The sequence below is a fragment of the Macrotis lagotis genome, chromosome X (genome assembly GCF_037893015.1).
Source record: "Macrotis lagotis isolate mMagLag1 chromosome X, bilby.v1.9.chrom.fasta, whole genome shotgun sequence".
Classification (NCBI taxonomy): domain Eukaryota; kingdom Metazoa; phylum Chordata; class Mammalia; order Peramelemorphia; family Peramelidae; genus Macrotis; species Macrotis lagotis.
Genome location: NC_133666.1, coordinates 587,316,987 through 587,461,165, shown reverse-complemented (window position 1 = coordinate 587,461,165; position 144,179 = coordinate 587,316,987). Strand labels below are relative to the sequence as shown.

Below are 144,179 nucleotides of genomic sequence, written 5' to 3'. Positions count from 1 at the left end.
TTAACTTCTTTAACCTCAGTTTTATCACTGTAAAATATAAATAATAATACTTACATTCTTTATTTCATAGATTGTGAGGATCAAATGAATATCCATAAAGGCCTTTGTAACTATGGAGCCTTAAATGAATACCATCATTTATGCTAACATGTTTGGGTGCTCAGGGAAGGGTCATGGTATTTTGCCATCACCCTAGCCCTCTCTTGTGATTTTCTGGGGTTTCATCTTTCTCTGAAAATTTTTTCATTTCTAGCCTTGTTTTGTTCCAGTCTAGGGAGCAGTCCCAGTTGATCTCCTCAACATTTTCCTACTCATAACCTTAGTGGAAAGTCAGGTCCAAGAGTAGTTTCTATGGTCCTTTTAGGCCATGAACCTTCTCCCCACTAGTCCCACTCTAAACGTATATTCATACACTTAAACCCTCATTGCTCCTCACTTGCCTAGCCAATGGAGCACGTGCTGACCGAGAGAACATGCCACACATTCTCATTGGTGCTAGTAAGAAAGAATCTCTCTCATATTGTGATATGGTTGATGGTTGCTTTCAATGCCCCAAATCTTTGTTTTCTATACCTTTAAGTCTCCCACCCAGCTTTTCTTTGACACCCATCCTCAGTTCTATAAAGAAGGAAGACATATACCCAGTATCTTAGTCATGACTTGCTGAAGAGATTTATGGATTTGGAGTCAAAAGACTAGTAGTGGTTAGTTTCCCAGTCTTGTTAGTTACTATCTGTGTAGCCCTTTCTCTTTCTGAATCCCAGTGTCCTTATCTGGCAGAATGCATCCTGGACAAATCAGAAGGAATGGATTTTAAATGTCAGTCTGCTAGTTATCATTTGTGCTGTTGTGTTCAAGTCATTTAAACTCTCTGAATATTGATTTCCTTGGCTATAAAATGCAGATAGTAAAACTCCACTATCTGGCTCATGTGATAGTCATGGAGATCATATTAAATAATGTATGTGGAAGCATTTTGAAAATTGTAAAACATTATGCAAATGCAAAGTTATGATTGTTCTTTTGGATTGTAGCTAATAAGAGAGAGTCTTGGCCTTGACATTAGATTGAGTCATGACTATGCCACTGCCTGGAAGAATGACCTTGAGCACCATTTAACCTCTAGGTTTCAGTTTTATCATTTGTAAAAAGAAGGAAATTGAATTAGATGATCATTAAGAGCAACTAAATAATGCAATGGATAAATATCAACATACTCTGATAATACTCCATTTCCATAGTTCCTCATCTCTTCAAAAACTGAATTCATGTTTTCTCATTTGTTTTCCAGAATTATGATGAATCATTATAATTAAAGTATTCTGGGTTTGTTTGTTTTTTGTTTTGTTGTTGTCACTGGTTATTTTTTGTAATTTTCATTTGATTTCCTCATGCTTCCTCGAATTCTATATATTCATTATTTATTATATTAGAATAATTTTTCTGTTACATTCATATACCAGTTTTTGGAACCTAAATTGCACAATCAATGGGTATCTATTTTGTTTTCAGCTCTTGATTTTCACAGAAAGAGGTGCTATGCATATATATTGATGCATTGGGGAACTTCTCTCTTTAAACTCCTTGGGATATATATCTAGCAGTAAATCTAGGCTAGGGACATTTTAATCAGTTTCTAAACATAATTCCAAATTCCTTTCCAGAATAGTTGTTCTAATTCATAGCTCTATCAACTGCTAATAAGTGTGTATGTCATTCCATCAGCCCCTCTGAGATTATTGTATTTTTATCTTCATTTCCAATTTGCTGGGTGTGAGGTGAAACTTCAGAGTGATTTTGGTTTATATTTCTCTTAGATTAGGAGTAATCTTTCATGTGTTTTTTTTAAGTCTTGGCAATTTTTTTGAAGAATTGTTTATGTCTTCTGACAATTCAATTATTGCAGAATGGCTCTTAAAAATCAGACTGTTTTTAGAGATACTCAGTGCAAAAATAACCAACCCCTAACTGAAAGCTTCTCTTCTTATCCTATTTGCATTGCTTTTGTTTGTGCAAAAAAGGTAATTTTTTAATTCCATTTAATTGAAATAACCTGGTTTATCTTTTGCGATAACCTCTCTACCTTGTTTGGTTAAAAGCTTTCCCTTTATCCATATTCCCTTCTAATATTTTTTATTGTGCCACCCTAAGTATTCAGGTCAAATATTTATTTGAGGCTTATTGTTATATATATATATATATATATATATATATATATATATATATATATATATATGTTTCAAAGAGAGAATGAAGAATGTGTAGTTCATTTGTCTTTAAGAAGGCATATTTAACTCTATCAAAAGTAAAATGCAAGTGAAGCTTAGAGAGATGCAGGAATCTTGGCTCAGTTAGAAGGCAGATAGAATTCACTGATAAAGACAATCCAAAGCCCTTTTCTGATTCCTTGAAGGCTATTTATGGGCCAAAAACCATGTTCTAAACTTCTCAGTGCTGATTGTTAATGATAAGAAAATGATCTTGGAGAGATGAGTTAAATACTTCTTAGCATCCTCAACAGATCATCATTAACCAATGATGTAGACATTGATCATATACTTCAGATGCAGGTCTCTAACCAAACTTCCAATTGAAGAAGAACTTTTGAATGCCATCAGACTCCTCTTATGGGACCTAGAACCTGGCACTGATTCTATTCCAGCTGAGATTTATAAAACAGGGGTCCACTGCTCATACAAATGCTGATTGAAATCTTCTAGGTTATATAGCAAAAAGAGGTCATCTCCTAGGAGTTCAAGGATGCCTACTTTGTCATCTCTCTAAGGTAAAAAGGAAACAGGTCATTCTAAGACAATCATGAATGGTAGTGGTGTCTGTCTTTTAATCCTTACTGGGAAGATTCTTGCCAGAGTCTTCCTTTCATCTACCTGAGAGCCAATGTGGCTTCAGAAAGGGCAAAGGAATGATGCTATGGTGTTACCTGTTAGACAATTCTGGGAGAAATGCCAGGAGAAGAACAGAGATCTGTATACAACATATGTTAATATGACCAAAGTTTTTGAAACTGTTAGTTCTGAGTGCTTGTTTAAGATCATGGCAAAATTTGGTTGCCCAGAAGTTTATCAGTATTGTATGCCAATTCTATATTGGAATGCCTGCAAAGAATATGGATAAAGGGACAATGTTTTTGTGCTTTCTCAGGCACCAATGGAGTGAAACAGGATTGTTTGCTTTCCCCATACTTTTTAGCATGAAATTCTCAATAAGATTGCCAGACATCTTCAATGAAAATGAAAATAGCATCAAGGTCAGTTGCCATGCTGACAGCAACTTATTTAACTTGAAAAGGCTACAAGCCAAGATTAAGGGAAAATTGGTGTGTGACTTTTTGTTCACAGATGATTGTGTACTCAGCGCAGTCTTTGAACCTGAGGTGTAGCAAAGTGTAAGTTGATTCTCTTTTGCTTGTGTTAATTTTGGTCTGACAACACCCACTGAAAAAAGATTTTCCACCAGCCAGATGTGGAACCATCAATTAAAGCAGATGGAGGGAAATTTGAATCTTTGGATACATTCCCTTGTTTTGGCAACATGAGTTCCAGGGACAAACACATGGATGATGAAGTTGATACATGCATTGGATAAACTAGCTCTGTATTTAGGAGACTTTGAAGAGAAGTGTGGGAGAAAACAGGATGCCTACCAAACTGAAGGTCTACAGTTGTTGTACTGACCTCATTATTGTAAGCCTGTGAAACCTGAACAATCTACCAGTGCTGTGCCAGGAAACTGAATTGCTTCCATTTAAATTGTCTTAGGAATATTCTGAAGATCACCTGGCAAGAACAATACTGGACAATGAGGTCCTTTCTCAAGCTAAACTCTCTGACATTCAAATTCTATTGCAGAGAGTGCAACTACAATGGGCTGGCCATGCTGTTCGAATGCCAAATGTATGTTTATCTAAACATTTTAGGGACAGTGAAATGAGCATCTCCATTCCAGATCTTCATGTGAACTATTTATGCCTGTGGTAGAGCCTTCCAAGCTCATATTGGTCTGATCAGCCACAGTGAACATATTGTATTTTGACCCCAACATAGTGATATCATTTTGGTCCTCTTTGAGCACAAAAGAAAACAACCAATTTCATATGTCTTTCCAAATATATTTCTTGTCTCATAATTGTATTGTTTCATGGCACTAATAGTATTCCATTATATTGATATGTCATCATCTATTCAGTATTAAGATATTAAGAGAAATTCTGTTTTCCAGAGTTAAGGTTCAGTTAGCAAACTGTGCCCTGAGCTTGGCATAACAATCCTTTGGGCTCATCATCTGCATGATCTGGCCTTCTGGCAAAATCACATAATTATCATATTGCTTTGACCAGCACTAGGTGTTCTCTGAGCTTGGAGAAGCATTAGACAAGCTTGGTCCTGAAGCCTTGATATGAATGAACAGTCACAGTGTTGCTGTTACCCCTCATTGTCAGGGCTACAAATCACTGAGGTTTTAGTCACACTTGAGTAGGTCCCCCCCCCCCCACTGGGGGCAGGAGTGGCAGGAACAGTACAAGGGTCCTTTCTTGCAAACTGGTTTTCTCTCTCTTTGAAATTGAACTTCTGTTTGATTCCTGATTCTCCTGTCTCTAGTCTACTCTACTCAGTTCCAGCTATCCACAGGTTAGAGGCTAATTCAGTCCAATGGACAGCAGCTATTACCTAACTGTTGGACATTTGAGTTGTTTCCAGTGCTTTGAAATGATGAATTAACTATGCATACTTATCACAATTTTTTTTATTTTAAGGAGAAATGGAAGAGGAAAGAAAATGAATGCTTGAACTAGAAAAAAAATAAAGTTAAATTTAAAAATTAAATTTATAGCTATTGTTGATACATATACATAAAGGTAAATATTTTTCACTTAACAGTAACAAATAATATCAATGAAATAATATTTGTAAAGTGCTTAGCACAATATCTGATGCATAGTAGGTCATTAATAGATCCTGGTTTCCTTCCTTCCTTTCCCTTGACTCATAATAATTTGATTTTGATGAGATCTTCACTATGCCAGTGAAGTGCAGGCTTGGGCAGGTTTTATCAAGGAGACTAGGTCAAGTGTTGGGTTATGTGTTTGTCATCTGAGGATCACTCTAGCTAAGTCCTGAGATATTTACCATTAAGTTGGGTATAGGAGATGAATTATTTTAGCCACAAACAAACTTGGAGACCATCAACTCAATCATGTTATCATCATAATTTTTGAAGTAAATTTTCTATGCTAGACATAAGCCTGCCAGAAACAATTTTTAATTAATTATATTATGATAATCCAAAAATTTTTCTTAGACTAAAGATAAGGACCAAAGAGGGGCAAAATTTATACCAATCAACACTCTAACTTAATTGAGTTGGATCAATCCAGGGCCCCAGGACTTTGTCCAATCATCATACTAATTACTCTAGGGAGGAGTCCTTTTCTGGACCCATTTGGAGGGAGGGAAACAGTACATTTTCATAAGCAATTACTAAAGACAGATAAGGTCTCTCATTAAGATTAGTGAATATTATTTTTTTAAGTTAATAAATACCTATTAATTTCTTATTATGTGCCAGATACCCTACTAAATAAGCAATAAGAATATAAAGAATACAAATCTGCTAAGTAAGCAACAAGAATATAAAGAAAAGTCAACTTCTGCTCCCAAGCAACTGACTGTTTAATGGGGGGAGACAACATGAAAGTTATTATGTAAAAATAATTCATATATATAGGACACATTGGGAATAACAAACAGAGGGAAGGCACTAGCATTAAAGGAGACCAGGAAAGACTTTTCTGTCAAAGGGGAGCTGGGACTTGAAGTTAGGAAAGACTGGAAGTAGAGATTAGACAGGAAAGAATTCCAAGGGTGGGAGACAACCAGCACAAAAGAAAAAAAACCCCAAACCACCCCCAAAACCAAGAGAGAGTTGGGAGTTAGAATTCCTTGTTCAAGCACTTTTGACCTTACCTTGACTCTGACCTTTAGAGGTCGGTGCTACTGGATTACAAAGAACATGGGTAAAAGGAATAAGATACAAGAATACTAGAAGAGTAGGAGGCAATGAAGGGTCTTGAATGTCAAACAAGATTTTCTTATATTTGATCCTGGAGGTGCTAGGGATCCATTGAAGTAAACAGTGTGTGTTTGGGGGTGGGGGCTGACATAGTCAGACCTGAATGTTAAGATCATTTTGACAGCTGAATGACAGGTGGACTGGAGTAGGGTAGGTATGATTACTTGATGTAGGAGCATCAACCAGTAGCCTATTTCAATAGTCCAAGTGTGATGGGATGAGGGCCTCTGGACCAGGCTAGTGGCAGAATAGAAAAGAGAACGTATTCAAGATGTTGTAAAGATAAGACCAACAGGCATTATTAACAAATTAGATATGATGGGTAAGATTTGATTTGAGCTTGAGTCTTCCTGACTTCTTGACTACCTTGAGAAAAGAAGAGCCAGGGGCTCTAATCAGTGACCACTTAGCCATCCAATACTATACTACCAGGACCAAATAGAAAATCCTCAATTTAGCTTTTTAAAGCCCTTGCTAACCAGATCCCTTCCTACTCATCCAGTTTCCTTATATTTTATTCCCCTCCACATATTGTATGATTTGGAGACATTGGCTTTATTGGTCCTTATATCCAATAATCACTCCCTTGAGTCTATAGTCTTGCATGTTGTTTTTATGCAATCCTTCCTTATCTCTCTGCCTTCTGACTTCTCTGTCCTTCTTCAAGACTTAGCTCAAACTTTCCATTCTGCAAGAAGCCTTTTTTAGCCCACCCTCCCACAGGATTATGGATTGTCTTCCATTTATACTATACATATATATATTTGGATGGGTTTTTTTGCATATTTTCTTCCCCAATTAGAATATAAGCTCCTTAAGAGGCACTGAATTCTTTTTTATTTGTTTTTTTAGTTTTTTACAAGGCAAATGGGGGTTAAGTGGCTTGTCCAAGACCACACAGCTAGGTAATTATTAAGTGTCTGAGGCCAGATTTGAACCCAGGTACTTCTGACTCCAAGGCTGATGCTTTATCCCCTGCACCACCTAGCCGCACCCACTGTGCCACCTAGCTGCCCCCACTGTGCCACCTAGCTGTCCCTGGCACTGAATTCTTACTTTCTTTACAGGGGTGGAACAGTTGAGTAAAAATAAGAAGGGGGAAGCTAGGTAGTATGGTGGATAGGAGTTTCCTGGAGTCAGGAGGACCAGAGTTCAAATCTGACCTCAGGTACTTAACAATTAGCTAACTGTATGGTATTGGGCAAATCACTTATCCCCATTGCCTTGCAAAAACAAACAAAAAAAATAGGAAATATTTGACAGGTAAGACACTAGAATTAAGGGAGGGACAAGGAAAGACATCATATTGAAGGCAGGATTTTACCTGGTATTTGAAGGAAGCCAAGGGGCAGAAATGAAGAGGTTTTGGAACAGGGATGGTGGATAGCCAGTGAAAATACCCAGAACTTGGAGATGGAGTATCCAATCACTCACTTCACTCCCCCTTACTTATGACTCCTAGGGAGTCATTCTATCCACTCCCCAAAAGATGTTGTGGCCATGCTGAATTAGCCAGATAAATAAAAGGAACATGGAAAATTTTGATCCCTCACTGTGGGAAGGGACATGAGTATGGATGGTGCAATACATTGTCAGCTGGTCCACTGTTGCCAATTTTGGAGATTTGTGAAATGTTTGATTCTAAATTAAAGTCCTCTCAAAGGTGAGTGGATGCTGTACTATTTTTATCTTGCAAAATCTGTTTTAGGACTGCTTTTATTTCCTCTCATAATTCTTCAAGTTTTAATTAATCCTGGAAGGGGAGAGGAGATGATGTTTTTCTGTTTTCTGTAACATAAATTGAAGGATATCTTTTCATCTCTTCAGCTTCCATTTTCCCTCCTGTAAAATAGGATCAAATGACTACTATATAGCTCAGAAGGTTGTTGCAAAGTAAGTAGTATGACAATCTTAAAGTAACAAATAATGATGCTAATAACTCATATTTGTAATTTATGAGTAGGATAAGAGAGGAAGTGAAGAATCATAGAGAAAAATTAGCCTTAAGAGTTATTATCATGTTGATGATGATGGTGATGATGACTATTACTAGTTCTAGGCTCCTAAATCCTCATAGATGGATTATCATAATAGTCTTCTAACTGGCTTGGGTGCCCCTAGGCTATTTCTTCCCAATCCCATCCTATTCCATTGAGTGATATTTTCATTAAACTGGTCAGTTGATCAATAAACTGTCCTAATTGCTCTGGATAGTAAAAAAAGGCAAAAACAGTCTTTGTTCTTCAGGAACATAGTTTAAATGGGAATTCAACATGCAAACAAATAGCTATGTATACAACAAGATATAGATGGGGATGGTAGAGTCAGAGTGGAGCAGCTAGTAGGAAATGATTGGGTTGTAAGCTCTCTGAGTCCTTTTTAAATGGAGGCCAGGGAGGAATTTTTATGCTGATATAGATGTACTGAAGTTTATTGGGGGGGTGAGAAGAATTATGTGATAAGATGAGATCAACTTTTTGGGAAGATTCCTTTGACACCTGAGTGGAGGATGGACTATCATGGAAGGGCACTTGAGAAAAGAATACCAAAGGGTTGTGGTGAAAGTACAGGAATCATGTGATGAAGTCCTGCTCCAAGATGGTAGTAGTAAAACAGGAGAGGAGACATTTATGAAAGATATTAGAAAGGTAAGATCACCAAGACTTGCCAACAGATTGGATATGGAGTCTGAGAGAAAATGAGAGTGTATGTATGACACTTAGGTTGGTGAGCTGGGTAATTGGGAGAATAGTGGTACCCTTGACAGTAATAGGGGCCTCCTACTCAAAAAACAAAAACAAAGTTTCCGTGATTTCCCAATGTGCACACACAGAATAAACTCCAACTTTTAAAAATACCTCAAACTGACTTTTCCAAACTTAAAACTCTTTCTTTCCTAACATGAACTCTCTGCTCCAGTCAAGTGGGTCTACTTATCTATGTCACTCCTTGTGTGCTCTGCTGCTGTCTTTGCTTACACTATCCCAGCAGCCTGGCATTCCCCTACTCCTTTTTTCCCATCTATACCCTTCAGATCCTTCAAGGTCCAACCTATTACCCATTTTACATGAATATTTGAATGAAAAGCCTCAGAGTCTTCAGAGGAACTGTTTTTCTTGAACTAGAGTCCTCTCTCAAAGCTGACTTGTGATCCAACTCTTTATTAATTTTGATAAGCCCTTAGAGATAGACAACAGTAGAGAAATGGGCATCCTCACCAAGAGTCACCATTCTCAAGGAAGACCATGACATCAGGGAAGTGATGCCATGACAAACATATGAATTGGATTTGAGGGAGGGGGTACTGTAAGTACTGTGCTAAGTCACCAGTCTCACTTTCTCCTCCAGAGCCATCTGGGTCATGGCCAGATATGAATCAGGATGACTGGAGATGACCTGGATGTGAGATGATCAGGGTTAAGTAATTTGCTCAAGTCACATAGGTAGTGAGTGTCAAGTTTTTGAAACTAGATTTGAACTCAAGTCCTTCCTCCTGACTCCAGGGCTGATGCTCTTGTAGCACATAGAATAGAATGATATGATATGATATTACCTATAATATATGTATAAATATGTTTTCATAAGTGCATTAGAGGTATAAAATAACCCTAAGTGAGGTCTATGGAGGGGGAAAGTTACTACCTACATGGAGGAGTAACAAAGTTTCATAGTGGAGCTGTCACCTATTTCATAGAAATTTAGCTATAGAAGATATACATGAGATAATGTATGTGAAGAATTTCATCAACCTTATGAGTATAAAAATATCAGTGATTACATCTATTATATACCTCAACCTCATAATTTTTATAGATGTAGAAACTGAGACCCAGAGAGACCAATAGCGTGCAAGGTCCCATATCTGAATAGACGCAAAACCAAGACCAAAACAGAATGTCTCTCCAAAGACAAGCATTTAAAACTTTGACACTCCATGCTGGATGGTTCATTGTACCTATATAATGCCTTATTAGAAACTGTTGATTAACTTCTTTCAATTTTATTTTCATGTGTCAAATGGGAATATTAATACCTATTAGTTTTGTCATGAGGATCAAATAAAGTACATAAAATGTTTTGTAAATATAAATTGACATTATATGTTTATTATTATAATTTCAATTTATTTCAATATTCTCCTACACTGGACATAGATAAGTCCAGTTTATTGTCTCAACAATTTGGGAAACAGAGGTACATGAAAGGTTAGATTAAGATCTACACTCTTTTTTTTATTTTTGCAATGCAATGGGGTTAAGCAACTTGCCCAAAGTCACTCATCTAGGTAATCATTAAGTTTCTAAGGCCAGATTTGAAATCAGGTCCTCTTGACTCCAAGCCTGGTACTCTATCCACTGTGCCACCTAACTGACCCTCACTCATTTTTTAAATGGCAAGATTAGGCTTTTTTTTTGCTATTTTAAATTCTGGTAATTCAGTTAACATAATAGAAATAATTGAATTCACTTTTGAGATTGGTTTGGAAGTTGAATAAATAGTGTTTTTAGTCATCAAAGAGAGTTTAATTTTTATATTCTAGCATAGATTCTATTCAGTGTTTCAAATTTATTACCATTCTCAATTGTGTTCAGAAATGAGATTCTGAATTGTTTTTATATTAAAAAGGGAGCAACTGATCGCATCAACTGGATTAGAGGATACTGAAGAAAGTAGGTTGGAAAGTTTTAGAAGTCTATTGCTATTCCTGATAACTAGTTCTTAACTCCAAATTAAAAAAAAACCCTAGCACAATTCTACCACTGAAGATTCATTCTATCTTGATCTTGTCTTTGCCACCATCTAGAACACTGACTTAGGGTATTACTGGTTTTTCTGGACTTCAAAGTCTGTAAAATGAGGCATTTATACAGTGCAAATGGTCTACTAAGCATTTTCCACATGACATGCTTCCTGCCACTGTGTCTTTGCACTGGTGGCCCTCATGTCTGCAGTGAACTCCCTAACCCTTGCCATCACATAAAATCTCTAGCTTCCTACAAAGCACAGCTAAGGTGTCATCTTCTAGAGGACACCTTTCTTGATTACCCCTGTTGTTAATATTTATAGTATGTAAAATATATTGCGAGTTTGCAAACTTGTATTATTGCATATTTTAAAAATATAATCCTATCATTATAAAGAAATGCAAAAGATCTCATTTAAATTTTAATATTGAATTTCTAAGCCTATAATTTAAAGACAAAATAAATGCACATTTAAAAACAAAAATCACTTTGATGATAAACATTACACATGGAGAATCTTGCTCAGCTAGCTCTTGTCCATCTTATCGAATATGCAACAGAATGAAATGCAATGGGAAAAGTCAGGCTTCATATGTATCCTATATTAAGGAGGTGAGCATTATGATGAACATCTTTATAATTTTGCATATTAATTTCAGGTTCTAAAAAATGATAAGGAGCAAAATGTAAATAATTATGTCCTGGAAGAATATATCCTTTTTAAAGCAGATGAGCAATTTCTCTCCCCAACTCCACCATTAGATCTCATATAACATTTGTTTTTTTATTTCTAAAATATTTATGTCCACATAAATACATGTGTGTTTGTATAAACATATATGCATCTATATATGTATATAGATGCATATAATATACAATACAAGATATATACATATTGGGTATGATATAGAGAATAAGATATATGTGTGTAGTATATATGCTCTCTTGTATTATATCTAACATATAACACAAGGTATATATTTGCATATTATAAATAATATATCATGCTATATCTTATATGTAACATGTGAGACCTATTTTGTAGCTTTCATATCATATATATTATGTAATATTATGTATCTAAGCATATTATGTATAATATGTCATCTTATATTGCATATTATATACTATATAATAAACCATATATCATATATTAATATATTATAGGATATAGTACATAGTATACTATATATAACATATATACAATATTATATATAGATTGCATCAATGCATATTATAATACAACAAATAATGATGTATATTTTATATTATATCATAAATATGTTATCTTGCTTATATTATACTATATTATATATAGAATGATAAGTATACATATTGTATATTATAGTAATCTCTTTTTATAACTTATTCCTCTCTTAGATTATAGACTAAGAGCAGGGACTATCTCCTATATAAACTTTGTATCTCTACTCTGCCTACCTCCCCTCAAGAATAGTGCTCTGCCCATAGCAGGTACTTAATAACTGACTAATGGATTAAATTTAAGTTCCATCATTTGACCCCACCAGTGCCTGTTGAATTAACCAAGTTACATGTCTTTTGTGATTCCCCTTCCCTGTACTGTCCTGAGTCAGTGAAACTGGGCTCCCAGTTCTTTCCCCAGACTCCCTAAAAGCTCTTGGAGTTTTTTGCACAAATGGTACCCCTTTGCCTAGAATGCGCTCCCTTCTATAAGAATCTTTACAAGTTTCAACTTTGGGTCTACTTTTTAAAGATGCCTTTCCCACTTCATATCTCATGGTCACAGATTTGCAACCACAAAGGAAACTAGCCATCCTCTAGAACAACCCCCTCAGTTTATAGGTGAGAAAATGAGCCTGGAAAGATGAAGTAATTTGCCCAAAGTTATATGGGGGGTCTGACCCAAGATTCTAACCTAGGCCCTGTGACTCCAAATAGAGTTCTTTCTGCTGTATCACATGGCCTCCCAGCTGCCCTCTCCTCTGAAAGTCTTTTATTTACTTATTTATATTGCAGAATGTTCATCCTCCTCTTTAGAGACCTAAGTAGGCTTCCTATGTGATTAGTAGTTTTAGTTCGGATTCACACCTACAGTAACACACATTCTAAAAAAGGAAAAGCATGAAGTGATTTATTATTATTTATTATTATTATTAACAAAAGTAAAGTCAAAGAAGCTTGCAACAACAAATAACAAATGGTTCCTAATAGTATTATAAGTATAACAAATGTAATTAAGATAAAGAAAGATAGGAAACATTATCAAAGATGGTCAAAGAGATAGAAAGTTTTATCAAAGATAATCAACCAAGTTACCAATCAGACAACCAAATAGAATCTGGGAAACTCTAACTGTGAAACATCAGACTGGGGAATCCCGCTTTTCAAACAACTCACTTTCACAGTCCGGATCAGAAGGATACCAGGCAGAGCGTCCTCTCCATGGGTGAGGTTCCAAAGGGGTCTGAGTAAGACTTGTTTAATGATAGGATTCTAAACAAAGAAGGCATAATATCAAATATCTATGTGGCTCTGGACTCAGAAGATCCATCTTGAAACTGACTGTTTCAGGAAGAATGCTTCTCCAGATAATTGGGGAAGGGGGTCTGTTTCCAGGACTGGCCAAGTTCCCAGTAAATGCTCCCCTCCTTACTGGGGACTGGCTAGGTTCCCAATTACACAAGTATTTTACTACAAGGTCACCACGCCCCTGACTTGTTTTACTATTTTTATTCAGGTTATACTAGGGACACGGAAAAACTTCAATGATTAATTATTCACTTCCAGAACCAAGGATTGTATTATTTTTGTCTTTATATTATGCCAGGTACTTGTTTCCTAGTCCAGGGTCTTGCATATGACAGGTGCTTAATAAATGCCTGTCAAATTATATCTAATCATGATTTATTTCTCTTCAAGAAGAGATTCTCTATGAGTAGAGAGTCAATCTTAATAAATTTATTTTTAAAACTCCCTCCCCTTTTACCAAATTGCTATGGTATTTATATAAACCCTTATTGGAAACCATTAGGCATTTCAATTTATTTCTTGAAAGTGATTTACAAGTCAAAGGTGTCTTTTCAGGCAAAGGCCAAGAATGAAATTTTGATGTTCTTTACTTGAAGCAATTTTCCAGGAACTTTTGCAAATATTTCGTTAAAATGTGCTTATGAAGACATAAAGATGTTGAGTCATTCTCTTGCATTATGCAAAGTGCTGACTTTTGGTCTTTCTAATGTGGTCTTCAAAAAAAGAACTGTACTATAGAGCTAGAGTCTGACTTTTGAGGTCCCTTCGTACTCTATCACAGTAAAAAACAACTCAGAATTTTCAAGATCTGGGAATGTATGTCATTCAGTTAAAATCCCCCATAATGCAGCCAACAAAGTGAGCTGTTCTTAACGGACCTCTTGCTACTCAAGTAGCAATGTCTAAATATAAAATATTTTTTCATTTTTTCTTGGTTAAAGAGTTGTTGTTTAGTTGTTTTTCAGTTGTGTCCTACTCTTTGGGACCTCTGTTTGGAATTTTCTTGGCAAAGATCATTCTCTAGCTTACTTTATAGATGAGGAAATTGAGGCAAACAGGGTTGAATGACTTGCCCAGGGTCACATAACTAGTAAGAGTCTAAGGCCAAATTTGAACTCAAGAAATTTCTTAACTCTTGTCAGGCTGTTCTATTCACTATGCTGGAAGAGTATCAAGGTGGGAGCAGTATGGGGGAAGAGAACTTTCTGAAACAGAGTGATAAGTTTAAATCTTGGGCTACTACGTCAGGAAAATCATTACAATTCTCTGGACTTCAAATTCCTCATTTGTAAAATGGGGGTTGGACTATAAATCTAAGATCTTTTAAAAATACATAATTCATCGATAGGGAAAAATCTAAAATTTTCAGAAAAAAGTATATTTTAATATTTTTTGAAAGACAAAAAGATGAAAAGAATTTAATATTTTTAATGTTCTTTGAAGGAAAGTTTTTAATTGATCCAAAATGTACTTAATGAACATTTATTAAGTATTTACTATATGTCAGACTCAATCAAATTAGGTAGATTACAAGCAAATAAGAAAGAACAAACAAGTTATAAACAAGATAGATTGGAAATCAACAGAGGGAAGGCACTAGAATTAGCAAGGAATTGGCAAAAGCTTCCTGTAGAAGGTGCAGTTTTAGGTGGAATTTGAAGGAAGCTAGGGAAGCCAGGAGACAGAGTTAAAGAACAAGGGTATTCCAGTTGTGCTCATTTAGTCTTTCCTTTGTTTTTTTTTTTAAATAAAATTCTTTGTACCTCAGTATGATTTGAAAATTATATAAAACAATTAAAATCATCTTGAACTGTCATGCCAAAGTGCAGTCTAATTTCTTATCTTCAGACCTCAAATAGACATTTCTTTTATTCTAGACCCTTAGACCATCTGTGTGGTTTTTATGGTATTCTACCTAGTTAGGTGAAATCATGAATAGTGGAATGCTAGGCCCCAAAGAGCATTTAATAATGAATGAAAGTCAGCCTCGAGGGTTAGTATTTAAGGCCTTTCCCATAATCTGCCCCTTCCTTTTCAGTCCTTTTATATCTTACATCTCCTCTTCCATGCTTTTCTTGTTTTTTCTTTTATTTTTTAATTCTCATTTTGTACAAATTTTTTTTACATTAATAAAATATTCTTGTTTAAGAGTAAACAAAATACCCCTCCCCCCATGAATATAGACTTGCTTGGGCAATAAAGTAAGTCTATATTCATGGGGGGAGGGGTATTTTGTTTACTCTTAAACTCTTCCCCCTGCTCCCCCCTCCTTCTTATTCCAGATGCCTATACCCCATTGAGTATATATGCTGTTTCCTCTCCTAGCCACCTCTGATGAGAGCAAAGGTTCCCTCATTCCCCCTTGCCTCCCCCCTTCCATATCATTGCAATTAGCTCATTGTAATAAAAAATCTTATAATATGAAATATCTTGGCCTATTCCCCCCTCTCCTTTTTCTTTCTCCCATTACATTGCCCTTTTTTTCTATTGACTCCATTTTACACCATATTTTATCTTCGAATTCAGCTTTCTCCTGTGCTTCAACTACAAAAGCTCCCTCTACCTGCTCTATTAGCTGAGAAGGTTCATATGACTATTATTAGTGTCATTTTTCTATGCAGGAATACATGCAGTTCATCATCATTAAGTCCCTCATATTTTCCCCCTCTCCTCCAATCTCCATGCTTCACCTGAGTCCTGTATCTGAAGATCAAACCTTCTGTTCACTCTGGCCATTCCAAAAGGAACATTTGAAATTGCCCTGGTTCATTGAAAGTCCATCTTTTTCCCTGGAAGAGGACATTCAGCCTTGCTAGGAAGTTTATTCTTGGCTGCATTCTAAGCTCTTTTGCCTTCTGGTATATTATATTCCAAGCCCTACGAGCTTCCAATGTAGTTGCTGCTAAGTCCTGTGTGATCCTGACTGCAGCTCTATGATATTTGAACTGTGTCCTTCTGGCTGCTTGTAATATTTTCTCTTTGACTTGGGAGTTCTGGAACTTGGCTATAATATTCCTAGGGGTTGGTTTTTGGGGATCTCTTTCTTGGGGGGATCGGTGGATTCTCTCCATTTCTATTTGCCCTCTGCTTCTAGAATATCAGGGCAATTTTCCTGTAGTAATTCTTTGAAAATGATGTCAGGGATCTTTTCCTGATCATGACTTTCAGGTATTCCAATAATCTTTAAATCATCTTTCCTAAGTCTGTTTTCCATATCAGTTGTTTTTTCAATGAGATGTTTCACATTTTCTTCTAATTTTTCATTTTTTTGGTTTTGAAGTAATGAATCCTGGTTTCTCGTAAATTCATCAATCTCCCTGAGTTCCATTCTTTGCCTGAAGGATTTGTTCTCCTCAAAGAGTTTTCTTATCTCTTTTTCCATCTGGACAATTCTGCTTTTTAAAGCATTCTTCTCCTCAATAACCCATTTGACCTAAGCTGGTTTTTAGCATGCTATTTTCTTCAGCATTTTTTTGGATTTCCTTGACTAGGCTGCTGACTTCATTTTCATGTATTTCCTGCATCTCTCTCCTTTCTTTTCCCAGTTTTTCCTTCTAACTCCCTCATTTGATTTTCAAAGTCTTTTTTGAGCTCTGTCATAGCCTGAGCCCAATTTCTATTTCTTTTTGGAGTCTTTAGATTCAGGAGCTTGTGCTTCCTCATCTTCAGACTGAGTATTTTGATCCTTCTTGGGCTCATATGCAAAATATTTCTCAATGGTCTTCCTCTTGTTTCTCTGCTTGCTCATTTTCCCAGCCTGAGCCTGGTTTTGGGGTGCTTCCTGAGCTTTTGTGACACTCCCAGAAGGATCTCAGTGTGTGAGGCTCTGTCCTCCCTCCTTGTCTGTGAATGACCATATGCATCCCCCTCTGCCACAGGGCTGAGGTGGGGGGCCCTGCTATTCTATGGGGGGGGCTAGACTGTGATCAGGATCTGAATGTGGTCAGAGCCCCAGAGTCCTGTTCCAGGGGCAGAGGACAGAGCTCTGCAGTCTCTCTTCACTCCCCTCCCCAGGTTCAATGGGCTCATGTCCTGGGGGCTCCTGCTTACCGGCTCCTCCTGCTTCTGTTCCTGGATCTGGGCTGCCAAAAGACCACTTTGCTTGCTGTGTGCTGTGTGTGCTGAGGTCTGGGTGCTCGCTCTGGCAGAGGTCCTCCATTGTTCCCACAAGTTGTGCCCGGTGATCCCCGGGGCATAGCTCAGGAAACTCCCCTGCTGTTGTGAGCCTTGGCTCCCAGCGTCCTGGGGCTGCCTTAGGGAGGCTGAAGTTCTTTGGCTCTGGTGGGCCACTCCTCTGACCCGGGGAGCAGAGCCTTTCTGCTCTTTTCCAGGTTACCTTGAGTAGGCAAACTGCCTCACTGGGTCCCTCTGTGGGTTCTGTCTCTCAAAAATTTATTTAGAGTCCTTAGTTTTGAAGTTTTATGAGAGAGCTTCTAAGAGAGGTTGCTCTCTTGTCGCCATCTTGGCTCCATCCCCCCATAATTGTTTTCAAAAAGTTTCTGAGTCTGTCTTGGCAAATAGACTCCCAGGAATTTTATATTGTCTGAGGTTACTTTGAATGGGATTTCTCTTTCTAGCTCTTCCTGTTGTATCTTGCTAGACATGTATAGAAAAGTTGAGGATTTATGAGGTTTATTTTATAATCTGCAACTTTGCTAAAATTGCTAATTGTTTCCAGTAGTTTTTTAGATGATTTCTTGGGATTCTCTAGGTATACCATCATGTCATCTGCAAAGCGTGAGAGTTTTGTCTCTTCCTTCCCAATTCTAATTCCTTCAATTTCTTTTTCTTCTCTAAATGCTGACACTAACATTTTTAATACAATATTGAATAGTAGTGGTGATAATGGGCACCCTTGTTTCACCCCTGATTTTATTTGGAATGCCTCTAGCCTCTCCCCATTGAGTATAATGTTTGTTGATGGTTTCAAATAGATACTGCTAATTATTCTAAGGAACAGTCCATTTATTCCTACACTGTAGTGTTTTTAGTAGGAATGGATGCTGTATTTTGTCAAAAGCTCTTTCAGCATCTATTGATATGATCATATAATTTCTGATAGGTTTGTTGTTGATATAATTGAGTATACTAACAGTTTCCCTAATATTGAACCAACCCTGCATTCCTGGGATAAATCCTACTTGGTCATAATGTATTATCCTAGTGATAATTTATTGTAGTCACTTTGCTAAGATTTTTTTGAAAGATTTTTATAGCTATATTCATCAGGGAGATAGGTCTATAATTTTCTTTCTCTGTTTTAAGTCTTCCTGGTTTAGGTATCAGCATCATATTGGTGTCATAGAAAGAGTTAGGCAGAGTTCTGTATTCACCTATTTTTCCAAAGAGTTTATATAAAATTGGAACCAGTTGTTCCTTAAATGTTTGATAGAATTCATTTTGAATCCATGTGGCCCTGGATATTTTTTCTTAAGGAAATTGGATGCTTGTTGAATTTGTTTTTGTGAGATAGGTTTATTTTGGTATTTAATTTCCTCTTCATTTAACCTGGGCAACTTATATTTTTATAAATATTTATCTATTTCACTTAGATTATCAAATTTATTGGTCATGGTCAATTTTTGTGTAAGTGCCTTGTACTGCAGGAAAAAAGTATATTCCTTTCTATCCTAATTTCCTCCATATGTCTATCATATCTAGGTTTTCTAACAATCTATTTACCTCCTTAACTTCCTTCTTGTTTATTTTTGATTTATCTAAATCTGAGAGCGGGAGGGTGAGGTCTCCCACTAGTAGAGTTTTGCTATCTATGTCTTCCTGCAGCTCTTTCAACTTCTTCTCTAAGAATTGGATGCTATACTATTGGGTGCATATATATTTAGTATTGAAGTTACTTTATTGTCTATGGTACCTTTTAGGAGGATAGAGTTTCGCTTCTTATCTCTTTTAGTGATATCTATTTTTTCAGCTGCTTTTTCTGAGATAAGGATTGCTACCCCTGCTTTTTTCACTTCAGTTGAAGCAAAATATATTTTGTTCCAACCTTTTACCTTTACTTTTTATGTGGCTCTCTGTTTCAAATGAGTTTCTTGTAAGCAGCATATTGTAGGATTCTGGTTTTTAATCCACTCTGCTATTTGCTTATGTTTTAAGGGAGAGTTCATCCCATTTACATTCAAGGTTATAATTACTAATTTTTTATTGCCCTCCATGTTATCTTCCCTCTGTTGTATTTTTCCCCTTTCCCCCCCTTTATCCATATTCCATAGTATTTTGTTTCTGAATACTACCTCCTTCAGTGTGTTTGCCCTCCTATATCCAACCTCCCTCCCCCTTTTTCCCCTTTCCCTTTGCCCCTTCTTCCTTCCCTTCCTTCTGTTGGTTTCCCCTTTCCTCCCCCTCCCCTTTTCCCCTTTTAACACTTTAAAGGTAAGATAAGTTTCTTAACTGAGTGTATGTATGTTAATTTTAAGCCAATCTGATGAGAGTAAGATTCAGGCAGTTCTCACCACCTCCCTTCTTCCCCTCTATTGAAATAAGTCCTTTGTACCTCTTAATGTAATGAGATTTACCCCATTTTACCCCATTCAGTCTCCTCCAGCCTCCCTTCCCTTTACTGTTCCCCATTTTTAAGGAGGAATTGTATTTAAATTATTCTATCTGAGTCACAGAAAGGTCATGAGTGTCCATCACTTCTGGCTAAGGAAATTCTCTCTAATAGAATTACAATTATTAAGAGTTATTAGATTCTTTCTCCCAGGTAGGGATATAGCCAGTTTCATCTTATTGGCTAGTAGTTTCTCAAATAATTCATAAGTGTCCATTACTTCTGGCTAAATATATTCTTTCTTATAGAGTTACAATTCTCAAGAGTTATTATCTTCCAAGCATGGATATAGACAGTTTCATCTTATTGAATAGCATTTCCCCCCCTTTTTTTAACCCCCTCCCTGTTTTAAACTTTTCATTTGTCTCTTGAGTCTCCTGTTTGAAGTCCAAATTTTCTGGTCTTTCCATCAGGAAAAGTTGGCAGTCTTCTATTTCATTAAATGTTCATCTTTTGCCCTTGAAGAGAAGACTCAGTTTTGCCAGATAATGAATTTTTTGCTGCATTCCAAGCTCCCTTGCTTTCAGAATATCACATTCCAGGCCCTTGAATCTCTTAATGTTGATACAGCCAGGTCCTGTGTAATCCTTACAGTGATTCCTTGGTATCTAAATTGTTTCTTTCTGGCTGCTTGTAGGATTTTCTTTTATCTGATAGTTCTAGAATTTGGCTACAATATTCCTTGGTGCATTTTGGGATCCCTTTGCAGAGGGGATCTATGTATTATTTAAATAAACATTTTTCCCTCTGCTTCCTGATATCAGGGTAGTTTTCCATCACTAAATTCTGTAATATTGAGTTCAGGCTTTTTTTCTCTTCAATGTTTTCAGGAAGACCAATAATTCTTAGGTTATCTCTTCTTGATTTATTATCGAGGTCAGTGGTTTTGCTGATGAGATGTTTTACATTTTCTTCTATTTTTTCAATTTTTTGGTTTTGTTTAACAGATTCTTGTTGTCTTATGAAGTCATTGGTTTCTATAGACTCCATTCTTTTTTTTTTTAGAGTAGAGTTTTCTTCATCTACCTTTTGCAACTCCTTTTCCAATTGGTCAGTTCTATTTTTATGAGTTTTCCATTTGACCAATTGAAGTTTTGAGAGAATTATTTTCTTTTTTGCATTTGTCCAATTGTAGTTCTGAGGGATTTGTTTCCTTGTTTCAAGGTGTTAATTTTTTCTTGATTTTCTTTTCCCAAATTTTCTAATAGATTTTTCAACTCCTTCCTGATTTCTTCAAGGAAGACTTTCTGTGCTGGAGACCAAATTATATTCTCCTCAAAGATTTTAGATCTCTCTGAGTTAGGGTCTTTTTCTTCTAGGATTTTTTCTATGGATCCCTCCTTCCAATGGCCTTTCTTCATTTTCCTAAGATCTTGTATTGGGGGAGGGGCTGGTTCACAGAGGTTTGGTGTTGAGAGGCTTTACTCACTGGGTTTAGTAACTCCAAGTGGGCCAGCCAGTACCGGGTACAAGAGGCTTTGCTCGCTGAGTGTAATAACTCCACCCAGCCAGTAGGGGGTTCTAGAGGCTTTGCTCACTGAGTTTAATAAGTCCATATGGCCAGTAGGGGGTGCTAGAGGCTGGAAATCACCCCCCAGCCCTTCTGGTAAGTCTCAAACCATCAGTCCCACAGCCAATACCTCTACTCTCCAGTTGGTTTTTGAACCATGGCTCCCACAGTGAATGCCTCCACGGCTCATCTTAGGCTAGTCTGGCTCTGCCCCTGCCCCTACTGGCTGTCTGTGCTTTGCGCTTGGCACACCCACAATTTCCAAAGACAGACCTTGAGGTAGGTGATCTTCTCCTAGCTTCTCTTTCTGAGTTTTGTCAATGGGATTTTTGTTAAGAAGTTTGTTTCATATTATAAATGAGGGAAGATCAGGAGACCTTAGCACAGGGCCTGTCTTCTCTCCATCATCTTGACTGGAAGTCCTTCCTTATCCTTCTTAATTCTAATGCCTTCCTTCTCTTAATATCTCCAATTTAATTTGAAACATCACCAGTAGAGGGGCCACTTGGTGATGAATTCTTCATCTATGGTATTCTGGGAAACAAATACAAATAACCTCAGTCTTGTTCAGTCCCATTATCTTCTCTGTACTGACAGTGACAAAAAGGTGAATACACAGTGCTATGAATCATGCAGGTTTTAGAATATCTTTAATAATCAATTTGATTATTCATTTAGTACATATGTAATCCTTGTCCAATGACTAATAATCAGTCAATTCAACATTTGTTAAGTGCCTACTATGCGCTAGACATTGTTCTAAGTAACAAATGAACATTCTGTATAGGGAACTGAATCAAATCAGTTTTGAATTTCTCACTATAAATGAAATCAGAAGACAAAAAAATGTTACAAATAAATTTCTCATAGGTTTTCATTGTGGATGTAAATAAAGCAACTGGTGAAATTGTCTTGTGCCCATCATAGTTATAATACTTCTTCTGGGAGCTAATCAACCTGAACTTGAAGACTGGGTATTTTCTCCTGTGGAATGGAGAAGACTATCTCACATTCAAAATATTCTCTGCTCCTAAAATTATAGTCCATAGGATCTGCCAATATTGTTACTTCTAATAATTATCCAATTGATAAAATTAGCTCAAAGCAAAGGCATTTATTATAACTTTTTTTTAGGTTTTTGCAAGGCAAATGGGGTTAAGTGGCTTGCCCAAGGCCACACAGCTAGGTAATTATTAAGTGTCTGAGACCAGATTTGAACCCAGGTACTCCTGACTCCAAGGCCAGTGCTTTATCCACTGCGCCACCTAGCCACCCTGGAATTTACTATAATTGCTTAACATGAACAATAGTAATAAGATGTACTTCCCCCCATACACCTGGATTGCACACACACACACAAATAATTCTCTAGTAGAAAGACACATAAATGGGGAATATGGTTAAATGCTAATCACTAGTGGTTAACAAAGTGGAGAAATTACACTTGAAAGAGTATCTGATGCAATTGTATTAGGAAAAGATATCTTCTTACCCCTCAGGAATACTCCTAGACCCATGAAAAGTTGATGCACCCTGGCTCATTGTGGTGGAATAAGTACAGGAAGAACAATGATAATAAGATAATGATTTTAGGGTTGCAAAAGACCCTAGAGGCCAAGTCTAACATCTTCACTTTTCAGATAAGGAAACTGACATTCTGAAAGACAGAATTTGAATTCATATTTTTTGGACTCTAAGTCCAGTACCCTACCAGCAATAGATACATTGGTAGTGCCTGCCTTCTCTGAACTTTAATTTCTTCCACTCCAAAATGAGGGTGGTAGATCATATGATTTCTAAAGTCCGTATTTTCATTCTGAAAATATATATTAGCTATACATATGTATACATAAAGTTAAGCAATTATTTATGTATATATATATGCAATTAATATAGTATAAAAGTATGTGTATGCATATGTGTATGTGTGTGTATATATTTACACACATACCCAAAATTTAGAAGGATATCTTATGAAACTGCAATTCATATCAGGCAGAACACATTCTTTTTAAGAGATCACAAATTGGAAAATTCTGATTAGATAGTTGGATGAAAGAGTTCTATAGAGTCAGGGAAATTTAAGAGTTCAAATAATGAGGTCTGAGTCCTGGTTCAGCAATCTACTAAATAAGCACCCTTAGGCATGCCAATTCACTTCAGTTTATAGGAAATGAGTTTAATAACTCATGTAAACCTAGCCTCAAGACTGTTGGGTAAAGCGAATGAGAAAATACAAATAAGGTACTTTGTAAATTGTGTTGTATAAATGTAAATTATTATTTTATCCATTACTACTTCTATTTTTCCTCAAGTAATATAATGTTTAGACATATAATGATTCTTGTACATTCTAAAGCCCCAGAGGAAATAGCAAGGGGAGAAATCAATCAGGCTGCTTAAGAATGGCAATGATATAAAAAAAATTCAAGCGGGAAATTAAGCCCTTAGTTGTGAAACTATTCCATCAACAGGTAATTCATCCAAAGAAGTTGTCACTGGTGCTCTCAAGAGGAAAATTTGATTTAGTATTTTGAAATTAATTCAAGGTATTAACCTCCATGTCTTATTTCCCAGATGAGAAATATTTTCTACAAGTCTAATGTGATGTTATTGTAACATGGAAGGGAACCTATATCCTAGAAGGCTATGTCAGTAATTCAAAAGTTCTAGCAGGTCCTATCAAAGTGGAAAGTCCTTAAGTATGCCAATATCTTGGTAATTTAAGAATCAGTCTAGTTAAATGTGAATGGGTTCATCAATGAAGGCTGGCTATCAGTGGATGATATTGAGGGATGTCATGAAGACCATCTACTATGACTTAGAGAAATAAGTTTGTATTCTTTTTTTAATTATAAAAAATATTTTATATGTTTTCCAGTTACATACAATGGTAGTTTCTACCAATTATTTTTTGCAAGGTTTTGAATTTTGCAACTTTTTTCTCCCTCTCTCCCTTCCCTCCCTCCTACCCCCAACAGAAGACAAAGAGTCTTTACATTTGCTTCCATGATATGCATAGATCAAAATAGAATGTGCTGAGAGAAGAAGCAGATCCAAAGGGAAGAAAGAAAACCTTCAAGATAGCATAATTATGTAATATATAAGACAACTTCAAAAAATTGAAGACAAAGATCTCACAATATATTAAACAAAAGGTCAAATTAATTATTAAAGATGTTCTAAAAACTACATGATTCATAGCACTGTGTGTTTACCATTCTTCCACTGTCACTACAGAGGGGATAATGGGACTGAACAAGACTGAGTTCATTTGCATTTGTTTCCCAGAATACCATAGATGAAGAATTCTTCACCAAATGGCCTTCTGTTGATGATACCTCTGCATTTAGCTATGCTTACTCAGAGAGAAGACTCAGAATAAATTGGAGATAATTAAAAGAAGGAAGGCATTAGAATTAAGGATTAGGAAAAGTTACTTGAAGAAAGTAGGATTCCAGGTGGAACTCAAAGAAAGCCAAGGAGGGAGGAGTTGGAGATGAGAACAGATAGTATTCCAGGCATGGGGCACCAGCAGTGAAAATACCTGGAGGCTAGAGATGAGTGTTCTGTTTGAGGAATAGCATTCTCCATCACAGATTTCCTAAAATTGTCCCATTATTGCACTGATGGAATGAGGAAGTCCATCAAGGTTGATCATCACTTCATGTTGTTGTTAAGGTGTACAATGTTTTTCTGATTCTGCTCATCTCATATCAATTCATGCAAATCTTTCCAGGCTTTTCAGAAATTCTGTCCCGCATGATTTTTTATAAAATAGGGTTCCATCACATACATATACCAGAATTTGTTCAGGCTTTCCCCAACTAATGGGCATCCCCTCAATTCCCAATTCTTTGTGACTACAGAGATGCTATGAATATTTTTTGTACACGTGGAAATTTTACCCTTTTCATGATCTCTTTAGGATGTAAACCCAGTAGTGATTTTGTGGGATCAAAGTGTATACACATTTTTATTCCCCTTTGGGCAAAATTCCAAACTGATCTCCAGAAAGCTTCACCAACAATGCATTAGTATATGGGTTTTGATTCTGCCTCTACTACATACCAGTTATGTGACCTTGAGCAAATCACCTCACTTATTTGAACCTCAGTTTCTTCTTCTGCAAAATGAGGGAAAAATGGGAGGGAGAGCTAGGGATGTTTAACTTGGAGAAGATAAGATTCAGAAGTATTACAGTTATTTTCAAGTATTTGAAGAGCTCTAACATGGAAGAGGGACAGACTAGGAGTAATGGGTAGAAGATGTAAAGATATAAATCTAGTCCTGGAGTCAGGAAATATTTCCTAATGATTACACTAATTCTTTGTAACTGGTTGTTTTTTTTTTTTGGCAAGACAATGGGGTTAAGTGGCTTGCCCAAGGTCACACAGCTAGGTAATTAGTAAATGTCTAGGACTGGATTTGAACTCAGATCCTTCTGACTCCAGGGCTAGTGCTCTATCTACTGTGCCATGTAGCTGCCCCGATTACGATAATTCTTAAGACAGAATGGGCTTCCTTGGAGATGGTGATTTTCTTCTCATGGGGGATCTTCTAGTAGAGAGCAGATGATCATTTATTGGGCATATTGTTGTGAAGATTTGTTTTGAGGAATGAATCAGATTTGGGAGCTGTTGAATTGTTTACATCTTTCTATTTGTGTTCCCAGCACATAGTACAGTGCCTGTAAAAGGTACTTATAAATACTTTCTTGTGGATTGTTGATTCATTCTAATTTTAAAATTCTATAGTTCTGCTGCCTTGGCTACTTCAGAATTGTTGAAAAAGGCTCATATTAGGTAATCCATGTAAGAAGCTTTAAATCAAGAAGTGCTATATGAATATCATTATAATAATAACAATATTAATGATAATGCCAGATGAGGAGGAAATAGGGAAACTTAAGCAGGGTAGTAAAGATGTTTTCTTTTAGTTTTTGTTATGTATACAGTAGGTTCATTCCAAAATTAACAGTCATTATTTATCTCTTGCACTTGAGAATATAAGGAAGTCATAAAGCTGAGAGATGACAGGAGGGTATCAGGGAAGAAGAAAATTAACTGGGGAAATAGTTTTATTTAGAGAGAATAACTGTGCCACTTATTTGATATCACTTGCTATTGCCCCTTCATTTTAGAAGTAAAACATGGTTTGATTAGTCTGTCTAGTTAGTTTCACAGAACAAGCAGACTTTGAAATTCATGTTGTAAAGATTGCATTTTCTTTTTCCCCAAAAAGAAAAATGTTCCTGACCAAGAACTTGGCATCAAAAAAATCAAAGACTGGCCTCATTTTTTTCACATTAATGAACCCTTGATCTCTCTAATGTAACTATTCCTTCCACAGATTCAGATGCAATCTATACCTGCTTTCTTATTCTTCATGATTTTTACCCATGTATATGTACAAGAACATATGACAAACATTTACTATATTGATAATAATGATGACATTTGTATAGTACTTCATGGTTATATTGCTTTTTATGTACACTGTGTAATTTGAAGTTCACTTCAACCCTGTGAAGAATCAAGGTATGTTTACTCCCATTTTTTTGGTGAAGAAACTGAGGCTCAAAAATTAAAATGACTTGCCCAAAACTGTATCATAAAAGCAAAAATAAGACTATAGATTCCTTTAAGTTGCCTTCTCATCTTAGAATTTAGAAGGGCTTTTGGGATATAACTAGTCAGTCAGGCTAGATAAGTGTAAATTGAAATCATCTTCACAAATTTCATGGAGCTAGCAGAGTATAATGTCTTTTAAACCCCATTTGGGATTTTCTTGGCAAAGATATTGGTTTTTCTATTTCCTAAGTGGCACAATGGATAGAGGCTGGGTCTGCAGTCAGGAACCCGAATTCAAATCTGACCTCAGACATTTACTAGCTCTTGACTTTAAGCAATTTACTTAACCCTTTCTGCCTCCATTTTCCCATCTGTAAAATAACTTGGAAAAGGAAAGGGCAACACTACAATATCTTTGCCAGTTGGGGTCATGAGGAAATAGACTTGAATGAACAACATTTAAAAAAAGCAGAGCCATTCAAACCAATGTCATTGATTTTATAGTGTTTTTCTTGAAAACATAATGAATATTGTACCTAAATATTGGGAAGTCTAAGTTAGGATTTCGGTTTTGATGGCTTGGGAAGGCAGGTGATTCTCTAGATTTGTTCCTCTTTTTCATCTTCTTTCTATCCCTTAGCTCTTGAAAGGAAAAAATAAAGCAGTGGATTTAATGTTCTAGTCTCAACTCTTCCACTTAAATACTCTCTAGAGTTTAGGCAAGTAACAACTATGCCCAAGTTTTCTTATATATTAAATGGGGAGAGTAATACTTTTAATATAATTTAATATAATATGTTATTTATATTTATGCACACATATAAATGAACTATGTAACAATACTACTTTAGAAAGCTGTAGAAAAATGAGCAAGGATATGTAAAACATTTTTTAACCTTAAAATAACATATTAATTATACAAATATAAACTATCAACCTTATAAAAAGAGCATCTGGCGGTGGGGGGGAGTAGGAAAGGGCAATTGTGCTGCTTTTCCTTGGTAACGGTTAAAAAAAAAAACCACTGAGTTGGAATCAGGAGATCTGGATTCCTTCCCAGCATATAGCAAGACTTTCTCATTTTTCTGGCAAATTTATTGCTGACTATGGATACTTTCTAGCTTTGTATGGTGGTGTAAGGTAGAGGAAAAAGTCATCTCCCTCACTCAGCTCTAACTAGAAAACTGGATTAGAGATGAAAAGAATCAGAGAATATTTTATCCATAATTTAGTCAGATATGCTAGATCAAGGAGATAGCTTTTTATTAGGAATAGATTTGGACCTCTCTCCTGTGGCTCTTCCCTCAACTTACAAAATGACTTCCTGGTCGACAGAACTTTTAATGAAGGGGGGGCTGCTGCCTCATCCTTGGGAGAAACTAAGGAGTGTCATTGGATCCTACCTGCAAGAAAGCTAGGGATTTGTAACATAATTTAACTGAAAGTGTTAGTTAGATCCTAGCATGAATCTGAAGTATTTGCTCTTGACCCCCTTGCTCTCTTTTTTTTCTGGCTATTGACAGGACAGTATTCTCCCAGTATTGCTCTTACCTTTTATCTCCTCCCTTCTGACTAGTAATGAGAGCATGGTCCCTTTGACTATTATATGAGCCTTTTCTCTCCAAGATGGCCATGAAAGAGGGAGTAGTAGCACAATCTGACTTTGCTGTCTGTCCTGGGTCTGCTTCAAATTTTGCATCACTTTCTATCCTTCTCTCCTGTCTCCTTAACTCACTTTCATTTTCTATAACATTTTAGAATGTCCATATGACTTTTCCCAACTAGGTCTGGTAAAGTAATAATTCTTTGCATTTTATCTTTAGAATAATTGCTAAGGATTCCATTTTCATTGTAGAGAAATTATTTGGAGAGAGTCAAATGATTGTTCAGATGATAATTTCAGATCCATATACTTGGCAGTTCTGTTTATATTAGATTTGTGTGCTTTTTGAAGATTTGATGATTTCTCTATAATATATATATGTTGAGAGTTCCCTTTAAATCTTTTTCTTGAGCAAAACTGGGTCTTATGGACATTGGAAAGAACAGTGTGGGATCAGAAGATCTGGGTTCAGAGACTATTTCTAATCAACGTTTAGTATTGTATTATCTCAGGCATATCACTTATTCCTTGTGACCCTAAATATACCATTGAACTAGAGAACCTTTGATATCCTTTCCAGGAAATTCTAGATGTGTGATTCTGTCTGATTTTATGACCCCAGAAACAGTGGCCTCCAACTTATATGGGGGATAACAGTTGGGGGTTAGCCTTTGAGCAGGCCCATTAATAAAGGGGCAAAGTCTTCACATTTGTTTCTTATCTGTAAAATGGGGATACTTAAGCTACTTATTTTACATGGTTATTAGGTGTAAAGTTCTTGTAAGCTTTAAAAAATTATCTAAATGTGCATTATAATTATTTATGTGATTATTTATATTGCACCAGCTTGCAAAAGTTCTTTTTCATTCTACTTCCACTGACCCATGTGAGTTGTTCAGCTCCTGGCAGTGGAAACTGCATAGGAATGTGTAAAAGCTTCCAGAAGAAGACAATGTAACTTTGTTTGCTAAGATAGTGTCATCCATATGGAAGACTCTAAGGAGAATGTGAGAATGTAGAACTAGACCATGAATGGACATTCTACTTTGACCCACCACATGGTTAAGAGCAATATTTTTTTTATCATCTACTTAAGAAGTACAAGTTTCTTCAAAGAGCTTGTATTAGTACCATCTGAGGCCTTTGTGGCATTCCAATCACAAGTAGGAGGTGATTCATTCATTAGTATCATGAAATGAGGAGAGTGAAGTTTACAGTCTTTCTCTATAGACCCCCAAACCCAAAGCCATGAGGCCCTCAAATTTGGTCCTTTTATTGATTCTGTTCAATCTAGGTACAAGGAATGGAATCTTTAAACTGACCCAGAAATTCAGAACATGATGATCTTATGTCCAGGAACCAAGATCTTGGAGTTGTAGCCAGAACAGCATCAAGGCTCTGAGGAGTAAGAATTTTAGGAATTTAGTCCAGCCAACACCAACCACCACTGACACTGACTTGGGACATGAACTTGGCGGGACTAAAGCTTTTCGAGAAGTAACTATGAACTTCATACCATGATATTACTTCCACCCCCCCCCCCCGCCCCCAGGCAGTTAGATGGTACAGTGGATAAATTACTGGACTTGAGTTCAGAAAACCTAAGGTCAAATCCTGTCTCAGGCACTAACTTTTTATCCTGGGCATCACTCAACCTATTGACCTCTGTTTTCTAATTTATAAAAATGGAGGATAATAATAGACCTTAACTCCCAGGCTTGTGAAGATCAGATAACATTTATAAATCACTTTGCAAACTTTAAAAGTATCACATAAAATGCTATTATTAATGTATAGGAGATTATGCCTTAAGTTGTTAGAAGAAATTTCTGCATATCTGTACTTGTTCTATTTTTGTAGTAAATATTCCTTTGTAAAAGCTAATATGATGTTGCAGTTAAATGGAACAAGAATTTTAGTCTGGGCCTTTAAAAATGAGACCATAGCTAGGATAGTAGTGGTGGTGGCTTGAATTTATGGCACTGAAAAGATATCTGAACACCTTCCAGGTACCCGAGAACTCTGATCAGGGTGCGAATGGTTTGTAAAATGTAACTGACCTTAGAGTAACTGAACCTGAGGTGGGGATAATCAACCGTGTCACAAGAGTCTAGTTATTTATTATGCTACTTTGAATGAATGAATGAATAGGCAAAACTTTAAGTAGCAAAGAGCAGTGACTGCCTTGTTCTCTAAGATGAATTTTCTGTCATTATCCTGGAGATAATGAAGGAAACACATCATTGAATTTTCCTTTCCTTCTGTAGAATTTTTCTAGATGCTTCAGTGACTTAAGGCATGATTTTGACCATGCATTTTTTGTTTCAGGTTTTTGCAAGGCAAGGGGGTTAAGTGACTTGCCCAAGGCCACACAACTAGGTAATTATTAAGTGTCTTTGGCTGGATTTGAACTCAAGTACTCCTGACTCCAGGACCAGTGCTGCATCCATTGCACCACTTAGCCTCCCCCCTTGACCATACATTTTACTTGCTTATTTGAAAAATCACTTCTGTTTCATTCCATGTTCTTGTGTAATCAATCACATGCTTGGCATGACTCACTGATGAGGATGTGGGGGGGTTGACTATATGTAGATTCTGAGAAAGATTCTAATTAGAACTTTTGAGTTATGCAGTCTATCTGTGGTGAGATCAAGATTAACTGATATTTCTTGGTTTCTTTAAGATTATGCTTCTTAATAAACTGTCCCTTTGCATTTGCTTTATAGAAAGCTATGTTCAGGATGGTTCCTGGAATTTTACTGCTCCAAATATGTATATGTAAAAAGTTTGCAATTTTTACTTAGAAGATCCTGTTTTGGTGGGGCAGTGATATTCAAGGGAATGAGGAAGAACTCAGAAGGATGTGTCTGTCCCTGACCTTTTGATAATATCATCAGTGTCCAACTATTTCTGTAAGGTATCTTTAAGAGCATTAGCAGTTTGAGGAAGGGTGCCCTACAGGAGACACACAAAACTCCGAGAAAATCCTGCAGGAAATGATATTTATCAGAAACCCACTGCAAATAGTGGGTACTGAACTGAATCTCTTCCAGTCCTTCCTTGTTAACACAGTTCACTCTCAGTAGAAGGGTCACTTTATGAATACCATCCCAGAAGCTATGCCTTTTTAAGATAGATTTTAGCCAAGCAGTCACAGAAGAAAAAAAGAGTACTATGTCCTTGTCAGTATTAACATAACAGTTGTGGTCTTCCTGCCCTATGGAATAATTGATCTAACTTTGAGATTGGAAACAGTAGACAGATTTTGGGTAGTATTAAGAGTCAGGAGATGGGGATTATAGTCTCAGCTCTGTCATTTTACTAGTTGTATCGGTTTGGTCAAATCATCTAGCCTTTGAGGACTTGGTTTGTTAATTGGTTAAAAGAAGGGTTGGACTACATGATGTGAGATTTTTTCCAAGTGCTTATATTCTTTGATTTTATGTTTCAGTTTTGTCATTCTATATCCAAAGGTTAGCATAATACCTGGTAACACTCTAGGTGATTATTAAATGTTGTTGGTTGATTGATTTAAAGTTGATTCTATAACTGGTTCTCAATGTGATTGCTATAAAATTTCTAACATGAAAGAATGATTTGAAATGACAAATAGCTATTGTGACTTGCTTCTCATGAAGATCATGCTTGCCAAAATATTTTGGGGATACCCTGCTTGCTAGAGCTAAGATCCAGCAAGCTGACTATGTTCTGAGCTTGATATAACAATAATCCTTTGACTTTGGATGACTCCACCCTCTTAAAAAATGACCAATGTGGAAAATAGATCCAGAGGGATAATTTAAAATTAGTGGTCTGGGGGCGGGGCAGAGCCAAGATGGTGACAGGAAAAGAACCTCTCTTAGGTACTCTCTCTCTCAAAACTCATAAAATAAGGACTCTAAACTTTCAAGAGACAGAACCCACAGAGGGATGCAGTGAGGCAATTCTCCAGCCCAAGTTAACCTAGAAAATAGTGGAAAGGCTCCACTCCACAGGGATAGAAGGGCAGCCCTCCAGAGTGAAGGAACCTCAGACTCCCGGAGGCAACTCCAGGGCACCTGGGAGCTGTAGCTCATGGCAGCGGGGGCAGTTTCCTGACTTACACCCCAGGGAGCACTGGACATAACTTGGAAGATCAGTGGGGGACCCCTGCTAGAGCGAGCCCATGAATCCCAGCCCTCTGGGCAGTCAGCAAGCAGCATGACCTCTGCAGCCCAGATCCAGGAAACAGAAGTAAGTGGAGCTGGTAAGCAGGAGCCCCCAGGCAACTGAACCTTGAGTACTCAGCTTACCAAAGGGAGGGAAGTGGAGAGAGATTTCTGAGATTTGTCCCTGGAACAGGACTCTGGGACTCTGACCACATTCAGATCCTGATCACAGTCTAGGCTACCCATGGAACAGCAGCTCCAACCCCATTTCAGCCCCGTGGCAGAGGGGTGTGCTTGTGGTCATTCACAGACCAGGAGGGAAGACAGAGTTTCACACACTGAGATCCTGTGGGGGGTGTCCCAATAATACTCAAAAATTCAGGAAGCACCCCAAGACCAGGCACAGGCTAGGGAAATGAGTAAACAGAGACAAAAGAGGAACACCACTGAGAAATACATTGTCTATGATCCCAAGAACTATCAAAATACTCAGTCTGAAGATGAAGTACAAGCTCTTTCATCTAAAGACTGCAAGAAAAATGGAAATTGGGCTCAGGCTATGACAGAGCTCAAAAAAGATTTTGAAAAATCAAGTGAGGGAGATAGAAGAAAAATTGGGAAAAGAAATTAGAGAGATGCAGGAAAACATGAAAAAGAAGTCACCAGCTTAGTCAAGGAGATCCAAAAACATTCTGAAGAAAATAACATGTTAAAGAACCAGCATAGGTCAAATGGATAAAACAGTTCAAAAAGTTATTGAGGAGAAGAATGCTTTGAAAAGCAGAATCGGCCGGATGGAAAAAGAGATAAGAAAGCTCTCTGAGGAAAACAAATTCTTTTGACATAGAATGGAACTGAGGGAAGCTGCTGACTTTAAGTCCAGATACAATACTTCAAAAACCAAAAGAATGAAAAACTAGAAGAAAATGTAAAACATCTCATTGAAAAAACAACTGATCTGGAAAACAGATTCAGGAAATATAATTTAAAAATTATTGGGATACCTGAAAGTCATGATCAGGAAAAGAGCCTTGACATTTTTAAAGAATTTCTACAGGAAAATTGCTCAGATATCCTAGAAGCAGAGGGCAAAATAGAAATTAAGAGAATCCACTGATCTCCCCTGGAAAGAGATAAAAAACAACCCCCCAGGAATATTATAGCCAAGTTCCAGAACTCCCAAGTCAAAGAGAAAATATTACAAGCAGCCAGAAGGACACAATTCAAATATCATGGAGCCACAATAAGGATCACACAGGACTTAGTAGCAACTATATTAAAGGCTCATAGGGCTTGGAATATAATATTCTGGAAGGCAAAAGAGCTCAGAATGCAACCGAGAATCAACTATCCAGAAAAACTGAATGACCTCTTCCAGGGAAAAAGATGGACTTTCAATGAACCAGGGGAATTTCAAATGTTCCTGTTAAAATGGCCAGAGCTGACCCAAAAGTTTGCTCTTAAAATACAGGACTCAGGTGAAGCATGGAGAGTGGAGGAGAGGGTAAAATATGAGGGACTTAATGATGATGAACTACATGTATTCTGGCATAGAAAAATGATGCTGATAATACTCATAAGAAACTTCTCATTTAATAGAGCAGGTAGAAAGAGCTTTTATAGATGAAGCACAGAAAAGAGATGAATTTGAAGATATACAATATATTGCAAAAATGGAGTCAATGGTTAAAAGGGAAATGTAATGGGAGTAAGAAAAAGGAGAGGTGGAATAGGCTAAGATATTTCATATAATAAGATTTTTTAAATTACAATGAGCTATTGAAATTATATGGAAGGGGGAAGGTGAGGGGGGGATGAGGGTACCTTCACTCTCATCAGAGGTGGCTTGGGGAGGAAACAGCATATAGACATCTAGAGTAAGCTCAGGAAGCACCCCCAAAACAGCCTTAGGCTGGGAAAATGAGCAAGCAAAGAAAAAAGAGGAACACCATTGAGGAAACACACTATCTATGATCCCAAGAAGGATCAATATACTCAGTCTGAAGATGAGGAAACACAAGCTCCTGCATCTAAAGACTCCCAGAAAAACAGAAACTGGGATCAGGCTATGACAGAGCTCAAAAAGACTTTGAAAATCAAATGAGGGAGTTAGAAGAAAAACTGGGAAAAGAAATGAGAGAGATACAGGAAAAACATGAAAATGAAGTCAGCAGCTTAGTCAAGGAAATCCAAAAAAATGCTGAAGAAAATAGGTCAAATTGATAAAACAGTTTAAAAAGTTATTGAGGAGAAGAATGCTTTAAAAAGCAAAATTGGCCAGATAGAAAAAGAGATAAGAAAATTCTCTGAGGAGAACAAATCCTTCAGACAAAGAATAGAATTCAGGGAGATTGATATATTTACCAGAAATCAGGAATCAATACTTCAAAACCAAAAAAACCGAAAAATTAGAAGAAAATGTGAAATATCTCATTGGAAAAACAACTGATATGGAAAACAGACTTAGGAAAGATGATTTAAAAATTATTGGAATACCTGAAAGTCAGATCAGGAAAAAAGCCTTGACATCCTTTTCAAAGGATTACAACAGGAAAATTGCCCTGATATTCTAGAAGCAGAGGGCAAAATAGAAATGGAGAGAATCCACTGATCCCCCCAAGAAAGAGATCCCAAAAAACCAACCCCTAGGAATATTATAGCCAAGTTCCAGAACTCCCAAGTCAAAGAGAAAATATTACAAGCAGCCAGAAGGACACAGTTCAAATATCATGGAGCTGCAGTCAGGATCACACAGGACTTAGCAGCAACTACATTGGAAGCTCATAGGGCTTGGAATATAATATACCAGAAGGCAAAAGAGCTTAGAATGCAGCCAAGAATAAACTACCTAGCAAGGCTGAATGTCCTCTTCCAGGGAAAAAGATGGACTTTCAATGAACCAGGGCAATTTCAAATGTTCCTTTTGGAATGGCCAGAGTGAACAGAAGGTTTGATCTTCAGATACAGGACTCAGGTGAAGCATGGAGATTGGAGGAGAGGGGGAAAATATGAGGGACTTAATGATGATGAACTGCATGTATTCCTGCATAGAAAAATGACACTAATAATAGTCATATGAACCTTCTCAGCTAATAGAGCAGGTAGAGGGAGCTTTTGTAGTTGAAGCACAGGAGAAAGCTGAATTCAAAGATAAAATATGATGTAAAAATGGAGTCAATAGAAAAAAAGGGAAATGTAATGGGAGAAAGAAAAAGGAGAGGGGGAATAGGCCAAGATATTTCATATAATAAGATTTTTCTTTATTACAATGAGCTATTGTAATGATATGGAAGGGGAGAGGCAAGGGGGGATGAAGAAACCTTTGCTCTCATCAGAGGTGGCTAGGAGAGGAAACAGCATATATACTCAATGGGGTATAGACATCTGGAGTAAGAAGGAGGGGAGAGCAGGGGGAAGGGATGGGAATGTGAATAAAGGAGGAGAGGATGGACTATGGTGGGAGAGTGGTCAGATATAACACATTTTCTTTTTTTATTTCTTGCAAAGGCCTGGGATTGGAAGGCCTGACCAGGACCATAGGGCCAGGTGGATTCTGGGCCTTAGGGGTGGTATGGGGGCTCAGGGCCTCTTGGACCCAGGACCAGGGATCTGTCTGCTGTGCCACTCAGCGACCCTAAAGCAGAGTCAGAGTGAAAGGAGAGAGAAAATATAGACATGGTAGTGGAGAAATAAGAAAGGAGGGAGTTGCAATCAGCAATGGCAATGGTGGAAAAATATGGAAGTAACTTTTGCGATGGACTTACCATAAAGAATGTGATCCACCCATGACAGAGTTGCTGGTGTTGGAACACAGACAGAAGCACATTTATTATTATTATTATTATTTGGGGGAGGGTGCAGGGCAAATGGGGCTGGGTGGCCTGCCTGGGGCCACATAGCAGGGTGATCTTTGGGTATCTGAGGCTGGATTTGGACGTGGGTACTCCTGGCTCAAGGACCAATGCTCTGTCCACCACCCAGCCACCCCTACTATTATTACTATTTTATTTTATTTTGGGTCTTTTTTTTTATTTGCTTCTTTTTGGTTTTTGCAGGGCAGTGGGGATCAGGTGGCTTGCATGTCACACAGCTGGGTGATTGTTGGGTCTACAGGGCTGGATGTGGGCTCGGGTGCTCGTGGTTCCAGGGCTGGTACTTCATCTATTGCGCCACCTGGCCATACCTACAATTATTACTATTTTTTTATTTTAATTTTTTTTCTCTCCTCTTTACTTTATCACTCAAGCAAGTCTATATTCATGAGGGGTATTTTGTTTACTCTTAAACAAGAATATTTTATTAATGTAAAAACATTTGTATAAGATGAGAATAAAAAAATAAAATATATAAAAAAATGAAAGGAAAGAAAGGGGAAATGGGATCGATAAATTGGAAGGTGAGAAAGTAGAAATAAGGGGAAAGGGAAAGTAAAAGTTAAAAAGAAAAGTAAAAGGAGAAAGGGAAAGGACTGATGGAGAGACTGCAACCAAAAGCAAAATATTGGTAAGTTGGGATAAGGTGAAACCAAAGTATAAATGGGAGAAGATAATATCTAGGGAAATACAGAATTAGTAATAATAACTGTAAATGTGAATGGTATATTTTTCCTTCCTTTCTCATAGTTTTTATCTTTTTAGTTCAAATTCCTCTTTCACAACATGACTAATGTAGAAGTGTGTTAAACAGTTTTGTGCGATTGTTCACCATCATGGGGAAGGGGTAGAGAGGAGGGAAGAGAGGGTGGGAGAAAGGTTTGGAACTTATGGACTTGCAAATGGATGAATGTTGAAGACTACCTTTGATTGTAATTGGAGAAATAAAATAGAATTTTATTTATTTATTTATTTTTTTAAAAAAAGAGGTCATGAGGGATGGGACTTTGGAGGGCTTGAAGAGACTTGCAAGAGTTGGTGGTGGTACAGAAGAACGTTGTGTACATTGGCTACAGGATTGTGAGATGATCAATTATGATGGTCTTACAACAGTGTAGTAATCAAAGGTAATTCTGGGGGATATGTGGTGGAGAATGCCATCCATATTCAGAGAGGGAACTATGGAGATGGATGCAGACTAGAGCTTATTATTTTCAATTTTTAAAACTTGTTTTATGTATTACATTCCACCCCCATTCTTCTTTCACAACATAATTAATTTGGACATAAGCTTAACATGGCTATACATGTATAATCTATGTTAGTTTGTTTTCTATCAGGGGGGAGGGAGGAGGGAAGAAAGGGAGAGGGAAAATGTGAAACTCAAAACCTTACCAAAAAATTATGATTGAAAGCTATCTTTGCATGTAGTTGGAAAAACAAATAAATAATTTTTTTTTTAAAAAGAGAGAGAGAGACTTTCCATGGTCACCTAGCTAGTAATTGTCTGAGGTAAGGTCGAAACTCAGATGGTGCTATCCCTAAGCTTGATCAACCATACCACTTAGCTGCCTGTATATTTTATTTTTTAAAAGAGAGTTTCTATGTATATTCTTTAATTTCCTGTTAACTGTGAATTGAATATAGCTAAAGATGAAATCAAATCAAATTATGCTTTAAAAGTCAAAAAAATACCTACTAAATACTTGAAGAGAATATTTAGGTCTCCTTGAGCAACAATCTTCAGGTTTACTATTAATCATCCTCTTGTCTCTGAATGCAGTTATGTGGTTATATTTACTTGAATGGATTATATATCTAATTTTAATTAACTCATATTCACAAACTTAAGTTAAAAATAGTATATAAATACACTAAATGATAGTGTATCTCAATGAAAATGTCCCTGCTATATTTCAATTTTTTAAAAATTTTAATCTTTTTACTGATAGCTTGTTTTTTCATCACATTTATTTTTGAATGCATCTCTTCCTTGCTATTCCTCCCAGCAAACCATCTTCCGTAACAAAAAATAAAAAAGAAAGAGGAAAAAAAATCTCATTAGAACTAAACAATCCAGGGGCGGCTAGGTGGTGCAGTGGATGGGGCACCAGCCCTGGAGTCAGGAGTACCTGAGTTCAAATATGACCTCAGACACTTAATAATTACCTAGCTGTGTGGCCTTGGGCAAGCCACTTAACCCCATTGTCTTGCAAAAACCTAAAAAAAAATAAAACTAAACAATCCAAGAGTCATGTCTGACAGTATATGACATTGTCTTTCTTGTTCCTCCTACCCCCAACTCTGCAATGAAGATAGGTATGTTTTTTCAACAATCAGGCTTGATATCATCTTTCAATTTCATTCTTGTACATCTTCCTTCCCTGTGAAGTTAGAGTTCCCTGTAATATTTTAACCATGGAATCCTACCTATGTTTCCTTTCAGTCCTTTGAATTCACCTTTCCCCAAATCTAGGGTATACATCAGACTGAATATCCTCTTATCTTGTCTGACCATGTGACAGTTTTCTCACTCCCCAATAAGTTTTCCCAGGGGCTTCTACTTCATCCTTCCTTCTCTAGGGAAGTATAGGAAACTACCTATTTGTTTATGGAATGATTTTACTATTTGATTGCCTAGTTTATTTACATTGTTAAATTTTTAAATATGCTTTAAAATGTATATATATATATATATATATATATATATATATATATATGTGTGTGTGTGTGTGTGTGTCTCTTTTATGATCTGATGACAGATTTGTATTGGATTTGCAAGCTTTAACTACTCAAAATAGCCACTATAATCATAGGAAAGTAGCAAAGGGCTTTTAGCAATGGGTCTTGGAAGTATGAGTATTAGTTGTTACAAAAGAAAGTATCTTTTAGATCAGAGCTATACAATGAAGAAATGGGCTGCACTGTGAATTTTCCCCTCATCAGAAGCATTAAAGGCAAGATTATATATCATAGAGGGTATTCCTGCATTAAGTAAGAATCTGGAATAGATAATTTCCAAATTCCTTTCCCAGTTCATTGTTTTAAAGTGAATTTTAGGTTGGCTCTCAGAATATTGATCCCCACTGATAAAACAAAAGAGTTATTGCCTGACAAATCTCACGGGGTTTATTGTAAGTGTGTCTCCTTCTTACTTAATCCTCTGGACAGTCAGTAACACTGGGTACATATAGGGAAATATGACTCTTGATTTACTGAGAGACTTTTGGGAAGGAAAAGTATATGAGGAAGGGGGAAGGGAACAAAAAAAAAGCAAAGGCATGTTGAATGACAATCAAGAGACCCATGAAACTTCAAGTTTGTGGGGAAAAGTTTGTATCGCAATGACCTATAATTCCTAGCAGCTGGACCTCTAGAGACCACTAAGTGGAACTCATTGAATGAGATTATTTTTCCCCAAATTGAGCTGAGATTTCATCTCCTTTGGGGGTCACAGAACTCCCTAACTCTAGTGTATTTGATCGACTCTAAATCAATCTGTTTGTCTCTCCTGGGTGATTTTATAAAAGTTTTGCCCAATCTCTTAATTATTTTTTTGTGCCACAAGGATGTAGTGAGAGAAGAATTCACTTTAGAATCTGCATCCAAAAGACGTATTCTTTAAAAGAACCAGTGTGATCTAGTATAAACACCACCAACTTTGGAGTGAGGGAACCTATTTTTTACTCCTGCCACTGCCATCTACTACTGAAGTAACCTTGAGGAAGAAATTTAACCTCCCTAGGACTCAGTTTTCTCATCAGTAAAGTGGGGGAAGGGAACTGAATTAGACAATATCCAAGGTAACTGCTAGCACTAAGTCTATGATTCCATGATCCCAAGTGTTATGTAGCTAGTACATGTCCAAATTTATTCAATGAAGCTACTCATGAAAGTCTTCAAAAAAGAAAAGGATGTAAGTTTTGAGCTGTGTTTGGATGATTAAAAGAAGAGAAATCGTGGAGGATGACAAGTGAGAGATGGAAAAATATTAGAAGGAAAGGTTTGTTCAGAAGATGAGAAGGCTCACTTAGCAGATGTGATTGCATGGAGCAGTAATTGGATTATGAAGTACATAAGGTATGGGATTGTCTTTTTCGAACTTCTGAGTCATCTCCTGCATCGAATTGGATCATTCTGACATTTGAGGTAATGGGAATTCTGTTTGCACTGGTTATATTTCCTTATTTGTTTTTGGATAGGAAGGGAAAATTGCCTAAGAGATTACTAGTAATACAGGTAGAACATGAAAAGTTTGATTGAGAGTGAGTGCCTTTGGAAGAATGGTCAAATGAGCTTGAGCTACAGCCCTGGTGGATGAATTTCTATATTGTAAATTCTGTGAAAGTGGGGATCCTGTTTTATCTAAATGTGCTGTGCTGATAACTTTATCAAATGAGAATACCTATGTTGAATCAAGCAAAGGCATTATGCTAGATAGGACAAGTCCTTTATCAATGGGAAGGAATGAAAACTGAATGAATAATAGTAACTAGCATTATATAGTGCTTTGTTTCCAATGCACCTTAACATATTATTTCACCTGATGCTTACAACTATCTTGTGAGATAAGTGTCAACGATTAACTAGGTGAGGGAATTGAAGTTGAGACAGATTAAGGGATTTACCAAGGGTGATAAAGTAGGAGGCAGAATTTGAATCTGGTTCTTCTTGTCTTCAAGTCCAGCACTCTATCACTGTGCCATTTAGCTGCCTTTATGAAATTAAGTGATGTTACACAGGAAGTATTGAGATTAGCATAATCACGCCCTGTGGGTTTTTGATAAAATAGCCACAAACTAGTTTGAAAGCCTATATTCCACTGACTGGTCAGATATAAGAGAGAAGCTTCAGCCAAGTAAAGCCTCTGATTCCTCCTTGCCTTCTTAACCAAAGGGTGACCTTGTGATTTTAAAAGTCAGAAGATTTTAGACTTCCCTTAGGCATCCTAGTAGTGTCCCTGTAAGAGTGGATGCCAACCAAAGGCAGCGTTAGTACTCTAACTAGAACCTTGCAGAAAGCTAGACCACAGTGAAGATTCCACAAAAGGAGATAAAAGATTCCTATGCACTTAGGGACTATGATTCTACCTCTTTCCCACACATGCTTTCTGAACTCAAATGTACTTTCCTCTGAACTCTGGATCTACATATGCATTTTATAGATGGGGAAATCTGGGTCCAAAAATGGAAACTGGTTTGTTACTCAACTTTCCCCCAATTGTTAACTTTTCCCAAGCTTAGAATAGTTTAAAAAGTATCAGCAATAGGGATAGCAATAATTTTTCTTTGGTTACCAGCAAAGGGAGTCAAAAACCCAAATTTTGTTTTACATTGTGCAATAGAAAGAACCTAAAAAAAGTACTGGATTTGGAATCAAGAGAAAGTTTTTATTTTTTTTTAGGTTTTTTGCAAGGCAAATGGGGTTAAGTGGCTTGCCCAAGGCCACACAGCTAGGTAATTATTAAGTGTCTGAGACCGGATTTGAACCCAGGTACTCCTGACTCCAAGGCCGATGCTTTATCCACTAGGCCACCTAGCTGCCCCAAGAGAAAGTTTTGAATTTGGCATTTATTAATTATATGCTATGGACTTAATCTCTCTAAGATTCCATTTCCTCACTAGTAAAATGATTTTTTTTTTTTTAGTTTTTGCTAGGCAATGGGGTTAAGTGGCTTGCCTAAGGCCACACAGCTAGGTAATTATTAAGTGTCTGAGGTCGGATTTGAACTCAGGTACTCCTGACTCCAGGGATGGTGCCCTATCCACTGTGCCACCTAGCCACCCCTAGTAAAATGAATTTTTTAAAACATTTTAATTATTTTTAGGGTAGCTAGATGGCAAAATAGATAGAGTCAGGAAGCTTTAATTTGAAAGCCAACCTCAGACACTTACAAACTGTGTGGTCCAAGTCACTGAACCCTGTTTGCCTCAGTTTTCTCATCTGTAAAATAAACTGTAGAAGGAAATGGCAAACCACTCTAGTATCTTTGTCAAGAACCCACCAAATAGGGTCGTGAAGAGCTATTTCACAACTGAAATAACTAACAAGTGCAAAATCATATTAATACCTGGAACTGGTAGGGATTTGGGGAGAAACAAATAGCATTAGGAAAAAAAGAAGCATTATATTTGGTGACAAAAAAGACTTGCTATTAAAGTGAGATAGCTGAATCTGCTATCTGTGGTTAGGGAGACCATTGATTTTTCAAAGATAAGATCAGAATCAGTACAAAGAAAGGAGAAAAAGATATGGAGTGCCATAGAAAAACATCGATCTTGCATTATTTAAAAAATATTGACAATTACAATTGGGGAAATGGACAAGAGAATTATATTGGCAGCAATTATAACAAAATAGAAGTTTAACCAATTTACATAAACTAATTTTCACAACAAAGAGACTAAAAGAACCTAGAAAGAGCCTTAGTCAGAAAACATCTGACTTGCTTACCAAATGGAAAGAGATGTTTGACAAAGGCAACACCAGATTAGAAAATAAATTTGTATGTAGAATCTCATGAAGAAGGATGAGCAATAATCTCATAAAGCAAAAAAAAAAAAGAGGCAGCAGAGGCTAAAACCAGTTTAAGTAGGACTGTTATTTAAGCAAAACCATCCCAATGGCATTTAAGGACAAAAATATAAGGAGGACAATGAACAGAAGGAAAAATGGTAAAGATTCAAAAAAATCTTCTCCCTCATAAGCAGAGGAATCACTATTCCTGAACTGTAATCTCACAGTCCCTCCCTGATATACTTATAGGGGAGGTTAAAAACTCCACCAAAGTGAATAAAGATGGGAAAATTGCAGGTATCTAAAAGTATCAAAATCATACAATCTCAAATCTTATTATATCAAAAACATAATCAAGAGAACACCAAAAATCTACTGACTTGCTCTCTCAACTATATAAAATATTCATGAGAAATGTTTATATATCAGTTGAAGGCATTCTTGAGGAGGATATTTAGTATATCTTTTACATTTTTACCATTTCACAACTGACTGAAAGATATTATCCTACTGCATTTATTTTTTAAAATATTATTTTTCCCAATTATATGCAAAAGTAGTTTTCATTATACATCCTTTTGCAAGCTTTTGTGTTCCTCATTTTTTCTACTTTTCTCCTTTCATTTCCCCTCCTCATGACAAAAAATAAACTGATATAGGTTATGTATGTACGATCATGTTGAACATATTTCCATATTAGTCAACCCACTATGTTTATTGTTTGTTGATAATGAAAAAATCAAAAGACAAATGAATCTGTTGCATGATAGACACTGAGTATCTTAGATAGGCCTTTGGTACTTTGGCAGTGTTATCTTAAGTCTCAAATGTGATAGCCTAATTCATGCAAAGGGATGCAATTGTTCCATTCAGAAAAGTAAGACATGATTTCATCAGCTCTTCTTTTAATGGGGCATCTCTCATTCATTTTTGAAAATCATTCAAGATTTCTTGAAGATATAACAACAGAAAAAAACCCTGTTTGAAAAATTTCTGATCAGAAATATCAGCTGATTCATAAAGGAAGGAAATGGATACTCCCCAAAGATGTTCTCCACTGTGATGGAAAAATATTTCCTATGATGATGATGATGCCCTACAGATGCTCTTGTTTACAGATGAGTGTATTTACAGATGACAGTATGCTGACTGTATCAGTCTCAGGAACACTGCATAGACTCCTAGAATAGACCTGTAATCACTCAATAGAATTTGGTTTGACCATCGACAAAGGAATATCTTTCCCAGAATATACTCTACCTTTCTCTATAGGAAGCTAACTTAGCTGAAGGAGTGAGGCACTGGGGGAGTGACATAAGGCAGCATATATCACTCAAGTCAAACCACTACCATCACCTTGACCACCATTTTCACTTTGGACTTTGATGTAGAAATACTGAAGTCCCTGAATCTAAGAGGTTTGGGAAGAGCACTTCAAATCACCAGATCCAATTTTAGCCCATCCCCTGCAGCCATCATTAAATGGGAGAAACTCTTGTTTAGGAGGGGCTATATTTTCTTAGCACCACCAATTATAGGTGCTGATCAATCACCATAAGTAGGCAGATAAGCATAGGAATCCTGGTAGTGAAAATAACTATATGAATTGTTTAATATGGAAATATGTTTTGCATGTACATGTACAATCACTATCAAGTTGTTTGTTTTCTTAAGGAACAAGATGATGGGGAAGGAGGCAGAGAATGTAGAGCTCAAAATTTTAAAAAATGAATCAAAAAACATTACATGTAATTGGGAAATATTTAATCAGATAAAATATATTTAAAAAAGAAACTGTATGATAAGAATAGAAGATGGGTAAGCTGGTCTCATGAAGAAAATAAGGAATGACAGATGACAGAGAGGACTCCATTGTTATCCTCACAATGTAAGGAGAAAGTGAGGAAGGCCTCTAGAATGTTGGATGTATATTCTATGTGATGCATATGGAGAAGTCACACTAGATTGGCAGACATGGATTGATTTCAAGATAAATTACTGGAAGGAATTTCTAAAGCAATGAGATAGTAGTCCATTTGAGTGTTTAATCCTTGCTATAAGCTCCTAAATATTCCTTTCCTTTCCCAATTCCCCTGAGTTGTAAATGGTCCTCTCAATCCTTAACATTCAAGTTTTCACAGGGCAAGTGATGTTTCATTCTTTTGTTTGGCTTTCCAGTATCAAATATAGCAGCGGGCACATAGTAGGTGCTTAAAGTTATGCCTGAATTGGAATCTTGTGATTAAAGTGCATTGTGAACCTTAAAACAATCTAAGAATATGAATTCTTTACATCTGTTCTTATTTATCATCCCCAAAGACTCATCATCTAGGTGGTGTGGTAGATAAAATATTGGACATGGAGTCAGGAGGAAAGATCTAACTTCAAATTTGGGCATAGATTCTCGCTTTATGACACTGGGCAAATCACTTAACCAGTTTGCTTCAGTTTCTTCAATTATAAAAAAGGAAAGAACAATAATATCTACTTCTCAGAGTTGTGAAGATAAAATGAAATAACATACAGTAGATACTTAATAAATGCTTGTTCTTTTAAAAGAGTCGCTTATTAAAAGAAGCCTGGATTTATTAGTTTTAGAAAAATCCTGGGAAAGTCACCCAACATCTTTGAGCCCATTTCCTCAGCTGCAAAATGGGAATACTAATAATATCTGTAGTACCTAATTAATGAGGTTATTGTGAGGTAAGAAAGTGCTTTGCAAACCTTAAGGGTTTTACAATTGTCAGATTTTTTTTCTTGGAATGGGGTTGATCAGGGAAGCCTCTGATGTATCTGATGAATTCCCTCCTTTAGGCCTTAAATTAAGAGAATGAGATTCAAAGGCATCATGGTCTGTGTAGGAAAGGGGCCTGTCCAATAGTATTAGATGTTTGCCCTAGAGTTTACACTCTGGCTGAGAGATGTGTGTCCTAGAATACTAAATAAGATATTTTTGGAGGATCTTTTAAAGTTTGGGAAGTGCTTTATATCAATACAAAACCCTATAAGTATTATTGACATTATGACTCCCACTTCCTCCAACCCAACATGGGTGAGGAAATTGGGGCTCAAAGAGGTTTAATTAATCTCTCTGTTGTGTGATAGAGACAACAGATTGGAATAAAGGTCTTCCTCATTACAAGTCTGGCACTGATTTTGTCCATTTTGCTTTGATTACCCTAAGTGTAAGAGTAAATATTAAAACGACCTAATATCCTAAAAAATTCAAAGTCACAACTCCAAATTAAAAACTCTGAAAAGCAAAATTGTAGAAGATTAAAAGAAAACAAAAAACAATAACCTGGTGCAGAGTAATCTAGAATGAGGCTGCAGTAAAAGTTAATAACCCTGCATTTTAGCCTGGATTGATAAACCGCTTAAAAAGGAATGACAGCTCAGTCACATAATCTAAGATACTGTGATCATTATCAGAGGCATGATTTCAAACACGTAGGGCTATTAGGGTCCAAAGCAAGGTAAAAGTAGAGTAGGCAAGTTTTAGGGTCCCTTTCTCCTGATATTGTGTTTTCCTTCAAACCCAGGATCTTCATGTAGGGTTATAAATCTGGAGTTTATGACAACAGGCAGACACTATCTAGCCAAGCCTTCCTTTTTACAGATAGAGAATCAGAAGCCCAAGAAAGTGAAGTGATCCGTTCAAGGTCTTAGCCCAGAGCTCCTACTGGCTCCCCTGGAAGTCTTTTTCTTTCTCCCCAAACCAAGGGCTCCCAGATGATCCTCTTTTCCCCACTGTACGCCATCCCCAATATTACCATTCCTATTATGAATCTTCTGAAGAAACTAATTCACATTAAAGTTCAGTCTTAAGCCTCCCAGGGCTGCGTCTATCTGTTAACTCAAAGCGATCTATCTTCCACAGTGCGATTTCAGGGGGAATGAATGGTTCTGAACTGCGGAGCTTGGAGGCTCGCGCGGCCCTCTGACCTAGGAACAACCTTCGGGGAAGTATAGAAAATATGCATTTCCCCATTTCCTTAGTTTTGGAGAATCAGAATCATAAAGGAGACAAACAATCACCAGTCGTAGGAAGAAAAAGTAAGAATTGGATGGCTGGCCCGTTCTAGGGCGGCCGTCTATAGGGCCAAGCGAGGCTCTGGGGAGCTGAACGAGCATTCCTGCTCCCCAACATTCCGCCCCCAAGACAGGGTGGGGTGGGGAGCAGGCGCGGCCCCCGGGTGGCTGGGAGGGGTGAGATCCGCCGGGCCGGCCTAGGCTGCGGGCAAGGCCACGGTCACGGTCACCCCGGGGTGGGCGAGGCCCGGGCGGGAGCCCGCTAGACCCCGGGGAGCGGAGGCCCGGAGCGTGCGCAGTGGCGCCTGCTCCTCGGCCGCCCCCTCCCCCTGCCTCGGAGGGCGGCGGCGCGGCCGCTGGAAGACGTGGAAGCGTCAGCGGAGCGGCGGGGGGCGGGGCGGGGCGCGGCGGGGGGCGGGGCCGGGGCCGGGGGCGGGGCGCGGGGCGGGGCGCGGCTGACTCATCCCGGGCCGGGCAAGCACACACAGACACTCGGACACACGGACACGCGGCCGCGCGCCCGCCCGCCCGCGCGCCCGCCCAGAAAGTTGTGCCCGCAGGAGGAGCGCCGCCCGCCCGCGGTCCGGGAGTGCATGGTGCCCGGCGCCCCGGCCGCCCGGCAGGAGGGCATCGGGGCGGGGGCGGGCTGAGCCCGGCTCCCGGTCCCTCCCCGCGCCTCCCTCCCCGCCTCGGCCCGGCCCCGCGCCCCGGCCCGTGCCCAGCATGTCCCGGCTGCTGCTGCCCCTGCTGAGGAGCCGGACTGCGCCCAGCCTGCGGCCCCTGCCCGCCTGCCGCCCGCGGGCCCCGCGGCCGCCCCCCGCCCTGGCCGCAGCCTGGGCCGCGCCGCCGCCCTCCCGCGGGCTGGGCACCCACCCCAAGCGCGAGCCCATCGAGTCCCTGAACACGGCGCAGGGAGCGCGCGACTTCATCTACAGCCTGCACTCCACCGAGAGGAGCTGCCTGCTCAAGGAGCTGCACCGCTTCGAGTCCATAGCCATAGCGCAAGGTAAGCGCTGCCCTGCCCTGCCCTGCCCTGCCCCCGGCCGGTGAGATAGGCGAGAACCCTGCCAGGCTGCGAGGGGCGTGACCGCCGGACGCGCCGGCCCGGGGCGCGGCCCCCCAAACCCCCTTCTCGGTGCAGGGCGTGGCGACTCCGTCTTCCCTGTAAGGGCCAAGCGCCCACACATCGATGATGCCACCGCCTTCCCCCAAAATGGGGCACAGACTTAGCCTCTTGTGTTCCTAAAACCTAACTTGGGACCATCTGAGTGGCCCGAGGAAAGGCCTCCTCTGGACGGATACAAGGTAGCCCCTGTGAGCTTGGCTCTTCAGCACCTTGGAAGAGCCAGTTTTCCAGAAAGGGGAAAAAAGCCGAAAAATACAAGTTTCATCCGGTACAGTTAGTATAGAGTTAGCACTAGTGCCTAGAAAAAGTCAGGAAATTAAAATAAATGACCCAAATTTGTGACTCGGGTTCATATTTTCTCTATCTTGGCTGGCAGTATGCAGCTTTTATTTGATTTTGAACTTAGAATAAAATGCAGGAAACAAATAATAACAGTGATAAGACAGCAGAGGTGAAGAAGAAACTGAGATGAGTCAGTTTTTAAAAATGTTATTCAAACAGGAGAGAAGCAAATGTTAATCCAAGAATATTAAGTATTGATATGAACGAAAACAAATCTCTTTTTTCCTTGTAAAGACAGGAAATTTTTTAATTTAAATAGTTCACACTTGGAGGACACATTGGTTTGGAATGGGAATTCTCTGCTGAAAGCATTGCAAAGTATGACCCTGTTTATTTGCAAAATGTTGTCATCCTTAACCAGGTGACGTGAAACTATTTTTATATGGTTTGTCTGTGCTACTTCTCCAGGAATGCACGGTTGTGCTTTTTCCTCTGCATTTTTAGTGCAGGAATTTAAAGTAGCCCGGGATCCCAGATACTGTTTACATTTACCAGCTTTGCATTATGGATGACACCCTAAATTTAAATTATTAAACATTTAGAGCAACCTTATGCTATGTGAGACCATTTAATTGTGTACTTGTGTGTATCTGGTATTTGCATATTACTTAGAGACACCCAGACCGAGCCCAGCACAGCAAACGTTTACTATAAATCCTAATACTTAGGGTCACATTGTGCAATGCTATTTTTTCTGAATTTCCTTCATAAAGTCATCTGACTTATACAAGGACACTCTAAAACACTTATTCTTTGTGTATCTAAATAGAGATTTGGTTTTGGAAATTAAGCCAGTTTTGATCTTTGGACATGATTATATGACAGCTCTTGAAAAACACTTTCTGCACAGCTGAAAAGTTTATTTCTGTATTAAGAGTTAGTAGGGAAACTTAAACTTTTGAATGAAAGGACACAAACTATTATCTTCCTCTATGGCACATTACTCATAGTGGTGTTCAATAAATGTTTGCTTCACTAGGACTGAAAATTATACACAGTTTATCCATTCATAGTAAATGTAGTTCTTTTGCACAAAGGGCCTCGGACTTTCAGAGTAAAGTGTTGAGTTAATACCTATTTTATTTGACAAAAATGAATGCCATTTTATGGAGTCGTACTAAAATTAGTGATCAATATTAGACTTATGGAACAATATTGGTAGGAATATAGGAAATATAGTATGTTAGGCAATGAAATATAGTAGACTTGTGAAGACTCCGAGCAACTAAAACTTTGCAGATGTTTATAGTAATCATTGAAACAGTAAATTATATATAAGTGCCATCCGAAATGTTAAGGATTAAATTATATTCAGTCTAGTTGGTGTTCAATACTTTGTTGTATTCTGATCCAAATTTGGAACTTGGTATAGCATATTATCATATTCCCTAACTCTTCTTGAGGTTTATATTTAAAATATGTCTAGCTCATCCCAAATTGCCAAATTAATGTTCTGTTTTTCTTTTACTATGGCCTTAATCAGAACACTGAAAGACTGATATCAGTTCTTAATGTATAAATTACCCTTAAACATATTCAATATTGTATGCCTAGCCGCTAACAAAATAGGTTCATGTTTTGGGATGGGCACTTCATGAGGTTAGAAATTCTCAGTGTCCTCGAAAAGGAGACTTTTACGAGTAAATGAGGTATAGTAGAATTGATGAGGCAGCATTACAGAAAAATAGAAATCATTTCTGTCAAGCTTGACTATATGGTCTTCTGGGGAAATTTGAGTGTTTCTTCTTATTCATTTCATCTATGTATTAGGTATCCTCTTGAGATAAAACAATCAATTTTTTTTGTAAATAAAGTAAATTTTTTGTATTTTGTATTTTTTATATAGTTCAAATTTTTTACACATCATGACAGATAGTCTAAAATTTGAGAATTGATTTAATTACCCCAAATTTACATGAAACTATTTAACATATATTTTCTATTCTAGGAGATTCCCCATTATTTGTAATCTCATGAATGTTATGATATGTTAAGGATGTCATCCAGCCTTTTCCTTGAAGATCTCAAGTATTTGTTGATAGCAGTTGGTTTTAATGTTTTATTTTGTAAATAGGTGTTACTTTTAGTAGAAAAGAAAGGAATTGTATATAAGTGATAATTTGTAGTAAAGAGAAAATCTCTTAAGAGCAAACATTCCTCCCAAAATTTTCACTTAAATTAGCTTAATACTTGAAGATCAAAGTGAAAAATTATCAGGAAATGTAAAAAAAAAACCAATCCTAGAATTCTTTAATGAGATAAAGATATTGGGCACTAATTTCTCCTACATAAACATAAACCTTGTGATCATATTCCATGCTAAATTATAGACTTCTGGCAAGGTGCCAAATTAGAATCAGTGCTCTAAAATCAGGGCAAATAAAATACTGAGGTATGAAAAAAGCCTTAGGAAGTATAGAGGGTGACCAAGAAGTTATCAGGATGATTTGAAAATGATTTTTATCTTTCTTTTTGTTACTACTTCCTGTTCTCTTGAGATCTAAAAGGTAATGTTCTGAAAATCTGTTTTGGCTTCACTTTTGTTTTTTATTAGTCTTCCTGGCACCAATATAGTTTTAGAAGAAAATTATGCTATCGCAGCCACAGAAGACATCTAGTCCGATCTTTGCCCGAATACAAGCATCCTTGACATTAGACATCCAACCTTTTTCTTGAAGATCTCTTAGTACAAGTTGTTAGTTACAAAGTTAAATGAGAGTTGTTACAATGTAATCTATTGCTTCCTTGTTCACTTGGACATTTTCCTAATCTAAGTCTTGGGAGTTTAGTTACTAAATTGACCCATTTCAGCCAGAAATAAACTCTATCTTTTTTGAGCTATGTTGCTGGCTCTGTTTTTTTGTCAGTTTGATGTTTTGATGGTGCAGTCAATTTTTTGGAACAGCATTTGGATCTTGTAGTATTAAAACTGCTGAATATATTCATACGGCTAACTAGAATTGTTTCTTCAGCTGTTTATGTAAATTTTATCAAGAGTCAGCTTTCATGGTCTGTTGCATACTTGCTTGTATAAAGCTGTTTGCATGTTCTATCCCTATTAGTTTGTGAGCTCCTTGAGAGCAGGGACTCTTTTACTTTTCTTTGTATCCCTATGTAACAGTTCCTGTTTACATAGTAGATGTGTATACATAATTATTAATTGACTGTTCATTTGCAACTTTTTGCAATAAATGAAAAATTCTAATATGTTACACAGATTCAATCTATAAATTGTTCATTAATGGTTTTATTTATGAGTTTGTTGAGCCAATACGAATATCATTGTAGTATCTTTTCTATAAAGAACTTCTGCAAAGATGAATGGATGTGTTTGGCATTGGTTTTTTTAATTTTCCCTTTCTTAAATATTTTAGTCCTTAAATAGAGATGTAGACAACTGGTACCTTACAAAGAGATTACAGGTAACAGAAAAAGTGAGTTCTGACAGTTTCTTGAGTGATAGGTTGCAAATATTGGGGAGAGATCTAGATGTAAGCATTATCAAACTTATTTCCATTGGATATTTTCTTCAAGTGCTTTCACATTCACGCTTTTATCCTCACAAAACCTTTATGAGATACATAGGTGCCTGAGACCTAAAAGTTAAATTGCATTCCCAAATTATGTCTAGCCCCTTGCCAGTAAGTGAAAGACTAGGATTCGACCCTAAGTCTACATTTTCCCTCAGTCCCTGAGTTCTTTTTGTATCATAGACCACAATATTCCTTACTTTCTACTATTGTATATTGAAGAATAGGAAAGAGTATGGTTCTACCAAGGAAGTTGCCTGCTTTCTCAGAAACTGCCATTGATTCCCTGAATCTCTATCACCTAAAATCCTTTTTTCTATGATTTATTCTGTTTACATGGCCTTCCCAGATCCCAAGTGACCAGGTAACAGGAATGTCTCTTTGGGCCTTTAAAGTCAAACTCTGTAGTCTCTTAATACTACCAACATCAGCATTTTCCTTGATGCCAGTCATATAGGTACTCAGCTAAGGGCTAAATATGTTAATGGAAAAAAATAGTTCCTTCTCTCAAAGGACTCATATTGTATCTGGAACTAGGAGACAGAGGTCAAACAAAACTTTTCCTTGATACCAGTCACATATGTACCTAGCTAAGGACTAAATATGTTAATGGAAAAAATGACAGTCCCTCCTCTCAAGGGACTCATATTATGTCTGGAACTAGGAGGAAGAGGTTAAGCTAAAGCTTATATACTAGAAATACTTTTAGTTAATCAACAGGGACATTTAATTGTCAGTTATGGTTCAAAGACTAGGCTAGGTCCTGGAGATAAAAGTACAAAGAAAGAAACAGTTTCCATTTGCAGGAAACTTTCATTCTAATGGAGAAGGGCAAGCAGAGACACACACACACACACACACACACACACACACACACAGACAAAAGCACTCAAGGTTAATACAAGTAGTTGAATACAAGGTAGTATTCAAGGTGAATATAAGGGAGGCTGGACAGTAGCTTTTGGGGTTGGGGTGAGAATCTGGAAAAGTTTCACTTCATGCATAAGATGACATTGCTTAAACTGCTTCTTTTTTAAAAAAAATATTTAAGGCAATGGGGTTAAGTGACTTGCTCAAGGTCACTCAGCTAGGCAATTATTAAGTGTTTGAAGCCAGATTTGAATTCAGGTACTCCTGATTCCAGGGCCTGTGCTCAATCCACTGGCTTAAGCTGCTTCTTAAAGAAAAAGGTGGAGGTTAGGAACCCATGTATTACAAAACTGAAGGAAAGCCAGTGGTGCTTTGTGGGAGGTTGGAGGCTAGAGGGAAGTTTAGACATCACAATGGCTTTTTCTGGCATTTTCTCTGTTGAAGGGCTTGTTGTTACTGAAGGGGAAAGGTCCTAGAGCAGAACACAATTCTATTTGCTGATTCATTTGTAGCCTTAACTTGTCCTTTCAATTATCCTATCTTGATAGGTTTATTAGATACTATTTACCATTTATAAAAATAACTTCCCTTATAAACCATAAAGTACTTGTCCTCACTATCATCTATCACTTCTGTAGAAAGGGTTAAATCACCCTCTATAAGGAGTAATGGAAAGGCAAGAAGAAGTTTTTACTTCAGCTCAATGGTGAATTTGGGTCACTGAAAAGATTGCTGGGCCCTGTCCCATTCATCCCAAACAGTGACCCTATCCTTTCTTTGATTCTATTCTTAGTCTTCAGTTTGGGTCAGTTTTCCTTGTTGACTATAGTACATTCTGGGCTTTAGTGTTGACTCTATTCTTTAAATACCATGCTGTGCTTTTGTATTCATTTTTTTTTTTGTTTGCTTGCCTTTATCAATTTTCTTGTCTTTAGGTGAAAGAACCTGGAGAAAAAAGTGACAGATTTTAGCCTGATACAAAGAAAAACTTCCTAGCAATCAACTTCCAAAAGTGAAATGATTTTTTTAGGAGGTAATGACTTCAGAAGCCTTCAAGAACTGGAGCACTGGGATTAATGTAAAGGAGATTCTTGATCTGGAACAGATTTATCTAACTCCAGCTGAACTCAAAGATTTCTTCCATCTTTGATTCTCTGAAATGTCTGATACATTTGAGCAAAACAGAGTTATTTAATGTTATAAAACAACTTCAGTCTTAAAAAATTATTTCACTTGAATGACTGCTTAACAAAACTTCAGTTTTTAAAAATGGATTTTAAAAAACAAATCAATCCATTTAGGCTGATGAATCTTTCTTATTTTGCACAAACTAAGAACATTTTGCTGAGTCATGAGGTCATAAATGTAATATTGTTCCTTGAATAGAATTATGTGTCTCCTATGAATGTTTCCTCTTTTTTTCCTCTTTATGAATATTTGGTTTGTATTATTCTTTGATGACAAAACTTCTTAGCTAAAGAGAATACATATAATTACATAGGGTTATAAAGTGTCAACAGATAACTTCACAGAATCTTAAAGTTTCAAAGGGAACTTTTGAAATCATTGAGTCTTAGTCACAACTGACTAAGAATCTTTATATTACTTATGATTTAGCTTTTGCTTAGATTTCACTGCCTCCCAAAGTAGCCCATTATACTTTGTTTTTCTCATTAATATACTTCAATATTCTAGGAATTTATAATTTTATTGGCATGGCTACTCTTTTTACATAGATTGTAAATTCTTTTTAACTCAGTGAATTGTCTTTGAGTGTTAATCGTGACTGAGAAATTAATACTCTAAAAGCAACTTTATAATGAGCCCAGAATTTGCTTGATATTTCTTGGACAGCAGGCATACCAGTTATCTACTCAAAAGCTTTTCTGTCTTGTTTGATGTTATATATTGGTCTGACTAGCAAGCTGAATAGAACTCTGGTTTGAATTATAAGGTGCTAAAATAGCTACAGAAAAAAGACAGTTTTAAGACTAGAGATGTTTATTGAATAAGATATAAGATAAGACCGGAATCAGTAGCGATGAAGGGCTAGCCCTTAGTTGGTAATCCCGTTATTTAACATAATTTACCTGAGACCTTACCTTCCAGTGCTTTAGGATATGTTGCCAATTCCAGAGAAAACAAGTATTCATGGTGATATACAAGGCATTGCCCAAGCACTGAACTAGTCAATTCTCTCTTTTTCTCTACCCTTCTTTATAGCCTTTATAGTATCCAAAAGAAAAGCATCTAGTTGTCTAGATTATTTATGATAGTTGATCAATCAATCTCCTTGGAGGCAGTTTTGAACTGATTAGCACCCCATGTTATCTCCATTTTGTCAGATTCTGGGCATTTGGAGAGAGGGATAGACTGTCTCAATGAGGACAATGAGGAAAGTTAGATATCTTTCCTTGTTTATTCTGCTCAGCTATGTGATTACTTAAATCAAATTATTCTATTACTAATTAACAGAGCTTTGACACTTCCTAAGAAAGATAAATACCATGTACCATGCCATAGATCATCTTAAACAAGAATTGACAGGGTATGGACACCAGTAAATTTGTTTCCAGATTGACTGTGAGTTCTCTCTCTTTGTGAAGAATATCTTTGGTATAGAGATTGAGGGTGGGGCATTGGTGTGCAGGATCCTTATCTCCAAGAAGATAAAGTGGTACAAGAGATAGAAGAAACTAGTTCTTTAGAAACAGAGATTTAAACATAAAAACAAGAAATGCATATGTGACTATTACAGGTTAATGGAGTCCCTAACATTTGCTGTGATCATTGAGCTTGTGCTTCGTTGGCATAAGAACCTTTAAGAGCCCAGCCTCTCTTCTGCCCAATGGATGAGGCATCAGAGTAATACTTTTAGTAAAAATTTAAACTCATACATAAGATATATATAATGAGTTCTTGTTTATTTTAAAATTACTTGTTCAGAAACCTTAGTACAAATGGACATAGCCTCATTTAACTCTGGTTAGAAAATATTTCCCAATAGGAGAAATCTAGCATAGCAATTTATTTTTTTTAATTTTTTAATTTTTTTAGGTTTTTGCAAGGCAAACGGCTTTAAGTGGCTTGCCCAAGGCCACACAGCTAGGTAATTATTAAGTGTCTGAGACTGAATTTGAACCCAGGTACTCCTGACTCCAGGGCCTGTGCTTTATCCACTACGCCACCTAGCTGCCTTCTGTCTGTCACATTTATTTTTGAAACAATTTGATAATTCTGAATAATGATGATAATAATAATAATGATGATGATAATAATAATAGTTAGCATTTATGTAGTTCCTTACAATAAATGTTCTTTACATATATAATCTCATTTGGTTCTCTTAAAAGCCTGGTAAGGTGGTACTCATTATTCCCATTTTGCAGAAGTAGAAACTGAGGTTGAGAGGGAAAGTGACATGCTCAGGGTCACACAGCCAGTAAGTATCTAAATACTTTCAACATTTGTATTCAGGTCTTTTTTTTAGTTCAAGTCCAACACTATCCTCTTCTATATCATCTACTTGTCCAAGTGCCTTTGAAGCAGATAAGCATAATTGTACTGTTTTTCTAACTCACTTTTAAGCCCTATGGAGATTTTTGGAGATGTGGTTTATATCTGCGTCCAAGAGCATATTTGAATTCAGGTCTTCCTAACTCCAGATCTGATGCTCTATCCACCTAGCTACCCCTCATATAGAGATATTGATATCTTGTTTATTTATTTTAATGAAATAAAGAAATAGAAAAACAATTGAGAATGGTATTATTCAGGAAAGGTGATAGAGGATATATATAGGTAATAAGTCATATGCACTAATTTCCCAGCCTAATGAAATCTTTAAAAGAAATTGACCTCAGTGAAGTTATGGGAAGGGAAAAAAAAGGTTGTCTTTCTCAAATGATTGGACAGGAATCTATACTCTTTCAGTTGCATAGTTACCTGAAAAGTATAGCTTTAGACAGTTCTGCTTTGTTGTGTTTTGATTTTTTAAATTTAACTTAACTCATTAAAAATATGCAGTCTTCAAGTCTTCCTCAAAACAAGGAATCTCTTCATATGTAAGGTCAGTGATCCATTCACCAACTTCCTGATCATTTTTAACATGGGTTCTTAACCTAGGGTCTTTGAACATACTCAAATTTTTTTTTTGACAATTTTATTTCACTCTACTTGGTTTCCTTTGTCATCCTATGTATTTTATTTTATGCATTTAAAAACTTATTCTGAGAAGGGATGCAAAGATTTTACCAGATTGCTGAAGGGATCCAAAGACACAGAAAAGTTAAGAATCTCTGATTAACATGATATACAAAAGTTATCATAGCAATTGTAGAGGATGTTGTGTACAGAATTCAAATGCAAGTCATGTGCTGAAAAAATGGTTATGTCTACTATGGTTCTGTTTGCAGATAACATTTTTCTGATTCCATTAAGCCCAAAACAGTATTAATTTTGATAATGAGTCTAGGTCTCCTGAGTCCCCCCCCAACCCCCCCCCAAATATAAATGGATCACAAATATCTATTGTCTCTATAGACTATGATGCATATTTGGATGACTGGTCTATTGAATTAGTTCATAAGACTTCATTAGTACCTTTTTTCCCCTTTTAACTTTTAGGGCATTTATCATGTAATATTGCATATTATAGCTATATTTGTTGGTTTCTTATGCTTTCTTAATCTTTGATATCCATGAGGACTTGTTGTATCTAAACTGTCTATCTATGCCATGACCTAGATCACCTAAGAGGATGGCTGAAGTAGTGGTTTATATCCCTGATGAATCCTCATATCATTAGTGCTAATTTAATAATTTTGCAGAATTCAGTTCTTGAGCATCCTGAGGGATGTTGTCTCTTTTTGATAGCTGCCATTTGTCAGTTATTTTGTTTTGCTGAACTGAGTTTAGATGAAGCCTATCTTTGTTTAAAGGAGAAAAAAAATCATTTTCTTTTTTTGCCTTTTCCCAAATATGAAAACATATAAACAAAAACATGAGTACTATATTCTTAAAAAGATAGTATTTATTTTTCTAAGTATATTTGGTATATTATATTTGTTATTTTGCTGCTAACAAATGACAGCTTAGAGTAAAGGTAAATTTTATTATGTGACAGATTAAAAATATTTGCTATGAAAATATTTTTAGCATCGAGATTTCCCAAACCTGAGATTGCCCTTATGCAACGAGTGAAGCAGGCGACATCAACTGAATCCCCTAATAGTTTTGGTATAGTAAATCTTTTAATATTTAAGTTTGACAAATGTTTGTATATGGCAAGGCCCAAGTCTGACAGAGCTTTGCACTTGTTTGGAAAAGAATGCTTTGGTAATGATGAAAAAGTTTGCATTTTGACTTGTTTCAATTTTTGATGTTTAATATTTAAAGTGTGTGTGTATTGAGCTTTCATTTTAATTATCTAACATATTTTATGGATAATTGAAAAGCTTTTGCTGTTGCATGTTTCAATAATCAAAAATCTACTTAAACAAATACTCAAAACTACAAAATTAGGTATATTTGCACTGTTAAAATAGCAAAATATTCAGGAAGAGAAACATTCACAAAAGTAACTTAAAGAAATTGTTTATTCATCTATTAGTAATGTAATGGGAAAAATAGAACCTGAAAGAATTATGTCAAAGATATAATAAAAAAATAACTAGTATGATTTCATGAACAAAAGGGCTAATTTAGCACAGTAAACAAATTGAATTTAAAAATCTCATAGTAGTTTAAGGTGTTAAATATTCAGAAAATGAAATTAACATTTAGAAGCAAATTTAAAAAGGACCTAGGACCTTAAAATAAAGCTGGGTCTTAAGAAAAACGAATGACCATGTAAGATTGAGATTAAAATGGAAATAGTTTCTGTGCTTAAGCACTGATTTCCCTAATAAATTAATATTTTTTTTGTAATAAATACCTCATCTCTTGAAAGCCTGTTTATATAGGGACTGATGAATATCTTCAAATGTCTTTTTTATTACTCCTAATTGATTCTTCGCTTTCTAAACCTTCTTCTTCAAGTGTTTATAATGCTATCTCCCTGTTTGCTTAGCAAAAGACCAGCTTCATTCTGTTCTATGAGAGTGGAGGCCACTTGCTTTGAGTTTTCTTTTCATCAAAAAAACCTCCTTTGTAATCTTCATTTTCTCCTTTTTTTCCATTATCAGCATGTCCAAATCATTTTCTTTTCTCTCTTCTGCTAGACTATTTCCAAAATTATCTTCTCCAGTGAATCTTTAAGCTTGTTCCTGTTCCTTACAATCAAATAAGCAAGTGGAAAATCCCTTCTTATTTGTTCCCCTGCTATTTCCTCAAGCCGTCAACCAATGTGTTGCCATTCACAACTTGGATCTCCTAAGGAAAGCTGTCTATATTTCTTGCCTTTTAGTTCCTTTTTTTTCCCACTTAGCGCTTAGCCCTTAGTCTTGAGGCTTCTGACCTCATTTTTCAACTGAACTTGCTGTCTTCAAAGTTACCATTGGTTTCTTAATTGCTGAGCCTAAGGACTCATTTTAGTCCTCAACCTTTTTAACTTCTTTGTTAAAACAAAGACATTGTTTGACATTGTTTACTATCCTCAACACCTGTATTCTTGTGATACTATTCTATCTTGTCTTCCACTTGTGTGATTTCTTTTCAGTTTCTTTGCTAGATCATTATTCAAATCCTAACCCATAAAAATGAATGTCCTTCTTTGTCTTGAGCCCTCTTTTCTCTCTTTAAACTTTCCCTTGATAGCCTTATCAACACTCACTGGTTCAAAAATCATCTCTATACAAATGTCTTCCAAATTTGTCAATCTAACCTAGTCTCTCTCCTGAGCTTTTAATCTCACACTTTAACTGGATATCTAAGGCATCTAAAAACTCAACAACTCCCAACATATTCCATTATTATATTCCAAATTTCTCTCCCTTCTAAATTTTTCTTTTTTATGCAGAGAGTATCATCTCCATTTTAGTATTATAGATTCAGAACTCTTTACCCTTTCATCCATGTTTCTAAGAATGCCAAAATTTACTAATTCTGTTTCTACAATGTCACTAGCATCTGTTCCCTTCTTTCTATTCACACTGTGATAACCCTAGTTCATACCCTTATTTCCTAGACTTTGACAGTATCCTTTCTTAACTAAAGTCTCTAACCACCCAAATTCTTTTAACATACAGGAACCAAAATGATATTCCTCAAAATCCATGGGTATGATTAGTGAGTAGCTAGATGACACAGTGTATAGAGTGCTGAATCTAGAGTCAGGAAGACTCATCTTCCTTAGTTCAACTGTAGACTTGGACACTTGCTCTGTGATTCTGGGAAGGTCACTTCACCCTGTTTGCCTCATTTTCATCATCTGTAAAAGGAGTTGGTGATAGAAATAGTAAATCACTCAGTATCTTTGCTAAGAAAACTCCAAATGGGGTTATGAAGAATTGAATAAGGGGTGGCTAGGTGGCACCAGCCTTAGAGTCAGGAGTACCTGAGTTCAAATCCTGCCTCAGACACTTAATAATTACCTAGCTGTGTGGTCTTGGGCAAGCCACTTAACCCCATTGCCTTGCAAAAAACCTAAAAGAAAAAGAATTGAACACAACACCAACATGTCATTGCCTCCTCAGCAAACTCTAATGACTCCCTATTACTTGCTTTTAAGATCATATACAGACTATTCTGGCATTTAAACTTTTTACAACCCAGCTTCTAATATACATTTTATGGTCTAATCAAATCAGCTTATTACCCTGAATTCAGATCTAACTTCCAACACTTACTATCTTTGTGACTTTGGGCAAGTCACTTAATCCTTTTTGCCTGAGTTTCCTCATCTGAAAAAATGAACTTGAGAAGAAAATGACAAAACACTGAAGTAGCTTTGCCAAGAAAACCCCAAATGTAGCCATGAAGAATTGAACATGCCTGAAACAACTCAGAAACAACAACAAAACTATCCTAATTTTTCTCAGAGATAACAGTCCATTTCTTGTGTCTGTGCCTTTTTACACAAGTTGTTTTTATTCTGTGCCTGAACTTACTCCCTTAATCACCTCTATCTTTTAGAATCTCCTATTTCTTCCTTTCAATTCCAGTTCAATTGTCACCTCCTAATTGAAACCCTTGCCTTATTTCTCACCCTCCTATGCTTCTAGTCTCTCCTTTGAAAAAGGAAAAAAAAAATTCATAACTTTTCTATTCATTTTATGTGTATTTTCTTTCTCCTGACAGAATGTAGGAATGTAATATTTTGTTTTTATTTCTATATTCCAAATATCTCACATTACTTAATTTTTTTTTTTGGATTGATTGTAGGCTAACAGAAGTTTTGTAGGCCTAGGTTAAAAAACAAAGTAATTTCTACAGGTTTTGTTTTTTTAAAAGGATCTTTCAAAAGTGAAAAGATAAAGTCTCTTTGCAAAAGCAGAGATACATTAAGCTATAGTAGATTTTTAAAAAAAATTCTGTTTAATTTTTGCATATAGTTTATTATACTTTTTCTAGTACCACTATAATGCTAAATAATTTTATGCATATAAAAATTAAGTGGGAAGTAGGAGTTGTATCTAAGTGCTAATGACTCCTTATTAAAGGGTTTGAATTGTTCTGTGATGAATCAGACTTCATATTTCTGTGGAATTGGAATGTAGGTATCCTGTTTGTTTACAGAAGAGGATTACAGTTTTATCTTATTCAGTTTACAAAATTGTAACAAAGTCTATGCAATATATAGCCATACATGAATAACAAAACTGGATTTTTTTCCAAAAAAGCCTTTGCATAAACTTACATTTATTTCATCAGGTGTTGAGATTCCTTACTTTATAATTTAAACAAAAGAAAACATGCTTATGTTAGCAATATTTAAAAGAAAATAATTCATTGATCATGAAGTTTTGAACTTTAATTCTTCTTGCTTAATAAGCAAAACTTTGTATTTTCATTAAACTATATCTATACAGTGTTGTTTCTGGATTTACATTGTTCAGTCTATCCAGTTCAATTCAGTAAACATTTATTAAGGGATTGTCACTTTGCTAAGTGCTGGGGATACAATACAATCCTGTCCACAAGGAACTCACAGCCTGGGGAGACTACATACAAAATGAGGTGGAAAGCAGAATGGGAATGAATGTAGGAGAGAAAGAAAGAATACCAGAGAGGAGGCAACAGAGGCATCTTGTTCCGTGGAGTTGGAACCCTGTAGAGCAGCAGATCCAGAGTGAAGAGAGACTTTTGTCACTTAAGACATTATACAAATGAATTATGAGTTTCCATCTTTTGGACCAATTGCTGGTTAACTAAGGAAGATTTCTAGTTGCCTTGATATGTAGTTAATGGGTGATTATTTTCTCTTTGGGAAGAGAGAATAAACTCTAAAATTTAGTAACATCTCAGTTCACTATTATAATATGATGTTGATATATATTTTTTTAAAGTTGAACTATTACTACTTTAGTTTCCTTGCTTTCTCCTTGGTATGAAAATATTAAAATTGATAGCTTTCCTTCTCTTAATCTGTCTCATCTCTTATTCTTCTATTTTAATCAAGCTGTATATTTCTTTCCCATTTTTAATCATGGTACACTCTTCTCACACACCTGGAACAACCAGATATCCTCATTCTTTCACCCCAAGAACTTGAAGAATATTTTTCTTAAGTTATTCCTGACTTATTTTAGGAAGAGCATTGTAAAAAGTATGTCTGAATATTTCTTCCTATTATAGAACTGAACATAATATTCTCAGCTCTGCCCCCATTATTTAATTTTGTTAATTTTTGTTTAATATATTCTTAATGAATAGAGTAGGAGTTTGAATAATTTGAATAACAAGGAAGGTAATTTATCAGTCACTGTGGCCTCTATCAAAGCCACTTAATTAAAGTCTATCTCTTTTCCATATCCCATATCAGCTCTTTCCCCAACCAGCAATAGAACAGTGGCCTCACAAGTATGTTGGCTGCTTTCTGAGCCCCCAGCTCTGTGGCTGATACTGGAAGAGAGTATGGTGGATTTTGGCCTATGATTGTATTGAAACATCAATGGGGGGGAACTGCATCCCACCCCTCCAAAGCTCATTATGTTGTGGCTCCTTCCCTCAACCACCATTTACCTTTCATTCATTCATTTATTGGTTTTTGCAAGGCAATGAGGTTAAGTGACTTGCCCAAGTCACACAGTTAGGTAATTATTAAGTGTCTGAGGCTGGATTTGAACTCAGGTCCTCCTGAGTCCAGGGCAGGTACTCTATACACTGTGCCACCTAGCTGCCCCTTTGATTTACCATTTATTAGGCAACTATTTTGAACTCACCCTGGGTCTACCATGCAGGGTGGGGCCAAATCTATTAACATGATAATGATTTAGGGCAATTGAATATTTCTTTCATGTGAAAATAGGAGTAGAGATGTGAAATTGTATGGAACAGATAAAAATACTTTGGTCACTAATCTAGGTAGCTGGGTTATAGCCAGCTTACTCAAAGACCCATTAGGTTACCTCCTGGTATGAATTCTGCTTCTATGCATAGAATTCTGTTTCTAATTAAACTCTTAGATTTTGACACCACTGGGAAACCTAAGTTCTTGACTTTGTGATCTGTTCAACTTTTGGTTTTATACTTTCTTAGCTCCTATTCCAATTCCTCCCCCCCCAAGAAGTAGGGATTGTTTTGCCCCATTTGCTACCAGGAAGTCTAAGCTGAGGAATTCAACATTTGCCAGTGTAGATGGTGAGAAGTCTCTGCAAGGCAAAGTTGCTTGTAAGTTTACAGTAAGGTTAGCGTGCATGTGGATGATGAGATGCCAGAATATTTGTTTATAAATTACTAAAACAGATGTGGAGAATTCTTTTCATTAACATTTCTAATATTTGCAATTCATTTTTGAGAGAGCTTTTGATTTTTTATTGTTGTCTGCTTTTTAAAATTTCTCCTTTCATTCTTTTTATGCATATTTTCTTGTCATTTTAATTTCCATTTGTTAAAACTTGGTTTAAAATTTGGTTAAAAACATGTTTTTACTTGGAAGTTCATTCAATTGTATCTCTTGATTTATGTTTGAATAATGTGCTTTTTCATTTTATCCTTTTGCTGTTGTGGTGTACTGGGTCAAAAAATATGCAAAGTTTGATAATTCTCTGAATATGATTCCAGGTTGTTTTTCCAGAATGACTGGACTAGATCACAACTCCACCAACAGGTCAACTGTTTTCTTCTATTTTTCATCTTTGCCAGCATTTTTCATATGCTTGTATGAAAACATTTTAAAATCTTCAGAATTAACTCTATGATTAATTGTCAATTCAAAAGAATGAAGATAAAATACAAGTGTACACTATATGGCATAAACCTCCTGACAGAGAGATGATAAGCCTAAAAAGTAGAATATGATATACATTTGTACAATCTGTGAACCTCTAATCCTGCCACACTTTAGTTCTTGCTCTTGGCTACATTCGCCTCCTTTGTTCATCTTGACCCTTTGGTGGACCAGTTAGGTTCTACTCTTTTCTTCTTCTGTCAAGTTCCTTGCTCCCTTCTATCAATGATCCTGCCTTGCCAAGTCTGCCCTTAATTACTCTCACCATCTTCTACCTTTGCGCCTCCACATTTGTTACTGAATTGAAATCATAAAGCTGCTGACCGATTCAATACACATTTATGTTGCATAATCTCAAATGGTTCCTTACTAAAGAAGGCCTTCCTTTTGTATCTCCCTAATTGATTCACTAGGGAACATTTGTGATGCAGTGGATAGAGTTCTGGACCTGGAATCAGAGAATCTGAGTTCAAATTTGACCTCAGACACTTTCTACCTCTGTGACTGGGCAAATCACTTAACCCTGTTTGCCTCAGTTTCCTCATCTATGAAATGAATTGGAGAAGGAAATGGTGAACCAATCCAGTATCTTTCTAAGAAAACCCCAAAATAGGTCGTGAAGAATTGAATTCAACTGAAAAATGATTAAATAGTTGACTCACTATATCCCATTCATCACAATGACTCCTTCTAACTTTTTCATCCCTCCATAATTCTCCCATGGCTTCTCTCACATTTTCAGCTTGAACTATGTTTCATACTTCCCTGGAAAGAAATGGAAACTGTTATTAACAGACCAACATAGTCTCCTCCCTCAGCTTTGCCACTCCAAACTTTCCTGTTACTATGCTGATTTGTGGGATGGAGAAATTGACTCTAAATAGCAAAAGAAAGGAGACTATACTTACTGGAGTGTGGGAAGAATTAATCCATTTATTCGCAATTCTTGCAGGAAAGAATTTTCTTAACATAATTCTCTTAGTGAGAGACACCCCAAATCCTCATTACATGCAAGATGATATAATAGAAGATCCTTGCTCCTCCCCTCTTGAGTCCTGATAGGTCCTTATCATTGGGAGATGAATTCTTGGCACACACCCTCCCCTCGCTAAGCTGGCCCATCAGTTTGAGCTGATTCACAACCTTCATCTCTTCCCCCCTTACCTTGCCCATTATACTAATCTGTTCTCCTTCTATACCATTTCTTTTATGTATCTCAGCAGCTCCAGAGGTTTCAATTATTACCTCTATGTAGATGATTCTCAGGTATATTTCTTAAGTATTTTTCTCTGCTGATGTACAGTCTCCTATTTCTACTTCTTTTTTGGACATTTCAATCTGGGTATCATAGACAGCTTTAATTTAGCATCTCCAAAATTGGACTTGTCCTTTCACCTGAACCTTCTCCTACTCTTAATTTACTCATTGCTAAAGAGGATATCATCACCATCTTCACAGTCACCTTGGCTAGTTACTCAGGTTTTATCCGTGCCTCCTTATTTTTGCCCTTTAATTCAATCATTTGCAAAGTCCTCATTTCTACCTTTAAAATATCTCTCCTGTATATTCCATTCTTTCATCAATACTGCCCTGACTTTGGTGTAGACTCTGTAACTGGACTATTGAAATAGTTCACTGATTGATCTCCTTACCTCAAAGTTTTCCCTACTAAAATCTGTACTCCACTCAAGTGTCAAACTGTTCTTTCTAAAATTCAAGTTTAACCATGTCACTTCTCTACTTAATTAACTACAGTGACTCCCTTTTGCTTCCATAATCACATGTAAAGTGATCTGACTTGGAAAGCCTGACCCCCTTCCTACCTTTCCATCTACTCTATGATCCAGTGACATTGGTCTCCTGCCTGTGTCATCTACTAGACACTCCCATCCAGTGACTGAATGAGAATGTTCATTGCCTGCCACTCTGGCTAGACCTTTCTCTTTCATCTTCATTTCCTAAATTTCTCAGATTTCCTTCACACCTCCTCAGGTAAATCCCGTCCTTTGCAAGAAGCCTATCCTAGTCCCCTTTAATAGTATTGCTTTCAAACTGTTGATTGTTTCCTATTTATTCTGTGTAGATATCTTGTTTGTGCATAGTTATTTCCATTTTGTCTCCCCCATTAACCGTCTTTACCTTTCTTTGAATGTACCTTGTATATAGAAGGTGTACGTACTGAATTCTTGTTTACTGACTACTGAGGGATTTGTTTTCGTTTGTTTTTTAATTTGCTTAGTTGAACTGGGGATGGTGAGAGGGTCAGATTAATAAAAATACTTATTTGAAAATTTTAAAAAAGGGAAAAAAAGGAGAGAAAACCTTTCAAGGTATAAACTGGGATCATTATGCGATTAACCTAGTTCAGTCTCTTATACCAGATATGGCGAAACCTTTCCACTTGGTGTCAGCTCTGGTTTTTAACTTGATCTCCTTTGGCTTTAAAGGGAAATTACTTTAATAGAGAATATTTCATCTTCCTTTGGCTATCTCATTCAAAGTAGAACCACTAAATTTGAAGGATTAAAACATTTCTATGCTTTTAAACCAGCTAATTAACATTTCACCATGTAGTGGATGATAAGAGCAAAATTGATGATTCCAGTATACTAAGGAACAATAATATACTTGCTATCTCCTCAAAAACTGAATTGCTTTGGGTGTCTTTTTCTGTCATGTTTTCCTCTTTCCTTTTCTTGCTCTCTTATTTTGTTTTTCCTTTTCTCCCTTCTTTTTCTTCTTTCTAGTCATAATTCTTTTAGACAAATATGTGATTTTATCTGTATGTTGTAATTTTAGAACTTGAGATACTTGAGAGGTTGCCTGATTTTCTCATGGTCACATATCCATAATAATGGAATTGAAAGTTATTTATGGATAATTATATATTTAATAACTATGTATATTTATGTTTCCTATATTTGATTTTTAACAGGTGATGAGTCAAATGTTTTACTTTTTCTGGGAAAAGGGAGCAATTCCTAAATCAGTTTACCTTTTCTGCAAAACTTAAAAATGATTTTTTTAATGATACTGATTCTAGATTAAGAAAAGATCCAATCCTTTGTTTTCTTTTTTGTATGTATAGAAATCTACAAAGCTTAAGCATGATAATGATCTTCAATATGACAATTTCTTGAATGAGCAAAGAATAATTCGTTCAGGTTGCATATGTAGCATGTATTGTTAGGAAGGTTGATAAATCTATTATCAAAAATTTTAAGCAATTAACTCAGAAAGCGGAAAGGTTTCATCTGAGAATTATGACTAAGGTATTTACTATTCAGACAGAATATTTGTAAAGTTTCTTGAATAGTTTCCTTTTCTCAATTTATTGGATTACTGAAACAAAAGAAGTATGAAAGTAAAAATATATATCTGAATTTTAAGGTTTTTTTTACTGTCTTTTTAGGTCTGATAATAGAAACCTTAAAATAACCGATTGATTGTAGGAAAAAGTACTGCAAATGTGTTCTGAAGAATTCTAATGCCCCAAGTAATTGAATAAAGTTTCTTTGAGAATTTTTATGCTGATAACATAATATTGTATATTTTAGAGGATGTTAACTGGACCTGTAATTTCTCTAATACAGAAAACTTCTTGTTGAAGAAATTCCCATTACCAATGTTAGTTAATACCTCCTCTTCAACTTAAGAGTATTAAAGAGTTGTCTACTGAATAAAAAAAGTGATTTGCCCAGTGGGGTCACATAGCCACTGTGAGGTTTAAAGCTTAAGTTAAAAACTTAAAACACTATGGGTAAGTTGTGAAATTCTAATCTTCATTTTGCAGATGGAGAAACTAAGTTCCTGAGTAGTTACATGAATTATCTCCTTTAATAGCTAGTCTGTTTATCAGTTTTCTATTGGTCCACTATTGTATAATAAAAAGATTTCAGCATGAAATCCATTATATTTTCTTCATTATACAACAAAATTTCATTCTCATTTTAAGTTCTTCCTTATTTATTCAGAATATTCTACTCATCTTGGATCCAGAGGTCATTAATATTTCAAAACCCTTAAGTATGAGACTATTAGTTTAAGGAATTCTTGTCAATATAATGAAGTATTTCCAAATTCAGTATTTTCCAATGCTGAATAAAACTAGACCATTAGAGTTTGAAGGACACTGGGGTCATCTAAATCCAATCTATATTTAACTAGAGATCCTTTCTGAAACACTAAAATGAATGTCCAGTGACTCCTTAGAGTTCTGCAGTATGTATGTGAGAGAGGGTAGGTTGGATTGGGGTGAGAAATGACCCAGGAAGTCCATCTACTTTGTTAGATTATTTGCAAAGGTAGTTTTCAACATTTTTGAAAGCCTTTGAGTTCTGCATTTTTATAACACCCTTACTTTCCTCCTCCCTTCACATGGCAGTGAACAATCTGATATAGGTTATACATGTACAATTGTGTTTAACTTTTCTGTATTAGTCAAGTTGGGAAAGTGGAATTAGAGCTAACGAAGGAAAAATCAAGAAAGAAAAAAAGCATAAATTTTAAAAAATGAACATAGTATGTGTTGCTCTGCATTCAGACTCTGGATGTGAATAAGTCCATTCTACTTTAAGGTGATTATAGGGATTAGGAAGTTTTTCTTAAATTTACCTTAAATCTGCTTTACTGCATCTTCTATTCTTTGGTCCTAGTTTTGCCTACCCTGGCCATTCAACCATTTGTGTTCTGAGTCCACTACATTTTGTTGTCTCACATATCTACTTTTTGTCCAACAGAATAGTTTATCAGACTATAAACAGAAAGTTTATCAAATGCTTTCCTGAAATTTAGGTATAGTGTGTCTATTTCATTCCAGGCTAAGATCTACTCGGCTAATTGACCTATCAAACAATTGAAATGATCTTGGTCTAATATGATTTATTTTTGATGAATCCAACTTGGGTTTTAATCATTGCTTCACTAAGTGTTCCTTTTATTAGTGTATTCTAGAATTTTGCCAGTTATTGAAGTAAAATTACCTGGTTTGCAGTTTGAAGATTTTGCCTTCTTGGCCTCCTCCCCCACTTTTTTTTTTTGCACTGAATATGGTGACTTTCTTGATAGGATCCCCAGGATAGGAGCATTAGTTAGGGAAGAGGGCTTCCCAGGATAGCTGGGGATTTTTTTGAGTGACAACGAAAATACATGGCTTTCTCCTTTATTGCTTGGAGGTAATATAGACCATGAGGTCCATTACATTGTTGCTATAATCATACCCATTGTCAAACCAGGAAATAAGCTTGACAAAAATGGCAAAATTGTAATATGTGCCCTTTTCCAGTACTGAAACATTTCTACTGTTCCCCATGGCATTTGAAGAATCATGCAAGAAGAAGGCTCAGCAATCACATTCATAGGTTATTTTAGTTTTTGAAGATATAGTGTATCTTGGCCTGGCAACTTGAAAGTATTGGTCCACAAGGTGATGTTTTACTGTTTCCTTCCAACAATCCTGTTCTCTCTCTCTCTCTCTCTCTCTCTCTCTCCCCCCCCCCCTTCCCCCTCATATTCCAATATTTCCTCAGCAGAACAAAAAAACCACCTTGGAATAAAATAAGAGCTGAGCTCACTCTCCTACCCTTGCCAACCCATACACTGTAGACATTGGTTCTATCATTTTGATCTTCCTCTTGACCATGATATGCCTAAAACAAGCAAACACAAAGTCAATCATCCTCTTTATTGACTTTGGCTTTGTTCCCAATCTTGGATCATCCTGGGTTTTAGTGCCCTTGGAATTTCTTATATGACTGTGCTATTCGTTCATATTTGACATCAGTTACTTAAAAGTTGAATTGTAAAATAAGTTTCCAGTGAAGTCAGACAGGTCTCTTCCTCTTTTCCTCTTCATTGAAATAATTTTTTCTTGTTTACATAGGATTTTATTCTTAAGCAACTCTCTTAGATAGCTACTCACTCTAGTCATATTAGGCCATTGAATCCTACCTATCCTTTCTGTCAATCTTTTTGAAATCTAATTTGTGCTATATCCGATTTTGCACAGATTTTCTTCAAGATGAACTCTGTAGTGGAAGAGTGACTTGCCTCCAAGATACCTACTATTTCCATTTCCTCAGTATCACATCCAGAATAGCAGTTCCTTGTCTTTTCCTTTGCTTTCTTAGGAATGAATACAATTATAATTAAGTTCAGAATTTCTTAGCCCATCCTCTTTTAGGGAAGGAAAAGGAAGGGGAACAAAAATTTTTAAAGTGTCTACTATGTGTCAGGCACTATACTCACTTTACAAGTATCTCATTTGATTCTCACAATAACCTTGAGAAGTAAGTTTTGTTATTATCTTCATTTTACACTTGAGAAAATTGATGCAGACAGTTTCTCACATAACTGGTCAATGATAAGGCTGGATTTAAACTCATTTCTTCTGGACTCGAGTTCTAGTACTCTTATCTACTGGGCCACCTTGCTACCTAGGTAGAGAGAGAGAGATCTCTAATTGTCATTTCTTCCTTCATTGTCATGTCTATTTTGTTTCTTAAACTTTCCATTAATTTCTCCATGTAAGGAAATTCATTTTAATTAATCATTTACTAAATACCTGCTACCCACAAACTACCAAAAAAAGTCCTGGGTATACAAAAATAAAATTTGTTCTGTTCTCAGGTAGCTTATATCCTACTTTGGGGCATCAAAGGGGTTTGATGTATGGGTTAGGTAAGCGTGATACCATATAATATGTGATGGAGGCAAAGGAAGAAATCCTTCAGGAATTTGAGGAAGAGAACATGAACAGCTATGGGAGCAGGATAGATTTCCAATTCAAGACAATCCATTTTATGCTGAGCCTTTAAGACTAACTGAGCCTGTAAGATAAATGGAATCTTAAAGACGGAATCTAAAAGGCATAAATGAGGAAGGAGTGCTTTTTTGGCATGGAAAACATGTTGGGATGTATGAAGGAGATAATATGAATTTTGGAAACAAGACTTAAATTTGGAAAGAATATGGAATACTTCAAGATTAATTTCCTTATTTTATCTATTTATTGTTTCAAGTCTTTAAGTGCCTTTTAGAACTATTTCCTGGTGTGTTGAGGAAATCTTTTGAACAGGCTGACTTTTAGGAAGGTTATTTTGACTTACATATGAAAACTGATCAGGATATGGGGAGAGGTTGGATATAGGAAATAATTAGGAAGCTGTTGTAATATTCTAAACAGTAAAAATGATGGCCAGAATTGAGATGGTGACAGTTTGAGAAGAGAGAGGGAAAGGGGTATAGAGTGATTGTGGAGAGAGAATCAATAAGATGTGGTGAGTGAGAGAGAAGAAAAAGCAATCTTATGGCATCAATTCAGATAGGGCTATTGTAAGAGGGGGTAGGTCTACAAGATGAATGCAGATTGGACAAGTTGAATTTGAGTTGTGCTATCTGCTAACAGAATGCAGTTGACAATGTAAGACTGAAATGCAGAGAGAGAATGGAAGATTTGAAATACATCTTTTTTTCTTCTTTGTACAGTCCTATTTGCTATATAACTACTTTTCATATACATGTTAGCTATATTGCTACTTTAATGTATAGACTTGGAAGTGATATCGCAGTGAAAAGAACAAAATTACACGATGAGGTATACACAGTCTTGGTGGAAGGAATGTAACTGTAAAAGAACTAATAAGAGAATTGGATGATGATTGGGAAGTTATTATAGAAACACGGTGTAAAACTCAGAGAGGTTTGATGACTTGAAATTATTTAACTAGTGAGTGGTAGAACCTAAGTAAGTCTTTTGTCTCTACTAATATTTAAAGAGTTGAAATTTAGAAGAGGTATTTTAATTATTTTATGTGGCTCTGGAGGGTTAAACTAGGGCAAATGGGGAGAATTTAGAAAGATTTGATCTGCTTCACAAAGGAATGAACTTCCCATTGTTGGATTGTTATATTTTACTTGGTGCTATCCAATTATAAAGTACATTGGCTAACAATAGTCCTGTGGGACCAGTGGGGTAATAGTCTTGTTTTAAAGAGAAGGAAATTGAAACTCTGAGGAATAAAGTTATTCTTAACAATCTATTGAGCTGATGAAATTGTACAGCTAACAATAAAATCTAGGTACACTCCTACTCCTACCAGTACTACTACTATTACCACTACCATCACCACTACTATTACTATTAATACTACTACTACTATTACTACCACTACTACTACTACTATTATTAATACTACTCCTTCTACAATACCTACCACTACTATTAGTACTACTACTTCTACTATTACTACTACTGCTACTACTACCACTACTGTTATTACTACTACCACTACTATTATTATTACTAATACTACTTCAGCTAACTAGTTTTTAAAAATTTTTTTATTTAAGGCAATGGGGGTAAAGTGACTTTCCCAAGGTCACACAGCCAGGAAATTATTAAGTGTCTGAGGTTGGATTTGAACTCAGGTACTCCTGATTCCAGGATTGGTGCTCTATCCACTGTGCCACCTAGCTGCCCCCCCTAACTAATTATTAGTATTTATTTAGTTCTCCAAGGTTTGCAGAGTGCTTTAAATGGTGTCCCATTTTCTCCTCATAACCTTGGGAGGTAGGTACTATTGTTATTATTATCATTTTGTGGAAGAGGAAACTCAGGTTGAAAGTAGTTAGTTATTTGCCCAGGATCACCCAGCTAGTAGGTGTCTTGGGCAAGATTTTAATTTGGCTATTCCTGATTCCAAGTCCAGCACTGCAGGTACTGTTTCATCTTCAGGCCTAAGCAAAGGTTGTCTCAGTATATATATTAGTGTTGTTGCCCAAGACATTCCAGAATTGGAAGAGATTTCTGGCTAGCTGACCTCTTAAGTTCCCTTCAACTTCTGAAGTTGAAGGGAACTTAGAGGTCATTCAATTCAAAGCCTTCATTTTACAGATAATAGAACTGAGGTTCAAATGATTTGGACAAAGTCACAGATGATACTAAACAGCAGAGCCAAGATTTCCAAATCTAATTTTCTTTTTCTGTCTTGCTACTCTTCTCTATGGAACACAAAGAATTATTTAATAAAGTGTGTCTTTTAAAATAGATTTTTTCAGCTCTCTATAATATTAATTTAATATCAGTCTGCATCAGTAGAAGGAGTTTTCACACCCAGTGTTCGCTACACAAATGAAACCACCAATCTGGCCCCCAAAAGTTTTCATTTTGAATATAATGTAGTTTTAGTGTGACACTGTTACAGAATTACCTGCATATTATTTTCTCTACATCTCCTTATTTGGAGAAGAAAATTAAGAAATATTTTTATTAAATTTTTCTTTCCTTCCAACAATTCTGCTTCTTTCCCCTAAAACATAGTTCCTTTTCTGCTTTGCAAACAGCAACTGAGCTGCCAGTACAAAGGCTTCTTTAAGCAGAAAATACTTTGTTTTGCTGGGGCACGTGGGACCTTAAATTGAAACCACATGCCTTTGAAGGAAATTGGGATAGAGAATAGATTGTAAACATTTGTTCCTTTAACCTGGCCTGGCAGCTTCTCACCTTATCTTTGTCTTTTTTCTATCTTCTTTGGATTTTTGCCCTTCCTCCCTACCTCAGTGTACTTCCGTTTCTTTCCTGTCTTCCTTCCCCTGACTCTCCCCACAGCCTTTCCTATCCCAAGGGGGGGATGAAAACTTCTTGTGGGTTGGGATTGTTTTGTTTTCATCTTTATATCTCTAGGGTGTAGCATTTTGCCTGGCCTATAGTAGGCATTCTACCAATACTTTTTAAGTTGAATCGAATAGGAAGACTTATATTCTCTTATAAGCTTGAGTCTTTTGCCGAGACCAAAGGCTCTTGAAGAAGCTTGAAAGAGATCATTACCTTTTCATTACTTACATGTCATATTCCTCATTTTTTCTCTCTCTCTGTCTCAAGTTCTGCCACTGATTACTATAGATAAGTTTGTTCTTTAGAAAATAGAGATGAGGATTAATGAATGTTCATTAGGGTAGTGATGAATTGGGATCCCTATTCACATATAACTCATTTCCTTTATTTTTAATTTTTTTTTAAGTTCTGCCACTGATTACTATAGATAAACCTGCTCTTTGGAAAACAGAGATGAGGGTTAATGAATGTTCTTTAGGGTAATGATAGACTGGAATCCTTATTCACATACAACTCATTTCCTTAAATCTATTCCTCCCCCTCAGCCCTTTGATAGTGGAAGTCTTATGTAAGAAATTTTGTAAATATAGTATTAGTAGTATAGAATGATCACAGACAGGAAAAATAAAGAAGTTCTGAGTCCTGGAACTCCCAGTGTATAATATGCTTTAGAATTGAGCCCTTAGTATTTGTTTGCTTACTATATTCTTTACTCCTATTTAAAAAAAAAAAACACCCTAGTTTTCCTTGGATCCAATTCAATGCAGATCACATCCTTGGCTAGTCTGTCTTTAGGCCAGAGTGTATATAGAATTCTAGTCCATGTTTAATCTCTAAGTAACACATTTCTTTAATCTATTATGTTTTCCAGTTTTTGAAATGGAAGATAAAATCAGTTATCAAGTAGTCATCGAGTAGTAATTAAGTCAAATATTCAGAGAGTTTTTACCTTTTTGTTAAAGTAAGCAAAACATTTAAATGTACACAGGATAGTTTTGTGTATAGCATTCAGATCTTCAAAAAACTACAATGTAAATTGTTACTTAAAAAATTTATATTTATGAATTCATTACTATTACCTTACTTTGATGCCTCATTGGGCCTGGACATAAGCTTAATTCTGGATCACTATAACTATAAAGCTTAATTCTGATAGATTCTATCAAAGAACATGGTAGTTACAGGTCCACATAGTTTTTATAAGTTTTGTACTAGGTTGGCTCAGAGGTATTGAATCTTTCAGTCTCAAAAATCTCTACCAAATTGTAGAAGTTTTGCACTTGAAGGTAGGACCCACATTGATGAAATCATAAATCTTTGAAATTTATTCTTACTAAATTTCTTCAATGTAATTAGAACTCATCATTCCACTTGCTTACTATTTCTCAGCAAGTCCTTTAGACAAGAGACAAAAATCTATTTTAATCATGGATTTGTTTCACCTGTTCACTTTCGCTCTATCTTCTTTCAGTATTTATTTTTTCCCTTCTCCCTGCTTTGATTTTCTACCTTTAATTTTCAGATCCTTATGTGTAGTGAGAAAGAAGAATAATTATTAGAATGACATCTCTTTACTACTACACATTTTTTTCCATAACCTGCCCTTTACGCCTTCCTTTCACATTGTATAGAGCACATTAATGTGTTTATTCAGTATTCAGGCAGTTTGAAGGGCTTCATATATTCTCATTCCATTGGGAAGGTCGTGCTTATTGATTTTAGGTATTCCAAGAAGTTCCAGTCAACTGACAAGGACCTCTCCTCACAGTGTCAGAACTGTGGTGATGATGAGAGTAATGCAACTAACAGATAGTGCTGGTATGTAACCACTTACTTTGCATGCTATTTCCCCAGAGAACTATGGACTACAGGATAAATTATATTTTGAAAAACTTCAGAAGTATTTGCATGTCTTTGAAAGTAGGTTGTGATCTACTGGTAAAAGAGAGCTTGTATGTATTTCCAAATTCTGTGAGGTCCAGTGCACTTCTAACATTAAAAAGTATATTTCTGGTTTGGTTTCCAATTAATTTGGTAGCAAGTTGACTATTGGTGAATCTCTGCACCTTTTTTTTGTATAGTTTGATGATATACTGATTGTTTTTAGTGCAAATGAAGTCATAAAGTTATATTGCTTCCCTTTTGTCTTGTAATATAGTCTCTCTATTTATTTATTTTTAATTTGAATTCTTTAAAATCTGTAATTACCTGAAACAAATGTAGATGACTACATTAGAAAAAATATTAGCCCAACTAGTATTTTAATGTTTATAATGTTTTTGTAATAAATCTGTTTCAAAGCAAACTAAATCTTTAAAAGAAAATCATCATTTAAAATAAGTTCTCTCATGTTTGTTCAAAGCTCATTCTTTCTGTTGTTGGTAGAAGAATATGATTTTTCTTTACCATTGTATAGCATTTTGTTTTAATCTTTTAGCTGGTATGATCATTGCTTCTTTCAGAGTAGGCAGGTTTCTAACTTTGCTCATATAGAGTAATCATGCTTTTATATTTGATGATATTTTAAACACTTATTCCAGTTTTTATCAGAAGGAATTTTGTATACTTTTCAAGCATGTTATGAAATAGTGTATTTGTGCTGTTACTCAAAATCTTAATTAATATTTGCAACTTTTTTGCTTTTTAAATAAAAAATTTGTTTCTTATTGTACATAAACTTATTCTTTTGATTTCATCAAAGTAAAAAAAGTTGTCATAGGCACAGATCTAGGAATGTACCTGCTCTTATGAATTATTTTAGATGTATTCTATGGCTATTTTTAAAGATTACCTCAAAGATATGTTTTTCTTTTTTGATACTGTAATTTTTAGGAATGTATGAAAAATTACAGGATTGTTTTTAATGTAGACATATTTTGTAAATCACTAATAAATCTAGATTTGACATAATTGTGAATGAATAATTTGTGGTGTGTCAGACAAAATGATTGCACACAACTTCTTCATATTGTAGATGAATTAGCCAGTCATAAACATGGTAGATGTAGAATTATTTTTATTTACTAGCCCTGAGATTTATCACTGTCATTCTATTAGTAAAAATTGTTTTTAAATAATTACATGTAACAATTTAAGTGGTCTAGCATAAAAATAAATTCAGATTTTTCCTCTTTTGTAAATGCCTGCTATTAAAAAATAAGAAAATGTTTCATTCAACATTGAAATCAGAAATGTATTAAATAGTAACTAACTGCATCATATGCTTTTTCCCCCCATAGAAAAATTGGATGCTCCACCACCTTCCCAGGCACAGCTGAGATATGGTAATAGTCCTATAAATGCTGAATTTTCTTTTTAGATTTTAATGGCTGTATTCTTCAGTAGAAGAAGGGATTTTAATGGGCTTAATATATATACTATGTATATCACAATGGGATATGCACTTATTGTACTGATGTAGAAGGTCCTTGTTAAGGAATATCACAATACTGTGGAACATTTTATTGATAAACCGAGTTTAAATCATTGTAAGTATAATTGTCCTTTAGAAGAAAAAAACTGCTTTGGTGATAGTTTTTCAGTTCCCCAGAAAAAAACCATTTACTTGTTGTTTTGGTTAATAGGTTTATCTTTGAATGATTTAGGAATCATGAGCATATGAACTATAATGACAGGTCTGATTGTCCTGTGATGGTAAGTGCTTCACCCAAGCACTCATCAAGACAGGATTTTTGTGAACTCAGAGCACCAGAGAAAGCCTCCTTGTACAAGCTTGTGACTCAAGAGTATTATTAAAAAAAATTGAAGAGATGGTTTTAGCAAGGTTGGAACTGAGATTTAAATCTAGACATTGACTTGTTGCCTTGGGAAAGATGCTTATTTCACATTTGATAATGAGTTTTAAAAGTTAAAATATTAAATATTAATATAGCATTAATGCTGAATTATTGAATGACTGTTTTTTTCCAAAGAATATGAAAACATTCCTTATGACTTATGAAACTCATTTATTGCTAGACTAAATAAAAAGGTTAATGGAGAGTCTTACTTTGTACCATAGACATTCCATTTTTCCTCTTCTTGTGCATAGGTTGTCCACTTTGCCTGGTAGGCTCTCCTTCCTCACTTTTGCCTGGTAGAATTTCTAGTTTCCCTTCCAAGTACTGTTTAGGTGTTACTCCAGTTTGTCAATAAATTAGCATTTGTTAAGTGCCAATGATATGCCAAGGTACCCTGCTAAGCATTAGGAATGCAAAGACAGGCAAAAGACATCCACTGCCCTCAACAAGCTCACTTTTAAACAGGGGGGAGACAACAAGTAATGAATACGTACAAACCAGCTAAAAAAAGGATACAAAAGAAATAGTTAAAAGAGGAGGCCCTAGAATTAAAAGAGTAAAAAGGAATTGCTATAAGAGGTCAGATTTTAGTTGAGATCTGAAGGAAAATAGGATGAGGAAGAATGAAATAGAGGCAATGGGGGACAGTTAGAAAAAAGTACCTGGAGCCAAAAGATGGAATATCTTGTTTATGAAATGGAAAGGAAGCCAGTGTCACTGGATTAAAAATATATATATTGGGGAGTAATGTGTAAAAAGACTGGAAAGGTGGGAGGGGCTAGGTTATGGAAATGCCAAACAGGATTTTGTATTTGGGAGCTATTGGAGTTTATTAGGAGGTGACATGGCTAGATCTGTGCTTTAGGAAAATTGCTTTGACAGTTGAATGGAGCATGGATTGACATAGGGAAAGATTTGTGGCAGATGAATGTACTGGTAGGCTATTACTATGGTAGTAATATAGTAGTCCAAGTATGATGTGATGAGAGCCTTCACCAAGGTGGTGGTAATATCAGAAGAGAAAAGGAGATGTATTTGAGAAATGTTGGCAAAGGTAAAATCAACAGGCCTTGGCAATATATTGGGGAAGGGGCAATGTGAGAGATAGGAGTTGAGGATGATTCCTAGGTGGTAAGCCTGGGGATCTGGAAGTGTAGTGGCTCTCCTGACAATAATAAGAAAGTTTAAAAGTGGAGAGGGTTTGGGGGGGAAAGATAAGGAGTTTCATTGGACATGTTGAGTTTAAGAACTAGACATCTGATTTGAGGTGTCTGAAAAGCAATCAGAGTAACGAGATAGAAGGTCAGTAGAAATTTGGGGCTGGATGAATAAATTTGAGAATCATCAGCATACAGATAATTATTAAAGTCATGGGAGATGATGAGCTCACCAAGTGAAGTATTATAGAGGGAGAGAAGAGAGAAAGTTCAAAATGGAATCCTGTGGGATATCTGTGATGAGATGATGTGGTTTAGATGAGGACCAAAGGAAGGAAATGGTCAGAGGAGCGGGCATACAGGTAGCAGGAGAACCAGGAGAGAGATTCCTTTCTCTTAGAAGCCTTTTTTGATACCCTCCCAGGTGTTAGTTCTTTTTTGCTTTTCACTCCCATTACTATGTATTTACTATTTCTAAACTTTATATATACATATTGGTACATAAATTTTCTTCATACCCTCTTCCTTCCTCCTTTTCCCTTCCATGTAAGCTTGAAGGCAGCTTTTTCCCCCTGTTTGTATCTTCAGGGTCTAATACTATTTGAACACATTAATAGATGTTCAATAAATGATAATTGAATTGAGTAAGGTATATCTGGCAAGCTTAATTCTTTTCTTACCTCTTTCCTTGTCTCTCTCCTTCCTATTCTTTCATAAAGTACTTTTACCAAAATAAGTAATTGCCTTCTTTTTGCAAGTAATAAGGAAATACTTCCCCAAACATTTTCTGTTAAAGGATAGCTATCTTGATTAGTAAATATGAAGATACTGTACAGTTAATATTTCAAAGCCACTCTTTATTTTGTTTTATCTTGAGAAGTATTTTTTGGGTACAGGGTAGTTCTGATTCTATTTTAAAATAAATCCTTTATATAGAAATAAATTTTTAAAACTTTTAAAATAGATTTTATTGGTATTTTTTATACCTTGATTTTCTTCTGTATTATTCCCCCTCTCCTACAGAGACATCCTTTATTCAAAAATATTTTCATTAAATATTGATATATATTTTTAATTTTTATAACTACCTTGGAGTTTAAGATTAAGTCACAAATGATAAAATATCCTGCATTAGGTTATTTCATGTAGCTCTATAAATTTCATAATTATCTCGTATGGGTCTCATCTCTATATAATATGTATTTGATCACTTAAGAGATACTTTTTGTTTGGGGATTATACCAGCAGATACCAGCTTTGGTACTGCTGGTATAGGTAGTACACTATATTGGTATTTAATTACTTAGTTTTGTTCTTTTTATAAGAACTGTCATTGTCTTTATTGTCTTTTCTTAGGTTCATCTGTCACTCTTGTTTTCTGTCTTCCTTCCTCAAGCTATATTCATTTCCAGACCAACTTATATTCTTCTCCCTCTCAACCCTTCCTCCCCAATAAGGTTTAGCTGAGGGAAGTATAGAAGTCGGAACAGTGGATTTAAGTTTCAAAGTAGGAAACTTAGGTTTGAAATAAAGAAAAACTTCCTAAGAATTAGAGTGGGTCCCAAAGTGAAAAGGGATGCCTTCTCAGGGAATGACTTCCTTATTGCTGAAGAGTTCAAAGGTCAACTGAGCATTTTTCTGGTATGTTGTAGGATGTCTTCTTTTTTGGGGGGGGGATAATAGTTGGACTAGATGGACTCTGGGTTTTCTTATAGCTCTAAATTCATTGATTTTGTGTTATTCCTATTTATAATATTATGATTCCTTAAAATATTTGTATCAAAGTGTTGAGTCTAGTTAAAGAGGGTGAATGATTAATAAATCAAGACTGGGTTCATTTATATTTCTGTAATTAAAAGACTCTCTTCTACTGCTTTGGAAATTTGCTATTTTGATTATTAGATTTTTATGATTTCTATCAGGTTTTAGTATAATTAAACATACTGCTTAACTAAAGTATATTTTTCTGTAATTCCTACCATAAGCAGATCATGAGAAGTAGAACAAGAACATAGATCATGGTTAGTTTATGACTCACTGTTTTTTTCTTGTCCTTAAAATCCTTCGTAGTGGTCATGAGTAAGAAGTTCTCATTATCATTTGCATTTAGCCAAAAAAGATTTTCTTTTTTTGGTACAAAACTTACCAGAGTGAAAACTGGCATACAGTATTTTATTAGCCTAGAGTTAACAGAATTTAACAAGAGTCCTAAGAACATTTGAACACATCTCAGAACTCCATTATATTTTGGCTTTGCTTTGTAATTAAAGATTTTTACATTAATTTTATAGAATGTCATTAGTTGAACACCTGTACTAACTTCACATAAAATTAGTTTCAATGGGATACTCTTTTTTTTCCCCCCAGGTTTTTTTGGCAAGGTAGTGGAGTTAAGTGACTTGCCCAAGGTTACTTAGTTAGGTAATTATTAAGTATCTGAGGTTGAGTTTGAACTCAGGTTCTCCTGACTCCAGGGCCAGTGCTCTGTCCATTGTGCCACCTAGCTGTCCTCTGATGTGGTACTCTTGACAACTGTCCCTTCAGGTTAATATTTAGGGGAAAACAGCAAAATTAATATATTGTGAATTGGAGGTTTCCCACTTTTATTTCTCAGAGAATCCCAATATAACTGCTGTTCTTTTACAATTTTTGTAAGTTGAGCAATACAAAATTCTGTAGGATATTAGAAGCATTGCACAGTGGAAAGAACACACTGTCAAATGATTAAAATTCTGTCCCTGATACTTACTAGCTATGTGATCTTGGACAAGCCTCTTCATTTCTCTGTACCTCAGTTTCCTCATTTGTAAAAATGAAATATTTTTCTGAGGTCATCTGTTGATGAGTGATTTTATGATTACCCTTTCAGTATTTGCTTAACCTGGATAGACCTTAAAACCACATTCAGAATAAGGTGACAGTTGGATTATTGTTACCCTTCATAAAGATTATACTGCTTTCCTTTTAAATGCAATAATACTTGCTATAGTTCCCTGATCTTTCTAGGAATTGATAATAAATTGAGAGAAAAATTACAAATTTGGAAGGTAAATGTCTATTGACATACAAAGTTATCAGTCTGTCTTAATATTTTAAATATTGTTCTTTTTTTAACAATCATTTTACTTGGGTTTACTGATTTGGTAAATCATTTGGTAAATTCATTACTAAAGCTTATATTTTTTTCTAATCTTTGAAATCTGTTTAAACTGTATCTTTGTGCATGAGAGGGAAACAGGTTAGTTCTAGTGGCCTTGTGACTAGGTCAAACATGGAAATGTTTTTATTTGTTATTTTAATTTCTGCTTCTATAAATGTACATATGTTATATTTATAAAACAATCAGAAAAAAATCTTTTAAAATATTATATGCAATATTTAGAAGAATTTGGAGCTTTAGGGTTTTTTCCTGTCTGTTAGGTACTGTGACTATGAATATTTATTAACTACTGTTTCATTCTGGAACATAAATGCAGTAGTAAACATAAGCTCCATGAGTATCAAGGACTTTTGGAAGACTTGACCATATGTTTTTCTTCTGTTTTTTTTCCTTTTTTTTGTGCTAAAGTTGTGGCAGCCTTAAACTATATAAGGTATTTATTGCTTTTCTGTTTTCTTGATGTTTTTCAGTATTCATCCACAATGCATTACCTTTCGTAGGGTTTGGCTTTTTGGATAATGCAATTATGATTGTTGCAGTAAGTTCCTTTTTTCCCCCCCAATTCTTACTTAGTAAAGGAATTAATATGAACTTGACCATTTTCTTGTTTATTCTTATATGAAGTTATAATTTGTGTATTGAAAATATATTTTGTTATATTTCTTAGACACTGTTACCTTTGCTAAATTTTAAGAAATGATTCAGAAGAAACCTTTTACAGTGAAATGTGCAGCATTTGATTAACTAGGTTTATATTTTCAATTGCTTGTTATAATTTTCAAACTTATTTTGAATAGAGAGAAAAAACTACAAATGTATACATTTATATATTATGACCAAATATGATACATATGTATCATACATATGATACATATATATGCACAAATATACATTTATATTTTTAATTGTTCTTTAGAGATAACTTAGAGGTAAATTTCAGTTTACAAACAGGTTGGTTTAAAGAATTTCTTTATTTTCCCTTAAAGCATTTTATTTGATCTTACTTGACTTCATTTGATTTTCATTAACAACAAATATCCCCATTTTACAGATGAGGAACTTGAGACTCAAGGAAATTAAGTACCTTATCCCACCATTAAGTATCAGAGGTAGTATTTGAACCCTGGACTCTCCAGAGTTTCAGATTAGCACTGTTTCCACCATAAAACACCATGTTTCAAAGTCAATAGGAGAAGGAAGTTGTAGTTTTGAGATTTATTAGTATTTATAAAAAATAAGCAAATGAACTCAATAGTAAAGAAGAAAATATATATCTTATGCTTTTGAGAGGAGAAGGGAATGAATTAAATCTTTCAGTTCCCTAAGGTATACATATGTGCATTTAAAAAATACAGTGTAGTGGTAGTGTTTTGTGCTTGCAACCCTTCTTATCTAAAGAGATTAAAGTGTTCTATAATTGTGACTTCTCAGTGTTAATAGTGATACAAAGAAGAAATTGAGGGTTTATCAGAAAGAATCTAGATAAACTAGAGATCCTAAAGGATTGGAATAGTATATGTGAGGTGTAGCATTGGCTTTGATCCCTAAAGTATAATTTTAAAAGTCTAGTCATTTGAAAATAATACCTATTTGCTGTTTAGTTGCTTAAATTTATATATTATAACAGAATTTTCCATTGATTCCTTTTATATGTCACAATATATCTTGTTATATTATGCAACGTATGGCCTATAGTATTAAAGTAATTAAGAGACCATATATAACTTGTATATATAACATATCCATGTTGAATAATTGATTACAACATTAATTTAATATGCATACATAGATGGCAGATCATATGGATTTGTGCTTCATTACTTTATTTTAAATGAATTCCTTGAACATCCTATTTGTCTACTTAAATGTTTATTTAAAAAATATTCTGAAGCCAAAGTATTTTTTAAAAATTTAATATTTCATATTATCTTATTACATTGTCTCTATAAATATGAGAATTAACTGTATTTATAAACCCCAAACAAATGCCATATAGTAGTGCCTTCATAGACTCAATTATGCTTGCATATTTAATATTTGATGTGTGACTCTGAGTCTTATTCACATAATACCAAAGTGAAAAGGTAATGAAACACCTTATTATTTTGCATAGTACAAGGAGGATGATTAGCTGGTAATTAGCTTAGAAGAAAATTCATCTCCTAATAGCCACAGCTAAAACTAGTGCAGAGCTTCCTATATAGTTTCCTCTCAAACCAAAAAAGAAATGCCATTATTGGAAATTATTGCAGTAAGAAACAAAATGGAAATGATCTTGTTTTATCTTAATGCTGCCTTCATGTTGGATTAAATGTGTTAGAGAAATAGAAGTATTTACAAGATTCTTAGCTTTCTCCTCTCCTGTTTTACCAGACATTTGAGGATTCTTATTAGTTCAGGGGGGTAAATTCCTTAGTATTTGTTTCTCTGGCAGTGTTCATGGCAGAATTCCCAGTCACAAGTGTGCAAATGTCACTGGACTAGGATCTGTGGTTTCAAGCTTTGGCTTAAACAAAGATTTCCTCATATAGCTCCCTATTCTATCTTCATATTATCCAATAATGTTTTTCTTAACATTAATTTTTAGTACTGGATTTACATTTCATCCAGTTTTTGTTAATTTTGCTACTATTAGTAAAAGTTTGAAATATTAGATTTAAGTTGGGTTTAAACAGTTATCTAGCTCTATTTAAACTGCCCCCCAAATTTGCTTTATCTGCAAATTTTCAATCTCTTTATTGCTATTTAGAAGAATTGTTTCTTCTGTGAAAATGAGTTAGTAGCTACTTGAAAAGTAATTTTATTTACATTTTCCTCTTAGACTTCACTAATATTATACATACCCTTTTGTTGCTTTCAAAGAAAGAATAAATATTTTTATATTCCTGAGGTGCTAGTCATTTCTTTTTTGCATTAGTATCCAAGTATTTTTTTCCCTTTCTAGCAGATTAAAATACTTAGCATCATTGCTTTTCTTTACTTGTATTTTCCTTTTCTCTTTTCTGAATTTATTCCTTTGCAAATTCACTTGGGTTACTTCTTTGGAGTGCCTGGTAGGTTTTTTTACACATTAGTTGGGGCACATGTACAACAAGTTTTAGATATTAGAATGGTAAAACAAAGATGGCCTGCAGGAAAACATAAACCAAATGATCTCAATCTTCTTGATCTGTATGAAAAATTTCTGACAGGTAACGCTATACTCCCTTATGCCAGAGGTTGTAACAGAAACAGATTTAGAGGTTTCTTAGTCTTGGACAAGAATGTGAAAGACTACCTATGAGAGGTCAGTTTCTTTAGGTGTAGCATAGTGGACTGGACTGGAAAATGAGAACCTGAGAGTTCCATTCCAGTTCTGTACAATCAGTCCCAATTGAATAATTTAATATAATCTCATGCAGGCTCCTCATCTGTAAAATGGATATAGTAATAATCTAACCCTCCTTTTCTTCCTCAGAGGAGTAATGAAATGTCTATAAAATGCCTTTAAATTAGATTAAATATATTTTAGAAATAGGAGAGGGCTTTTGTGTTATGCCATAGATTTATTAACCCAAATATTACTAATTATCTTTGTAAAGAAGTGATCTAATCTCAAATTATCTGAAGTTGTATAAATGAATTTTTAAAATTATTAATTTTAAAGAATAATTTGGAGGGTCCTCTATTCATAGGAGTTCCTAGAACGTTTTGTTAGAAAGTAAATTTATAAGGGGGAACCAAGTTCAAGGATTTTCCAAAATGTCTTTCTTTGTTTGTAAAATATGCCCGATTTTTAAAATTATTTGTAGTATGTATATTACTCTTTGCTGCACAAAGAATAAAAGCTAAGTTAACTAAAATATCTTTCGTGATGTCATCTCTGGTATATGCTTTATCTAATGAAATTGTATGTTAGAATCTCACATAAGAATTTTTATTGTTTGAAATAATTATAATCACTGTTCTCAGTAGAATATTTTATGGTTTTCTATGTTTTATTTTAAATTTCATTTAAAAATATTAAAATTGCCTTTTTCTTATTTTTCATTTTTATAGGGAACCCAAATAGAGTTGACTATTGGAATTATTTTGGGGATTTCAACTATGGCAGGCAAGTAATATAAATAAAATGTCCTTATCTCTCTGTTTATGGACTGAAAGGATGATTATTTGTTTTAATAGATTTTGCCTTTGAAGTGTCTTTTAAAATAGCAATTATTTATTTTCTTCCACTTTATATTTATGTAGCACTTTCTCAGGAGCTTAAAACACTTTAGTATATTTTGCTCTTGGGCAATATATTTACTCCCATTTTACATACCACTGAGCATGCAGGCATTATTTGCATTGCTTGCATCTTTCTCTCATTTATCTCTCTTCGATTTCTCTGCAACACAGTTTGTCTTTAATAACATTTTTGGTTACAGAGCCTTTTATGTATATTCCTACATGTGAAACCCTATCAATTTGGTAGTGAAAATAGAATTATTTCATTCTGAGATCCATAAAGTGATTTGCTCAAAATAAAACAACTAAGTGGTAGAACCATGATTTGTACTGAATTCTTTTGACTCCTTGTCTGTGGCTTTTTGCTATATCACCCTTAACTTGTGATTGAGTAGAAAATTAGAGAGAGACAAAAGGGAAAAGATACCATAAAATATAATTTTTCACACATACCACAGCCTTTCCATTTTTGATGGTGGGACTTATAGTTGCTATGCTTATTACATTGGAGGAAGAAGACAAAAATTTAATTCAATTCAACAAAATCATTTCCTATTATGTGTGAGAGAATGGGAAAGTCATTTTTCAGTGCCTTAGAAAACTCTTGAAGAATATGTTATAAATAGGTGCAAATATTCATTGGTGAAGTTTCTACACTAGAACTTTCTATGCAAGTCTGAACCAAGAAAAGTGCAAAGATAATTTGTTCTAGGTGTTTGGAATACAAAAATAAATACAACACAGTTACTATTCCTAAAGTTATTTAAGTCCAATTTGGGGAGGGGCATGCAAATTTTGATTTGGGAGAATATGATCAGGGTAGAGATGAGATTCAGACAGTGTACTATAAAAAAGGTTTTATTTAGTAAATGATTGAGAGCCACTAAAAGACTTTGAAGAGGAATGACCAGAATAGTCCATTAGTAAGATTACTTTGGAAGTAGTATGAAGGAATAAATTGGAGAAAGGATAGATTGGGGTTAGGAAGAGTATTTTAGACTACTGAGTATGCAATAAGGTATTGAAAAAAGACTTGAAGTATTGTGGTAAAGAATTAAGATGCAGTGATAATGGAAAGGAGGGGAAGGAGGAGGAAGATATTAATAAGATTTGACAGAACATGATAATTGATTGCTTATATGGGCAAAGAAGAAGGAAGAATTGAAAATGATCAAGGTTTTGATCTTGGATGATTGGGAAAGTTGTAGTAGTATACTAAGGGTCATAGGCATGCAATGGGCAGGAACTTCAGAGGTCTTATCTAGAACAATTTCCTCATTTATGTCTGAGGAAACTGAGACCCATGGAAGTTAAATGACTTTACCAAGATCACATAGATAATATCAGTTTCTAGAGTGGGTTCTTTTCTTATTGTACTATGATAATGTTGAACTGGAATTGAAAAATTTGGTAGGTTGAAAAATTTGCTAGAGATGGAGTTCAGCTGTGGACATTATGCGCTGGAACTCTAGATAAAAACTAGGGCATATTTGTCAAATCTGCAGGTGACAAGAAACTGGGAGGCACAAATAACTAGCAAGTGAATGTCCTCTTTTTAACCTTTTATTAGAAAGTAAATTTATAAGGGGGAACCAAGTTCAAGGATTTTCCAAAATGTCTTTCTTTGTAAAATATGCCAAATTTAAAAAAATATTTGTAGTAGTGTGTATTACTTTTTTACTGCATGAAGAATAAAAGCTAAATTAACTAAAATATCTTCTGTGAGGTCATCTCTGATATATGCTTGGAGACTTAGGGTGGATTAGATTTAATTCATTTCTACAGAGGTGCTACATTGAAGCCATGGAGTTCACCAAATGAAAGAGAAGTGAGAGGGAAGAAAGGGCTAATTATAGACCTGTACCATCTCAGATATGAAAGGCAATCTCAGAGGCAATCTAGATCTGTAATTCTCTAAGCATACTCTTCAACATAGCTGACAAATGGCTCTCCAGCCTCTCAGAGACTTACATTTGGGTTACAAAACTAAATACACACTATTCTCAACTTAGTTGCAATCTAATTGGGGAGAAACACACATACAAATAATTTTGCCATGAGGAAGAATGTGATTTTTGTAGTGGAGAGATTTATACAGCATCTATTCCATTTTTAATAGGGAATCACTGGAGGACTTTAAGGAGACTTTGCTCTATAGTACAGTGGAAGAGGCTTGGCCTCTGGAGTCAGAAGATATGTATTCAAATCCTGCCTCTGATGTTTGCTTCTTGTGTGACCTTGGTTAAGTTACTAAACTTCTCTCTTGTTTCCTCATATTTATAAGGAGTAGATTGAAATAGATGGTTTCTGACGTCCCTTCTGTCTCTCTAGATCTAGGATCCTTTGTACACCACCATTCTTTCAGTAATTTAGCATCAAAACCCAAGTCATTTCCTTTCCTTTTTCTGTTCCTTCATCCTGCATAAGCAGAAATACAAGGAATATCAGGAAAAGAAATCTTTTGAGTTTATATATTGTATGACTGTGCCAAGGAAGATTTTACCAACACCAAAGCTTAGTACACTAATCTGTCCCTTTTATCCATTGCTTTTATTTGGGATTAGACAAAACAAGAATACTCTCTTTTACACATGCCTTCTGCACACAATTTTTCTCTTCTCCAGGGGCAACGTCCCTAGCTTTTTCAGCTGACACTTGCATGAAAAGGTCTACAGTTCTTGTACCAGCTTACATTGTCCTTCCTAAAACATGACACCCAGAAATGAACAATACTCCACAAAAGGGCTGACCAAGCAAGAGAGAGAGAACTACCAACTCCCTCATTCTGGGCTCATAGGTTCATTGATTTAGAATCGAAAGGGACTTTAGTTCATCTAGGTCACCTTCCTTGTTTAACAGATGAGGAACTGAGAGAAAGCAAATAACCTGCCCAGAGTCATACAACCAAGAAATGTCTTGGGAGTAGCACGGGTTGGGGGGGGGGTTGAACTTGGATCTTATTGATTCCAAGCCCAATACTCTATTTGCTGCATCATATTACTCTATGTAGTGATTTAAGGTTTGCAAAGTGTTTTGCACATGATGATCAATATAATGCACTTATTAGGTAAATTCTGCAACTATTATCCTTTTCAGATGAGATTGAAAGTTGAGAAAGATTTAAACAAGTATACTATGCCTTTCAGAGCACATTTGAGCATGGTATTCAAAAAACTGATTGTGCCTTGTCTCACACTATTGGCTCCTTGAACTTGTGCTCTGGTACTATCCCTTGGTCCCCTATAATTTTTAGACCAATTCTTGACCACCTGTCCCTCTTAATTGCTTTGAGAAGTATTTTTTAAACTGAAGTATGGAACTTTTTATTTACCCCTCTTCCATTTCTTCTTATTTAGTTTTATCCAATCATTCTAGCTTGTGATATTTTTGGATCCTGTTATTTGTGCCTCCCAGCTTCTTGTCCACCTGCAGATTTGACAAGTATGCTTTAGTTGTTATCAGAATCCCTTAGACACTTGTTCTATGACACATAATTAGGGAAATATTCTCTAGGATCTACACCAGAGACCTCCTTCAAAGTTAACCTCAGTTGGTAGAACAAAAGAAATAAATGCTAATTGTTGGAATTGAAATTGTTTTTGCTTTTTAATTGGAGGGGCAATTTCCAATTTGGTAAGTTATTCCATGGTCATATGTTAACATTGTTTGGGAAATGTTTTAATTCAACACTTGAGTGTCTGAATTATGATTTTTTTGGTAAATATTTATTTTCTAATTTTATTTTTCAAATAATTATTTTTATTAATTTTTTTAGCTGCTGCTTTGGGGAATCTTGTTTCAGATTTAGCTGGACTTGGGTAAGTTTTGTGTTTCTGAAACATCTGAAAAAATGTAGAAGTTTTATTTTTAAGTGAGATTTTTCAGAACCAAAGCTTTATCCTGATCTAAAAACTTAATAATATGCATAATGCTTTAAGGTTTGAAAGGTACTTTATACACATTCTTCTCTGATTCTCACAACCACTATGGAAGTACAGGCACTCTAGATGGGGTCATTGAGGTTTTAGGGAGTTAAGTGACTTGCTTGTAGTCATATAACTAATAAATATAAGGGCAAAAATTAGAAAATTCACTTTTTATTCCCTAGGCTTAGATCAGCTGCTGGTAAAGAGATATTTGCAGACTAACTCTTCATGGAATAAAAGTTAAATGAGACCTTAGAGGTTATCATAAGTGACTTGTACAAGGTCTTAAATCCTTGTACTTGGCTAAATTAGATTAAGGTTATCACATTCTGAAATGTCAGGATAGGTGATTCTAAGTTTTGCCATCTTAATTTTATCACCTTTATTGATACTTTCTGATGTATTGAATAAAGTTAACCAAACCAAGAGAGAACTATTTGAGCTAATTCAATTCAATCATCTTTTATTAAATGCCACTATGTACTGACCACTGTGTTAGGTGCTGTGGAAGAGACAAAGTTTATGTAAGAAATGATCTCTCCCTGCATGGATCTTATAATCTAGGAGTATTTATATTTATACATAAATTTATATTTATATATTTACATTTATATTTTACATTTACATTGAAAAGGTTTATATCTTTAAAGGGATCTTTTTATGTGTAAATGGAAAAGCCTTGTAAGACCATAGATTTCACAGTGTTTTGTCCTAACCAATCCAATACTTTATACATAATCAATAAACAATTCCCTCTGTGAATTACAAAACTCCTTTAATGACCTTAAGTTTTCCATGAAAGTAAAGGCCTATTTTTTCAGTCTTCCGTTGACATTGCTGAATGGCAGCAAAACAAAGAATTGATTAACCAGAATTTATTAAGCATCTGTTTTGAACTAAGGTACCATGCTAAGTGCTGAGGCGACAAAAACCAAAGTGGTTAAACCATGCAGTCCGTCCTCAAAAAGCTTATATTCTAATGGAATAAAACAGCCTGCAAAAAAATATCACAAATGGAGTACTGGAGGATAATGTGGTGAGAGATAATTAGACTAGAAGACATGATCAATGAGAAATGTTGCTCAATCACATTAAAAATGTTACAAGAATATGAGCTGGTTATGTGGTGAGGGCAAGGGATGACAGGTGGATATCCAGAGTACTCACTCCACTCTATTTAACTTGTGTTTACATAATTATGTACTTGTTGTCTCCCTCACTGGGCTGGGAGCTCCTTGAAGGCAGGGACTATCTTTTACCTTTCTTTGTATCTTCAGTACTTAAGTATGGTGACTGGTACATAGTTTTTTAGTTTTTGTTGCTATCTTATATTTATACTACTTTAATTCCTGAATATGTTTCTTCCCATCCCTTACCTATAAAACTTCCTTAAAATAGAGAATAGAGGGGAAGAAAAGGTACCTCAGCCAAGCAAATAAACAAACAAATAACTAAATAAGTAATCAAACATATAAATAAATGTATCTCACTTAATAAATATTTATAGAGGGACTGACTCTATTTAAAATGGCAAGAGAAAGCATGGACAAGTTCCAGCTTGTGCAGTTGACCTCCTTTGGCAAACTTATGGAAGGATGTGGGAAAGAATAACACAAGATGATGATGGGAATGGCTAGGTTTTACTCTATATGGTTGAAGGCAATGTTTAAATTTATGATATCATAAATCTTTTTGAATGTTTTATGTATGGTAGACATTAGGGATACAAAGAGAATTAAATTCCCCCTTCCCACATTATTTGCATTTTGTTTGTAAAGAGAAAATTTAAATGGTTCTTTGCATATTTATCAGTGATCTATTAAATGTTAAAAGTAAGAATTTTTTTTTTTTTTTTTGGTGAGGCAAGGGGTTAAGTTACTTGTCCAAGGTCATACTCTAATAAGTTTCAAGTGTCTGAGGCCAGATTTGAACTCAGGTCCTCCTGACTCCAGCACCCGTGCTCTATCTATTGCAGCACCTGGCTGCCCCAGTGATGATCTTTTTTAGTCCTTATTTATCCTTCACCTCTCTGCAGGATATACTTTTCAGGGTCATCATTGTTGTCTCATTCCCTATACATCAGTGTATCACAAGATTCTATCCTTGGTTTTTTTCTCTTGTTTCTCCCTATTTCCCTCTTTGGGATTTCATCAGCTCCTATGAGGTTATTTATCAACTCTTTGAAGACTTGCAGATCCACATATCTACTCTCAGTCCTTGTACCATCAGTCCATTACTCCCTACTAACTTGAATATTAGGCATTTCCAGCTAAATATATTGAAAACAGAACTTAATCTCCTTCTTTATCCTCAACTGCAACTTTCACAATATGCTGCCATTCTTTTAATCATTCAGATTCACAACCCTGGAGTCAATGTGGAATCTTCTTTACTACATTTCCTTCTACCTCATTTAGACTCTTATCTCTTGCCTCCTCCACCTACTTGGGTGTCCCTCTTCAGTCTTTCCCTTCTTCAGTCTATCCTTCATATGGTTGCCAAAGGATATTTGGATATTTTTAAGGCACAAGCCTAACCACATAAATCCCCTCTGCATGAAGCTCCAGGGGTATCCTCCTACCTCAAGGGAAAAATACTCTGCTTGAACCTTTATGGTATTTCTAGAAGACTTTCTTTTTAAGGCTTTTGGATGTTACTTTCCTTCATGTATTTCACATTCCAACTAAACTGACCTCCTTGCTGTTTCTTGTTTCCACAATTTGTTTAATCATCTTTCCTCCCTTTGCATAGTTCACCTAAATCTCATATGCACTGTCTTTTCACTTTCACCCTATGAAATTATAACATTTCTTCAAAGCTCAGCTAATATGTTGGAAGCCTAAGTTACTTTTATTTATAGTGTTCTTCCTCCCCCTCTTTTAATCCTTTGCAAATGTTTTGTATTTTTTTAAATGTATAGTAAGTGCTGTTTCCTTCCAATAGACTATAAACTCTTTGAAAGAAGGGATTAATACTAATAGCAGGTGTTAAATAAATGCTGGTTCAATTTTATTATTTTGGTTGGAAGAAAAATTAAATGGTTTTATGCCTTAAAAAAGTAATCTTTGAATGCATTAAGAAAATCATATTATATCTACTTAATTTATTTTTTTTTTTGTTTTTAAGTCTTGCAGGCTATGTTGAAGCTTTAGCTTCCAGGTTAGGCCTGTCAATTCCTGATCTCACACCCAAACAAGTTGATATGTGGCAAACACGTGTTAGTGCGCACTTGGTAAGCATTTTTGTAAGCACTTGGTAAGATTATAATAACATTGGGATTGGAATTTGTAACATGATTCAAACTTTTGAGCAATTCCAGAAAACAGATTTTATTTTTAGCAGTATTTTTATGTTTTGGAGGAGAAAACTCAGAAATTTACTCACCTAATAAAAAAATTCATAATTTTTTGTTTTTAATTTCTTTCATTGTTGAGCTTTTCCTCAAATAACAGTAAATATTTATTTTTATGATTTTTAATTTTTGTTGACATCTTCTGTTTTTATATTACTTTTGTTCCTAAATATGTTTCTTCCTAAATATGTTTGTTCTTAAATATGTTTCTTACCCAGCATATTATTCCTATAATAAAGAATAGAGGGGAAGAAAAGGTACCTCAGCAAAATGCATGCGCGCGCGTGTGTGTGTGTGTGTGTGTGTGTGTGTGTGTATGTGTGTACACATATATATATATATTATATAAACTTTAGATATATATGTGTGTGTATGTATATATGTATATATTAGCCAAGTCTGATAATATATGAATGTTCAACACTCATATTCCCCCTCATCTGTGAAAAAAGGGGGTAGGTGCATTTTCTTCTTCTAGACCAACTTTATCCTAATTATTTATTGTTTAGTTTCCTTTTTCATTGTTCTTTCTATTTACATTGTTGTTGTTGTCATTGTATTACACAAATTTTAAAAAAAATTATAGCTTTTAATAAAATTTAGGGAAGTATCAATAATATGCTGATAGGAAGTGAACTAAATATGAAAATAAGAGATATCTTAATTAATATGCATTGAAATTTACGTTGAGAAACAAACTCATCAGTTGCTTAAGTCTTGTCATAGATGTTAAATGCCATGTTTAAATGTGACCAGGATTTCTGAACATGGTATTTGTGGGATAGAGGAGGGACACCACTTCCCTTAGGCTAAAATAATGCCTTTGGCTTCAAGCAGCATCTCTGAGAACTTAGGGGGAAATGGCAATGTCAAAAGAGAGAAGATGAGTTTATAATATATTTGAATCACTTATAATATATTTGAATCACTTTTTTGATTGCATAGAATAGTGAAGTAAGCAAATCTCTTTCAGGAATAAAGTAACTTTTTAAAAAAAGTGATATTAAGTATTTTTTATTTTTTGTTCTCCTTTGTTTCCTTAGGGCAAAGCTGTCGGAGTGGCTATTGGTTGCATTTTAGGAATGTTTCCTTTATTGTTCTTTAGAGGAGAAGAAGAAGAAAAAAAACTGGATGAAAAAAATTAACTGTTTTAGAATCTCTGTAGAAAGATGTAAAATAATGTACCTCAATAAGTATGCTGTCACAATATTTAAGAATTAAGACAGTAAATATGTATAGATATGGGAACAAGCAATTAAGCATGCTTTATTAAAACACTAACTTATTGTGGCTTGTATTCTTAGTACATCTTTTTATAAAAAAATCTTAATTTCATAAAAATTGTTGAATTGCCTTTTCACTAATGGCAGTCGACATTTTCATTTTTCCATTTTTATTTTTCATATGTTATAGTAAGGCTATTATTTTAAGTCATTGATGTACTGTATAGATTTGGGATTTTCTTATTTGTTATTAACCATATATACTTGCATGAAAACATCCTCTTTTATTCATGACTGTTCCAAATCATCTTTGTACTTTTTCCATAGACAAAAACTATTGGTTATTTTTGTTTAAAATTTTGTAATTCCTTCATTGTTCTTGCCCCTGGTATCAATTTTGGCCTGATTTGAGATAATGATTTTCCATTCATGCCCAGTGCTTCTCTTTCCTAGTTGACTCATTCAATCAGTGTGGAATTGAATTGGTTGCTTTAAGTGTTGCTGGAGATATACAAATATATATATATATATATATATATATATATATATATATATATAATTTTGTTTGATCTGATCTTTTTGATTCTTAAAGAGCCAGAAGTTAATGAGCATATCTTCTTCCCACTTACATAAAATACTTTCTACTTTATTTATTTTTTCTTTTTTGCCTTAAAACTCCCAGTTTTGAGTAATTGTATTCTGTCTTTGCTTCATAGAAAAGAAAAAGTAATAATTTTTGGTGTGTTTTATGGGGGCAATTATCACAGAATTAAACATGGTATTTTATTTTTAGAGTTAAGAGAATAGAGAGGGAGAGAAAATGCAAGTTGTATGTGAGAGTTGAAAATTAAGGATAAAGAATTCTGTAAACAAGGAGAAATCAGGAGAAGAAATTCAAACCTAAGAACGTTTGTGGTACAAATAGTGAAATTGAAAAGAATTGGAAAGCTTCTTGTGTTCTACTGAGAAAGAGAGTTTTTCAAAAATTTCATCAGTAAGATTTCCATTTCTGGAATATCTAAATTATCCTCATACTTGAGATCTCAATGTGTGTATCTTTTTTTATTGATGAACTTGCTTTCTGGAAAAAAGATATTGTGGGTAAAACTAGGCTCTGTGTGTGTGTGTGTGTGTGTGTGTGTGTGTGTGTGTGTGTCTATTTTATTTTCTATCGTGCAAGTAAAACTGAGGAGGAAACATTTTTTGCCTTATTTTTCAAAATATGTTCTAAATAGAAGATGCTCATTTCTTTTATATCATTGAAATTTAATCATGAATGAGATTTAATTTTCTCAATATTTATAGCTTTTCAAGATAGGGATATTAATTACATAATTATAAATAAATGTTATGGGGAGAATTATCAGAAAGGAATTTTATTTTAGCCATTCAAGGTCATTATGCTGTTGGTTTGGGTTTTAAAACTTGTAGATTGACTGTAATATTTACAGTCATAATATTAAAGTTATTTGTAGTTGGCATTTGTTTACATATAATAGTCCATTTTAAAAATGAAGAGCTAATTTATCACATAAAAGAATTAGTTATAAATTCTCTCAACTCCTTCCACATATTTAGTGTCATTCTTTAATTACAGGTGAAGAGAGGAAAAGAAGCAGAAATAGTATCCTAAGAAAATTATTAGATATAAAAAAACCAGAAAGATAAAGTATTAATTTTATGATCAAAATTAATGTCACACTCATTTTCCTTGTACTTTTCCAAAAGATATTTCCAAATATTGTGGATTATATTGTTTCCCCATTTAGGAATTACCAGGCTAATGCAAAATTATGTTGGACTGTTTAATATATGAACAGTGTGGTATGTTATTTTAATTGAAAATTTATTTAAATAAATGTTTTAGATACTTTTGATGCTCTTTGTGTTTAACCAATTCCATCTATTTTCGTACAAATATTTCAATGTGGTGCTTGCATTTTTAAAACTTATTATTTCAAATTTGTTGTCCAGAAAAACCTTTGTGATATTTTTTCTCTCTTCAAATTAATGTTCTCTTGGCAAAATCTGACCTTGAAATATTTTTTTCCTATATGAGGTTGAATGCAGCATTCTCTCAATAATTTATCATCTTGGAACATGAAGTAAACAAATTCTTAATTTGAGATGTTTAACAATTTGGATCATTCAAATAATGCTCTCTTTTTAAAAAGTAAATGACATAGGGGTGGCTAGGTGACTCAGTGGATACCCGAGTTCAAATCTGGTATTAGACACTTAATAATTACCTAGCTGTGTGGCCTTGGGCAAGCCACTTAACCCCATTTGCCTTGCAAAAACCTAAAGAGTAAATGACATGCCTGAACCCTTACCAAAGGTTTTTGTTGCTCAAAATCATAATTCTAAGTATGGTGCTTTGTACAAAATAGTTTCTTGGTTTGGCTTCTCAAGATGATGTCTTCTTATAAACTTTTTTTTTAATTCTTAGAGTCTTCTATCACAGTATCTTCTTACCACTAAAAATTGAGCCTTCATTTCTCATGCTAATTACTTATTAATGTTTGAACGTTGAAACAGTAATGGAGCCAAGAATGCTGTTTCCATTTAAGTCATAACATGTATATGTATTAGTTTCTGTTTAACTTGTAGATGCATGTTAAGTTGAGTGTATTTTGATGCTACTGTATGCTTAACTACAACCAATGTTTTTTAATTAAGATATATTGAACTAAAAATATTTTAAGAAATTGAAAATTTAAGAAGTTTGATTTTGAAATTTTAAGTGAACAGTATTATCTCCAGATAGTAAAAATCTTCAAACTTATAGGAAATTTAAGGTATTACATGCTTAAGGTAACCATCTCTGTGGAATCTGCATTTTCTGTTATGGCATTGTAAGGGAGAAATAATCTTACTCTGGCTATTTTAGTCTTTAATAGGAATAAATCCAGGATACAAAGGTCCTTGAAAATTATTAGAATCCCAAGTGACTTTTAAAATTCACTTAAATGAAGAAAACTGCTACTAATGATTTTTTGCTGCAATTTTTTCTAAAATGAACTCAGTTTCCCTTCCTAAGAGTATAGTGAACAGAATTTAATTTTCAGATTTTCCTTTCAGAACACTCACCACCATTATATTGGAAGTGTTGCTCTTAAGGTTTACTGAGATTAGTAGGGCTATTTGATCCTACAATAAATGTCCCTAGACAGCTATGCTTTTTGAGTTCTTGTCTGCTTTTAATGATTTCTCCTGTTTCTTTTCTAACAATTAAATTATAAGCTGTCACATAGATTTTTTCAATGTCTAAACTTGTGTTTCATTTATTAGAGAATACCAATGAGAAAATTTTCTTTACCAGTGTACATTGGCAACTGTTCTGAAATTTTTAGTCTTCAGAGAGTTGTCTCAAGCACTAAGATTAAATGAATTAATTGCTTAGGGTCACACAGATAGTATTTGCCAGAGATAGAATCTGAGCCCAGGTCTTCCTGACTGAAGCTAGTTTTCTATTTACTGTATAGAACAATGCTTTGCTGCTTTTCATTATATTGAATGATTGAAAGTTAAAATTGGAAGGGACTTTAAGGATCATCTAGTTCAACCCTCCACTAATCATCCTGTTATGTAGCAACCTGGACAGGTGACCATCTAGCTTCTTCTTAAAGACTTCTAATGTTAGGGAACTTAATATTTCTTAAGACAACCCATTTTATTTTTAAGATTATAAGTGAACTTGTGTTGAGACAAATCTATACCATTCTAGTTTCTACCCAGTACTCTATTTCAAGAAAATTAGACATATTCAACTTTATCCTTTCATAGGGCAATTTGACAAGTATTTAAAGATTGTCATTATGTGTTCCTTTAGTCTTATTTTATAAGTTAGACACCTCTAGTTCCTTGGAGTGATCCTCCTCCAGACTTGGCTTTGAGTTGTCCTGATTATCTTGATCATAATCATCTTGATGTGTTCTTATATGCTAGTGTCCTTCCTCTAATTAAAGTCTTAAATACGAGTATAGTGTTCTATATGTGGTCTGATCAGGGAAGAATACTATAGGATCATTACGTCCCTTATTTGGGACATTATAACATCATTATATAGAATTTCATGTATCTACCTCTATTAATTCCTGGCCCATCCTTTCATGCACACCTCAGAACTTGCAGTTAGAAATTAGGCAACTAGTTTCTTTTTACAAATATCTTTAATTGTAAGTGTTTAGTGGACTTTGAGAGAGAGTCTTTGAGATTATGGTATGAATAAGTGAATGCTTTGGTGCATGGACTCTTAAACAGCCAAAACTTAAGTCTTAGAGTCCTTTTTACCCACCCACCCCCAACATTGCTTGGTTTTTTGGCTTCAGTTTTTTAAATTGTAAAATAAGGATCCTATTTGGATCATAGAATTTATAACTGGAAGAGATTGTAAAGACATAAAGAATAATTATCTGTAATACTTGTGTCTTTTTAACCTTTATCATTGGTTATTTCTTAACAGGATTATAAAATGAATGAATCTTTCTATAGGAATTTTTTGTGAAGGAAAAAAAAATGATCATGATAATTTTTAGTGCCCCCTACCCTCAAGTAAACATCTCCCCTATCCCCCCCCCAATTCATTAATTTGTGGCAGAATTCTATGTGGATAGATTAAGGAACTTGATGGTATTGATGGCACATTTAACAAATTTGCCAATGATAGCCAACCAGCAAGGATTGCTAAGAGAGTTGAATGAGTCAGGGTCCAAAAAGATCTTTCAGGCTACATGGTTGGACTGTATTCAGTAAGGTGAAATTTATTGAGAATAATAGTAATGTGAAGTCTAAAAAAAATTCACAGCTACAGATTGAAAGCATGTGACTATTTAGTTTTTGGTGTGGAAAAAGAATTTTTACTGGATTGTAAACTTGGTGAGTCTTCCATAAAGCAACAAAAAGCTAATGAAAAAGTCTAAGTTAATGCAGAGAGAGGCATGAAGTGTACAACTAGGGAAGTTTTTATATTGCTGAATTTTGCTTGGGTCAGCCTATGTCTTAAATGTTTCTTTTCTATTGTAGGCATTCCATTAAGAAGGGTATTCATTGATAAACTAGAAAACATCCAGAGGATGGCAATCAGAACAGGGAAATACCTTGTAATCATGCCATATGAGAATTAGTGAAAATGAGAATTAGTGAAATAATGGTGGATCTTTAGCCTAAAGGACAGACTTGAGGGTCTGTGAAAGGAACTTTCATCTGTCTGAAGACTGTTCACTTGGAAGACAGATTAGATTTATTCTACTTGCTACCAGAGGGAAGTAGGAACAAAGAAACTAAAAAAGAGAAATAGAGACTTGACCTGATGTAACAAGATTCCTAACAAGTAAAGCTATCCAAAAGTAGACTAGGCTGCTGGAGAAGAAGATATTCAAGAAATGACTGGGTATCCTCTTGTCAGCTAGGAGATGGGGAGGGGAATTCTTGTTCAGGTAAATGTTGAACTAAATGACTTCTGAGGTACTTTCCAACTTGGGTAATCATTGAAAGTTCAAATATTTTAACACAGAATATCATGGATGGACAAATAATGTCAAGGGCATGGTCCTAAAGCACCTTGTCATCTTGACACAGTTTAACAAAACAGTCCTGCTCCCTTGCAATTTACATTCTACTAACTGGGCTAATTAACTGGGCAAGAAGTTTACATAGCGGGGAAGCAAAGCCAACAAACAAAAAACCCCTAACCCAAATCTTTCAAACAAACTTAAAAAAAAAGAAGTCCAACACCTTTCAAAATTCATATAAAGCAGATGAATTCTAGGTAAAAAGTTATAAGGGTGAAACAAACACTGAAAGCTATAAAAATGTTTCTTTTGTCTTAAAACCAAGTTAAAAATGGTCCTCTTTAATGGATATCAATTAACTTGTGGGTAGAAAATGGTAAGTATGTCTTTGTTGTAATCTAAAATGGTGGCCATTTCTAAAATGCAACCCTTTTAATGGAGGTTATTTAAAATGGAAACTTTTAAATGGGGCACATATTTGTATTACAATTTCAGCATAACTCGTAATTTATTATTCTAAAAATTTTTGTTTAAATAAATGTTTTTAAATAAACATGTCAAAACTTATTTATCCAAGTGACTGTTGTCCATTAAAATAACTACTTCAGGAGGTTTTACACTTATTCAAATTCATCTCTCATTTTAAAACTCTTTGGGAAATGTCTTTCTTGGCATTGCCACCAGAACTAGTTTTCCCAATTATACAAGAGAACTAGTTTTTTTTAATTTTATAACATACCTTTTTGATCCAAAATTTCATCACATGTTTTATTTAGCACTATACCCATGTCTCAGAACCAAAGCATGCTTTGATTGAGATTGACTTCAATCTTGGGATTTCTCATTATATTTGTCTTTTTATCATGCCTAGTCTTGAGGTTCTCTCTCATGTAATTATTCTCTTTTGGCATGTGCTTTCAACCCAAGGTTTCTCTGGAAACTTCAAAATTTGTCATAACACAGATGGCAGATGAGAGACTCTTAGGATAGGTACTCAGACTAACAAACCTTCACATTTAAGAGACTTTTAGTTGGACAAAAAACAGATTCAAACTATACTGGAGAAACTTCACTTCAGTATTATCCTCCCTAGGACCTATGCAGATTTATCTTACACTGGGTTAGTTCTCATTAAAAGAAAACACTCAGTTTCTAGATAGTTCAGTTCTCCCCCTTCTTTTTCTCTTTCTCTCTACACTCACATTATTGCATATATATGAGCCTGAATTATGTTTTATAATTATCCATACTTATTAAGCATATTTGCATACATTTCTTATTAACAGGTAGCTAGGTGGCATGGTGAATGGAGTGTCAGATTTAGAGTCAGGAAGACTCATCTTTGAGTTCAAATCTTGCCTCAGACACTCACTGTGTGTGTGATGCTGTGCAAGTCACTTAACCGTGTTTGCCTCAATTTCCTCATCTGTAAAATGGAAAAGGAAATGGTTAAACACTCCAGTATCTTTATCAAGAAAACCCCATATGGGATAATGAAGAGGAAGACATGACTGAACAGAAACAAGAATATATGTCTTGCTCATTTCCCAGCTTATTGTTTGTAACTACAGTGTTTAAAACAGAAGTTCTTTACCTTTTTTGTGTGTCTTGGACCCCTTTGGCAATCTGGTGAAACCCTTCCTAGAATATTTTTAGATGTATTAAATAAAATTTATAGGATTGCAAAGGAAGCCAATTCTATTGAAATGCAATTATCAAAAATTTTTTTTTGAAAACCAAGTTCATGGACCTCAGGGTAAGAATCTAGTCTAACATGTTATCATCTATCTATCTATCTATCTATCTATCTATCTATCTATCTATCTATCTATCATCTATCTATCTATCATCTATCTATCTATCTATAGATGAAATTATCCCAATATTTTTAATCATTTTAATTTTTTAGACATAAAGTCTTTTTTTATTAACAATACATATATAGAAGTTTAGAAAAAGAGGTGCTATAAAAAGTTGAACTATTAATTTCATATTTATTTAGAGTAAGTAAAATAATTGAAGCTTTAATAAAAATCATAACAAAGTAAAGTGTTCCCTTCCATATGTTGGTCTTTTTTTTTAAAGACTTGACTATTCTTTTTAATGTATTTTTGAGGAAACATAATTATTTTTCCTTTGATATCCATCTATGCTTTGCAGATCCTGTTTGCTAAGAAATCTGTTTTCCTCAGAGACTCCAATTTAAGTGTTTCATATTTATATTAGAGGATTCTGGGCTGGTATTGACCCTTTTCAGGCAGCAGAACTCCAACAAGAAGCATTAAGATTGTTTCTGGCATGTTTTTGGTTGAATATGTTTTCACTTGGGGTATATCCCTGTTCATGGAGCCTAATTCTAACCTTCAGGATAATTCCAGATCAGACATTATACAATACAACAGGGTAACAAAAAAAAGACAATTTGATTTGCCATTCAACACTGACAGATGCTATTATGTTTTTGTGCTTTGGGAGCAATATAGCATTTCATAATAATCTCTACTCATTTGCTCTGCCAAGGGACCCTTTGATTGAATTCTGATTTTCAGTACTTCTTGAAATATTATACAGAGAAAAGTATATGTCATCTTTAAAAGAAAGTCCTTTATATTTAATAGAACATGATTTAAGTATGTATCCCATATCTCTCCAATGAAACATTTTGCAAATTCTCCCACAGATAGCTTCGCTTTTGGCCATGCATTTGACTGTGTCTTTCTCAGTGGACCCCAGAGGCATGACAATACCTGTACCAATATCTAAACTCTTCTGTAGCCTTTCTTTCTACAATAATCTACATTTAGAGGTAGTGATCAGCCTAGACAATTACCTCTACCCTACTTAAAGGAAGTTTCAAGATACCATGCCCTGATGTATTGGGTGAGAACACTTTTCATCTTTCTGTGAATAAAGTGCGAACACACTTCCTTACGTGTGATCAGAAATCCATTCAGATTGGCTGAGACACTTGATCATGCCCCCTGGAATTGAAAAAAAATAGGAAGTTTGTTAGAATCAGATTTAATTCTGGTAGCAGAGAGGAGTGGGTGGTCCAGCCAAACTGATGAAAAGTGGGAAGAATTGTTGGGCAAGACTAGAAGCAGAAACCTAGTTTGTTTTTTTTAGTCTTCCTTCTCCATCCTCCTTAACCAGAGGAACTTTGAGTAATTTAAAGCATCGGGGTGATTTGGACTCTTAACTTTTCTAAGTGTACTGTGACTGGTGTTTGCATTAGGAACTAAGGACAGACTAGATCCAGATTAAAGGTTCTACAAAGACCACAGGAGAACAGTCATGCTGTACCTTAGTGAACTATCTTGGAGATTCTAGAAAAAGAATGTACTGGGGTGAGGTATTCCTTTGCCACATGTGCTTTCTAAGCTTTAAAACATGCATATGTGTGTATTTAGTCATACATATACATACATAAAACTTCATCTTTTAAAATTTTGAGTTCAAAATTCTTATCCTTCATCTGGCCCCTCTCCCAATCATTGAAGAAAGCAAGTAATATGATATCACATGTCTGTAAAGTAAGCAAAACATAACTTTCTAACTTTGAGTCCACTTTCCTCTGGAGATATAGGATGTTATAGTACCATGGGTAATAGACTTGGGAAGATGTTTTATACCAATTGTTCTTACTATATAGTACCCCCTTCCAAAAGTTAATTAAGTCTGCCTAATTACTATTAACTGATAATCATGGTAGAAAGCAAACTAGTGGAAAGACATACACTCCCCCATCTCTGTTCCCACCCCAAACCATACAAGAATCTGAGGAGAGATGTAGTAGCCATGATCTGAGACCAAATTGGTCAATGCATGGATGTTGAAGCCACCTCAGAGCATATGCTAAAGTCACAGTATTTGAGAGAAGGGACTGCAGAGCCAAGCACAAATCCCTGGGATACACCTGGTGATCTTCAAACATGTTGATAGGGAGCCATTAATAGCTACGTTTTGAGAAGTCATTCAGTCAGTTCAATATCCACCAGAGTGTACTAGAGTCAAATCCATCTCTTTACTTTTCCTAAAAGAATAGTATCAGATACTTTATCAAAAGGCATTCATTACTTACTGTCTGTGTGTGACCTTGGGCAAGTAATTTTTGATTGCCTTGCATCCAAGACAAGCTCCAGTAGTCCTGGTCCAATCTGGCCACTGAACCCAGATGGCTCTGGAGGAGAAAGTGAATTTGGTGATATTGCAGAGCATTTGCTCACTCAAATCCAATTCACTTGCTTGTCAAAGCATCACATCTCTGATGTCATGATCTTCTTTGAGAATGAAGGACAAACATCATCATCATCATCATCAATAACATGCACTGGTGTTTTTTTCTTCCTATTCTATCCTTGATAATTTTTAAAAGGCAGTTGCTAGTTTTGCTCTTATTTCCTGGCTATTTTTTGTGGTTGCTGTCATCTAACTTATAGACTGCCAGTGAGTTATATGCCATTCATGTCTTGCCCCCTTATCATATCTCCTATCTTGCCCTGCCAAACCTCAGCCCTGGACCATTTCCAACATTTTCTGCCATTAATCATAATTACATGCTGCTGAAAGAAACTCAAGAGACCATGCTGACTAGATCCACTGCAAATTTTTGTTCTCAACTACACTTTCTCTATAGCAAGGTTGTCTTTTTGTACCTCGTTAATTGCATCTTTATGTCTCTAACCACAATAACTTTTCCAAACATTTTCATTTTCAAGGCTTCCTTTCTCCCATGCTCTTAGCTGAAAACCTTGCCTCCTTTTAAAGTGAAAATATTTAGTCAGTTTTACCCTCCTCAAATCACATCACGCAGATAACTTCTATCTCCATCTTTACCTATGTCTCCTTTTTTGTGACTAAACTCCTCAACAAGGGCCATTTACAATAGGTGCCTCTACTTCTTTTTTTCTTAGTTCTCTACAATCTGAATTATTGAATGTCATCATTCAACCAAAACCTCTCTCTCTCTCTCTCTCTCTCTCTCTCTCTCTCTCTCTCTCTCTCTCTGATGTTACTTAATAGCAAATCTAATGGCCCAGAAAATACCCAGAGATGGAAAATGGGAGTTAACAAATGGAGAATAAGGAGGCCAGTATCACTAGATTAAAGAGTTATGTAGGGTAGGGTATAAGGAGTACAAAGACTGTAAAGGTAGGGAACAGGGCTAGATTATGAAGGGTTTTGAATGCTAAACAGAGAATTTAAGGATGCAATCGGGAGACAAGTAGCCAGTGGATTTATGAAATAGTGTGATATAGTTGGACCTTCACTTTAGAGAAATGATTTTGGTAGAATGGAGGCTAGATTGCAGTGGAAAGAAACTTTGAGTAGGTATACCAAGCAACAGACTACTGCAACTGGACAAGAGTGAGGAAATGAGGACCTGCACCAATGTGATAGCCATATCAGGGAAGAAAAACATGTTTATTCAAGGAGAAATTGACAGGTTTTGGCAACAGATTGAATATGGCAGTGGGTGTGAAGCAAGGGTGAGATTAAATGAGAAGATGAAGATAGCACCTAGGTTGCAAACAGTGGAATAAGGAGACAGGTGTTACTCCTCAATAGTAATAGGGAATTTTGGAAGGGGGGGATATTTAGCTATAAGCATAATGAATTCATTTGTGGTCTTATTGAGTTTAAGATGTCTACAGGATATCAGATTCAAGGTGTCTGTACTTAGTTGTTGATTAAAGACTGGAGATCATCAGAGAGGTTAAGACTAGAAAAGTAGATTTGAGAATCAGCAGCAAAGAGGTAGTGATTAATTCCTTGGGAACTGATGCGATCACCAAGTGAAATATTATAAAGAAGACATGGGGGTCCAGGACAAAGCCCTGTGGAACACCTCTGTTACGTGATGCTAACCCAGATGAAGATCCAGGAAAGGACACTATAAAAGCATGATGAAACAGGTATAAGGAGTACTGGGAAAAGTTGATGCTTTGAAAACCTAGAGGAGAGAGAGGATCAAGGAAAAGAGGGTGGTTGACAACATCACAGGCTGTAGAGAGGCTAAGAAGGTTAAAAATTGAAAAAAAAAACGTTGGATTTGACCTTTAAAGAGAGCACTGGTAATTTTGAAGACTCTATCTTTGGTTGAATGATGTGTTTAGAAGTCAAATTGTAGAGAGTGAAGAAGAGAGTGAGATGAGAGGAAATGGAAGCACCTACTTACTGTAGATGATCTTCTCAAGGAGTTAACCACAGAAAGTAGGTGAATTATGGAATGATAGAAGGAATGATAGCAGGTGAGGTTTTTGTTTTTTGGGGATTCTTTTTGAGGATGAAGGAGACATAGGAAATTTATAGGGTATTGGGAAGCAAACAGTAAAAAGGAAGAGATTGAAGATAAATGAGGAAATGTGAACAATAAAGGAAACAGTTTGCTAGAAGAGATAGGATGAGAGCATCACTAGTGCACATAGTGAGTTTGGATTTGACAAGAAGTGTCATCATGTACAACAAGTATGGGAAGGAAATAAGGATGTGTATAGTGCTGTACTAAATTTTTCTAAATATCTCATTTGATCCTCAAATCAACCCTGAAGGTAGGTGCTATCATTATCTTCATTTTACAGTTGAAACAGAGGCAAACAGAATTTAAGTGACTTGCCCAGGATCATAAGGTAGGTTTCTAAAGCCATATTTGAACTCAAATCTCCCTGACTCTAAACTGAGCACTCTACTCAATATGTCCTCAGTTGCTTCATCACCCGAGGGGCAAGGAGAAGATAGTGGCAGAAAATATTTGAATGATGTAAGATAAGAAAAACAGGAGAAAAGGGAGCTCTTTTGGAATAGGGCTAAAGTTAGTGAGTGTTCTCAGTGAATAGCTTCAATATGATGCAAGGTTTTGAGGAAGGATGAGAAGGGTCAGAAGAGAATGAGAGGGAATTAATTATGGAGGTGTAGATGAATTGCCTTGTAGCAGTGAGGGCCTGGTTAAGGTTATGTTACATAAATCTGTAGTGGACCCAGACAAGGTGGTTGTGTGATTTCTCCCCCAATAATGTTTGTCCTTCATTTTTGAAGAAGACCATAACATCAGGGAGGTGATGCCAGGACAATCACATGAATTGGATTTGAGTGAGGAGGGCCTGTGCTAAGTTACCAGCATCACTTTCTCCTTCAGAGCCATCTGGGTCCAGTAGCCAGATAGGAATTAGGACAACTGGAGATGGTCATGTATGCAAGGCAATCAGGGTTAAGTTAGTAAGAGGCAAGTGTACGAGAATGGATTCAAACTCCCATTCTCCTGAATCCAAGACCAGTGCTCTGTACACTATGCCACCTAGAGCATGAGTTTAGGAGCAAAAGCAGCAGATAGTGACAGTAATATAAGCTTCAGATTGGTAGGACACAATCTGATAAGAGGGCAAGAGTATCAAGAGAATATTACAATATAGAGTTCAACTGTTTCACTAGGGGGTCAAAATGGGGAAAGGAAGAGAATATAACTAGTGCCAGGGAGGTGGTACAGGAAAGAACTGAAGGTTTGAGGGATTGGAAGTCATTGTGGATAAAGAATAAGGCTTGGTATTGGAAGGCTTAGGGAAAGGTGAAATTCTTTCAAATTGTGATTAGATAAGAAAATTCCAAAGTTCATAAAGGTGGTGGTGTATTCATGGTTAAGTTAACATCTAATAGCCATTTTTGTGTGTGGCTGAGATTAGGAATGAGTAAACTGATGAACTGGGGTAAAAATGTTTGAGGATGTATTAGTAAGTATATTGAAGTCCCTTAGTGTGAGAAAAGGAGTCCTGGAGGAGACAGAGATTGTAAACTAGATACTGAATTTACCCAGCAAGGAAGAGGAATGCCCTGGAAGTCTGTAGACAATTGCTACCAGGACTTTGATTAAGTGATCGAAGTGTTTGTGTGAAGGGAGGAGGAGTTGACTGAGTGATGGTGATGGGGAGAGAACTTAGAGGTGGCAGTAGTGAACAAGGAGTATTATAACTCTCCCATCTTGACCAGTGAGTGGGTGGAAATGAATGAAAGTCTAAGCCAATGCTAGAAAGGGTGACCAGGGAGATTGTGTCATTAGGAGGGAGCCAGTCTCTGTGAGAGGCAGAAGATAAAAGGCAGTAGAAAAGGAAAAGATGTCGACAAGTTTCTATGGAGGAAATATTGGAAAGAGGTATTTGGGACTTGTTTTTGTTTTTAGGTTTGTGCAAGGCAAATGGGGTTAAGTGGCTTGTCCAAGGCCACATGGCTAGGTAATTATTAAGTGTCTGAGTTCACATTTGAACTCAGGTCCTCCTGACTCCAGGACCAGTGCTCTATTCACTGCACCACCTAGCTGCCCCTGGGACTTGTAATAGATTGAAAGGAATGGGAAGAAAAAATTTGGCAGTGCAGGATGGGAAATGAGGCTTGGATGATTGCATAGCACTTCTAAATCACTGGAATGGAGAGGGTATGGAGTTTGTTACTCATTAATGAAAAATTGAGAGAATGGACATTGCCTCAGAGGTACCGAGACTGGAGAAAGACCCTAGCTTAAGAAGGTCAAGGCTTCTTACTGCACCTGGGATCATCTCTAGTCATCCTGATCTGCATCTTTCCTCTGGACTCAAATAGCTCTAGAGAAAGAGCAAGAGTTATGAAATTGCACAGAACTGCATAACTCCAGTCCAATCACTAGCAAGTCAAGACACCACCCTCCTGATGTCATTGTCCTCTTTGAGAATAATAGCAACAATGAAATCTTCTATAAGAAGCCCTTTCCAGTCCCCCTTAATACCAGAGTCTCCCTTCTAACATTACCCTCCTTTTATTCTGTATACATCTTATTTGTATGTAGGTGTTTTTTATTGACTCCGCCATTAGACTGTGAACTCCTTGAGAATAGTTGCTGGGTTTTTTTTGTTTGTTTGTTTTTCTTTGTATTCCTAATATCTCTTTTTATCCCTAACATAATGTCTGTAATAGAGTAGATACTTACTAAATGTTTGTTGACTCATTGAGAATAAATTTGCATATACAAAATAAATACATGGTAATTTCTGGGTGAAGGGTAGACACTAGTAGATGAGAAATTAGAAAAAAAAAACTTTATGTAGAAGCTAAAACATGAAATTAGGGATTCTAATGTAAGGAGGCTGCATCTTCCAAGCATGGAGAGCAACCTTTTCCAGAGGCAAAGAGATATAGAGAATGTTGCATATAAGGAACAGCAAAACAGCCAGTTTGTTTGAATCAAAGAGTAAGGTAAGGAAAATTATATCTAATAAATAAATCTGGAAATATAGATGGGGACTATCACTATTCTGACAGCTACTCAGATACACAACCTCAAAGTAATCTTTTGCTCTCCCTCAATCCTTCACTATATCAAATCAGTTTCTAAGCCATTTCAGTTTAACATCTTTCCTATCCATTCAATTATCTCTTTTCATACTTTAATTCCATCCCACTCCTGCCATTATTTCTTTTTCTTTTTTTTTGCAAGGCAATGGGGTTAAGAGGTTGCCCAAAGTCAAACAGCTAGGTAATTATTAAGTGTCTGAGGTCACATTTGAACTCAGATCCTCCTGACTCCAGGGCCAGTGCTCAATCCACTACATACCTAGCTGTCCCTCTGCCATTGCTTCTTGCCTGAACTATTTCAGTAAAGTCTTAAATGGTGCCCCTACCTCCATTTTCTCCTTTCTATCTTCCATAAAGATTCCAAACTGATTTTCTTTAAGCAAAATAGTTGAGTCTATTGCTACCTGACTCAAGAAATTCCAGTGACTCTAAACTGTTTCTAGGATAGAACTGAACACTTTTGTTTTTTTTTTGCCCCTTTTTGGAATTTCAAAGCTTTCACAATCTGACTCTACTGCCTTTTCAGATTTATTGTAATTCTTCTCCTTCACACAGTATTTTATAGCCAAAATTTCCTTCTTGATGATTACTGTATGTGTTGTTCCATCCCCCTTTCCTAATGATGTTGTACAATCCATTCTCAAGTTCTCCAATTACTAGTGCCCTATCCAAGAAATTCCTTTGTATTTACTTTTTATAAAGTTTGCATTGTAAGCCAAGAGAACGCTGAAGGACTTATGATAAAGCATATTATGCATCCCAAAGACAGGAACACACTTTTCCCCCTTTCTTTCTTGAGGTTTCTCTTTTTTGGGGGGTATGTTTACTTTTCCAGCATGATTATGTTTTTAACCCATATCAAATAACTTGCTTTCTCAATGAGGAGGAGGAGGGTGGGAGAAAGGGTGAGAATTCAGAACACAAGGCTTTAAAATTGAATACTGAAACTTGTTTTTGCATGTAACCAGGGGAAAAATAAAGTAAAAATCATCATTACCACCACCACTACCATTACCATCATCTCTAGTATTTATATAGGATTCTAATGCTTCAAAGTGCTCTATATAAAATCCTCCTCCTCCTCATTTTTAATAACACAGTGATATTCTTTCATAATCACTTGATCTTCACAATAATCTTATGAGATAGGTGCAATTTTTATCCCCATTGAATAGTTTAGTAAACTGAGTCTGAGAGAGACCTAAAGGTACACATCAGATAAGCATTTAAGGTAGAATTCAAACTCACTTTATCCTGAGTCATTCCAAGTCCTATGCTCTGTTCTCTATGCCACTTACTTGTTTAAATAATAAATGCTTATTGAATGAATGAATGAATGAATAAGTTATCTCAACTCTATCTGCTCTTCTCTTATGCTGTGTAAGGGTTCATAGTCATCATAGTGTTTTGTGTGACATGATCAATGAAAGATGTTATTTTGAATTGGAAAATATGTTAGAAATCACCAAGTACATCTAAAAGGGTCTCAAACTATTTAAATCTGAGTCACTTTAGCCCTCCCCAGTTTTCTTATACTGTAGTGAGAAGTACTGAAAGTATATAGTATTAAGATTAGGTCTTATTCTTATCAAATAAAATAACCAGTTTGGTTTTCCTTAACAATGTCTATTGGGGGTATTAATTCTTTGCTAATTAATGGACTTTTAACAGAAATTATATTATGAAAAACAAATTGATACATGAAAATTATAAATATTATAAATTATGAAGTTGCAAATAAGTGGACAATTTACAATGAACTAGAGGCACATAATGGACAATGGATTGGGGTTTCTCTTTTTTTTGCAAGGCAATGGGGTTAAGTGGCTTACCCAAGGCCAAACAGTTAGGTAATCATTAAGTGTCTGAAACCATATTTGAACTCAGATACTTCTGACTCTAGGACCAGTGCTCTATCCACTGTGCCACCTAGCTACCCTGAGGTTTCTCTTTGAAATCCATTGCTAATGTTGGTGCACATAATCTCAAATCACTATGGCATGCATTTTAAAAAATATAAGATTTCTTTTTCTTGAACATTAATCCTAAATGTTAATGTATCCCAGATTTATAAATCTAGATTTACAATGCATAGTATATATTAAAATTGATACAGATTTAACTTTGTAGTTAATTGCTTTGTTTCTTTTGTAAGAAGATGTCAATACTTACCAGTCACCTTTTTACTTTTCTGTATAAATGTGTGCATTATAATTTTTCAAGATGTTGTAAACCACCTAGATATACATGTATCAATCAAAATTGCATGGAAATGGGCTATGCATATAAAATATTCCATCTTGCCTTTGAGTTTTGATATTCTTGTACAACAGTTAAGTCCCTCAAGTTGAAGTTTTTATTGTATTGGAAACTTAGTTTCCATTGTAAGACAATTTTGCATACAGTGCTGATTTATGTTAACATCTATGTACAATCTAAAACAAAGAAAGAAATCAAATCTAGGGAATCTTGACTTGGTCAATGGACTAAATAGAAATATTTTGATAAAATTCTTTCTTTTAAAAAAATTATGCTTATTTCCAAATTCTTTTTCTCCCTTCATCCCCCCATCTATTAGAAGGCAAGAAATACATTATACATATTAAGTCATGCAAAGAATTTACCCAATAGTCATGTTGTGTGTTTTGAGGGGAAATAAAGGAAAAAAAATGCTTCAGTTTCCACAGTGTCCAACAGCTTTCTCTCTAGAGGTGAATAGAATTTTTCATTATGAATACTTTGCAGCTGCCATACATCATTATATTAGTCAGATAAGTCAAATCTTTTCTTAATTGATTCCTGTTACAATATTATATTATATTATATTATATTATTTCAATGTTCTAGTTCTGCTCACTTCAGTTCACCTAGGTCTTCCCAATCATTTCTGAAATCATTCTCCTCATCTTTTTTTTAAAGCACAATTGTATTCTTTTATAAACATTTGTTCAGCCATTCTCCAGGTGATGGACATTCCCCCAATTCCCAATTCCTTGCCATTGCAAAAAGATATACTATGATTTTTTTTATATGGACCTTTTCCTTTTTCTTTGATTTTTTTGGGGATACAGACATAACAGTGATATTATTGAGTCAATGAGTATGCAAAATTGTATAGTCCTTTGGGCATAGTTCCTAATCGTTCTCCAGAACAGTTGGACCCATTCACAACTCCACTTATTTTTCCACATCCCTTCCAGCACTTGTTATTGTACTTTTCTGTCATATTAATCCTGTGCTAGTATCTCCCATTTTGCACCATTAATTCCAAATATTTTAAGATTGAGACTATAAGAGTATCTTTGTATTGCTTTTTCTGACCACCATATGAACACTTGCCCGGTGTGAACTCTTCATAAAATAGCATTTTTTGCTAAGTATACTTTAGGCATTAGAACAATGTGGTCTTTCCATAAGAGTTGCACTCTGTAGTAAAATTTGAATGCTTGGCATTTTAGTTCAAGAAAGGACCTCAGTGTCTTGTATCTTATCCTGCCAGATGATCTTCAGAATCTTCCTAAAACAATTCAAATGGAAATAATTCATTTCAGGGATACACGGCACAGGACTGCCCAGCATGGCATACCCTCATTAAAGAAGGTGCTGTGCTCTTTGAGCAAAACAAAATTTTAGTAATTTAAAAGAAAAATGAGATGGGCAATTTTAAAGAATTCACCCCAAATGTTCACATGAACTACAGTTTCCAACCTGTAGTAGATTATTCTGGGATCATATTAGTCCGATCAGTCATAGTCAGACACGTTGCAATTTGATTCTAATATAACGATGTCATTTTGGTTATCTTTGAGAATGAAGGACAACAACCAACCAACCACATGAGTCAATCTGATAGGTGTGAGTTGATATCTCAGAGTTGTTTTAAATGTGAATTTCTCTATTATTCATGATTTAGAGCATTTTCCCCTCATGACCTTTGATAGTTTTGATTTCTTCTTCTGAAAACTACTTGTTTATATCCATGGACCATTTATCAATTGAGGAATGGTGCTTATTTTTATAAACTTGGTTCAGAAGTTTCCTATGCCTATTATAGCTAGTTTTGTTATCAATTATTATTAATTCAGGTAAAATCTGAACCTATGTCTACCTAACCCTGAGTGTGGCATTATTGTTTGTTTGTTTTTAGGATTTTGCAAGGCAAATGGGGCTAAGTGGCTTGCCCAAGGCCTCACAGCTAGGTAATTATTAAGTGTCTGAGACCGGATTTGAACCCAGGTACTCCTGACTCCAAGGCCAGTGCTTTATCCACTATGCCACCTAGCCACCCCATTGTTTCTTAATCTAATTGTTTTCCTAAGTAATTCTATGTATTTTATTTTATTCATTTAAATACATTATTCTGAGGAATCTATGGTCTTCACTAGAATGTCCAAGGAGTCCATGACACAAAAAATGTTAAGAATTCCTAATCCCTAATTTAGTTTTTCAGATAAGAAAGTAACACAGAGATACAAAGTCACACAAAAGGGTGCCATATCAATGATAAGCATCTAGGAATCTACAACTTTTGAGAATTTCCCCCCCCCTTAAATTAAAAGTATAGGTTTGAGGTAGACTTCCAAATGATGTGATTGTTGGATAAAAATAAATTCCTGGATTGCACCCAAGTCATTCTTATTTGTCTTAGTATTTTTGGAAATAAAGGGTTAAGTGGCTTGCCCAAGGCCACACAACTAGGTAATTATTAAGTGTCTGAGGCCGGATTTGAACCCAGGTACTCCTGACTCCAGGGCCGGTGCTTTATCCACCACACCACCTAGCCACCCCTGTCGATCCTTTTTCAACTGCAAAGACCTTATCTGAGATAGAAGAGAGAGAGAGAGAGAGAGAGAGAGAGAGAGAGAGAGAGAGAGAGAGAGAGAGAGAGAGAGAGAATGAGAGAGAGAGAGAGAAGGAAATTAAATGAAATTGGAGTTCCTTCATTATATAGGAAGGCATATTATAATATACTCAAGAACTTAAACTTATATTGATCAAGGGAAGCAAAAGTAGAATGGGCTAACTCAGGAGATTAGTTAGCTCTCTGTGCATGGAGGTCTTGAAGTAGCATATGATGGTTATAGACATAGTAAGGATTTGGGGGTAAGGGATATCTACTTCAGGGACTGGACTATATGAATCACAATATCAGAGTTGGGAGCAACCTCTAGGGTTACCCAGTTCAACTCTTGCTTGAGCAGGTGTCTCCTTTGATAATATAACTAGTTAACATTTGCAAGGTTCTTTATGTTTTCAGTCTTATCTCATTTCATCCTTACAATGATTTCAAGGCTCGGAGTCAGGAAAATCAGAGTTTAAATCTAGCCGCAGATATTTATTTATTGTAGGACCTTGGTTAACCTCTGACTGCCTCAATTTCCTCATCTACAAAATGGGTATAATAATAGCAACTATTTTCTTGTGAACGTAAATGGGACAATTTTTAAAACTCTTAAACTTTACAAACTTTAAATCACTAGATAAATTCTATTATTATTATAATTTATTATGAGTACAATTTTTAATCTCATTTTACGGATAAGGAAACTTAGGCAAAGAGTTTAATTGACTTACTCAGGGTGCAGTAGATAGAGCACTAGGTTTGATGGTAGGAGGATCTAAGTTTAAATATAGACACTAACTTTGTGACCTTGGGCAAATAATTTAATTTCTGTTTCCATCAGTTTCCTCATTTATAAAAGAAGGTAATTATATCATCTAACTTCCAGGGTTGTTGCGAATATAAAATGACAAGATATTTATAAAACACTTTATAAGCTTTCAAGGGCTTTAAAAATGTTAGATCTATTATTGTTAGTGATTGTTCACTATTATTAGTTTGAATTCATGTTAAATTTAAAACCAAGTCTCCTTAGACCTCAATCTGACATCCTATCTACTGTACCTCAGAGACGGAAAGAGTATACATATTACCATGACAATTAAAAAGTTACAAGAGACACAGTTTCTAGGTGATTTAATCATTTCACTTTTAAGGCAAGCATATTATTAATAAAAGATGGTTAGTTGGATATCGCTGTCAGACCAAAGATCCCCAGTCATAGTGGGGTCATAATTTATATGACCTTCAAAGAGGAGGTGTTCTGAGGGATGCCTCTTCATCTCTGATTAGTTAACAAAATGGGAGGTGGGCTATCTTGGGGGATGTGTCTTAAGTTACTCAATTCTTGGTCAAAGAGACATCAGTTTACATATCACTTTTCTTGATCATAGGGAGAATCAACATTTTTCGGGACCTGTAGGAGTAAACAAAATGAGGAAGAATACACCTTAGCTTAAACTTAGAATTTCTTTTATTAACTAATCTTGGCCTAGGTAAATCTCTAAGAGAGATTTCCTACACTGGTTTCTGGATGAGGAAGTAGGAAAGAGGAAAACGTTTGGTACTAATATAGTTGGTTATTGTGTGGAATGTAGGGCATTTGGTTTCCTTAGAATGTAAGAGGATATTGTTATATTGTTAGTTTAAAATATATATATATGATACACACACACACACACACACACACACACATACACACACATATGTATATACATAACAAAGACTGGTGTCTGCCTGTGGCTATTGTGCCTGTGTGCCGGTATGTGAGAGTAAAGCAAAAGAAAAGACCCTGCCCAATCATTGAGGTGTGAGGTCCCCTCTCCAGACATCAAGTCACCGTTCTTGGGGGAGAGCTCCATTTAGTCAAGCGTTAACCCTAGGGTCCCTGTCCTCTGAAAGTGCACCTGCTTAATGAAGGCTATACAAATTACTGTACACTCCTCTGGGCTCATTGGTATAATGACCAGGGTGGAGAAAACATTTTAGAGAATGGTATGAGGTTAGCATATTGATTAGATTGTAACCCTGACTATTCAGATCAATGGTTGACTCAAATGGGAAGAGAAAACCTTTCAAACTGAATAGAAGACTAGACATTGTTGCAATTCCATTTTCCCACTAAGGGAAATGGTCCTTTTCTGCAGAAAAATTAGTTAATTAATAAAAATCTATTTTAATCCCTCTGGACTAAATATTTATAATTGTGAGCCATTTAAAATAGTTATTAAATATAGAGGCAGCTAGGTGGTACAGCGGATAAAGTGCTGGGTCTAGAGTAAGGAGGATTCATCTTCCTGAGTTATAATCTTGTCTTCAACACTTACTATCTGTGTGACCCTGGACAAATCACTTGACCCTGCTTATCTCAGTTTTCTCAATTGTAAAATTGGAGAAGGGAATGGAAAACCACCCCAATATCTTTGTCAAGAAAACCCCAATGAGATCACTAAGAGTTGGAAATGACTGAAAAACAATAATATTAAATATGAGAGAAATATTAATTTCTCATAGCAAGGGATCATTCATCATTTAAACAACCTTGGTGATAGGGAAGCCCATAGCTTCCTTTTTTCTTTCTTTTCTTTTCTTTTTTAATTCATTTAAGGCAGTGGGGTTAAGTGACTTGCCCAAGGTCACCCAGCTAGGCAATTATGAAGTGTCTGAGGCCGAATAAGACCATAACTCCTGAGGCAGTCCATTCTATACTTCTAGACAACTCTAATTATTAGGAAGTTTCTCCTTGTTTTGAACTAGTTTTCAACCATTGCTCCTAATTCTGTCTTCTGTGCCCAAATAGAACAAATTTAGCCCTTCTTTATTTAGCTATCTTTGACTATTTAAAGGACTGTCAACATATCCCTCCAGGCTTTCCATTTTTTCAGACTCTATATCACTTGTTTCCTCAACAGAGCATTATATGACATGGTCTATTTTCTCCCCCATCCTTGTCACTCTCCTCTGGACTTACTTTATCTTGTCATCGTGCTTCCTAAAATATATCACTCAGAACTGAACTTGAAAGTCCAGATATGATCTGATTCTGGCAGAGAACAGTGAGAATGACACTTACACCATTCTGGACAGCAAGGCGTTACTAATTCAGACTAAAGGTTGCATTAGCATTTCTGACTGCCATGTCACACGGTTGACTTCTAGTACACTGAAGCTCTCAGATATTTTAAAAATACATTTTATTGATATATTTTATTTTTACATTATTTACATTTCTGAAGGTATTCTTTTTCTCTCTCCACCCCCCTGCCCCAAACATCCTATACCCAGGGAACTATCCTTTATAACCAAGAATAATAAAAAAGAAGGAAAAGACAGTTCAGGAAAACTAATTAATGTTTTAAAAGTCTGAAATTGTGTGCAGTGCTTCACATCCACAGCCTCCCCTTCTGCAGAGAATCAGGGGATCTCTTCTTTGGAACCATACTTGATCACTACAATTGGGCAGCATTCGTTTTGATTATTTTGTTGTTACTGTTTCCATTTACATTGTTGTAGTCATTGAGGAGATTGTTTCCCTGGTTGTACTTCATTTTCTGTCAGTTGATATAAGTATACTTATGCTTTTCTGTACTAATCATATTCATTAATTCTTACAGCACAGGAATATTCCATTATATTTATATGCCACAACTTAGCTGTTCCTCAAGCAATGCCATATATTTTGTTTTCAGTTTTTATTTCTATAAGAAAATGCTGCTATAAATTTATTGTCATATTTGTTCCTGTTCAGTTGTGTCTAATTCATCGTGATTTCATTTGGAATTTTCTTAGCAAAATGTTGGAGTGGTTTGCCATTTTCTTCACTAGCTCATTTTGCAGATGAGGAAATTGAGATAAACAGGGTTGAATAACTCTCCCAAGGGTCACAATCTAGTGTGACTGAGGCTGGATTTGAACTCTCAAAGATCAGTGTTCTTGTGTGTCTATCAACAGGCAACCATTTGAAGTGCATTCCATTTGATGTTTAGCTTATTTTACAGTAAGGCCTCGTGCTCTGAATTGGATCCTAGCTAAGTGCACATTTGATAATTGTATTCCAGTTTCCAAAAAATCACTTCCCACTGGGAGCAGCAAACAAATAGCAAATGTGACTAATGCGAGTTTGCTTTCCAATAAAATCTCCAGCAGAAGTATTTACTGAGTGGCCTCTAGTGAGTCCAGGAATAAGCTAGCTGTCTTGTAGGTGGAGATACAAAAGAATTACAAGACCCTGTCCTCAAAGATTTCCATCTCTCAGAAGGTCAAGAGAAATAAATGAAGAGCTTGTGGTGTGGTTTATTATGCTGTCACAGTGTCAGAACTGAAAGAAAACTTTCACATTTTCTAGCCCAGTCCCCTCATTTGACAAAGAAAGAAACTGAAACCTAGAGAGTGGAAGTTCAAATATTTAAAGTTATTGAGCAACCTTCCAAAAGTTGAAGCTGTAATCCTATATTCATAAATCATAACCAGTTCTAGATTAATAAAGAGTTTGGTGTATAGTAATTTTTGATACATCCATGTTTTTGGTCCAATAAATTTCTCAGTAGATTATAAAATCTTCTGGTATCACTTGAGGTCATTTTTACTTTACTGCTGTCATCTTTTTAAAAATTAAAATATTTTAAAACCTAGGAGGTAAGGATACTAATTTTAAAGGAAAAAAGAATTAACTCTGTTGAGGCTGATCATCATATGAAATGATTTTGTTTCTCTATTTTTCTAATATGTAGTAGAAATAATATATAGATTATTTTACTTAAGTCTTTCTACCCTTTTTCCATTTTGAGTAAGGTATTAATTCCTTCTCCTTTCCCCAACAGTAACAACAAAATCCTACCAAACTAGACTCCAAAATATCAAAGTGCTAGTGAGATAGCACCAATTCGGAACTTCTGACAGCTTGGGAAGAGTGATACAATAAGCTTTTTTATTGTGTATTAAAGTTTGCAAAGTGCTTGTTGAGTGTCATTTGGTTCTCACTGAAGCCCTGTGAGGTAGGAATAGATAAGGACACTGAAAATGAGAGTTTTGTCCAGGGTTGCACAGCCAGCCCGTAATAATTGAGGGAGAATTTTAATTCATCTATTCCTGGATCTTAGTCAGCTAGCATTTATTAAGTGCTTACTGCTTCCCAAACACTGTATTAACTGATGGGGATACAAAGAAAGGCCAAAAAAACCCCAACAACAACAACAAAACAACAGTCCCTGATCTCAATAATCTTACAGTTTAATGTAATGCTTCTTACAATTCAAGCAGTAGAAAATATTAAACCTTACTTGCTGAAGACAAATAGAAGCATTCAGCCACTATTTATAGTTCAACAGCTCTTATGAGCACTTTAATGGATGCTCTAATGTGGAATTGAGGACTTTATTAACCGCAATATATTTTAAAGTAAAATACCAATGATTTGCAAATTTTTCTGGACCACTGTCAACTGTTTAAGAGAGATTACTGATCATGTCTATCACTGAAAGTCGTAGCCATCAAGAGGTTAAAAATAGAATCCAGGGGCAGCTAGGTGTTGCAGTGGATAGAGTACCAGCCCTGGAGTCAGGAGGAACTGAAGTCAAATTTGGCCTCAGACACTTAATAACCACCTAGCTGTGTGACCCTGGGCAAGTCACTTAACCCCATTGCCTTGCAAAAATAAAGCAACACCCCCCCCAAATTTCTGAATCAGAAATCCCCAAGAAGTAAAATCCTTTTATGATCACTCTTTTCTCCCCATTTTTAGGTGCAAATGACTGTAAATCATTTGAATGTATAGAAATTTTGTGAATTGGAAAAGGAAGTTTATTAAGATGAAGCTGGGTTTCTAAACACTTAAACCTCCAAATAATACTTCATTCTTTTGCCTGAAGTGTGACTACATGTATGGCATGGTGTAGGAAAAAAATTCAAGCTTTGGGCAGAGAGGAGTCCTAGATGATTCCTTAAATCTCTTTCAGTTGAGTTAGATGCTCAAGGAATTCTTGTAATCTGAGAGATTTATTAGCTACAGCACATTCTAAAGTTACATACTAATGATTTTTTAGGTTTTCTGGACCACTCCTAATCCTCTGTTATCATGGAATAATCAAAAGGTCTTTCTTATTAGAGGCAACGAAGTGATGCAATAGATAAAGCACTGGCCCTAAGGTCAGGAGGACCTGACTTCAAATATGGTCTCAGACATTTTTTGATTGTGAGACCCTGGGCAAGTCACTTAACTCTGCCTCAAAAAAAGATTATTCTTATTATGTCCTTTAACTCATATTTAATGGCACATCTGGACAGTTACCCTCAAGTTCTGAAGAAAAATTTTTTTTTGAATCAAAGAAAGAAGTGAAATTTTTCAGTTTGGAATCCTGAGTTTATAGACTCTTTGGTGTTGCTGTTTTTAATGGTTCTTAATGTTGGTTCCAATTCTTCCAGGAATCACTTAAGAAGATTCCTTTAGCTACTGAGGAGTTAGTTGAATTCTTTATTTGTTAAAAAAAATTTTCTGGGTCCTCTGCATTAATGTTTGAAATTGATTTTTTTCTAAAAAAAATAAATGTACCTGGAGTTAGAGTCAACTTCTCTCCAGGGAGTATAAGTAAGCATTGAAACATGATTTTGTTACTGCTGGAAAAAATAATGGATGTTGAAACTGAAACTATTTGAGTACAATAGGAAGGGTATATCATTTAAAAGGAAGAAAAACTCCAATACCAAATGACTTTAGAAGAATAGGTGACTTCTATAGTTTTAGTATAAGGGCAGTACTGGAGTATAGAGAGGCATATGGTAACAGATTATAAAAGAAAGTACTTAAAAATATGATATAATCAATTTACATGATGTGGGGAGCATTATATTTCTCAGAATCCCTAGACTTTGACAATGACTAAATTTCCATTTAATATGGGATTTTATGCTTATGGTGATAGTTGGTTGTATCATTAGACTTTCTCTTGTTTACTTCTAGAACTCCGAGGGACTGGAAACAGTCATCTATTAGTGTGAGAGTTGGGAAAAGAATCCTCAGAGTTTATATGGATTATAATTTTTTAATAAACAAGAGGATTAGAAAAGAGAAAGTGTAGCCACTGATTTTAGAAATCTTTTTCAAGGATTTTTGTTAACAAAAAGTTGGGGAAAGATGTATTGAGTGATAACTATCAGCAATCTAGTTAATGGTGACTAGGGAAAGTTGTTTTATTTAAAGCTGGTGGATACTTCACCAGAAGGAATAGAACCAACAAAGGGGGGAAATTGGAGATTAGAGAGAGAAATCAATCTACTAGAGCAAATTGAGGGGATGGGATCAAGGGAAAATAGGTAGTAGCTGGCCTTAGTGAGAATGGCTGTCTCTTCATTAGAGAATAGAATAACTGAGGGAATTATGAGAAATTAAGTCAAGCGCGTATATAAGGTAAGAAGGAGCAGAGAAGAGGAAGCTATCACTTTTATTCAGTGTATGGTTATCGTCATGTTAATTCTTTAATTAAAATCCTTCATTGACTCCTATTTTCTATCAAAGCATTGTTTACACTCTCCACTTGCTATTCCAAGTCCTCTTATAATATAATGCCTTCTTTTCAATATGATGCAGAGAAATCTGGTCATGGGAATGATAGATCAGTTGGAGACAAACTTTGGAAATCTTTTGTTTGCATTGTAAAGGGAATTTTCCTTCATCCTTCCACACCTGAGGGCCTGACCTTCAACCCGACTTGGATTACACTGGATTTTTGGAGCATAGGTTCTGGAAGTCCACCCAAAAGAGACCCCTCCCCAAGAGGCAAAATCTCCAATGAGGGACTTGGGTCATTCCAAGGTCACCACCCCCTCCCATGGACTCTGGGAGAGAATTTAAGGAGATCCAAGGGAGGGGTTGATCGCTTTTTACCTTCCAGTCTCCTGGTGAACCCTGGCCAGCTGGCCTGACCAATTCAATCAACAATCCATATGGTCATCTCTTAAACTCTTTATCTTTTCTATGCCCTTTATTAATACACTGTAACTTCCTTTAATAAATCTCTATTTTTCTTTCCAAAACTTGCATTCCTGAGTCTGTCACAATTTTTCGCGGGGCTGAACCAAAGCCAAGAAACGAATCAGCGGCTACATTTCCAGTCCTAAATCATGCTACTTCATAGGGTCAGTCACCTCTTGCCTCCCATCCCTTTCCTGCTTATTGCCATCGCTCATGCTGTTCCTTAAGTGAAGAATATTTTCTCTTCCTACGCCAATAATCTTCCTATCAGATTCAATCCTCTGAACTCCAACTCAAATAATACCCTACCTCTATGAAGCCTTTCCTGATTCCTCATCAATAAATTAATTCAATTCTTTTGATTCAATATGGGCAGGGCACTGAAATTGTCTTACCACCTCTCACCTCATGTAGTTACCAGTTGGGAATAAAAAATGTGTGTGTATGTATATACCAATGTATGTGTGTATATTTGTATGTATGTATATAGTGCATATACATACAAATATATAATATATATTTATATGAGAAAATAATATATTATTAGTCTTTTATAATTTGGCTCCAAAATTTCTTTCTGTATATTACATATTATTTCCCTTGACATATTTCACATTCCAACTCATTAGACCCACTTGCTCTATCTAGAATTTCCAATCTCTGTGCTTTCACATAAATTTTTTTTCCGTCCTTGGAATATCTTGTCCAGGAGACTCTTCATCTCTTGAGGAAAAGCAAGCAATGGGTTGCATTTACAGTAGTAATGAGTTATGCCAGAAATTTCTTGCTTTGCTTTAAAAGTTAAAAATTCCTTGTGTAAAAACAGCAACAGCAAAACATCACCACTAAGAAAGAAGTTCTCCATTGCATCAAAAATGGGTTCCAGTTTTGAAAACTAAAGTCATGCAGGCTTCATGAGTGAATCTGAATTTTTATCTTTTTTTCTCAATAGAGTGAAAGGAATGGATATTACTAAGGAAAAAAATTTAGGCTGACTATAATTAAATAACATAACTCCATTAAAAGTATAAGTCTTAATTAAAATTTATGGCCTTGGCAAAGTAAATGGAGCATATCTCTCAATGAGCAGATGTTGTTGATGCATGCATCATATTGGTCTGAAAATAGCCTATATTTTCCCCTCAAATTTGACTTGTCTGAAATCTGAGCTCATGTTTATTATTAGTCTCTTAAGAAGACAATGATAATTGGAAGTTGGAAGTAGAACAATGGAAAAACCCTTGATAATAAAAAATGAATAAAACATTAATTTTTTTGAAAAGTATCATTTACTTTTTAACATTTTCTTTTAAAATTTTGAGTTACAAATTCTCTCCCTTCCTCTCACCCTTCCCCCGCAACCAAATCATGTAAAACATTTCCATATCTCTCCTAAAAGAAACCAAAATAAAAAAGCAAGAAAATTCTACTTCAATTTGTACTCTGAGTTCATTAGTTCTCTCTGGAGGTGGAGAGCATTTTTCATTCATGAGTCCTTTGGATTTGTCTTCAATTATTGTATTGATTAGAGTAGCCAAATCTTTCACAGTTGATCATCTTTACAATATTGCTATTACTGTGCACATTGATCTCCTTGTTCTCATTTCACTTTTCATCAGTTCATGAATGTATTCTGATAAAACATTTATTTTAAAGAAAAAATTTAGAAGACCCATGTTAAGCATGATAAATACTTTAACATATATACCTGCACATAATATAATACATATGTGTATATATAGCAAAAGTATATATATTTTAAAGTGATCCTCTTTTGTGAGCCTGGTGTATATTTAGGGTAGATTATACATAGGCCTATAAGACATTATATTTTGAGGAGTAGAGTAGGTGTCTGTGTTAAATGGAAAAATGGAGAAAAATATGAATTTAAAAAAGACCACATAAACAGCTCAATGGAATATTTTCTGCAAAGTTCTTTAGAAAATGATTCAATATTTTAAATTCTAATCTTAAAGTCAAACATTCAGCAAATCCACAAACCCTTATTAGGTACATACTAGTTATCAGGAACTGTGCTAAGTAAGCATCAGGGATGGGAAGATGAAAACCACAGAGTACCTGCTGAAACAAGATAAGTATGTGTGTGTGTGTGTGTGTGTGTGTGTGTGTGTGTGTGTGTGTATGTGTATCTGTGTCTGTGTGTGTTGATGTATGGGTCTGTGTGTGTACTTCTTTGTGTTTGTGTGCGTCTGTGTGTATATGTGTGTTTCTGCGTGTGTCTCTGTGTATGTATCTCTATATGTGTTGGTATGCATTTATATATTTCTCTGTTTATTGGTGTATGTCTGTATATGTATCTCTGTCTCTGTGTAGATCTTTCTGTGTGTATGTGTATGTGTGAGTATCTGTGTGTGTGTGTGTGTGTGTGTATAAAAAAAGACAGAGAGAGGAGACACAGTGAGACAGAAACACAGAGACAGAGAGAAATAGGAGAGGAGTGACAGATGAGTTAAAAGAAGAGACAGAAAATATATATTCTGAAAAGACGTATGATTGTTTGGGGAGTAGGGTCCTAGCAGCTGGAAGATAAGTAAAGCTTCATAAACTGAGTTTTGAAGGAAAGCAGAGATTCCAAGAGGTAGTGATTAAGAGGGAATACATTCCAGGCATAAGTAAGGCTAATGCAAATACAGACGATGTGAAATGGAATACTATTTAGGGAAGCAGTAGAAATAGGGCAATTTCACTAGCTTGCTATTTCAGGGAGGGAATAAGCCTGGAAATGTAGGAAAAGACCTGACTGTAAGGAGATTTAAATGCCAAATGGAAGCTTATGCTTGATCCCAGAGGTAATACAAGTCATTTGTGACTTCAAGAAATTGTATCATGTGTCACAGTCACATCCTGGTAAAATCATTTTACTACACAGCATTTCCTATACCATTATCAGATGATAAAATAATAAGTCTTAGTTCAATTCACATTTGCTTGGGCATACATTTATGATCTGTGAGAACACCATGACTTTTTAGGGAAGAGATTGTTTCATTCTTTGCATTCACACCCTCAGACTCAAACCATTCCTGGCAAATAGTACTTTCAGTGTTTGTTGATTGATTGATTGTCTTTAATGTGTCTATAATCAGAAAGGGAACAAAAAACAATCAGAAGACAGACTTGAGTGAACTGACACCATCTTGTGACTTAAATACCCTTTCTATTCAATCATAGATTTGGTTCAATTTTTGTCTTGCAAGAAAACTTGATTGCATTGTTTGAATCTAGCCCTACAAGACTGGGAAGCTGGACTTCCTCTACCTGATGCTTAAAGACCCTTAAACTAAGGACCCTAGAATATGTTGCTAGTAGTCCAATCAGATCCAAAGTTTGATGCAAGAAGTTTTCTCACAGCTCAGGCTCATCATGTCTTATCTGAGAACTGGCATAATACTGATCAGTTATTATTTCCATATTTTTTTATTTGAATACAAACACTTGGGGGAAGTAGGACATTTTTTTTCTGATTTCAAGAAATTGCCTCTCATTCTCCCCTTCCCTTCCTGACTTTCACCTAGATTTGTATTCTAGTTAAATATTTTATTTAATTAGTTGATCTTATTTTAATTGTTTTACATATACATATATAAAAATCTGTCTTACTCTATATTCAAAGTCTTTGGACAAAATAGAGAATCCACTGATCCATTTATTATTCCTATTTTTCTAATAAGTCATGTATCTCAGATTGTTTCCTCAGTTATTCACCATAGAAGAAAGGGTGAGTAGAGGAACTTCTGGCTCAGAAGATGACTGTTGGTGGTGTGTATGAAGGGCCTGGATGATGACAATAATCATAATAGTTAGCTTTTATATAGTACTTACAATTATGATCTCATCTGATCCTCACAAAAGCCCTGTAAGATAGGTACTATTTTTATCTGCATTTTACAGATGAGGAAACTAAGGCTAATGGAGGTCAAGTGACTTCCTCAGTATCACACAACTAGAAAATGTCTGAAATTAGACTTGAACTCAGGTCTTCCTGACTCCAGTCCTGGAACTTTGTTGGGCCATCTAGTTGCTTTAAACCTGGAGAGTGCAAAGATCATTGTAATCCAGTAAAGGAATTTCTGGCATGGTCTGAGCCATTCATATACAGATTGGCTTCAAACATAACACTGAATTTCTTCAAGTTTTGTTAGGTAATAAAATATTAGAGGAAGCTAGAGTTTTTAACCAGAGTAGTAAATATAACCTCACATCGGGCATCAGCATAAATTGGTGGGATGTGACATTTCTTCATCATAGCAGTAAACGCTATTCATTATATTTAAAAAGCACATATGAGATATAAGAATTCTGTATGCAGACTTATTTGTACAACAAAGAGGTGTTCCCCTTAGTGGGAATTCATAAAACTAAAAGTGGTGGGAAAGCAACTGGTTGAGGACCAAAGTAGGAAAGCAGATGACAATATGTGTGATCAAGTTAGTGCACAACCTTGAACAGTTTGATGATGTATCTGTGACACAGATCATAAAGCAGGTATAGAAACAGGTTTCATTTGATTAGAAAGGGCAATTTTTAAAACATCTTGCCTGCTTAAAAGGTCAGGGAGGTTGCACAGTGGATATAGTGCCATGTCTGTAGTCAGGAAAATTAATCCCCCTGAATTCAAATCTGACCCCAGATGCTTATTAGTTGTGTGATCCTAGGCAAGTCACTTAAATCTGCCTCATTTTCTCATCTATAAAATGAAGTGAAGAAGGAAATCACTCTAGAATCTTGACAAAGAAAAGCCCAAATGGGGTCGTGAAGAATAAGACCCAATTGAACAATAAGATACATGAATGTTTTGATTAAAAACAGATTAGCAGATGAATCCTTACTTGACTTTGCTGATAGTTTTGTTCTTCCCTATTTGGCAGGAATAACAAGGAGACTTTTTTCTGAAACTAATTCTGACTAATCAAGAAAGAAAGGCTTGGTGATGCAGAGATGAGCCTTGGAAGGTACTAAACTTGCTTTCCTAGAGTTTGGGATAAGTAAGAAGGGAAATACAATCTTATAAAGGACAATCTAAGTTTGAGAGGACAGGATTTCAGAGACAGTCTTAACCCATTTCTCCATTTTTTTAGATGTGGAAATGGAGACCCAGGGAAATTAAGAGACTTTCCTGAAGCCACACATATATTAACCTGGAAGAGTGAATTTCAGAGTTCATAGATAAGGATTAGTTAGATCCCATGACCTGAGTTGTCTCAAGGAGGCACAGAGAGCAATCATTAATGACTTCAGGATATAATAGGATGTGTACAGAAGACGAAAATTAGGGAAGTAACTAAAGACAAATACAAAAAATGCATTGATTCTCTAAAAATAGTCAAGTATTTGATGGTCAGTATGATTGATAATGAGCATTCAAAAATTTTTTTTGTTAAAAACCATATTAAGAGCAAGAAGGTTAAGGAAGGGATAGATTACTTATTGGTGGATGAGAAGATGATAAAAAAAATGAAGGAAAGAATGAAGAACTATCCAACTAGTGATTTTCTTGCTTTCTTCACCAGGAAGAATATTCTTCACAATGGAAGGAAAGACCAAAATGGTTTATAGAGTTGGAATTGAAATAGGCAAGAGAATATCTTGTTTCTTGCAATGAATACAAGACTTGATAGACATGCTGATATCAGGATTTTCTGAGGCTTCTGGCAAATAGAATATGGGGCCTGGAGACAGGCAAAGATTGTCCTGATTTTAAGAAGGGAGAAGACTTATTCTTCATACTCGAGACCAGTAATATGCTGGAACAATTTCAAAGAAAAGAATCCAGGATAATGAAGGTACTGAAAATGAAGCAGCAGGATCATTTGAAGAAATTGGGGATGACTAGGCTAGAAAAAAGAAAGTCTTGAATGGCTCATTATAGCTGGAGATGGGCAAAGATTGTCCTAATTTTAAAAAGGGAAAAGACTTATTCTTCATACTAGAGACCAGAAATAAGCTGGAATAATTTCAGAGAAAAGAATCCAGGAAAATGAAGGTACTGAAAGTGAAAGCAGGATCATTTGAAGAAATTGAGTATTACTAAGGTAGAAAAAGAAATTCTTGGATGGCACATAATAGCTGTTTTCAAGGGCTATTGGGTGGAGAAAAGGACTAGATCCTGCTTGACCCAATAGGGAACAACTAAGGTAGAAATTAGAAGGAAGTAATTTTTAATTCAACTCAAAACCCAAATGGTTACCTCAAGATTTAATTACTCAGTTCCCTTCCTCTGTTTCTATGCAGGGACTAATTTGGTGGCATAAGTTCACAAAAGAAGGGAAGAGAATCTGAACTAAGATGGACGTTGAGCGCTTAATGAGAAGTAGATGAATGAGAGAGATAGATGTTCTGGGAGTGAAGAAGAATATAGAATAATGGGACAAAACCAATTTACTCCCAGGTGATGTCTTTCTTATTTAACTCCTTCAGGACTATTTGAGGACATTAAGGTTATGGAAGGGATAATTTTATTTTCTTCCTGTTGAAATGTTAACACAATCTCATTATTCAGTCCCTCCTATTCAATTGTTCAAATACAATTGACTTCCTAGGTTTCTCTTGATTCATATATTTCAAAGTTCACACTTTTCGTCAGGAATGCTAGAAGTCCTCTATACCAGTAAGGTCAAAGGGTAAATTATTCTCAGTTGCAAGTCTATAGGAGACCTGGAGTGAAGAAGAATAAAGGGGGAATGAGAAGATAATGGAAATTTTGAGATGAAGAAACGAGGACAATGTAGAAGCATTGCCTTGAAGCAGTGAGGCTGGGTTGAGATTAGCTGCTATATAGATTTACACTACATCTAGTCATCTTGTTTCAATGACTTTGACCAACATTCTTTTAGTAGGATGTGTGTGAAAGGAGGGGAAGTAGATAAGATATTAGCAGTGATCTAGGGCTGTAGTTTGGCAAAGGATGTGTGATGATAGGACATGGGAGGAAGGGATTTGAGAATGGAAGATAGTGTAGAGTTGAAGTGATTGAGGCTAGAGAGGAAAGTAAAGTCAAAGTAGGAGTTGTGAAGTTAAAGTCCAATGGGATTGGAGAAGACAAAGGCTAAGATTAAGATGAATGAGGATCAGTGAGAAATGTAATAAGAGCAGGCTATAATCATATAGAGGGGTTCTTAATCTGGGATTCACTAACTCCTTGGAAATTTCATAGAGTTTGTGAACTTTAATGAGGAAAAAATACATCTTTATTTTTCACTTCATTTAGTGAAATTTAAAATTTACTCCAATTAATTAAAAACAGAATTTTGAGAAAAAATCCAAAGGCTTCACTAGACTGACAAAGAGGGTCAAGACACAAAAAAGGTCAAGAACTCCTAGTGTAGAGGAATGGGATATTGGAGCTTTTGATCTTGGAAGTAGAACCTATGGGTGATAGGGGAATGAGAAGGGAATGAGTACTTATTAAGTTCCTATTATTCCTTAGTGAATATTATCTCATGTGGTTCTTACAACAATCCTGGGGACTGTTTTAATCTCAATTTTATGAGAGAGAGAGAGAGAGAGAGAGAGAGAGAGAGAGAGAGAGAGAGAGAGTTTAAGTGACATAGCTAATAATTGTCTAAGGATAGATTTGAACTCATGTCTTCCTGATTCAAGGTCCAGCATTCTATCCATTGTAACTCTGGGCCATTAGAGAATTCCAAGATATGACTATCTCTGTGCAAGGCTGCCATAGAGGTCATGGGATTTAAGAAAATCGAAGAACTGACAAATTAAAATGTTTGAGAAAAGCATCAACAAATAGATAGAAATCTTATACTCCCTAGTCTCAATAAAAATATCATAGGCATGGTAGAGAATGTTAAGAGAGATGGTAGCAGAGATGTCACATTGGAGGATTAGGGAAGTTATCTTGAGAGCTAGCCTTTGAGTCTGACCTTGGAAAGCGAGTAGGATTTTAACAGTAATGCAAACAACAAATGTATTCATTATCTCATTGTGGATTTTCTAGTCTTGAGGTGAAATATATTGAATCCTGAATGTGGAATAGACCTTAGTAATGTGATGATTAGCAACTCTGAGAGTATTTTTAATTAAAAAAATAGAAAAGTTAACCAAAATGGAATTGAAAACAACCTAAGTCCAGTTCTTTATCTATAAAATGGGATAATATTATTTGTATTTTCTGCTTTTAGAAATTGCTTTGGAAATCTTAAATTGCTATGTAAGTGTTACTGTTATTATTGTTAACTAATCAAGACCCAATTCTACCATAAAGAAACAGTACTAGAGAGGTAAAGAGTCCTATCAATGGTCACACAGCAAATTAGTATGGCAGAGAGAGTACTAGCACTATTCTTGATTAGGCTTTTTTCTTTTTTTTTTAAGTTTCTGCTTTTCTTTCATTTTGGGATCATTCAGGCAAAGGCTTAATGCACTGAAATAATTATGATTTTGGCCATCTGTGCTATGGTTGCCTGGCAATGGCTAAATAAAATTGTTATGATAATGATCATTGCAGAGCTTCTCTGGGATCAAGTGCCTGTCTATTAAGATCCATCTGGTAGCCTTACCTCTAGTCACTTAGTCAATGCTGGAAGCTAGTAAAGTTGCAGGAGGCAGCTCTGGACTAGTGCTTTTCAAACCTATGTTGAGTAGGGAGAATATTCTGACTCTGCTCTGATTTTGTAGTCTGGGGTTATGCAGGTAACTTTATAAGACTTAGGTTCCTAGTGGCTTTAATTGATACTGAAATTTTTAAAAAAATGATGCTGAAATTCAGGCAAAAGTAGCATATGTGTTGTCAGTGAGCATCTGGGAAAGTGATTGAATCTGGATGTAGCTGCAAAATGGATTTCAGAGTTAGGTGACCTAGGTTTGAGACTGGGTCCTACCATTGATTTGTGGTGTGATCCGTATCTATGAACTCTCTAGTTCATAAGGGTTAATATGGGGATCAAATGAGATAGTAGATATCAAGTGCTTTGAGAAACTTTTCTTAATCTCCTTCTTGGTAATGAATGACTTTCTCTTTTACATTTTACATTATATTTTGCTAACATTTCTTCTATATATTGATGATGTAATGTGTATTTTATTGGTCTGTGTTTGTATCTTGCCCCCTTACTAGGATGTGAGCTCCATGAGAACATTGCTTATGTCTAATTTTTAAAAAATACATTTTTATTTAAATCTCCTTATTTAAAAAATGTACATTTCACAGCATACCCTTCTTCTTTCCCCTTCCCAAAGAGTCATTTCTTTTAAACAAGAAAAGAAATGAGTATGGAAGACATTTCAACAGAACTAAACCACACACATAAAGAAGTCTGAAATTATATACAGTGTCTATTGGCACATTTTTAGTCCCTTTGCATATTTTGTCTTTGGATTCAACTTTGGTCCCATGATATTCATTTTTTTTATTTTTAGCATTTTCTTGTCTTTATTGTTACCTTGTGGTAGTCATTGAGTGTATGTTTTCCTGGTTTAACTTCATTTTGTTTCAGATCACATAAGTCTTCCCATGCTTCTCTTTATTCATCATATAAATCTTTTCTACTGTGCAACAATATTTAGAATATTATATCACAACTTATTTATATTCATGTACTTTAACTGTCTATTCTCCATTTCATAGACAAATATTTTGCTTACACTTATTACTAAAAATATGATGATATATTAGTGTGTGTATGAATTTGTTGTTTTCATTATTGACTTCCTTGTGATACCTAGTAGAATTTCTGGGTCAAAGGACATGGACATTTTAATCACTTTATTTCAACTTGCTTTCTAAAACAATGGATTTTCCATAAGGAGGTCTACTAGGAACAGGAGATCTTGGAATGTAATATTCCAAGAAACAAGATATAGACTTGCAACTGAGAATAACTTACCCTTTGACCTTAATGGTATAGAGGACTTCTAGCATTACTGATGAAAAGGTCAGTACTAAGTGTGAACTTTGAAATATATGAATCAAGAGAAACCTAGAAAGGCAACTGTATTTGAACAATTGAAGAGGAGGGTCTGAATAATGAGATTGTGTTAACATTTCAACAGGAAGAAAATAAAATTATCCCTTCCATAACTTTAATGTCTTCAAATAGTCCTGAAGGAGTTAAATAAGAAAGACATCACCTGGGGGGTAAGTTGGTTTTGTCCCATTGCTTGCTGCTTTTAAGAGAATAAACAGAATATGTTAGTGTAGAAAGGAAAAAGAAAGAGTTAGAACTTATTTCTTTTATTTAGGATGTGTGAGAAGAGTTTACAAACATGGAAGAAATGGGCTTTGCAAAAACTCCTTTCTTATCTGCAATTTATAAAGAAAGATAACACATATACAAAGTTTCATGTAGAAATACATCAAATTAGAGGCAGCTAGGTGATGCAGTGAATAAGGCACCAAACCTAGAGTCAGGAGAACCTGAGTTCAAATCCAGCCTCAGCCTTACTTAGCTATGTAATCTTGGACAAGTCACTTAACCTCATTGCTTTGCCAACCCCTCTCCCCTTCAAAAAAAGAAATATATCAAACTAAATAGGGAAACAAGTAGGCATGTGAGTGGGAGGGGGAGGTGGGAAGTAAAATAAAAAAGGACTATAATCCAATACAGTGACAAATGGAAAGTGACTGAACAAACTAGGTATATAAATGGAATAGAATATAATTGTATCTTTTTTTTTTTTTTAGGTTTTTGCAAGGCAGATGGGGTTAAGTGGCTTGCTTGCCCAAGGCCACACAGCTAGGTAATTATTAAGTGTCTGAGACCGGATTTGAATAATTGTATCTTAAGAAATGAATCCTGAGTAGTATTAATTGATGCAAAGTAAAGTGAGCAGAATCTGATGAACAATTTACAAAATGACAAGAAAAAAATTTAAAAGATTTAAGAACTCTAACGATTTCTCTTGGATTCCTATGATGAAGCACAATACCTACTGTTGACAGAGAAGTACTGGACTCAGGATGCATAAAGAGATACATTTTTGAACATGGTCTCTGTGTAGATTCTTTTGGTTTGACTATGTTTATTTGATACAAAGGTTTTTTTCCTCTCAGTTTTTAATTGGAGGGTAGTTGAGGTGAAGGTGATGTTTAGCAAACATAATGTTCAAAAAAAGAGCATTTGAAATATTTTTAAACATTTGTAGAAGGAAGAAAGGAAACATTAAGTATGTACTATGTGCAAGTAAATATGCTAAGTACTTTAAAATATTATTTTATTTAGTTCTCACAATGACTCTGGGAGATAGGAGGCAGGATTGTTTTGAAAGTAATATGTGGAATTTATTTTATTCTTATATTTTTGAAAGTAAGTGATATCAAATGAAGATTCAAAGTAACACAAATAGTACTGCTTTTGTATTCTTTTTTGTGCATACAGAAATGTTTTATTGTGTGTGTTTAAGTTCACAATTAAAAATATTAAAATGGCTTTTTTTCAAATTGATTGTTGGACCAATTCATAGCTCCACTAATCATGTATTAGAATATTCTATTTTCCCACAACACCTGCAGCTATTTCCATAATGTACATTTTTGCCAGTTCGATGGGTAAAAGATGAAACCACAGTAGGGGTGTTTTTTACATTTTTCTGTTTATATATTTTATATGATTACAATAATTTTGTTGTGAGAGTAAACATGAACCCCCCTTCACCCCCCAGAAAGATGAGAAACCTCAAGAATAGTGAGAGAGAAAAAAAAGTGTACATCAGTCTGTGTTCAGATTCCAATGGCTCTCTGGGATCCGTTGCCTTCTTTATCATAAGTCCACCAGAAAAGTTGCTTCAATATTTTTCCCACAGTTGCTATTACTAGCTGTATTTCCCTCTATTCTATTCCTCCCCACTCTCATTTACTTTATTCTCTCCTTTTGTCCTGTCCCTGTTCAGAAGTGTATTGTATTTGAGTACCTTCTCCCACAATCTTCCCTCTCTTCTATCACTTACTCCGCCCTTCCCTGCCCCCATTCCCCTATATCCCATCCATTTCCTCTCATTTTTCTCTAGGGTCTAGGGTAAGATAGATTTCCTCACCCTATTAAGTGTGTATGTTGTTTCTTCTCTGTGCCATTTCTTATGAGAATGAAGGCTCACTCATCCCCCCCCCCCCCCGCCTTCTCCCATTCCATTCCATTGTAAAAAGCTTTTCTTGACTCTTATGTGAGATATCTTAGCCCCCCTCTTCCTTACCTTTTTCTTCCTCCCAGGTCTTTCCTTTATCATCCAATGATTCCATCTTTTTACTATATTATTCCACAGCTCCTTCCTGTGCTTTGTCTAAATGTACTCTTTCTAACTGCTCTTATGAATGAGAAAGTTCACATGAGTTATCAATATTTTCTTCCCATGCAGGAATACAAACAAATCAACATAATTAATTTCCAATAGTCCTTCTTGTCCACCCTCTCTGTGGTTCACCTGAGTCCTGTACTTGGAGATCAAACTTTCTCTTCAGCTCTGGTTCCTTCAATAGTAAATTTTGAAAGTTCCCTGTTTCATTGAAAGTCCATCTTTTCCCCAAAAGAGGATGTTCAGTTTTTCTGGTTAGTTAATTCTCAGTTTTAAACCAAGATCTTATGCCTTCTGGAATATCATATTCCAAGTCTTACGAGCCCTTAATATAGATGCTGCCAGATCCTGACCCGTGTAATCCTGACTATAGAGCCATGTTGGTTGAATTGTTTGTTTCTGGCAGCTTTTTAGTATTTTCTCTTTGACTTGGGAGTCTTAGAATTTGGCTATAATATTCCTGGAAGTTTTTCTTCTGGGATGTGACTGGTGAATTCCCTCAAATTCTATTTTTACCCTCTGCTTCTAGGACCTCAGGGCAATTTTGCTGTATTATTTCTTGAAAAATAAAATCTAGGCTGTTTTCCTGGTTGTGACTTTCAGGTATCCCAATAATTTTTAAATTATCTCTTCTGAATCTTTTTTCAAGGTCAGTTGTTTTTCCAATGTGATATTTCACATTTTCTTCTAATTTTTTTTGGTATAGTTTTTTTCCTTCTGATTTCTTGCAGTCATCAGCTTCCTTTAGTTCCAGTCTGCATTTGAAGGAGTTATTTTCCTCACAGAGCTTTTATATCTCCTTTTCCTGCTGATCAATTCTGCTTTTTTAAGACATTCTTCTCCTCATTTGCCTTTTTTTCCATTTGGTCTAAACTGTTTTTTAACAGATTATTTTCTTCAGTATTTTTTTTGTATTTCTTTCACCAAGTTGTTGACTTGGTTTTCATGATTTATCTGCATTGTTCTCATTTCTCCTCCCAATTTTTCCTCTACCTCCCTTAATTGCTTTTCAAAGTCTTTTTTGAGCTCATTCATAGCCTGAGTCCATTTTCTATTTCTCTTGGCGATTTTGGATACAGAAGCTTCAACTTTGTCATCTTCTAAGTATGTATTTTTGTCCTCCATGGGACCAAAGTAATTTTCCATGGTCAGATTCTTCTTTTTCTGTTGTTTGCTTATTTCCTCAGCCTATGACTGATTTACTGCACTTTCAAGGCTTTGGGGGGGGTTTCTGGAAAATGCACAGGGATATTAATTCCTCCAAGATCTTATGAGAGTTTGACTGCTCTCTTGCCTGGTGCTTTGGTATAGAGACTACAGACTCTACCCTGAAGCTGTGAGGAGAGTCCCTGCTCAGCTATGGTGGTATAGGAGCCCAGACTGCAACCTGGATTTGAATGTGGACAAACCAGAGTCCTTCTCCAGGGAGAGCAGAAAGCTCTCTGCAGTCTTCCCCAACCCCCTTACCATCTATAGTTTGAAAGCTTTGGACATGTTGGGTGGTTCAGCTGATTCCCAGGCAGGTTCTCACCACAGGGTTGCTCTGAGGCTGGCACTCAACTCTGGTGCAGCAGAGTTCTCTCACCACCCCTTCCAGCTGTTCCCAGTCATCACTAGGCCAAGAGGTCTGGAAACCACCCCCTCTGCCATGGACCCAGGGGCCTGGCCTGACTGCACTGCTTCTATGGCTCTTTCCAACCCCTGGTCCCAGTGAAACAGACCTGTCCTGCAGAACTTCTAAGTTGTATTGGACTGGGAAATTTTATCACTCAGTTTTTCTATTGGGTTCTGCCCCTCTAAATTTTGGCTAGAGTCATAATTTGACGGCTTTTAGAGGTTTTTTGGGAAATGATTTTCCAGGAATTCCTGCCTTCACACTGCCATCTTGGATCTGCCCCTCAAACATTTCTACAAAGTTGTTTTGACCTAAATTTCTAGTTATTTAAAATTTCTAGTTATTTTAGTTATTTGGAGCAATATGATGAGGGCCTCGACTAGGGTAGTGACCCTGTGAGTGGAAAGAGATTAATGGAGGTGGAAACAGTGAGTAATGTTTTTGAGGTTGACCAAGTCTGGAGGTAGTGAGGTGGCACAGCAGAATGAGTGCTAGGCTTGGATTTAGGAAGACCTAAATTCCAATACATCCTGTGATACTTACTAGCTCTGTCACCATGAACAAGTTACTTAATCTCTGCCTTCTTCAGTTTTCTCAACTCTAAAATGGGTATAATAATAGCACCTCCTTTTTAGGGTCATTGTGAGAATCAAATGAGTCAATTTAGGTAAGAAATTTTACAAAAATTAAAGAGCAATATAAATTTTAGTTACCTATTAGGGTAATTTGTATCCATTGCATGCTTAATAAATTTTTGCTGAATGAATGCATGAATCTGAGATTTAATCTGCCATTCATGTTTGCTGAGTATTTAATATGCTAAAAAGAATAACTATTAAATGTTTGGTGATACTCATTAACTCTCAATTGTTCACAGTAATGGAAAAATTGGGTTCATAGTTTAACCTTTTTCCCCCCCACCATGTACTTCTACAAATGTACCAAATTTGATTTAATTTTCAACTTCTCTTGCTTTCCTTTCCTATATGATATTTGTAAAGCACTTGGCATAGTACTTGATATAATACATGCATAATAAATTCTTATTCACTTCCTCTTCATTTCTCTGATTGTTTGTTAATGAACAATGAAATAACCCATGGAGAATCCAGCTCAACAAAGTAATAATTTAAGAAATATTTACTGTGTACTGTGTCACTGTGGGGAATAGAAAGATTCATAATGGGTACAGAAAGAGCTTTTAATGGATATTTAATAAATGATTGTTGAATTGAATTGACTATTACCAATGATTACTTCTCTGTGGCAAGTGATATATAACAAAGTCTATAAAGATTGTGAGCCTGTTGTGTAGTGAGATGGCTGGTCTGTATGATGCATTGGTGCTATCAGAGTAAAATAATTAGAGGAAATCCCCTAGATGTTAGGAAAGTAATTTATGGATGATCTGTGTAAAAAGTATGGATAAGAATTGCAAAGGATGAAAGATTGCATAAAGGTTACAGTATCTGAATTTGTGGAAGGGATATCTGTTGAGTCCCACTTTTGGATTCCTTTATCTTTCCCAAGCAAGCATTGGAGGGGTGGAAGACAAGGAAGACAAAGGGGACAAGTTTCTCTCTCAAGATCTCCAAGTGCTCCATTTATTCACCAGAATAAAAGTGCTTAAATATCCTTCCCAGACCCTAATCCACTCCCACTCCCATGGCATTTAGCAAAACAAGGTTCTGCTGCTCAAAGGCACTAGGTGATGATAATTTACAATGCTCCCATACACAACGGTTCCCATCATATCCCCCTTCTTGTTTTTGAAACATTATTACATAACGAATGCCACATAATTTGTAAACAAAAGTTCAAAAATAGTATACACAAATGTCAATTTAGCAAAACCAATATTCCCAAATTCTTTGAAATACATTTTATCCTCGACTTACAGGTAAAGATTACAAAGATTTTTCTTTTGCCAACAAAAAACCTTTCAAAGCAATCAAATTCAAAACCCAAACTAAAAGGAGTAACTTAACTCAGGTAACATTTAACTATTTCAGATCTGAGTCACACACACACACACACACACACACACACACAAGTTTAGACACTAACATGAACACAGAAACAACTCTCTTGTATCACATTTACCGAGCTGAGACTGATATTCTGGCCTGTACCAGATCTCAGACTACAGAAACATTTTCCCACCACTCCAGGCCAGTAGAGAGATATAAAATGCCCTATAGATGTTCAAACACACATAAATATACATAACCAATCAAGACCAGTCAACAGAAATATAAGCCACAGGCAGAGACTTCATCTGAAAGAAAAAAATCCAAATTTCCTAGTCCCAGAAAAAAATCTTCCCCCTTTTTCTTAATTAATTGAACCACGAAGCTTCCCACTCAAAAACCTATTGAAAAACATAGTCACTGCCCACCCCACCCCCCCAACCAGGAAGAAGACACAGGGGCCTCTTGATTTCTAAAATAAGTTTTTGGAGGGGTCTTGTCCTTGTAGAAAAACCTACATTCCATTTGAGACATAAGCTTGAGTTTTGAAGTTCCACAAAGGAAGCTTTCCCTTTTCCCTCCCCTCTCCCTCTGCAGAGGGTGGGAAGGACAGAGAATGAGAGAGAGCATTTGAAATCACCTAAGCGGTTAACACCAGGACAACCTGGAGTTGCTGCACCTGGTGAACAGTAGCCATCACCCTAACAAATTGTCCAACAACATGTGATGCCTTGGCTCTCAGCACAGGAAGCACAGCTAGTGTTCCATTCACAGCCCTCTGCTGCCCAAGTGATGGCCAAAGTGCAGCTGACTGTAGGCTGGAAGGGAAACTTGTCATCCACCACTTCAAGGTCTGCATCAGCATCTGCGTCAGCATCAGGGTCTGCGGCAAGGACGAAAAGTCTCTAAAGGTGACCGTAGATTTAGGGGTTTGGATCCTGCTTAATGCACATAGGGCAACGAGGCCCGCAACCAGGGCCAAAAGGGGCAGCAAGTTGGTCCTCCACATCCCATTCATGGTGTTGGTATGGACTCCTGCTGAGCAAGAAGTTTCATCCCATGTGGCTCTGCCTCGGAGACTCTACTTCTCCCTGACTGGTTAATGTTAAATAGTTAATTCTTTTCTCACTTTTGCTGGTTCCCTAACAAATCAACTTGTTACTTTCTCCAGAGTCCTCCACTCTGATAAGTTGCCTGGTTCTTTTGCTTGTATCTGCTATGTCCTTCTTCCGAACTTTACTAAGATAATACTACCTTTATTGTCCTTTTATGGGTGCCATATATTTAGTCCCTGTTCGGGTGCCAGTATGTTGAGTCCTACTTCTGGGCTCCCTCAACCTTCCCCAGGCAAACATTGAAGGGCAGGAGATAAGGAAGACAAAGGAGACAAGATTCTTCCTCATGATCCCTAAGTGCTCTGTTTATTCACCAGAATAAAAGTGCTTAAATATCGTTCCCAGACTCTAATCTACTGCTCAAAGGCACCAGCTGATGATAATTTACAATGCCCCCATACACAATGGTTCCCAACAAATATCCATACTAATGAGATCATATTTTCATTGAAATAAAGGGCCACACAAGGTTCTGGGAAAGATAGAAATATTAATAAGATTGAATCTCTGTTCTTTAGGAGCTTAAACCTAACATAGAGATTTGGTTGGTAGACAAATATTCAAAATAGCAAATAGGTATTAGGAGGAAATATTAATCTAGTGATAAGGGAAAGATCCCTGGGGGTATTGGGAAAAGTATCATGGCAAAGATGGCATCTGTGCTGAGCTTTGAAGGATAGGGAGACTTTCAGCAGCAGGGATAGGAAAATGACAGTAAAATCACATGCAGAATTAGGAGAAAGTGTGAGCAAATACAAGAAAACTATAAAAATTGGGCTGAATTTGAGTAATAATGAATAGTAAAAATTCAGGAACATAGTATGGGAATGTGATAAGCCCGAGAAAAGTTTGGAACCAGATTGGAGAGGCCTTGAATATCAAGGCTAAGGACTTTATGCAATCCACTGAAGATTCTGAATAATTGAAGTATGCATTAAAATTTTTAAGAAAGCCACAGAAGGGAGGAAAATACAATCAAGGAAGTGGCTAATTCAAGAACTGTATAATAAACACCTGAAAACCTCATGAAAAGATTTTCTGAGAATCAGAGAATTTTAAAGTTGAAGCATTCATAGACTCCATCTAGTTCCATCCCCTAAATTTGTAAAAGAAATTGCTGAGGTTTTTCCCAATGCCTCATAGATAATTTATAGCATAATTCATTTTTTCCAATGTCTATATATCTTAGATACAAAACTTTTATCTGAGACATATGATGCAAATATTTGTTTCCAGACTACCATTTCCTTCCTTATTCTGGATGTATTAATTTTGCTTTTGCAAAATCTTTTCAGTTTCCTGTTGAGTCCACACTGTTATCTAGGTCTAGAGTCTCTCAGCTTCCATATCTGCTTCCCTTAAAATCATACATTTGTGGAAAGATCTTAACAATGATTGAATGCTGAATCAGCCACCATTTCTATTGCCTGCTCCTCATTGATAATACTGGCTGCTTTCAAGGAGAAAGGAGCTGTTTTCTACAGCAATTCTTGCTAAATGATTTTTTTAAAGTTTTTTGCAAGACAATGGCATTAAGTGGCTTGCCCAAGGCCACACAGCTAGGTAATTATTAAGTGTCTGAGGCCGGATTTGAACTCAGGTGCTCCTGACTCCAGGGTCGGTGCTCTATCCGCTGCGCCACCAATCACCCCTGCTAAATGATTTTTTAAAGACATTTCCCCTAGTCTGTGTATAGAGGAGTACAGATGACAATGGATTAGCTAAATTAAACTTTAGAAAAAATTTTGAATTATAGATGCATGTAAAATGTTCAGATCAAGGGGCAGCTAGGTGGTGTAGCGGATAAAGCACCGGCCTTGGAGTGAGGAGTACCTGGGTTCAAATGCGGTCTCAGACACTTAATAATTGCCTAGCTGTGTGGCCTTAGTCAAGCCACTTAATCCCATTGCCTTGAAAAAACCTAAAAAAAAAAGTTCAGATCAAGAATTTCATACAGTACTTTGACAGAGAGACCAAAGACATGTCATGTTGGGAAAGTCTCTGCTACTGACAACCCAGTAATATGCTCACCTCAAAAACTGGGTGTCTTAATGTGAATGAAAAGAACTTTCTATCTGTGAAACTCAAAGTTAAACCACACTAAGCTCTGCAAACTGAGATCTGAACATTGACACATAGCCAGATATTAATTTTCCTTCAATTGCAAACTTCCCCCTTTCTGTTCTTACTATGATCAACCTCATTTACTCATATTTATTTATGCCTGGATAGTCCCCCGATGCCCTCTCCAATCTATCCAATGCATTGCTTCCCATAATCTTAGTCCATTATTTCTATACATACAAACAAAAAATATCAGGGCTTCCCTACTGTGTACTGAATAAAATATAAATTCTGGCTTCTGACATTCAAAGCCTACTTAATACCTCCTCAATTTATCTTTCCATCACTCTTGAAAGACATGAGAGGAATGGGCTTTCTCTACCATATCACTGGACTTTGGTTAATTTCCTCTTGAGTGAGATCAAGAATACTTTCTCTTAGCTGAGTTGAGTTATCTTACTCCCAATGGGAGAGTTGCTTCACTCTGTATTGTTTAGTATACTTTGTAGACTTTCTCTGATTTCTATTTAGTTATTTGAATAAATGGTTTTCTTGTCTAATTTCTATGGCTGTTGATTTTGGAACTGGTATTTGGTGAGAAAGTGTCAAGTCTTAGATATAAAACTTGTTTCCTAGGGGCAGCTAGGTGGCACAGTGGATAGAGCACCAACCCTGGAGTCAGGAGTACCTGAGTTCAAATCCGGCCTCAGACACTTAATAATTACTGTGTGGCCTTGGACAAGCCACTTAACTCCATTGCCTTGCAAAAAACCTAACCCCCCCCCCAAAAAAAAAAAAACTTGGATCCTGTTTCCCTTACTAAAGGATCAGTGATCAGAGTTAGATTGAACCTGAAAATTACTTTCCCTAGCTAAATAATATTTAAGAGAGCAGTGTGCCAAGCTTATGCCTTCCACTTCTTGCTTCCTCTTCTGTCAGTTAATAAAGTCTTCCTGGAAGAAGGAGGGGGAAGAAGATGCTAGAATTATCTATTTTGTCTCCCTTCAACTTTCACAATGGTACCCCCATGCCACATGTGGGAGAATGGCACTTGCATCCTGTGGATTTTGAACCTGTGGAGAAAATACTTATGATTTATTCCTTTATTAATATCATTAAATCTTGCTTTATATGATTAGAAAATTGTTTGACCAAAAGTCTACTTGTAGAGATGAGGCTGTTCCAGGAAAACTGAATGGTTGTAAGAAATGCTTAAATCCCATGCAAGTCTTATTTTGGGACCATTCAAGCTTCTATTTCCCTAAATAAGATTATCTTAATTGCTGATATATACCCCAAACTGCCCTTCTCTTTGAGAGTTCCTACTGCATACATGAGGTCAATCAGGCAAATGTCCTTAAATCCTAGTCTGAACTTTATATAATATAACTTCACAAAAATTCATGGAGACAATCATACATTCTTTCTGGCTCTCTACCAAACAACCTTATAAATTTCTAAGATTCAGATTTTGGGGTTTGTTCTCATAAGTAGCAGGTCCTACTACCTGAGTATCATCATTTTCTAATTGTCTTTAAAATTATAGATGAAATGCTAGAGGGACTTTTAGAGATCATCTAAGCCTTTCATGTTATATGTGGAGAAATTGATGGATAAATTTATTTGTCTGGACTCACATAGATAGCGACAGTATTTTTACCCAGATCCTTTGATTTCAAATCTAGTGATATCTGATACCTCGCCAGACTGTAGAGATGACCCTGTGTTCTCAAAGACTATGCCAGAGGAAGAAAAGTTTTGATGGTCCAGCCAAGTTGAAAAGTCCAATAGATTGATCCAATAATAAATAGACTGTATTTCTATCATCTAAGAGTCAAATCAACAATGTATCAAGCAATGTGGTAGGTAGTGGGAAAGACTAATACAAGCTAATAGAAAGAGAATTCTATCCTCAAGGAACATTTATTATAAAGGGGAAAATAAAACACTGAAGGATTTAAAATTTATATATGTCTGTGAGGATATATGATGATGAAGTCCTAGGAATGAAGGATGGCTACTGAACCCTTCCTCACAATGAAGGTTTAGGGAAGAATTCACCCATGAGAGAAGAGGACCACGGGGATAAAGGAGAAGGCAGTAGAAGCATGGTGCTGAAGTCTACAGAATGAAGACTAAGTTTCAAGAGATTCATCACCAGGGTGGTAGAATGGAGATGAATTTTTTGGCTATAATAGCTCTTGAAATCTATGTATTAAATAATAGAAGGATTGAAAAATATACAGTAGAAGGAGTACAAACAACAGTGAAATTATGGAACCTTGGGACATTTAAATAATATCTGTGTCCTTGGGAACATGCTTCACAAATGGGTTCTCTAAGAGTTTTTGTTCCTCCTCACTTCCTCATGGGGGGGATGCATTCTAAAGATATTATTCACAATACCTCTTCTTTATTGCCCCCAAAACACTGTAGCAGTCCTTCTCCATTTGATTCCAATCAATGAACTTTTATTGAACATTTACTATCTGTAAAGTCCTAGGCTTAGGTTCACAAGGATAAATGAGGTATTGTCTCTGCCCTTGATGAGGCTAGATATAACATCCCAGAGCATCCCAGACCAAGAATCCCTTCAATCACCCCTGACCTCCTTACTCTTATTGTCTGGCCCACTCATTTGGCCATTAATTTTGCAGTGAATTGTGGTATCTGTGATCATGTTCAAGATAATTAGCACTTGATTATTTG

At 35.7% G+C, this 144,179-nt stretch overlaps 1 protein-coding gene across 5 annotated transcripts; it reads left to right on the top strand.

Moving 5' to 3' along the window:
- The first annotated feature begins 47,894 nt into the window (after nucleotides 1-47,894).
- TMEM65 (transmembrane protein 65) lies at nucleotides 47,895-133,667 on the top strand. 5 transcript variants are annotated; one of them, XR_012471651.1, is made up of 9 exons: nucleotides 47,895-48,177; nucleotides 58,197-58,277; nucleotides 77,221-77,265; nucleotides 82,569-82,636; nucleotides 86,137-86,191; nucleotides 90,083-90,125; nucleotides 93,360-93,465; nucleotides 94,629-127,415; nucleotides 133,103-133,667. XR_012471651.1 is itself a non-coding variant. In XM_074201652.1 (8 exons), the coding sequence occupies exons 1-8, from the start codon at nucleotides 47,895-47,897 to the stop codon at nucleotides 94,728-94,730; spliced, it is 783 nt and encodes a 260-aa protein (XP_074057753.1). In that variant the 3' UTR covers nucleotides 94,731-133,091. The 5 variants fall into 5 exon arrangements, 3 of the variants coding, with proteins under 3 accessions (XP_074057753.1, XP_074057754.1, XP_074057755.1); XR_012471650.1 differs by lacking the exon at nucleotides 133,103-133,667 and adding an exon at nucleotides 127,974-133,091; XM_074201652.1 differs by lacking the exon at nucleotides 133,103-133,667 and having other exon boundaries at nucleotides 94,629-133,091.
- Nucleotides 133,668-144,179: the final 10,512 nt, after the last annotated feature.

Bases quoted from the DNA above. Each gene is read 5' to 3' on its own strand.
- TMEM65 (XM_074201652.1), top strand. From the start codon at position 47,895: ATGTCCCGGCTGCTGCTGCCCCTGCTGAGGAGCCGGACTGCGCCCAGC. The intron at 48,178-58,196 runs GTAAGCGCTGCC...AAATATTTTTAG, and splicing joins GTCCATAGCCATAGCGCAAG to CATCGAGATTTCCCAAACCT. The intron at 90,126-93,359 runs GTAAGTTTTGTG...TTTGTTTTTAAG, and splicing joins TCAGATTTAGCTGGACTTGG to TCTTGCAGGCTATGTTGAAG.